Genomic DNA, 144179 nt, shown 5'->3' with positions numbered 1-144179 from the left:
GGACCGAAGAGATTACAGAAGTGTCCAGGTTCACATATTTTGGAAAGTCTTTTTCCTTACTGGTTTTATATTTCTGCCTTATCCCCATCTGCTTTTCCTTGAATTTGATTTTTTTTTTTTTCCTAGCCGCAAGAGATCTTCAGCATTTCAACAGCTTCTGGACTATTATAAAATCAATACCCACAAAGTTGTGTTTGAATCACATGTATATGATTATATGTAATATGAAGAGAAAGGGGTGTATATATTTAGAGAATACTTTTAACTAACAGTTTTTTTTTTAAGATTGGCAATATTTGATATCAGAAAGTACTTTTCTGCTTTTTCTTTTTTATTACTTGTTTATTATTTTAAATAATTGGGACTAGAGTTTTTATTTTGGTTTTACAATATGAGACATAATATAAAATCATTGATCCTAATTTAATATGATGTGAAATGTTGTAAATAGGAGATTCATATGGTTTTCCACATCATTTATACATTTTTGTATTAAGACCACTGCTTTCACTAGCCCATTAATCATGTTTTAATGCTGTTGTTTTTAATTCTTAAGAGAGATTTTTGTGTTTCTGCTTATAATATTTCAATTAATTTTCATCTTTATGACAACAAATATAATACATAATTAAGTTAAGTAAAAATTACGGGCGCCTGGGTGGCTCAGTTGGTTAAGCGACTGCCTTCGGCTCAGGTCAAGATCCTGGAGTCCTGGGATCGAGTCCCGCATCGGGCTCCCTGCTCAGCGGGGAGTCTGCTTCTCCCTCTGACCCTCTTCCCTCTCATGCTCTATCTCATTCTCTCTCTCAAATAAATAAATAAAATCTTTAAAAAAAAAAAGTAAAAATTACTTCTATATAATAGTCATCATGGGTATTTACTTTGACCAAAATGCTTCTAAGGCTACATACTTCATTGTCCATAAATTATAAGAAAAAATAAGGTCCCCTACTCACAATTGCACTATTGTTATCAGTGTCAGATTTGCACATTTTTTAAAGTAGTGAAATGTTAATTGTCTTGTGTTTTGTTAGGTGCAGTGTTATCACAAGCCACTGGTACTCATGTTTCTCCAAATTTCCTTTCTTCATCGAAACCCTGCTTTTCAGTAGATCATACTCTACCGCTGGGAATGACATGATGGACTGTCTCACTATTACTTTGAAGATGAGGAATCGGAGATCTAGAAATACAAGTTCACGGACTTGGTTAAGGTCATGCTGTTTTCAGGCAGCCAAATTGGAGCTATCCTTCCATGCTGCTTCTGAAATTTCCAAGCAGTTTTAGAGGGATTTTTGTGTTTGTTCTGATGCTCCTGTCAGGATCATCCTCTTGATTTGTGGGGCTTAGGATGTGTTGATAAACAATTTGAGGTTTTTTTTACCTTTTGTCCCTGCTACAACTTCTGATTTTCCATTGTTATTTTTTCATTGCTATTTTTAAAGTGGTGGTGTGGGCGGCAGAATAATGGTTCATAAATGGTGTCTACATCCTGATCCCTGGGACTTGTGACTCTGTTGTGTTATATGGCAAAGGGAAATTAAGTTTCCAGGTGGCAGTAACCTTGCAAATCATTTGACCTTCAACTAGGAGAGTATTTAGGTTATCCAGGTGAGCCCAATGTAATCGGAGGGGTACTTAAATGTGGAAGAGGGAAACAGAAGAGTCAGTGTCAGAGTGATAAAGTGTGAGAGCAGGGTCGTTGTTGCTTACTATAGACATGGAAGAAAGAAGCCATAATCCAAGGAATGTTGGCAGCTTCCAGAGAGAAACTCAGCCCTTGTAACACTTTTAGCCCCGTGAGACCCATTTTGGACTTCTAACCTCCAGAACGGTAAGATAAAACGTTGATTGTTTTACACCTCTTGGTTTGTGGTAGTTGGTTACAGGAATAATAGGAAAGTGCTGCAGGTGGAAATTCTTCTTAGTTGTTTGAATCTGGTTTATGGAAAATGGCTCACTAGTGAAATATTCTAAGAAGCCTCTTTCCCACTTGGGCTCTTGTTTGTTTTCACAAAAGCTACCCTTTACTTGGTGGATGCACAGTGTATTTGCATTGTAGAGGAAAGGGGGTTCTGGGACGTGCTCTGGCTGTGTTTTGCCAGAACCGGGTAATTTCAGACAGCTGGGATTATTGTCTTCGCAGACCTCAGATAATTGGAGTATGAGGACTATAGCATCATGGAGTTTTTAAGTAAAAACTAGGCTTCGATAAGTTCTCCATGACGTGCTGTCGGCATGATCCCTCTGACTTCCATTCCTTCATTTATGAATTGAATGTAATAATACATCATTGTTGTTCTGCAATTAAACTACATAATCCTTGTGCAATGCCTTGTAGAAAAACTGATCTATAGTAAACATTTGCAAACCACCATATTGTTATACAAATTGCCTTGAAACAGAGAATCCAGTTTATTATGGATGCATATGTTTTCTAAGAAGGGAAAAAAAAAAAAACCTGTGCTATTACAAAGTCAGTTTTTATCCCTGGAGTTACTGATTACCAAAATGATGGGGCAAAACCCATGCTTTAGCCTTTCTTTACCATCCCAAAGATGATCGTTTTTCTTTCTTCATATATTAATAAAAGCAATATAGAGGTGGTAGTGTCCTCTTCATTTTTACTCTATAGTTAAAGTAAATTTGTAGATACATATATATGTTACATATATGTAAATAACTTTTTTTTTCTTTCTGGAAAGACAAACCAAGTCAATCCTGATTTTTAAAAACATGATGGAGTAGAATTAAATACTTCAACATGACATTGCTTTAAGTTCTAATTTTTGGAAGCCAGTCTTTAAATGTCAATAATGACTATGATACAACCAGTTTTCTTACTGCTGTCACTTCAGTAAAATTCTTGCTGGAATGGTTCCCAACCAGTGTCAATATATTATCCAACCTTTATAATAACCAGTGTGTAATAAATAACTTCAATTTGGCTCATTAGAGCACGGACACGTGTGTCCTAGCACAATTTCCATTAAGGGAAAAAAAAGAGCTGGTTTTGGCAGATGTCTGATCACTCCATGGTTTTCTCTCTTCTAATCCTGTTCTCCAATGGGACATCAGCCTGTCGAATCCTCAAACAACTCCTGTGTTACAGACACTCTGCAACTCAAGCAATACTGCATTCCACTTAAGATAATGGCATTACTTCTTAGAAAAAAGGGTTCACTCACTTTTCTGCTCATCCAAAATCCATAGTAGCCGATAACTTTCATCCAAATCATTTGACACTCTGGGGAATTTCCATGTCACTATTCACTTGTTATTTCTTTGACAGCCTTACAAGTTGACTGTACCTTTAAAATTGCCAACTATCTTCTGAAGTTTTCTGGAACTCCAATTAGAATTCTTATTTAAAATGACAAAAATGTTGCTCCTAGTTTTTGCACTTCTGAGACTGCTTATTTTTCAGTATCCAGGAGGTTGTGGAGATTGAATGAAACCCCAGATGAGAAAGGGAATGTGTAACCTGTAAAACCATAATTATTAGTAGAAGCAGTGTTGTATCTTTGACATGTTTGAATAAGCGTAGAGATTATATATATGAAGCAGAGCCTCACAAAGCGTGGAAAGTAAAGGTCATGGTTGGGGCAAGAAATCAAACTATTTTTAATCATGGTGATTCCATTATGGTAAATCAATATTACATATTATTTTCCTCATCTTTGTTGTAATTTTTATTAGGATTCTGATAAAACCACACACATTTGTTAAGCCGCTGTGTTTGGGTTTTTTTTTTTTTTTTTACTTCTTTTTTCCTTTTGCTTTTTTTTAACTAGCTGTCATACATGGTGAGGTGTATGAAAGAGTAAGAATATGAAAGGGAGAAATAATGTGTGATGAGATGAGCCAGTTCCTGGCCCTTGCTGCTGGCTGCCCCTGTCCCATTTGCCAAGTGATTTGGGAGAGGAAAAAGTGTTCCTAAGTGTTGGAAATAAGCATTCAGAGGTACGTAGGGAGATATTAATCTAGATTAAGCCTAGTCATGCTCTCTAAACTCTAAATCTTTTTATTCAGTTCAATAACCATCTGTTAACCTGGTGAAGGACACAGGACTAGGCAAAGCTGCCTTCCTGATTATCAAGAACCTTTCCCTCCAGAGAAAGGAAATTAGGTTCCTGCACAGTTGGGTTATTGCAACTCAGACTCCATGTCCGACTCCTGGCAGGAATAGGGTAGTACAAACTGAGTCTTACTTTATTTACCAGAAAATCAAAGACTTTTTTGGAAACACTTCACAGATTTCCAGTTATGCCTCAGTGATTGGAAATTTGTCATGTGCCGACCTCTAATAGCAAAGAAGAAGAACGCTAATATTCAGTAGAGCTCACTATTCTCCAGGACAAAAATTTGTAGTTTGTTAATAAGAATGAGGGAATGAATATCGCTAGGACAAACAGTCCATGCTGTATGTCCCAAGAAAGTACTTGGTTACTACTGATACCCCATAAGGAATTTAAATGAGCATTTTCGTAAAGACTCAGAAAAATAGATAAAAAGATTTCATTTATTCTAAATGAAACCAACTTACAGAGATTACTTATTAGATACTATATATTAGTGGATGTTGTGGTAAAGACGAGAGTTTAAATAAAACTGCTTCAATATTTCTATTGTTTTTCCACAAACTGTCAGAAAATTAAATGTAACTTGTTTTGTTCATACTAAAATTTAGGGTATGAGAAAGAAACCTCAAGTCTTTCCTTAGTACTTACTGCTTTTGGGGGGGAAAGGGGAATATTCTTCAGTAAATTTCTGTTCCTTCCTAAAATCTCTTTTCTGGACTTAGAATAAACAGTGGTGCACATATGTGCCCATTTATGTCCGTACTAAAAATAACAATGGCACTTAGCCATTGTGTTTGTTGCTTAGCAGAACCTTGTACATTTCAGGTAATTTCTGAAAGTACAAGCTCCTACATGTAGAGTTGAAGAGTCAGTAATTATGTTATTGTATGCCTACAAATGTACAATATGTTCAAAACGTATAAAGTGATGACCAGATAAGAACATAAGGTTCAGATATTTATTTGTACTAAAACTGGCTATAAAGATTTAAAATACTGCAACAAATGAATACCAGTAACTTTCAGAGAAAGAACTTTTATCACATTAAAGAACATCTTGACAGCAACAAGTGGTGTAGTGGAAATGGGATAGTGTCAAACTATGCATATTCTGAGCAGCTGCTTATGTCAGGCCCCCAATACTAGCCCTGTCTTGCAGTTTAGAAAATTTAGGCACAGATAATACAATGTATCAATAGTAATTGGTTCACTGAGTACTAAGTATGCTATTAAAGGTATTCAATTTTTAAGTCCAAGAAATCTTTATGTGAATCTTGCTCTCCTTTCAGTCTGTATCTCTGAAGTGAAAATACACCACTTTTATCGCAGATAAATCATAAGGTGTGCACGGCATACGCTGTAGACCAGCCTTGGATCTGTTATTTTCCATCAAGCTGCTCAATAAATACTACTTGTTTTATTTATATTAAACTTTTAACTACATAAATGAAATAAAGAATCGCTATACTCTAAACTCCGTCCAGAGAAAGCCAATGATAAATGATTTATGGAAAAATTAGTAGAATGATGGGCACTGAAATCTTTGGATGTTTCTGGTTTAGGTAATACTCATCAAAAGTCCAAAAAAGTCTAGAGAAAAATCAATGATTCGGAAACAATATTTTTGGAAAGCATGATTTAGAACCAATACCAGAAAAGTCTCCAGAAGTGGGCTTCTCAAATTAAATGAAAATCAATTAATCTGTTTTCTTCTGCTGAGAATAAAATGATGCTGATAGTCCATGAGTAAAACAAAGCTCAAATAATTTATATGGAGTTTGATTAAAAAAAGATAAAAGCTGGGGGTGCCTGGGTGGCTTAGTTAGTTGACCTATGGACTCTTGGTTTTGGCTCAGGTCGTGGACTCATGGGTTGTGGGAATTGGCCCCGTGTAGGGCTCTGTGCTCAACCGAGAGTCAGCTTGAAGTTTCTCTCTGTCTCTGTCTCTCTCTCTCTCTGTATGTGTGCATCTTGCTTTCTCAAATAAATCAATAAATCTTAAAAAAATAAAATAAAAGCTATATTGTGAGAGAAGCAGATTAAGGAATACTAAATCTAACAGAATCCCAAAATAAAGTTACCATATCAAAGTCCAGTGTTGGGAACATAAATCATCTTAGTGGTTTTCTCATAGATTACAAATCAAAGGAATTAATCATGTACAAAATTTGTGGGGTGCTGGAGACATGTGCTCTATAAAGGATCTCAGGCCAATACAGAATTGACACATCGGAAGAGCAACTACCTCTCAAGCCACCAATGAAGAGTTGAGATCAAAGCAGTGCATCAGTATCTGCACTTGAGGAATCTGGAAGCCCCTACTAACTCATCGATTACTGCTCATATAACTGCCTCTTGCTACTCAGAATGCTGCAATGTAAATATTGAAATGATGCAAAACACAACTTTGTTTCCTACTTCCATGATCTTTCTTACCAGTGCAGAAAGGTGACTCTTGCTCTCATTTTTCTTTAAAAAATCTTACACATTAATATAATTGACAGAAACAAGTCTACATCCAGAAGCCTAGGGGCACAGAAGTCTTGGAAATATAATACAATGCCCAATCTCTCCAGTTAGGAGAGTGAAATGAGAAAAACAATCCAGAATACCCACCAGGGATAACTATTTAAGATGGAGATTGATTTTTCATTATCAGGTCACTTAACATAATGGTAAGAAAGGTCTATATGTCTTTGTGTTCGTGGTTCGTGTAATTTGTATTCACCAATATTTTCAAACTTCGTGAAGAATGAAAAGAACAACTTAAAAATGATTTTGCTTTCTTGGCCCAAACCTTAAAAAACTTAATTTTTAACAGATCCAGTAAAAGTAAGACTAACAATGAAAGTATATGGGAAATTACAGAAAGAGGCAAACATCACCGATTACATATGGATATATGGTTCTTTTTTTTTTTTTTTAAGGTTTTATTTATTTGCCAGAGAGAGACACACACAGGGAGAGAGGGAACACAAGCAGGGGGAGTGGGAGAGGGAGAGGCAGGCTTCCCGCTGAGCAGGGAGCCCAATGCGGAGCTCGATCCCAGGACCCTGGGATCATGACCTGAGCCAAAGGCAGACCCTTAACGACTAAGCTACCCAGGTGCCCTTGGATATATGGTTCTATTATTCAATGCTGTACTCAAATTTTTTACTGTAAATTTGAACTAGAGTAAGAATACTTTGGAAGAAAGACTAAAAATAACTTTATTATAAAGTCCAATAGTTAGGATATTTTTAAAAGTTAAAAAAAATAAAATGACACAGTAAAGAAGAGAAGAATAAAATATTCAAACCCATGGTTTAAAGATGCTGACAATATCCTTTCAAGGACTGATCTTCTAAACATTTATTCCATGAGGCCAGTTCCCACAAACCAGTATGATGAAAGTCAAGCTTCAGGTTTTCCTAATAACAGTGAGGCAGGAAGGAGGTAACCATTTGAGCAAACTTTATTTTTGTCCAACCAATGGCTCTAGTGTGATAAAACTCTCTATGTTAACTAATCTTACATGCCCTACATGTTAACTACTTTTTACAGTGTAATTAATACTAACGTTATATAACCTCCTTAATTCTCTAAGGGAGAAAGCTATAAGAGTATGAAGTCCAAATCCTATCCATTATATGAAACCAATTTTTTTTTTACGTGATTTTCTTTGTTTAACCTAAAATGTCAACCATCCAAATGAATGAAGTTTCAAAGAAAACTGTGCTCAGTTACAAAACTTAATTAGCGGCTTCTTTGGGGCATGTAGTGTTTGTCTTAATCTCAAATTGGACTTTGAAATTCTAGGGTTGAATTAGAAAATCTGAATTATAGTACTCTCAGTTGAAATCTCTTATTGGGTTAATGGGAAAAATTGGAATAAATCCTTTAGCCATGTGAAAGGCACCTAAGCCACAGACACAGAATATTGCCAGGAAACTCTCAAAGCAAATAAAGTAGATTACGTGGATATATTTAGAATTTCATGAGAGCAGCAATTCATTGCTAGGGTCAGTCTGATTAGACTGAATGGTTCTAATATTTACGTTCTGGAATTACTACTAAAATCAAATTTTCTATAAATAATACACTTTTAGGGCGCCTGGGTGGCTCAGTTGGTTAAGCGACTGCCTTCGGCTCAGGTCATGATCCTGGAGTCCCGGGATCGAGTCCCGCATCGGGCTCCCTGCTCGGCAGGGAGTCTGCTTCTCCCTCTGACCCTCCCCCCTCTCATGTGCTCTCTCTCTCCTCTCCTCCTCTCTCTCAAATAAATAAAATCTTTAAAAAATAATAATAATACACTTTTATTTGAAGGGTTATAGCCTCAAATCTGGAAAATAATATAAAATGACACATCTAGCCATATAGTAAGCTCCTTTGATATTGGGGGGAAAAAACTGTCAAAATTATTCCTTTTGAAATGTTTGCATTTATAGTAACTGTAATATTTAATATTAAAATAACTCTTTTTTCTGTTAATTGTTTTAAATAAAAGTGTGGGTCTGTGTCATTTTATACATTGGCCTTAGATGAGAAGAAAGAAGCAGAAGTTCATCAGGGCCATCAAGAAGATACTGGCATTGGGTGCCTGGATGGCTAAATCAGTTAAGCATCCGACTCTTGATTTAGGATCAGGTCATGATCTCAGGGTTATGAGATTGAGCCCTGCATAGGGCTCTGTGCACAGCATGGAACCTGCTAAAGATTCTCCCTCTCTCTCTGCCCCTACCCCCTCCTTCTCAAAAAAAATTTTAAGAAGATACTGGTGTTGCAAAACGGTTGAAAGCCACTTCAAGAAAATATTTGCTCGGGAGTTCAGGAAAAAGGGTTGAAAATGGGGTGACAGAAAGAATCAAAGGCAGAACTGATACACTTAGAGGATTTTTTTCTAATTAAGTTTCCTTAGAGTGAGAAGGAGACTTCGTTTATATATCCATCAGTGTTTTAAATCACTAATAAATTGAGTTTAGCACATAAAAATAATGAAATTATAGTAGATGAAGTTGTAGAGAGAAGTTATTACCAGTATATACTTTGAAAATAGTCAAATCAGTGCCTGAGCTTAGGGAAATATGATATTTATGTTTCTATATTACTTTTACCAAAACCTGAGTAGGTTCTAAAATAGTCATAAAGGAATGCAAAAAAATCCTAAAAACTAAAACCGTTCTAAAAAACACCAAAATTTAATATTTTAATTTTCCTCTCCTCCCCCGTGATATATCAATACTTGTGTTTTGATAAAAACACACTGGACTGGGAGTCCTAATACAATTACCAAATTCTCTCCTCTTCACTAATAAACTCTATGATCTTTACCCAGTGTTTCAGCCTTTCTGGAATGTATCTAATAAAATGGGAAAAGATAATTCCAGATACCCCTGGAGAACTTAGAGTCTTTCCCTTACATAATGTGGAGCATTAAGATGGTGAAAACACAAGGTGGAGGGAAAGCCAAGTGAATGGGTACAAGACAATTAGGTTTTGAAAGGGTAGACATAGGACATGAAACTGGGGATGGTAGCAGAATAAAGGAGGGCTGCAGGAACGTGAATGAGTGGGAATTGCCAAGAGTTTAGGATGGGGGGTAACAAAGACCTAGATGAGGAGTGAAAATGAAAAGTAAGAAGGAAGTGGAACAGAAGTCTGAAGTAGATATTTGAAATGCATATCCTAAGGTAAAGCTATTTTCAGTGACCCAGGTGCACGCTGCTGTTAAGGTTGTTTCTGGAACCATCTAAACTGAGATTGTTACGTTAGATTGTTTTTCAATTGGAAAAGAGACTGGACTTAGTGTTGGGGTGCTTTGTAATCTAGCAAGCCTAAGAAAACTTTTGATTCTCTAAACCTGATTAAATAGCCCCCATTAACAGAACCCAGAAACATCTATATGTCCACAGAGATTTATCTAAGTTTGTTAGGATCATCTACAGTTATCAAAGAGTTTTGTTCATTTCAAGAACTCAAATTATTAAATAATAGAGCTCTTTTATTACTGTATGTAGACAGAACATCAGTGCATGCAAAGTTGATAATGAAAAACAATTTTTTTTTTAAAGTATGTTACAAACATTTTTATTATGGAAGGATAACAGGTCACCATCTCAATGATTTGGATCAGGCTTGAACGGTTCATTGCTTTCCTTTTACTACCTGTCACTTAGGGACTCGAGGTTGACCTTTTCCCATGTAGCATTAATAATGAAAAGTATCTTAAGTTTCCCTTCTCAAGGTGGTTTATGTTCTTTCTTTGATGACAATATTCCAGTGGACCAATAATTATAGTTTATTCTACCTGTGATATTTTAAAATGTATATATCCTTATTTTTTTTATGATGTAACTTGTCAAGGGTCTCTTGTTCTGAAGAGGCCTTGGCCAAGAAGATATATTCTTGCCTCATGCCTCATGTACAAGCTATTCCCATCAAGGTTGGCTCAGAGAGAGGGAAAGGGTCCTTGTTTTCCCTAAGAAAATGAAAATAGATCCACGTCAGTAGATGGCTTTAACACTACTATTACATTTATTTATATATATTGTAACATATATAAACTTACAAAAGAAAATAAAACTTTAATTGTCAAACAGAGTTCTAGAGGGGAGGAGGGTGGGAGGATGGGTTAGCCTGGTGGTGGGTATTGAGGAGGGCACATTCTGCATGGAGCACTGGGTGTTATGCACAAACAATGAATCATGGAACACTTCATCTAAAACTAATGATGTAATGTATGGGGATTAACATAAGAATAAAAAAAATTTTTTAAAAATGTCAGTACAATTTTAATAATCTTTACTAAAACTTGAAAAAACTGGAAAAAAATATTTTAAGAGAGCAGTATTCTTTTTCTTTTCTATTCAATGAAAGGAAAACACTCCAGTCCATTTCTTTATTCCCATTTTGCAAGTATTACAGTTAATTGAAATGCTAATTATAAAGGACAGAAAATTGCTATTCTAGAGAGAAAGGGAATATCATGAGGTTTCTAAGACAGGATCATTTTCATATTTCTGAATGTGAAAATAACGTTTTCACTTACTAAAAGCTAGAATTTGTTTTCTTGGGTTTTATTATTGCTAATGAGTATGAATGACTTTATTTAAATCTAGTATTTACTTGAATTATTCAATGAAACTTTTCCTTCAGAACCACAAACCTTTGTTGAAACACAAAATGGATCAGAAGACTGTGTGGTTTCTGTAAAAAGATAATGAGAGCAGAAATTTTCAAATGTTGGGGTGAAGACCACACAATGTTACAAAAGCAGTTTAGAGAACTGACAAATTTAATACTTTGTTAAGGAAACATCAGAAAAGGGGAATCCACACAATCCCATCCTAGCTACGATCATTAGAATTTCATAAGAGAAAATCCTATTGTCTCTCTTCCTATAATTTTACAGTCCTGGTATTCAAACTGTTTGAGAGAGTAAACGATTGAAAGACATGAAGAGGATTTATTCTTTTACTGTTTTCACTTCCTTATCATCAATATTCTATCTTCACTCAGAACGTGGATTGTACTTTTTATTGGAATTTTAAGAGAAGTTTAAGGGTTAGGGACTGTGGGCTCTGCCTGCCCATTATCTTAGTTTTTTTTTTTTTTTAATTTGAATTTTTATTATTTTTTCCTCTTTATTTTTTTATTTTCTTATGTAATTTATAGAAACATGATGACATCAAAATGTATATGAGTATTCTAGATGTACGTATATTTGTATCAAGAATAATAAGTAAATGCTTGTGCTTAGCTCCTTTTTTTCCAAATTAGAATATTACTAATACCAATGAATATCAGTACTAAAACAATGTCCTTATTTCCCCTTCCTATTACATTCTCCTTTGTCCCCATGAGTAATTAATGCTCTTCCAAGATTTGTTTGTATCATTTGCTGTTTTCTTAAAATAATTTTACCACACCAAAGTAATAGGATTTTGTCTCTGAACTTCCTTTAAATGCTTTCAGCTCTATAGTTTTATATGCTGTTGTATATGCTAAATGTTGTTTTTTTATCCAACATTCTATTTCTGAGATTCATCTATGATGTTGAGCTGTTGTGTGTCCCTAGGCAGAACCTTTGTGCTGCTGCTATTAAGCAACTACTTTTCTTGAAGTGACACCCCTGCTCTACATACGGGATGCTTCGTAATGATGGTAGACTTCAATCTTCTCAGCTTGCCTCTCCTAAACGTGAGCTGGTGCTAGGGTGTTTGGGGCACTCTGCCATATCTGGGGTAGGGCTTCCACTATAAAAGAGTTAGGGGCTGAGGGGAGGAAGGAAGCTTCAGACCTCCAGCTGCACTTGCCTACAGGAGAACTTCTGCAGTACTCAACTGGATGAGGTGGGAGAGGAATGATAGATGCAGGTGGCTGGAGAGAAACAGTGGTTCATGATTGGGAGTTGGAGAGAGAGGGAGCCTTGCCTTCTTGCTTGCACCTGCCTAGAATAGAACTAGGGTTAGGGTTAGGGTGGGGTGGGGGAAGAAAGGAGGACGTTGTGACTCAAATGTAAGAAACTCATTGTTAACACCCAGATTTAGTAGATTTTCCTGAATACCTATCTGTCCACTTGCTGAAATCCTTTTGAACTCTTTCCAGAGATTCTGAATGGTTGTTTTCACCTATTACATTTGTTGCACGGAGAAGAGCTACCATGGAGCTCCCCACACTGCCATTCTGGAAACTAGTTTCTCTATATTATTATATTTAACATGACTTGTTGTAGACAGAAGATAATTGTTGCATCTTTTTAAAATTCTGACAATCCCTGTCATTTTATGAGTGTTTAGACATTTCAATTCAATACAGTTATTGATATTTTTAAAAGTAGGTATAGCATTTGTTTGCTTTCTCTCATTCCCTTACTCCGTTCCTCTTTGTCTCCTGAGTTAATTGCACATTTATTACTTTACTTAAATTGATCTCTTTGTTCTTTGTATAGTTTCTCTTTACATAGTTCTTACAATCATTCTCCAAAGGGATTATGATGATAAATTTTCAAATTCTGCTTAGAAACAATATTTTACTACTTGCAGTGGAAATAGAAACTTTAGCACAATATACATTCCTTACCTCTCTCCTTATACTGTACTTGCCATATATTATCCCTACGATAACATTGACATTTCATCAGAGAATGTTAAACTTTTTCATTCAATCATCAAATGTATCTTAAAGATCTCAAGTACATAAAAATTGTCTATCATATTTACCCAGTACTTAACCATTTCTGCTGCTGCTCTTCCTTCATTCCTAATGATCCAAATTTATGTCTGGTGTCTTTCCGGCTGAAAACCTTCTCGTAGTGATTCTTTTAGGGCAGGTCTTCTGGCAACAACTTCTCTTGGTTTCATTTCATTTAAAAGTATTTTATTTCCCCTTCATTCCTAAAGGCTATTTTTGCTAGATATAGAATTCTGAGGTAAAAGTTTTATTCATTCAGCCCTTTAAAATTTTTATTTCGCTCTTTCTGTCTTCCCTCACTTCTGAAATAAAACTTGTCAACCTTCAAATCATTATTCTCCAACAACGATAGCAGGTTTTTGTTTGTTTCCTGACTGCCTTGAAAATGTTTTTTCCTTGTTTCTAAGTTCTAGCACTTTTATTACACTTGATATAAATTTCATGGGGTTTGTTCTATTTGGGGTTGATAAGTTTCTGGGATCTGTAAGTTTATGTCTTTTATAAAATTGGGGAAGTACTCAATATTTACTCAAATTTTTTTTCTGCACTATATTTTTTTCCCTCTCCTTCTAGTGTCGTTTGGTGTTGTTCAATATGTTCCTTAAGCTCTGTATATTTTTTTTCTAATGTGTTTTGTGTCTGTCATTTATATTTATACTAATCTATCTACCGTTTTACTTACTCATTTCTCTGTTATATCCACTCTGCTAGTAAGTACCTCCAGTGAGGTTTTACTTGGGAGGTTGTTGTTTTTAAGTTACAGAATTTCCTTTTGAGCCTTGTCTATATATTCTATTTATTTTCTGAGAATTTCTAGCTTTCCATTGATTTCAAAAGTGATCACTTATTGGAATGCATTTTAACAGCTGCTTTAAAATTTTTGTCAAATAATTCCAACATCTGTATCATGTTACTGACATACATTGATTATTGTATCACATGCCTGTTGATATTTTCCTTGTCTTTTGTGTATGGAAAACTTTCTAAATATATCTTGGACATCTAGAATGTTGTATTATGACTCTCACAGCTTCTAAAACCTGCAGGTAAGGTTTATATTTTGTTTAGCAGACTTGGGTTTAGGCCACTGTTCTAGCTAGCCAACTCTGAATTGTGTTTTCAACATTATTTTTGTTTTGTTTCCAGAGTGTGCTACACACTGCAATAGTCTAGGAACTGGGTGGTTGTCTGTCTCTTAGTTTGGTTCCCAAGATGATATGTCTACTTTTTAGGACAGATCTATGCATGCATGCATACCTTGGCATGTATAGGAGGGTGGATACTCCCAGGAGCTGGTAACAACTTCACAAATCGTCTTTCTCAAGTTCTTCCTTTTATCTGATGTCCATGATATCTGCCAATTCCCTAGAGCCCCCCCCCCCCCTTTTTGTTTCTCCAGCTGAAATGCTTGCACTTTATTTACCTTGTACTGCTGCACAGTCCCTGTCACAGTGCTGGCATCCAGCACCAGTTATCAAGTGGACAGAAAGAGAAAAGATCAACAGAAACGTGCCACGTGTGCTGGGGCCACAGCTTCCCCAGTCTCCCCCAGAGAGGAAGGTTCACTTTCCTCAGAGTTCTAGATGACCATGGGCTCCTGTTGCCTTGATGTTGCTGACAGGAAACTTCTTGTTCTATCTATAGGCCTGAACTAAAGAGTGATCCTAGAGTAACCTGTACATCTGCCAATGCTACCTTCCACTTAGGCCAAGGGATCCTGGAGGAAAAAACACAGGGTGGCTTGATTATTGATTCAATGTAACCTCTACTTCCTCTTTCCTCCCAGACTTCCTGTTACTATTTACATTTTGGAGTTCACTTACTGTTCGATGCATTCTGTTTAAGAGTTTTAGGTTTGTTGAATGGACTCCAAGTGCAGTATGTTCACTCCATCTTATCAAGAACCAAAATACTATTGATAATGGTTGAAATATAATATCAAATCATAATTTCTTTATAATTTGCTAACCTAATATGATTTAAATGAATGTTTTTGGTAATCATACTGGATAGATATTTTAATAATTTTATTTATTTATTTGGGAGAAAGAGAGCAAGCACAAGTGGTGGGGGAGAGAGAAGGATAAACAGACTCCACATTGAGTATGGAGCCTGACACTAGTCTCAATCTCACGACCCTATCATGACCTGGGCCAAAATCAAAAGTCAGATGCTTAACCAACTGAGACACCCAGGTGCCCCATATATTGGGTATATTAACATGCAATTTTGAAAATCCTGGCAAGTAAGTCATTCTCAAGGTCAGGGTAGATAATGGAATCCTAATGATCTATATCCTTACCCTACTGTAAAGGAATAGTGACTTGACTTTGATGCTTTTTATGTCCATCTAAAGGAAAACTATCACACATTGCATACTTTCACATTATTGACCTTTTCTGAAAATAATAAGTATCCTGTACAGATGTGATTTACACACATGAGCAAAATCAAAGCAGATTAATGTTTGAGAAATATTCCCTTAGAATATATCTTTCAAGGGTTCATTGTCCTGAGTTTTTATAGAGTTGGTCAGCAAATACCTCTCGATACAGTTTCTAGATACCTGCTTGGAATACTTAATTAAAAATAAGTCTTTTTTTGTTTAGATATCATTTGTCAAGTATGGGGATTTAATTACAAATAACAGACTGTAATTTTTGCCCTTCATTTAATAATATTTTTTTAAAATCTGTTTTGACCTCTAACTGGGATAAGCATAGAAGTACTTGGTATCAGGGTCAACCTTTCCTTCAAAACAATGATGTAAAAATGGTTTTACACCAAATGCAGACTTAACAAAGGCCTATTGTGCCATAACACGGAATATAATAACATATATCTTGAATGTGAACTATTTTTAGAAAAGTATTATCATTTAATATATAAATTATGTGTGAAAAAAAAGTCCTATAATTATCTGACATACAGTGGGTAATTTTAGAAACACACCATTAGATAGGAAAAAATACACATCATCACATTCCTATACCATATTACCTAATGAAATGCAACTCAAGATTTCACTGGATTTAAGTTCAAAATTGGGTATGATAAGTTAGACTGCATTTACAAAGAATTGATGAAAAAGGAACCAAACCAAATTAACTTGGTCCCAAAGTCATTATCCTGGCTATATTTTTAAATGCTCTTGTGTTATATCAACAATGTCGATGACTATAAATTATCCATGAATCCCAGGATACAAAGGGATCGAGCACACACGTTTCACACAATCTACAATGCCAAAATACAAGGTAGAAATACTTTCCCAGCTCAAGAAAAGAAAATCCACTTTGATATTCAATATATAATCTCTTTTTGATAGACCTCCTAATAGAAACCTTTTGTACATCAAATAATAAAAGTGGCTTGTTTTCATTAGGGGCATTATTTTAAAGTGCTTTGGCAAGCTGCTTGTAATGTGTGTTTGCATGCACTTAAGGGATCAGCAAAAGAAAGAAAAGCCTTGATGATACAAATCCAGTGCTCCTCCCAATAAGATCACTTTTTTGGGATCTAGCCTACATCCCAAGCTAATGGTCAATTAACTAATATGGAAACTGGCTCCTATCATTGCTGCAACTCAGTCTATAGAGTGTGCAATAATAACCTAGAACAGACTTGTGGTGACCAAGGAAAATCCAAATGCCAAGTCTGAATTATGATAGTTCTGCAAACGAGACATCTCACATTACCACAAACCTTTTATAGATGATTGCTGGAGTGTTTTTAATTATGACTCACATCATTTCATCTTCTTGTGTTATCTTTGCTGAACATCAAGTACATAGTCATATGGGATGTGTATTTATGATTGTTTTGACCATCAGGTTCTTCCCTGGTAGCATAATCTAGGGTTTGGATTTTACTTAAGGATTGTTAGCATGCTTTCTGAATTTTAAGCAATTTAAACAGTATAGTAGATACAGCATTCTGGATTTTGGTTTCTCATTAAAAGGCACGTCTCTTCCTTTGAAATATGTTACATATGTATGTACTTGACACAGGAAAATCTAAGTCAGAATCTAATTTTAAAAGTGTATTTGAGACTGATGTAGTTACATTCAAATTAAATCTGAGACTTAAAGGAGAAACTGTGGAGAGAAATTTGGTCAATGACTTGATAAATTGTAAGCTAGGAGTGTGTGCCTGTGTGCCTAATAAATTATGTACCTAGAGAAGAGTGTGATACTTATGGTTGGTTGAGATTATTCCATTCCCAGGAGTTACCATCATGTTCCCAATGAGCTTTGAGGTTTTTATTTTAAAAAAAAAGACCATATGTTTTATTACTGAAATAGCTGCTTCAGGTTCCAAATTTATAATATATATAAATAAATAAATAAATATATATATATATATATATATATATATAATGTGTGTAATATATATATGTATAGCATATATATTGTGCATACACATGCTTTCATGTTAAGAGAAGCATAAATTCTGGTGACAATCAAGTAAATATGCTTAGTATATAGCAATGTAATTGTTCATACTTATTTCAAGGCTGAGTGTTGCATCTGTTTCTAAATAGAATTTCTTTTATTGTTAGCTCACATTTTATGTTATAGATCCAGTCTTTTTTTTTCCCCACCACAGTGCTTCTGTCTTTTGCTCACTTGATCTATTTATCTTTTTCCTAAAGCTTTACAATTTTTTTTTTTTTTTACCACCTTTACTCCATGTTTCCATGGGCTGCTTTTCATACCCTGTTGAACTGATTGGGCATATAAGCATCTGTAAAAGCAGGCTCTTCCATCTCTATTTGAAACCTCAGTGTGCCAAAGTAAGGACTTATGTAATTGTGGTAAAACTGCTGTCCAAACATCAAAATTATAGGTCATCAGAAATAAGTTGCCCAGGATTCTATCCAGATGGGTCTGTGTCAAAATATTTAGATGGAATGTGGTGATAAAATGACTCACATTTTCCTCAAGTTTTGACTTTTTTCAAAATGACTGGTTAAGCCATATATTCTATCAGACTTAAATACATGATATACCCATATGCACATCAACACTTATTACATATTTTCATATTATGATAGTCTAATCACACATATTATGATAGTCTAATCACACAATGCTATTCTAAAATAATTGTTGATATGAAATCTGTAGTATATTATGTGGTTGCAGATCTATGTACAGTAAACTACTGCATTTGATGATTAACAGCATTAAAATAAAACAGGTGGAAACTTACATTATAATTTCTATCAAGTAGTTTTGAAAATAAGAGTTTAATATTGGGTATCATTTTAGATATGTGGTCATGAAGAATCCTGCCTTCTTTAGACATTACTTTGATGTAGTGTCAAGTGCAGTTAAACTGTAGGAGTTTTTCTAAAGCTCAAGGTTGCACTGTAACAGAAAAAGTAATAAAGTCATGAGGTTGTTACTGCAAAATAATGAAGCTTTATTTACAAACAAAAACCAATAGCTAGCACACTTCACATGCCCCTCACTCTTTTACTTACCACCGTGAAGTGTAATTAATGGAGTGAGCAGCCTTAGCAATGCTTCAGAATTTCTGATAGTATTAGTGAGACTGCCTGATAGTGTATATATCTTCTTTGAGGAACTGAGTTTGAAAATCATGTGAAGCTATTGTCAGTATCTTTAAGCATAGCTTCATAATAACAAGGAATCACATTGAAGAGAAATACATTTTTTTTTACATTTTTTATTTTATTATGTTATGTTAATCACCATACATTACATCATTAGTTTTTGATGTAGTGTCCCATGATTCATTGTTTGCGTGTAACACCCAGTGCTCCATTCAGTACATGCCCTCTTTAATACCCATCACCAGGCTAACCAGCCCACCCCTCTCCCCTCTAGAACCCTCATTTTGTTTCTCAGAGTCCATAGTCTCTCATGGTTTGTCTCCCCCTCCAATTTACCCCCTTCTATCTTTTTTTAAATTTTTTAACATATAATGCATTATTTGTTTCAGAGGTACAGGTCTGTGATTCATCAGTCTTACACAATTCACAGCACTCACCACAGCACATACCCTCCCCAATGTCTATCACCCAGCCACCCCATCCCTCCCACTCCCCCTCCACTCCACCAACCCTCAGTTTGTTTCCTGAGATTAAGAGTCCTGCCACTTTACTGAATTCCTGTATGAGTTCTAGCAGTTTTGGGGTGGAGTCTTTGGGGTTTTCCACATAAAGTATCATATCATCTGCAAAGAGTGAGAGTTTGACTTCTTCTTTGCCAATTTGGATGCCTTTGATTTCTTTTTGTTGTCTGATTGCTGTGGCTAGGACTTCCAATACTATGTTGAATAGCAGTGGTGATAGTGGACATCCCTGCCGCGTTCCTGACCTTAGGGGGAAAGCTCTCAGTTTTTCCCCATTGAGAATGATATTCGCTGTAGGTTTTTCATAGATGGCTTTTATGATATTGAGGTATGTACCCTCTATCCCTATACTCTGAAGAGTTTTGATCAAGAAAGGATGCTGTACTTTGTCAAAAGCTTTTTCTGCATCTATTGAGAGGATCATATGGTTCTTGTTCTTTCGTTTGTTAATGTATTGTATCACATTGATTGATTTGCGGATGTTGAACCAACCTTGCAGCCCAGGGATAAATCCCACTTGGTCGTGGTGAATAATCCTTTTAATGTACTGTTGGATCCTATTGGCTAGTATTTTGGTGAGAATTTTTGCACCCATGTTCATCTGGGATATTGGTCTGTAATTCTCCTTTTTGATGGGGTCTCTGTCTGGTTTTGGGATCAAGGTAATGCTGGCCTCATAAAATGAGTTTGGAAGTTTTCCTTCCATTTCTATTTTTTGGAACAGTTTCAGAAGAATAGGTATTAATTCTTCTTTAAATGTTTGGTAGAATTCCCCTGGGAAGCCATCTGGCCCTGGGCTTTTGTTTTTTGGGAGATTTTTGATGACTGCTTCAATTTCCTTCATGGTTATAGGTCTGTTCAGGTTTTCTATTTCATCCTGGTTCAGTTTTGGTAGTTGATACATCTCTAGGAATGCATCCATTTCTTCCAGGTTATCGAATTTGCTGGCATAGAGTTGCTCATAATATGTTCTTGTAATTGTTTGTATTTCTTTGGTGTTGGTTGTGATCTCTCCTCTTTCATTCATGATTTTGTTGATTTGGGTCATTTCTCTTTTCTTTTTGATAAGTCTGGCCAGGGGTTTATCAATCTTGTTAATTCTTTCAAAGAACCAGCTCCTAGTTTTGTTGATCTGTTCTACTGTTCTTTTAGTTTCTATTTCATTGATTTCTGCTCTGATCTTTATTATTTCTCTTCTCCTGCTGGGTTTAGGAGTCTCTTATGGTTTGTCTCCCTCTCTGGTTTCATCTTGTTTCATATTGCCCTCCCTTCCCCTATGATCCTCTGTCTTGTTTCTCAAATTCTTCATATCAGTGAGATTATATGATAATTGTCATTCTCTGATTGACTTATTTCACTTGGCATAATACCCTCTAGTTCCATCCACGTCATTGCAAATGGCAAGACTTCATTTTCTGATGGCTGCATAATATTCCATTGTGTATGTATGTGTATATATATACACAGCACATCTTCATTATCCATTCATATGTTGATGGACATCTAGGCTCTTTCCATAGTTTGGTTATTGTGAACATTGCTGCTATAAACATCGGGGTGCATGTACCCCTTCAGATCACTACATTTGTATCTTTGGGGTAAATATCCAGTAGTGCAATTACTGGGTCATAGGGTAGCTCTATTTTCAACTTTTTGAGGAACCTCCATATTGTTTTCCAGAGTGGCTGCGCCAACTTGCATTCCCACCAACAGTGTAAGAAGGTTCCCGTTTCTCCGAGGATGGAGAGAAATACCTTTTATATACCAAGTATTAAAAATATAGTTCCTGATCATTTTCTCTATAAAACTAAACCACCTGGATAATTGGAAGCAGATGGTTACACTATTTCCAATATAATAAACAATTTTATTTAACTACTACTTTAGATTGATTTAACAAATCTGTGATTTTATAATTGAGAAGAGCTCAGCTTTGCAGAAGATACTTTCTTTAAGGTTCTGTGCAAATCAGAGATTATTTTAACTTTGGCTAAATGACCATGCATTATATTTTATGTTCCTCAAAGTACGTAACAGAACTTAAATATATAAAACAAAGTAAAAATAGAGTAATACGTTCTTAGGCCAACTTTTTGTTCTTCTTCATGTTTAAGTATGACAAATTTTTCCTCCATGCCAGATGTCCTGGGAATTATCACTCCATGTCCTTTTTACATTTGCATGATTTCCTCACACTCTGATAAAGCAATTGCTAAAAGTGTGGTGTATACATGCACTTATCCAGAAATTGGAAAAAAACATATTAATAAAAAGAAACCCTCTGTTTAGATTTTGTAGAGACTTTGTTTCAGTATGACTTGTCAATTCCTGGATGCCTATTTTACTTGTTAATCAGAGAAATATGTGTTTATTCAGCACATCTCTCATTTGACCGTTTGGCAGTTAATCTTCATTCTTAAACATTTGGCAGCTTTGGAGAGCTGAAACTTCCACTCTCTTCTAGTGAGAATAGCTACTTATGAACAGAATCAAACTAAATTTCTATCCAGTAAACATAAACAGGGATATTATGATACCATAGATGACATCATTAAACCATATAACTGTCCTAAATTGGAATTTTCTGACCACTAATGAGTGAACTAAGAAAAGATGGAGTGTGCACTGAATTTTTCACAACATTTCATAGGTACATTTCATAGACATGTTTGTGTTGACTTGAAATATGAAAGTCTGGGTGCTGTATCCCATCATGCCATAGCATAAGGGGTGTCAAGATGGGGTTACCATCCTAATCTATGACATTGACTATAAAATCCTTTTTCCCTTCTGGGGAGGTTGAGGGAAATAAAACACAAGGAGAGACCATGAAACATGCTCCACATCACTAAAATCATTGATGTGCCTGAGGATTGAGAGCTACAGAGACTGTGGAAACAGGAATTGGGAAGATCTGGTATTGCTGATAAAAAGGAAATGTAAAAGGACTCCTGTGGTTACTCTAGTCTGAGACATGAATCTTGAATTATGTACCATTCCTTATGCTATGTTATCTTTGATTCTCAAGGCAGGGTAACTGTGGCAGTTAAACTGCAAACTCTGAGGCCAGGCTACTTAATAACTTTGGACTGTGAGCCTAGCATGCAACTTTTCTGTGTTTCTGTTATCATCTGTAAAAATGGGATGAAAAAATATTACCTAATTCCTAAAGGTTGTTTTAGAGATTAAATTAGATAAAGTCTGTAAAACATTTCGAATAGTGTCAGGCAACTAGGAGTCACTACATAACTGATTCTTAATGTTATTACTCACATCTTTGGGAGCTTGTCTTCTCTGTGTTCTAAAAGACATGTTGTATCTACTGAGAGAGACACAGAACAAGAGAGAGACAGAGAGACAGAGGAGAGAGAATGAACACAAAACCTTGGGGAAAACTTTTGATCAACTACTTTGGAATCCATGTTATCATCCTAATAGGTATCAGGATATAATATGTTGGCCTTTTTTATAAAAAAAAAAAAATCATAAACTTGAAGATGGAGATTTGTTTTACAAATTTTAGTTGGATTCATCAGCAAAATGTGAATTTAGTACTACCATTAGTAATAACAAAATCATGGTTTCTTTAGCAAAAAAAAAAAAACTGAATATATATCATATATCTAAGGGTTCTGTGTGTGTGTGTGTGTGTGTGTGTTTAGAAGTTTTGTGAATTTACTGAATTATATCTTTGTACCTCAAGCTAAGAACCTCTGAATAAGAGACCATCTCATGAGATATTTGATACATAATGAAAAATTGTTTGCTTCAGCCAAGTTCAACTCCTTGACAGAAATAATAACCAATTACAATTTCATTATAAAAAAATGCCCCAAGTATATAGAATAAGTTACATTTAAGATGTTAATTTTAAGATCGCTGATGATGGAGTTATTCTCTGGGTACATTATTCATTCTTTTAATGTTAAACATATAGATCTGGAAAAAAAAGAAGCTACTTAGAATTTACTCATATTCTCTAAAGCCAAGTGCAAGAAATAGCCCTCACACATTGATACATCAGGCAGATGAGCCAGAACACATGTATCTCTAGATGTAACCATTGATCGCATTCCCTGATGCACGCCTAGCTCCAGAGCGCTTCCTTAGTGACCACCATGTTTCCGTAGTGACTTGGTGCATCTGTAAAATGATGAAAGACTGAACTGGGAAGCTGGGACAAGGAGGTATTATTATCTTCTGTCTTCATGATGTAGCCAATAAGTTCAGATTACTTTCACAGAATTGCAGGACTAACTGGACTCACAGGGGCTAACTTTCCTACTAAAATAGTTAACTCCGGTGCTTTCTAATCTCCAGTTATTTCTGAAGAATCACCTTTCCTCAAATTAGAGAAAATCAACATGAGTCTGTGTCAGTAATTGTTTTTCATCCAGTAATTACACTTCTTATCATAATAGTGCAAACTAATGTAGGCCAGGTACACAGCACACAAACAGTACACACTAGTTACTGAAGACTTTGCAGAAATACTGACATGCTGTGTCCCATTTCCACTGAGCCAGAAGACTTCTCTCTTAAATGAAGTCCTGAAACAGGTAGCAGAGCACTTGGCATGTGGTTTGTCTGAGGACAGCAAGCTATATCTTGAGCTCAAATAAAAATAATCCTGAAATTTGATGCTGCTAAAGGGAGAACAGTAGAATGAGGTTACCCAATGGAATTCTATTTTCCAAATATGTAATATTCAATTTACCTCTCTTCTATATGATTTAGTAATCTCATTAGGAGACATTAAAAGGATAATCATTCATGAGAAGCTTTAAAGGAATAATCAGTATATCACAGTGATAATTATCCATAGTGCTGATTATGATTTTTTTCCTAAACAATGAGATCCAAAGACCTGCATGGAATTCAACTTCTTTTCTCTTCATCTATTATTATTTGTCGCATCTGGTAAGTTGCAACGTTTGAGACTGAATTTCAAAAGAATCATAATTGTATCCCTAACGAAGCATGTTTTCATTACATAAGGGAGAGAAGAGAGGAACAAATCCAGTTGAATAATCAGATAGTAGAGAGAGAATCCCACCCCCTTTGCTCGACCTCCATCCTCCGAACCTCTAAGTTCTCAAGGGGCTGAAAAATGCTACCGAAGAAAATTATCTTCTTGTCTCACTATAACCTCAAATGGCAGAGGCAGAGGTGTTGTACCTATGATACATTCCCGAAGTTTCCCAGCAGCCTGATGGTGAATCACACCCAGAACTCACACTGAGACACAGCTTACACATCAAGCAAACATGTTCCGCGCATCACACAGAAAAACCCCTGACTGTGTGTAGGCAGGACGGAAAGCAAACAAATTCTGTTTTCACTCATTTGCACATTACGTTACCATAAGTTTTACCCTTTCCAAATAATATACAGATGGAAAATTAGGCAACAGGCTGCTGTAAATCACTGTTCGCGCTGCGGTGCTGGCAGAAGAAAACAGTTAAGGGTTCACTTTTCTTCCAAGAAAATCTTACTCTGCAAATCCATCTGAATCACCGCCAAAGGATTACTTCTTATCTGGCTGTAACAAATGCTCTTTCCACCGGTCTTGAAGGTAAAAATACACCCCCTCGTTGAACCAAAATGTAGCGTCCACGCCAAGGTCAGCTACGTTGCCGAGCTTTGCAACCGGCTCTGCCCCTTGTGTTTTCACGGGGGAAATAGGTGAGCTGACCCGGATGTAGTTCCGGCTTCTACATTTCCTGCCTGAGTGGTTTCGAAATGAGTCTGAGCTTTAAGGTTCGGGTCTTCAGGGCCTCTGTGGTGGCACCCGTTTATTGGACTGGCGAAAAAGACAAGAAGGTGCTCTGTTCACGAGGATGCGCCAAAGACTCTTAAAGGAAGTGAGCGAGGCAGTGTTACAATGTATGACCCCTGGGTCTCGCCACAGGAAGTCCTGCTGAGAGCCTAAGTCATTTGTGTTAGAAGGATGAGTGAGGAAAGAGGTGGGGCAAGTCGGATGCCCTGAGCCTACCACCGGCATTGCTGCCACACAGCTCCGCGCGGTAGGCCTCTTCCAGATGGGCCTAGAGTCCCCAGACTCACAAGGGCAGCTTGCTGCCAGCCTGCCACGCCAAAATGCGTAGGAATCGTGCTGCAGGGCTTTATGTGTCCGTGCATATACCAGAGTTCGTTTCTCGCTTTGCATCATTCCCGTCCACTAAATGTAGACACTTTGCAGTATTAAGAAGGCAAGAAGCCTCAGAATTTCAAAAAGGAGCCTTGTAAGGGATGAATCAGATTGGGAAAACAGTGGAAAAAGGAAAAAAAAAATACAAGCTAAGTGAGACTACTCATGTTACCAGTTGGGGAATTAGGAACAGGTATAAAAATGGTGTCAATAATCCAGGAGAACAGTCTATGAAGAGACAGCATCGTTGGCATTTCACATCACAAAAATGGAAAGATAAGGTAATTGTCCCTGAGTGCATTACATCATAAAATTGTGAGCTATGGCACCTCCAACTGGATGATTACTTCTTGAAGGACACAGCTGTTTGGTCCCACTTAGGCTGAAGTGGTAAAGAGGTTGGAAACTTAAGTGCTTTTTTTTTTTCCCCCTTTCAGTCTAAAAATGGTTCAGGTTGCACATTTGACTTGGCAGATAAGATAAATGATGTTGATTTTAGATTTACTTTTTGGGAAACAAAAAGAATCCATGCATTCACAAAAAGACTACACCGATTCTTCTGGAATAAAGTTATGAAAAGATTTTTAAGGTGGAAAGATCTTAGAGTTTTAGAAACTCCTATTCAGCAGAGCCAGAGCAATAACTCCTTCTTGTTATCAACCATTTTTTGGAGCAGATTGAAGTTTACTTTCATGTATTTTCAAGCTTCACTGAAAGATATTGTGGGGTTTGGCTAAGGATACAGACAGGAGTTTGCCAATCAGATATTCTTCTTAATGGAGATATCAGGCTGGCTTGCTTGCTTGCTTGCTTTCTAGTAACTTAACCATAACACATGTATGGAAATGCACAGGCCAAACAACAGAATATTGCCAACACCCATAAGTACCTCTTGTGCCTCCTTCCAATCACTAATACCACCTCGTCCCTCAATATTAACTAAATTTCCAGCACTATAGATGAGTTTCATCTGGTGTGGATTTTATATAAATGTAATTATCATAAGTAATTTTTGTATTTGACTCCTGTTGTGCTACAGTTTGTGGGTGATGTCTATCTATGTTGTTATATTAACAGTAGTTTGTTTTCTTCTTGGATACTGTGCCATTTTATGAATATGCCACGGTTCTTTTGTCCAACTCTACTGTTGATAGATGTTGGGTTATTTCCAGTCAAATTTAGCACAAAAAATGCTGCTATGGATTTCCTTAGGTACAACTTAGGGTAATGAAATGTATTTCTCTTGAATCGATAAAAGGAATGGATATTTTGGTTATGATGATTCTGTATATTCAGCCTTAGTAGATCCTGCCAAACAGTCTTCCAGCATGGATGTAAAATTTGCACTCCTACTAGCAGTGTGGGAGAGTTCCAGTTTCCCCATATGCTGTCAGCACTTGGTATCTTCTTTGTTTTAGCCATTTTGATGCTGTGCAGTGAAAGGTGCTTCTTTATTTTTATTGTAAATTGTTTTATTTTTTTCTGGGAGGGAGACCACTGAACAGATGCCCAGAGTGGGTAGGTCAGGAGGGCTGGAGCCAGTTCCTGAAAATGTCACCCTTAGCAGACATGGGCCATGTCACCAAGGAAGAATGTATGAAGTGGGTACAGAGCTGGGCACTTGTGCAGCAGGGGTGTGTAGTACAGGAAGGAGATGAAATCCATGCAGTTAAGCAGGTAGCTAAGTGAGGCATGCTGAGGTCAGAGGTGCAGGAGGCACCACAAGAAGTAGGTGGGGTTATGGAAGACACTCCCACCTGAATGTTAAGCAAAACGTTAGTGATGCCTCTCAGCTCCTCTTGCTCCTTCATCCAGACACCTTGCACCTGCCATGACTCTGTGTCCTGGAAGGTCTGTCTGTGCTCTAGCAGTCCAGTGAGCACTGCTGCTGAGTCCATGAATGTAGGGTCCGTTCTGCATCAATGATGTGGATCTCCCACTCCAGGCTGGAGATGACAATGGCCTGGGCACGAGCTGTTCAACAGCAGCCGATCGGCCAGCTCCCTGTAGAGGTGGTCTCTGAAGGAGAACACACAGGGGTTGCCATAAACCAGGTATAGGGAGCCCAACAGTTCCCACCCCCCAGTAGATCTTGGCCTTTTTTTCACTGGTGGGAGAATATCTCATTGAATTTTCTGAAAGCTTATACCTGTCAGTGAAAAATTTGTGCTTTTTCACCTGGGCAATGACCTCCTTGAAGAGTTGACACCATTTGAGCCCTACCATGTGTCACATCACCTTGTCCACGAAGCTGAAGGGACTGTTGGTAAGGAAGGCCACCTGTTTCACATGGGCCACCAGGCTGCTCAGGGTGGCAAAGATTTCCTCCTCTCTCAGGAGGAACTGCTCCATGTCTCACTGGATCCACTGGTATATGAGACCCTTTATGGCACATCTCAACCAACATGTATCACATCCTTGTAGAGGCTCACTTGGACAAACTCCATGTCATGGGCCAGGTAGTGGCCCACCAGGCAGGAGAGCAATGCCATCTCTGGCAACAGGAAGATGTCAGTGAACTACTGGATGGAGGGACTTTTGCTCTAGAAGCCACCGATCTACTGCAGTGGAGTATGCTCGGTGCTCCCATATAGATCAGTCACTTCCTGGTCCTGCACAGTTAGAGGCCCCTGTAGGTAGTCCCCAGTTGCACATAATGGAAGGCCTCTGTCTTTATCTGGAGGCCCCTATGAATGTCTTGGAGTACGCAGATAGCAAAGTTGGAGTAGTAGTCATCCCTTTGAATCCCCCCTGGGTATTTGTGCTCAGGCAGGATGTCACGGTGTGGCACTGAACATCCCCCATTGTAGAGCATCTGTGTACTATGCCAGCATGTAGTCAGAGTCGAAGCTATAGATCTCAGCATCACTCAGGCTCATCTTGTTATTGGTGTAGAGGGCTGCTGGTTTCAGGACACTGAAGACCTGGGGGGTTAAGAGGGGGCAGGGGGTGCAAAAGGTTATGCATCAGTCTCTGCATGTCCTGGTAAAGAACCTACAAGTGTGTGTCAAGCTTGATGCTGCTGGCAGGCACAGAGCATGACCTGCCCAGACAGAGGTCTCTGGACTGAGGAGGCTGCAGCCATGGCTGAAGGCAAGGAGAAGGCAGCTGGAGGCCCTCTATGGCCTCTACACAGCAGATAGTGGTAGCAATTGCCAAAACCCCACACCCAGCATGCCTGCTGAGAGCCAAATGGGCTGCCCCTTGGCTGGGTGGGTAGGCCAGTCCACCTCTCTAGCTGCGAGTGTAACTCTGCATTTAAAGTAAGTGATGTGGGTAAACATCCTTCTTTACATTTATTAACCATTTGGTTATGATCTTTATTGAAGTGATTTTTCAAGGTGATTTTTCTTTTGACCCTTTCTTTTTTTTTTAGATTTATAGAAGTTTATATGAGTTTTCTTTGGTAGTATGTACTGCAAATATTTTTCTCCACTTCATGTCTTGCTTTTTTATTTTCTTTTTTTCTTTTTTTTTTTTTGCTTTTTTATTTTCTTATTGCTGTATTTTAGTGAAAAGAAATACTTAATTTTTAGTGTAACTCTCATTTATTTTCCTTATGGGTAATCTTTCTGTCCTATTTAGGAAATCATTACTTATGCCTGAAGTCATAAATTTACTCTTCTATCTTCTCCTCAATTAGCTGTATGTTTTTCAATAAGTGATTTTTTCAAGAGAAGAAACAACTTGATAATGATAAAAGGATTATCACTAAAATCTGATATAATATGCAATTAATTTCCTTCATAAATTTAAAAATTCACTTGATAATCTTTAGTAATGAAGAAATGTTGACAAAGTTGCAAATATAGGGGATAATCACTGGGGATAAAATAAATTATTTAATGAAGTATGCTTCTACATTGAGAGTACATTAGGGGAAAATAAGTTGTATACCTTACTCTATTTCTGATTAATCAAAGATTTAAAGATCATCATAAAATACTAGAAGGATTTTATGGTAGACTTTACAATGAAGTATGGATCACTACATCAAAAACTAAGGATGTATTGTATGGTGACTAACATAAAATAAAATTTAGAAAAAAAGTAGACTTTATATAATTTTTAAATAGGTGAATAAATCTTACAAATCTGTAATACTTTTCATTCTCACAATGTTTAAAGAAAATCAGGAAATGTATTTGCAAAAAATGATATACAGAAAAGACTCCTACATTATAAAAGCCCACTAATCAATTTGAAAAACAAAGATCTCCATTTCAACTAAATAGAATGGGGCATATATGTTCAAGGATTACAATATGTACTTCACAGGGAGAATGAATAAAACAAACAGCCAAAACTACATGAACATCTGGACCACTTGACATACAGTGAAAGACCTTCATACTGATTCAAGGAAATTGTGTGTGTGTGTGTGTGTGCACGTGCGTGCACATGCATGCACAGGCGTGCAGGCCCCTGCATGTGTGTGAAGGCTGAAACTACTAAGAAATGGTTTTCTATACTATGGACAGAAATTTAAACATACTTAGAGTGCCCTTTGTCAATAACTATCAAAATTGAAAACTCACATACCTTTTAACCCAACAGTTCCATCTTCAGTAGTTTATTCTATGATTATACTTCCATGGGAAGTTATAAAAAACAATTTCGAAGGCGGCATTTTTGCAGTAGAAACATATGTACTTAATGGCATAATACATTCATATATTTATTTTTATACCGGGAAATAGACCCAAGACAGTTTAAGTCATTACAGGAAAAAAATTGCAGAACTATGTTTATTTGATTGACTGTGTATCAAAAATACAATTGTTCACGAAACATTTCTGGACACATATACAAGGAACCAGTAACGAGGATATTTTTGGAGGCTGGTGGTGTTTGGAATCTCTTATTTTTCATCTTAAAATCTTTTATGTGTTTTGGTATTTTTATATAAGCATATATTTTTATAATGAAAAATAAAATGATTCTTTGAATTTTAAAAATTGAATCCTTCTACACTAAATGTGCTTAGTTACTATGCTATTTTTGTAACTGAGTTGTATAAAAATTACAGTGTTTTCTTTTAAAAAATGTGGAATTGTCAATGCTAAGCACATGATATCTGATGCCATAGAGCTGGCAAAAAAAGAAAAAGTAGTGAATTAAGAACTAGAAAACAATACGATTTCTGAATCTATTTGGTTTCAATTCCATGCTTTATCATTTACAACTGCCATGTCAATGATGTCACTGATGCTCTCTGTTCATTTTCTTTTTCTATTCAATTTTATTAAGACCATTTTCCTGTATATTGTATTTATCTATAGGATTAAATGGAAGTATAATAAAGCATTTATTTTATTTTTATAACCATTCTTATCTGATCTCAACTATCTGTAGGCAATTGTACCAAGAAATAACAGGGCTAAATTCATACCCTGAGTTACATACTCATGAGTTTTTTGATTCTACTCTCTATCTTCAGTAAGACCTGAAATTGTCTTCAAAATTATTCTCACTTAGAAGTGTTTTCTTGGACAAGTTTTCCCAAATTTTCTGACCTTGGAGGCATTTACTGGTCAGCAAGGTTTTCCCTGATCCCAAAGTCCAGAATAGTGCCCGTCTGTCAAGACACCTCTAGTTTGCTGTTACACTACCATAATAAGACCAACTACTTAATGGTAATCCCTGGGTGCTTCCAGCCAGTCTTGATAGCATTGCTGTCACAGGACAGGGTCTGTTTGGTTTTTTTTTCATTGTTGTTGTTACTTCGATTTTTAGATTTCACATATGCATGAAATCATAAGGCATTTGTCTTTCTCTGACTTACTTCACTTAGCATAATGCCCCATCCGTATTGTCCGTATTGTTGTAAATGATAGGATTTCCTACATTTTCTTTATGGCTAAATAATATCCCTGTGTGTGTGTGTGTGTGTGTGTGTGTGTGTGTGTGTGTGTCACATTTTCTTAATCCATTCAACCATTCAATGGACACAGGTTGTTTTCCTGTCTTGGCCATTGTAAATAATTCTGCAATGAACATGGAGATGCAGAAATCATTTCACCTTAGTGTTTTTATTTCCTTTGGATAAATATCCAGAAGTAGAATTGTTGGATCATATGGCAGTTCAATTTTGAGGTTTTTGAAGAACCTCATTTCTGTTTTCCCTTGTGGCTGCACCAATTTACATTCCCACCAACAGTGCAAAAAGACTCCTTTTTCTCCACATCCTCACCAACAAGTTGATCTTTCTTGTCTTTTTGATAATAGCCATTCCAACACGTGTGAGGTGATACCTCATTGTGGTTTTGATTTTTTTTTCCCCTGATGATTAGTGATGTTGAGCATCTCTTCATGTACCCTTTGACCATCTGTATGTCTTCTTTGGGAAAAATGTCTATTCAGATGTTCTTTTTTATTAGATTGTTTGGTTTTTATTCTGTGAGTTCTTTATGTATTTGGATATTCCTTACTGGGTATATAATCTGCAAATATTTTCTCCCATTCGGTAAGTTGACCTTTTATTTTGTTGATGGTTTTCTTTGCTGTGCAGAAGGTTTTTAGTTTGATGTCCCACTTTTTAAATTTTTGATTTTGGTATCTTTGCTTTTTGCTGTCAAATCCAAAAAAATCATCTTCAATATTCCCAAGATTACTTTGGCTACTTGGAGGGTGAGGAGTCTTCTTTGGTTCATTACAAATTTTAGTGTTCTTTGTTCTATTTCTATGAAAAATACCATTGGAATTATGATAGGGATTACATTGAATCTATAAGTTGTTTTAGGTAGTATGATCATTTTAACAATAATAATTCTAATCCATGAGCTCAGAATACCTTTCCATTTATTTGTGTCACCTTCAGTTTCTTTAGTCAGTGTCTTACAGTTTTCTGTATATGGGCCTTTTAACTCCTTAGCTAATGGAATCCTAGGTACTTGATTCTTTCTCTTATAATTGCAAATGAGATTTTTTCCCTCAATTTTGCTTTCTTATAGTTCATCATTGGTCTATAAAAATGCAACTGATTTTTATATATTGATTTTTGTGTCCTGCAACTTCATTAAATTCATTTATTCTAACAGTTTTTTGGTGGAATCTTCATAGAGTTTTCTCCATATAATATCATGTCACCTACAAATAGAGAAAGTTTTATTTCTTCCTTTCTGATTTGGATTCATTTATTTCTTTTTCTGGCCTAATTGCTCTAGCTGAGACTTCCACTACTATGTTAAATAGAAGTGGTGAGAGTGGACATCCTTGTCTTACTTTTTTTTTTTTAAGATTTTATTTATTTATTTGACAGAGAGACAACACAAGCAGAGAGAGTGGCAGGCTGAGGCAGAGGGAGAAGCAGGCTCCCTGCAGAGCAAGGGAAGGCCTGATGTGGGACTTGATCCCAGGACCCCGGGATCATGACCTGAGCTGAAGGCAGTCCTCAACCAACTGAACCACCCAGGCATCCCCTTGTCTTGTTTCTAATCTTAGAAGAAAACCTTGAAGGTTTTCACCATAGAGTATGACATTAGGTATAAGACCAATATGCTCTTTATTATGTTAAGTAGTTCCCTCTATACCTATTTTTGAGCGTTTTTATCATAAATGGACGTCGAATTTTGTTAAATGATTTTACTGCTTCTGTTGAGATGGTCATATGATTTTTTTATTTCATTGTTGTTCATTTTGTTTCATTTTGTTGGTTTTGATCCTTCATTTTGTTAGTGTGATGTATCACATGGATTGATTTGGAAATGTTGAACCTTCCTTGCATGCCTGGAATAAATCCCATTTGATCTTTTAGTGTATTGTTGAAATGGATTTCCTCATATTTTGTTGAAGATTTTGCATCTATTGATTGGGAACATTGGCCCATAATTTTGTTTTCTTGTGGCATCCTTGTCTGGTTTTCATCTCAGGGTAAAGCTGACCCTGTAAAATAAGTTAAAAAGTGTTTCCTCCTCTTCTGTTTTTCAGTAGAGTTTGAGAAGGAGTGGTATTAATTCTTCTTAAAATGTTTGGTACATTTGACCAGTGAAGCCATCTAGTTCTGGACTTTTGTGTGTTGGGAGGAAAAATAGTAAAAGTTGTTTTTTTTTTTTTTTTGTCTTTTTTGTTTTGTTTTGATTTTTAGTTAATTTTCTTCAGAGCACTGAGACACAATTCACTAAAGATTAGCTGGAAAAATATATTTTGTCTTCATGATTTTATCAGTCTTTCTTTTAATACTTTCATTTTCAGTAGTGTTTCTGTTTTCTTGAATTATGATATATCCCAGTAGGCTTTGTAGACTGTCCACAAATAAGCTCCTGGAAGAGGCCTATACACACATCTAGACATACAGAATCTTAGTAGTAGAGATTATGATAAGAGAGTCACACATCTTCACTGTCCTCAACTTATATACATACATAAAAGTGTAATATATTTACATTTATACATATAATATTGTTCTGACTTTCCAATGAGTAAAAGAGAAAAATAAACTATTCATGGCTATATGAAAATGCCTCCCCAAAATTCCTAACAGGTTTTGTAACACCCTAGGTTCTCACTTTTCTCATAATAATAGCTGCCCTGTCTGTGTCTCACAAAGTTCTTTCAAAGTTCAAAGGAAATAGCAAACATAAATGTCATTGTTTACCATAGGGGGAAAACATAAAATATAGAAAAATCATAGCACTGAAATTATGTTCCCACAGTTTATTCTGACAGCCCAAACCAAGATATGCAAATCATTGTTCACTTAGATTGGCTTTACACCTCTATTTAAAACATATTACATCATGACAAAAGGCTGGAGCCTGAGCATTAAGTTTTTAATCAAGAAAGTAGGGATCAAGAGCAAAAATGTATTCTATGCCAGTTTTTCCATTGAGTAGGTGACACTAAATCAATCACGTATTTGGTAGGATCGCTTTTGAGCATATGTTAAGGCATTATTTTGCACTCTTGGTAATTAACTCCTCTGAACCACAGATTGTTTCTCAGTATAGTGAAAGAAAAGAGTTAGTCTGATCCAGAAGTGTGCTGTCGACTAAGTTCTAAACTCTTTGATAAGAAATAGGCAATTGGGAGAACATACACTTAAACAGAGCCAAGTCTATAGGGAACACTTCTATTTAGAAGGCACTGGGAAAATAAGCATACAATATTAATGGCATTCCAAAGATAATATCTTTTACGGAGAACTATATTTTAGAAGTTTACATGACTTCTTACAAAATATGGAAATTCATGCATCCCACATCTCCAATTCCTGACTTTAATAATATAATAGGAGATAATAATAGAACATCAAACTGCCTAAATTTCCTTGGAGAATATAAAAAGAATCTTTGTTTTTCATAGATAATCAATCTGTAAACCACTTACCATACCACTAGGCTAAAGCACACAGACTATTCCATTTGGCAGCTATTTTATTGTATCTTCTTTGATTTTTTTTTTTTTAAGCAGTTTGTAGAGATTGGGTGTAAATTATGACAAACTTTGTATGGATCTATTCTTGCAGGGTTGTGTCATCATTTTGGTTAAATTCTTTGTTATGCCTCCCTCTAAAGTAGTGGTTATCTTTGAAGACTTAAAATTGTACTCTGGCTTCACAAGATATATGTCCTTCTAAACTATCATGTAAATGACTAAAGAAATCCTATTCTGAGATACAGCAGGGTTATTATGCACCACATGGACTATTTCAAGGAATGGCTGATATCATTCTTGAAATAGATTGTTCACAGAGGAAATATGCAGGTTTTATATTAGTGCTTTCTGTTACTGTTTCACCCTGGGACTTAACAAGATCCATGTGTTTAGTGAGATCTCTAAGAAGAAACACGCTCACACTATTGCACGCCTATAGGGAATGGAGCCTTGTCCAAGATTAATTTATTAAGACAGGAGCACCCACTTGCCACCAATTTAAAGAATCAGGGTGAGTGAAAAGAATAACTGAATGGGAAATTCAGGGTATTTGTCACAGCTAAACAGCATTGACTTGTGGTAAGAATACCTTCCATTTGCAGGGAATCTATTATTTTCAAAATATTTTGTAAATGCTATTTCATTTAATTCCCAACACAAATTTTTGTAGGTAATTAGAGAACGTCCAACAATAATAATCATAAAACAAAAACAACTAGTGGTAGTTGGGAGTTTTTTTGTTAGTTTGTTTTTTTGGTTTGTTTGTTTTTGCACCAGTCTCTATTCTATGTGCTTTATAAATAATAATTTATCTATTCTTCACTAATACTCTGTGAGTTAAGTCCTATTTATAGGTCTATTTCACAGCTCAAGAGAATGCAGCAAAGAAAGATCAAATAATTTGTCCAGGGAAACAAAGTCAGGAAATGGTCAAGCCAGGCACTGGCTGATCTGATGTCAGATCAATGACAGTCCAACTAGGCTAGAGTTCTTTAGTTCTTTTGACAAAACAAATTTCTTTCATTGAATAAATCTTTTTTAAGATTAAAAAGAAAGACATTTAAGAGACCTTGAGCTGCTAATGAGAGTGAGAATAAACAAACACTATCTTGGCTTAGTTGTGTTTTTTTCATCCCTAGTGATGATCAGTTTAATCACATTTATTTGACTGCCCATGAATGTTTGGATAGTCATCCAAAACACTTGACAGAGATTCAAGACTGTACTGTGCTATAGTGTAGAATATTAGAAAGGAGCTGAATAGATGGGGACTACATTTTCCATCATATCCATCTCCAGGCATAGTACTGGTTCTCAAAAATAAAATGTGACCCAAGGTGTTTTGGAAGAAGTTGGGCTTTTTCTCCACCACTTCTTCTCTCCTCTGCCTACTTGAAAGTGATAACCAAGACATTCTTGAAAACCTTTTGAGATTAGAGGGGAAGTGTCAGCCAACCTGGAGTATCCATTTTGATTTTCATGGGTGGTCTGTCATGTCTTAGGATTATTACTTTGGGTATTATTTATTTAACAGGTTACTTAACCTAACTTATACAATGCCTATTGATTTGGTTATAATTTTAAAAACCAAAAAATAAACTCACAAACCTAAGTTGGAAAAATTATATATTATTACAATTATATATTATTATAAAAATTATATATATTTTATGTGTGTGGCAGTGTGGTGGAAGTGGGTTTGTATTTTCTTAACTTTCTAGGACTTTGGGGCTTTTCCTCATTTTCCCACCATCTCAACCATGCAATTAGAGAGAACTTACAGAGCAAACAAAATCAGTAGATGTTTAAAGTGACTTCTAAAAAAGAAAATGAGAATGATAATTTCAAATTAGTATGTAAAAAAGAAAAAATCAGGTAGCAAAACAAGTATAAAACAAGCAGAAAAAACCAATTATCCAATAAAAAATTAGACAATAGAAAAAATACTAGAAAAAATTTAGATAATCTCAGGAAGTTTGAATCTCTAGAAAGAAGTTTCATATTTATCACTATAGCTGACTGGATAGCCAGAGAAAGATTCCCAATAAGGAATACATTAAATGTTTGAGGAAATGTTAACCATGGAGTATTCTTGACAAATGGTAGTAGTGACAATGCTTTAATCTTTTTCAATTCTCATATTTGAAAAAAAAAAGTAAAATTATCTAGCAAAAACAAAAACTCATGGAAAGTATTTACAACATAACTAGGTGGCAAGTTACCCCCGTGAATCCCAAAATACAAGTAGGTTGAATTAAAAAAGAAAAAAAGCATCCAAAAAAACCCACCAAACCTGCATGGCATCCACATATGTGAGGCTGAAAGCAAAGGGAATCTGCAAGGCATCTGACACACCCAAGAGCAGTAGAAGAAATCTGTGGGCCAGCCTGACACACCCAAGAGCAGTAGAAATTGCTGTGAGTCAACCTGAGAACATTAGCTGCCATGGGGAAGAGGTCTGCCGGGTGAAATTGTGGATGAGTACATGGGATCCACCATAAGCACTAAAGTCTTTAAAAGCTCCGCAAGCTGACTACCCTGAAGAGAAACTGCTGAGAGTGTAATAAAAATTAAGCAAGATAAGAACAGAGAGGAAAGAAGAAAACGTCCAGATAAAAGTAGGTAAAGTTTAAGAGACCCAGGAAATCTCAGAAAACATGCGAGTATTTTTTTTTCTCACTCAAAAAAATAACAAAATGGAGCACTAAATTCAAAAAGTTTCAGAACCATGTCTCCTTTTAAAAGTTCAGAAAACTGTTTTGCACAAAAATAAGCAACAGATAATTATCATGGTCAAATTCCATACATATGTATTATAAGAACAAAAGATAATATGGTAGAGAATAACATCTCTATGGAAAATAAAAATTTTAGGATAAGTTATAAGCCAATTGAAAACGATAGTAGACAAAAAATAACAAATGAGAATTAGACTAAACATAATCAAGGTGATATTACTCAGGAAAGAATTAAAAGAAAAAATTAATGACAACATAATTTAAAAAACAAGTAAATAATGTAGAAAATGCTTTTTTAAAAATTTGAACTTTAAAATTTGACTATTTTAAAAAACAAAAATATAAAGTTTCAATGAAAAGTGATGGTTACTGAAGCCAGGCAAAGAAGATCAAAATACACATGATATGACTTTCTAAAGAAGAAACCCAAAGCATGGAAAAATAACATACACAAAAACAAACTATAACTTAAGAAAATTTTCCTGAAGTTAAAATAGTGTAAATTCATACTAAAGAAGATCCAGAGTGACTAACCCCAAGACATATTTTATTAAAATCATTACACTTGAAAAGATTTTTAAAAGCAAAAGCTCAGTTGGGCATCAAGACCAAAACTTAAATTATCATTATATTTTCAACAGTAAGGTTTTTTTTTCTGTACAAAAATAATAGAGTAATATATTAATACATTCAAGAAAATAAAAATAATTTGAGTCAACATAAAATCCACCAAAACTGACTTTCTAGTATAAAGGCATGAATAAATTTGTATCAACATGGAAGAACTCGGGGATTATTTTTTTCTGGAGCCTTCCCGAGAAATCTAGAGAACAGTCTTCAGATAACCAAATGGCTCTAAAGGCATTGACACAGGGAGGTTGGTGAAAGTTAAGCATGTGGTTACTCACAGAATTAAAATTGAGCAAGGCTTAAACATGAAAGAGAACAGCAAACAATGATTGCATGACCAGACATTGTAGATATAATACAACTATTGAAACTGTGAGAAATTGGGACAACACATGCAAAAAGTTAAACTGTTCTCAGAGATTACTTATGTGATGGAAGAATTAATGTCATTTTCCTGGGAATGTTGTGTTTATAATGTGGGATAAATTTAAAATAATGCTAATGGAATATACAAACTCTATTATCTTGTGTGCCCTGGAGAACTTGGATTCTAGTTACAAAAGAAGGGAGATAGGGATGTAATGTAGAAGACCTATAAAAAGTCTGGTAGTCCTAAATTTGAATGGAGGTGGTATCAATAAGACTTCATGAAGCCTTAGATCTCTTTAAAGTGTCTGTCTAGGGCACCTGGATGGCTCATTTTGTTAAGCATCTGCCTTCGGCTCAGGTCATGATCGGGAGTCCTGGCATAGAGCCCTACATCAGGTCCCTACTCAGTGGGGAGCCTGATTCTCCCTCTCCCTTTGCCTGCCACTCCCCCCTGCTTGTTCTCTCTCTAAGTCAAATAAAAAAATAAAAATCTTAAAAAGAAAAAAAAAAAGCATCTATCCTCAACTTAGCTTCTTAATTCATAATAAAGGCCTAAGAAGAAGGGCCAACGGAGTATTAATGAGTATTAAGAGTTTTTATTTCCCAGATTGGGGTCTTCATTATTTTTCCTACTATGTGAAATGAGTATCTCTTAGAGAAATGGCTGACTCTAATTCTGGAGCAGAAAATGTCCAAGTTAAGCATGGAACATGGCGTCACACAGGATAGTAACAAAGATATTAAAGATTTTTAGGGTCACAACAAAAGGACCAGGAACTAATTTGAAGTGAATGTTCATGCTAAAAGTAGAAAAATTTGAGTTTGGAAAGTGATAATAATTACAACTGGTAGAAATGAATCATATATGTTGGTGTACTTTTTTTTTTTTATGGTGTACGTACTCTTAAGTAAATGACATTCAGTTTTTCAAATATTCTTGAAATTTTGTTCATCATTCTAGAGCAATAATGTCATAGAATTTGAATCCTAACTTTTTGTTGAAATTTATAATACTAAAGGAAAGATAGATATTTTAAGCCTGAAAATGAAATTGAGAAATTCTGTGGGAAGAGATACTAAAATAACTACACGATTGCTGCAAGACTCTCCCAAATGACTACATTTTGGGTGGTAGGTAGCTTTCATCAAGTTTTTTTTAATGCCATCTTTTTGGTGATGTTCCTGATACTCTGCAAAAAGAGTTGATCTTTTCTAACATCTTAGAACACTGTGTTTCTCCTCTGACTTCATATTAAATTCATGTATGTACATAATTTATATGTATTCCTAGGTAATCTGTTGAGAAAATATCCATGACTTCTTAGGTCCATATCTTTGATCACAAAGAAGAAGAAAAAAATTTACAAAAGACAAATAATCTAGATTTCGATTGTATCAAAAATTTAAATACTTTGAAATTTGATCAGCTTAATTTCATAGGTTTTTAAGGAATAATGTGGAAAGCCAGAGGTGACTAGTAGAGATATGCCCATTCTTTTGAACCAAGAATGAGAAGTGATTTATATCATTGTGTAAATTAAGTAAAACAATTACCAGAAGAACAAAGTGACACAAGCAAACTTACATAAAAAAAAAAAAAGTTAATCCTGAATAATTTACTAAACATGGAAGGGTATTGTGAGGCAGGTGTAGAATTAAATCTGGAAAGTTGTACACAAAACAAAGGGGCACAAAATGTGCATGTTGTGACTAAGCAAGGAGTTTTAAAAATGTTTAAAGACACCTTGTGAATTAATGAAAGGGATGAGCTAAAACTACTTTTGGCACCAAGAAGCTTGGACCTTGTTTGCTTCTGATCTGCGCTCCTTGGGAAGAAGCATTTGCCATTTCTCCTTGGATCTCACTCATGGTAGTTAACCCATAGCATAAAGAGTGTGGGTAGGTAGAAAAGGGCAGGATTAGAGGGCTAACCTTGGTTACACTAATATTCAGAAGTTGGGTGAACATACCCCTTAAGATCCCTACATTTGTATCTTTGGGGTAAATACCCAGTAGTGCAATTGCTGGGTCATATGGTACCTCTATTTTCAACTTTTTGAGGAACCTCCATACTGTTTTCCAGAGTGACTGCACCCGCTTGCATTCCCACCAACAGTGTATGAGGGTTCCCCTTTCTCTGCATCCCCGCCAACATCTGTCATTTCCTGACTTGTTAATTTTAGCCATTCTGACTGGTGTGAGGTGGTATCTCATTGAGGTTTTGATTTGGATTTCCCTGATGCTGAGCAATGTTCAGCACTTTTTCATGTGTCTGTTGGCCATTTGGATGTCTTCTTTGGAAAAATGTCTGTTCATGTCTTCTGCCCATTTATTGATTGGATCATTTGTTCTTTGGGTGTTGAGTTTGATAAGTTCTTTATAGATTTTGGATACTAGCCCTTTATCTGATACATCATTTGCAAATATCTTCTCCCATTCTGTCGGTTGTCTTTGGTTTTGTTGACTGTTCCTTCTGCTGTGCAAAAACTTCTTATCTTGATGAAGTCCCAATAGTTCATTTTTGCCCTTGCTTCCCTTGCCTTTGGCGATGTTTCTAGGAAGAAGTTGCTGCGGCTGAGGGTTAAGAGGTTGCTGCCTGTGTTCTCCTTTAGGATGTTGATGGACTCCTGTCTCACATTGAGGTCTTTCAACCATTTGGAGTCTATTTTTGTGTGTGGTGTAAAGAAACGGTCCAGTTTAATTCTTCTGCACGTGGCTGTCCAATCTTCCCAACACCATTTGTTGAAGAGACTGTCTTTTTTCCATTGGACATTCTTTCCTGCTTTGTCAAAGATGAGTTGATCATAGAGTTGAGGGTCCATTTCTGGGCTCTCTATTCTGTTCCACTGATCTATGTGTCTGTTTTTGTGCCAGTACCATACTGTCTTGATGATGACAGCTTTGTAGTAGAGCTTGAAGTCCCGAATTGTGATGCCACCAGCTTTGCTTTTCTTTTTCAACATTCCTCTGGCTATTTGGGGTCTTTTCAGGTTCCATACAAATTTTAGGATTATTTGTTCATTTCTTTGAAAAAAGGGGATGGTATTTTGATAGGGATTGCATTAAGTGTGTAGATTGCTCTAGGTAGCATTGACATCTTCACAATATTTGTTCCTCCGATCCAGGAGCATAGAACGTTTTTCCATTTCTTTGTGTCTTCCTCAATTTCTTTCATGAGTATTTTATAGTTTTCTGAGTACAGATCCTTTGCCTCTTTGGTTAGATTTATTCCTAGGAATCATGATTTGGGGTGCAATTGTAAATGGGATCAACTCCTTAATTTCTTTTTTCTGTCTTGTTGTTTGTGTATAGGAATGCCACTGATTTCTGTGCATTGATTTTATATCCTGCCACTTTACTGAATACCTGTATGAGTTCTAGCAGTTTTGGGGTGGAGTCTTTGGGGTTTTCCACATAAAGTATCATATCATCTGCAAACAGTGAGAGTTTGACTTCTTCTTTGCCAATTTGGATGCCTTTGATTTCTTTTTGTTGTCTGATTGCTGTGGCCAGGACTTCTAATACTATGTTGAATAGCAGTGGTGATAGTGGACATGCCTGCCACGTTCCTGACCTTAGGGGGAAAGCTTTCAGTTTTTCCCCATTGAGAATGATATTCGCTGTGTGTTTTTCATAGATGGCTTTTATGATATTGAGGTATGTACCCTCTATCCCTATACTCTGAAGAGTTTTGATCAAGAAAGGATGCTGTACTTTGTCAAATGCTTTTCTGCATCTATTGAGAGGATGATATGGTTCTTGTTCTTTCTTTTATTAATGTATTGTATCACATTGATTGATTTGTGGATGTTGAACCAAACTTGCAGCCCAGGGATAAAGCCCACTTGGTCATGGTGAATAATCCTTTTAATGTATTGTTGGCGCCTATTGGCTAGTATTTTGGTGAGAATTTTTGCATCCATGTTCAGAGAGAATATTGGTCTATAATTCTCCTTTTTGATGGGGTCTTTGTCTGGTTTGGGGATCAAGGTAATGGTGGGCTCATAAAATGAGTTTGGAAGTTTTCCTTCCATTTCTATTTTTTGGAACATTTTCAGAAGAATGGGTATTAATTCTTCTTGAGATGTTTGGTAGAATTTCCCTGGGAAGCCATCTGGCCCTGGGCTTTTGTTTATTGGGAGATTTTTGATGACTGCTTCAATTTCCTTAGTGGTTATGGGCCTGTTCAGGTTTTCTATTTCTTTCTGGTTCAGTTTTGGTAGTTTATACATCTCTAGAAATGCATCCATTTCTTCCAGGTTATCTAATTTGCTGGCATAGAGTTGCTCATAATATGTTCTTATAATTGTTTGTATTTCTTTGGTGTTGGTTGTGATCTCTCCTCTTTCATTCATGATTTTGTTGATTTGGGTCATTTTTCTTTTTGATAAGTCTGGCCAGGGGTTTATCAATCTTGTTAATTCTTTCAAAGAACCAGCTTCTAGTTTTGTTGATCTGTTGTACTGTTCTTTTGGTTTCTATTTCATTGATTTCTGTTCTGATCTTTATTATTTCTTTTCTCCTGCTGGGTTTAGGCTTTATTTGCTGTTCTTTCTCCAGCTCCTTTAGGTGTAGGGTTAGGTTGTGTATTTGAGACCTTTCTTGTTTTTATATTGCTGTATACTTTCCACTTAGGACTGCCTTTGTTGCATCCTGAAGATTTTGAACAATTGTGTTTTCATTTTCATTTGTTTCCATGAATTTTTTTAAATTCTTCTTTAATTTCCTGGTTGATCCATTCATTCTTTAGTAGGATGCTCTTGAGCTTCCATGTATTTGAGTTCTTTCCAACTTTCCTCTTGTGCTTGAATTCTAGTGCCAAAGCATTGTTGTCTGAAAATATGCCAGGAATGATCCGAATCTTTTGATACCAGTTGAGAACTGATTTGTGACCTAGGATGTGATCTATTCTGGAGAATGTTCCATGGGCACTAGAGAAAAACATGTATTCTGTTGCTTTGGGATGGAATGTTCTGAATATATCTGTGAAGTCCATTTGATCCAGTGTGTCATTTAAAGTCTTTATTTCCTTGTTGATCTTTTGCTTAGATGATCTGTCCATTTCAGTGAGGGGGCTGTTAAAGTCCCCCACTATTATTGTATTGTTGTCAATGTGTTTCTTTCCTTTTGTTATTAATTGGCTTATATAATTGGCTGCTCCCATGTTAGGGGCATAGATATTTACAATTGTAAGTTCTTCTTGTTGGATAGTCCCTTTAAGTAGGATATAGTGTCCTTCCTTGTCTCTTACTACAGTCTTTGTTTTTTTTTGTTTTGTTTTGTTTTTGTTTTTGTTTTTTTAAAGATTTTATTTATTATTTATTTGACACAGAGAGACACAGCGAGAGAGGGAACACAAGCAGGGGGAGTGGGAGAGGGAGAAGCAGGCTTCCCGCCGAGCAGGGAGCCTGATGTGGGACTCGATCCCAGGACTCCAGGATCATGACCTGAGCCGAAGGCAGTCGCTTAACCAACTGAGCCACCCAGGCGCCCCTACAGTCTTTGTTTTAAAATCTAATTTGCTTGATAGAAGGATTGCCACCCCAGCTTTCTTTTGGTGTCTATTAGCATGGTAAATCATTTTCCAGCCCCTCACTTTCAATCTGGGGTGTCTTTTGGTCTAAAATGAGTCTCTTGCAGACAGCATATTGATGGGTCTTGTTTTTTTATCCAATCTAATACCCTGTGTCTTTCGATTGGGGTATTTAGCCCATTTACATTCAGGGTAACTATTGAAAGGTATGAATTTAGTGCCATTGTATTGCCTGTAAGGTGACTGTTACTGTATATTGTCTGTGTTCCTTTCTAGTCTCTGTTACTTTTAGGCTCTCTCTTTGCTTAGAGGACCTCTTTCAATATTTCCTGTAGGGCTGGTTTCATGTTTACAAATTCCTTTAGTTTTTGTTTGTCCTGGGAGCTTTTTATCTCTCCTTCTATTTTCAGTGACAGCCTAGCTGGATATAGTATTCTTGGCTGCATATTTTTCTCATTTAGTGCTCTGAATATATCCTACCAGTCCTTTCTGGCCTGCCAGATATCTGTGGATAGGTCTGTTGCCAATCTAATGTTTCTACCATTGTAGGTTACAGATCTCTTCTCCCGAGCTGCGCTCAGGATTTTCTCTTTGTCTCTGAGACGTGTAAATTTTACTATTAGATGTCGGGGTGTTGACCTATTTTTATTGATTTTGAGGGGCGTTCTCTGTGTCTCCTGGATTTTGATGCCTGTTTCCTTCCCCAAATTAGGGAAGTTCTCCACTGTAATTTGCTCCAATATACCTTCTGCCCCCCTCTCTCTTTCTTCTTCTTCTGGGATCCCAATTATTCTAATATTGTTTCATCTTATGGTATCACTTATCTCTCAAATTCTGCCCTTGTGATCCAGTAGTTGTTTATCTCTCTTTTTCTCAGGTTCTTTATTTTCCATCATTTTGTCTTCTATATCACTAATTCTCTCTTCTGCCTCATTTATCCTAGCAGTTAGAGCCTCCATTTTTTATTGCACCTCATTAATAGCCTTTTTATTTCAACTTGGTTAGATTTTAGTTCTTTCACTTCTCCAGAAAGGGTTTCTCTAATACCTTCCATGCTTTTTTCAAGCCCAGCTCATATCTTTAAAATCGTCATTCTGAACTCTAGTTCCGACATCTTACTAACGTCTGTATTGATTAGGTCTCTGGCAGTCAGTACTGTCTCTTGTTCTTTTTTTTGAGGTGATTTTTCCGTCTTGTCATTTTGTCCAGAGGAGAATAGATGAATGAGAGAGCAAAATGCTAACAGGGTAACAATGACCCTGGAAAAATATACACTGAACAAATCAGAAGAGACCTGAACCCGGGGGAAAAGAAAGGGAAAGAAAGAAAAAAGGAAAAAAAAAAAAAAGAAAAAGATAAAAACAAACAAACAAAAAAAAACCAAAATATGATCAAATATGATCAGGCTGGTGTATAGATCAGTGCCGCACACTAGATTTTGGGTGTATTTTGGTCTGTTAGAAGAAAGTACCTCCTAAAATTTTGAAGAAAATCTTATATTGTACAAAAATAAGGGCAAATACAATGAAGGGATGGAATATGACTGTAAAGATGAAAATTATAAAAGATTTTATAAAAGGAATTGATAAAACAAGAAGTTGTTTGAAAAAAGAAAGAAGTGGATTTAAAAAAAAAAAGTGAGAATGTGATCAGGCAGGAGACTAGAACAAAGCCATACACTAGAGATTTAGGGTATATTTTGGTCTGTTAGAAGAAACTGTATCTCAAAATTTTAAAGAGAGAACAATATATATATATATATATATACCAAAAATAAGGTTAACTACTATGAAGGGATAGAATATGACTCCAAAAATGAAAAATAAAAAAGATTTTCAAAAATGGGATTGATGAGATGTTGGTGGAAAAAGGGAAAAAGAAAAATTAAAAAAAAAAATAGAAAAAGGAAAAAAAGAAAATTAAAAAAATTAACTTTGAAAGACTAAAGAATCGTGGTAAAAAAAGCCATGGATTCTATGTGCATTATTCCCCTAGCGCTGGAGTTCTGCCGTTCTCATTGATTGGTAAACTTGGGCTTGGCTGGCTGTTCTCACTGATCTTCTGGGGGAGGCACCTGTTGCCGTGGTTCCCAAATGTCTTTGCCAGAGGCAGAATTGCCCCACCCTTGCCAGGTCTGGGCTCAGTAATCTGCTCGGGTTTTGCTCTCAGGAGCTTTTGTTCCCTGAAAGCTTTCTGTAGAGCTTTGGAGGCTGAGAGTGAAAATTGCGGCCTCCCAGTCTCTTCCCAGAGGAGCTGAGAACTCGGGGCCCCACTCCTCAGTGAGCCCCCAGAGAAAAGTAGTCAGTCACTCCCGTCTCCCTGGTCTCTGGCCGCACTCTGTGCTCACCCAGCCTGTGACCGAGCATTTCTATCTCTGGCACCCGACTACATGTGGTGTCTCCAAACCCAGCAGATCCCTGCAGTGCGTTCCTGCGCTGCTCCTTCCAGGGGAGGAAGGGGAGTCTCCCCGGATCTACTGCTTGTTGGGTCCCTACTGAAGGAGCAGTAGCCTGACTCTCCTGCGGATCATGGTTTATGGCAACCCCGAGCTGAGAGCTTGCACCTCGGCTCCATCTCTGCAGCCGGCTTCCCTGCTCCAATACCTGGGAGCTCTGCTGCACTCAGGCACACCCGGTCCTTCTGTGACTCCAAGGGTCCTGAGACCACACTGTTCCAGCAAGGGTCCCACCCCCCACTTAGCCACTGGAGTGACGTCCCTCAGCAGAGCAGACTTTTTAAGAGTTCTGATTTTGTGTTCCGGGGCTCTATCACTTGCCGGTAGTGGCCGAGGGAGGCCCCCTCCCCCGCCATCTATTCTCCTGAATATCACCTCAGATTCACTTCTCTGCACGTCCTACCTTCCAGAAAATGGTCACTTTTCTGTTCAGAGAGTTGCTGCTATTCTTTTCTTTGATCTCCTGTTGAGTTTGTAAGTGTTCAGAATGGTTTGATCCCTATCCAGCTGAATTCCTGGGACCAGATGAAATCCAGGTCTCCTACTCCTCCGCCATCTTGCTCCAGTTATCAGTTATCAGGTTCTCATTTAAGAACCATCCTCAGTGTTATTGTAAAACAACTTTTCATATAGCCCATTGAGGAGGCAGAGTTACGAATGGCTGACAATACATAAGGAGCACATTTCACATCCATAATAGTTTTTAGTTTATACAGTTTTGACTCCTACACTTGTCCCATTTTAATATGTTGTCCTTTGAGGGTGGCAATAAAATAAATAAGCCGTCTATTTTATAGATGAGAAATAGGACATTTAGAAAGCTTAAGGGACTTTTCATAGCTCATGTGTCTGGTTTCTGCAGAGATGAACTCAGTATTAAATCCTATGACTGTGAATCTTTTACATGTAAGTTAAATTTTCTTACATTTGTGCACTGCTTGTATGTAGTTCAAGAAAAACTCTCCATTCCCCATAATTCTATGAAGGAAGTGAGTTCTAGACCATTTAAATGGTCGGAAATACAACAGATAGGATTATTTTATAGAGAAGCAATTATCTATTAAAAATAATAGTTATCTCAATATATATATTTCAAATACATCTATTTGTAATTTTTAAATGAAAGAAACTATTAAAATAAGAATAAAAACAGTAAAAAACGATGAAAGAATAAAAACAGTAAAAAACGATGAAAGAATAAGCAGGAAGGAATCCTAATTGATGATATAAGTCAATTTTAAATAATAGAGAAAGGGAAAGAAAACATTAAAATTGAGGATTGGAGGAATTTTTTTGAGAAAAGGAATTTCTTAAATTTACATCAATATAGGGCCATACTACATAATGTGAATCCATTTTATTCAATAGATCATTTATTAAGACACTTATATCCTGTTGTTTTCTCTAATCAGTTTGTCAAAAGTTAAAATTGGGCATTCAGTCAATTCCTATTTGTAATTAATAATATAGTATATTTGAGGAGTAGAGGTTCGATCATTATACCTCGATAAATGAAGCTTAGTTTTTAGAGTTTCTATGGCAGTGAAAGACATCATTATCTCAAGGGAGAGTCAAAATAGGACGCATAATGTAAACAGCCTTTGCAGAGGCGGGATCCATTACTTATTAACAATAGGACTCAGATCTAGTTTAATGGTTTGCCATTACAAAAACTAGTCTGTGTTCTGCACATTTAGCCTAATTTCCTAATGATCTTATTCTCTACCATACCTCAGCCACCACTGCCAAGTTCAAAACTTAGACTTTGGCATTCCAATAAATATTAATTCTCTAAAAGTATAGTTTCACTCTCCCAATTTCCTGATTTTCAATAGCAATCTCAATTCAGCATAGAATTAATCAAATTTTATTGTTTCCTACTTTTCTTACATTATCAACTTACTCTTCTACCTAGTTTGGATTTCATCAGCCCTTATTTACAACTTCAACTCTCTTAATCAATCTAACCTAATGATACTTCCTTAGGATAATCTCAATGCTAGTGGAATTCATTTCTCTAGTTCATGGTTTCTCTATATAGCTAAACATGTTTTAGAATCATATCACCATTCTTATTTTAAATACAGGATTATTTTTCTGGTAATATTGATAGCAGACTACATTTTTAGGCCAATACTGATACCAAAATAGCTTAATATGTGGGATGAGCATACGAAAAACAAAACATTTTCTTAGAAATAAGAATATCTATGAAGATAGCAAGAATTTCAAGGCTAAAAAGTAATTTGAAGAAGTTGCTTTTGCTCTGAAAGTATTTGCCAATCATGATGAAATACTGCTGAAAAACTGAGCTGTGGTTGTGAAGGCTCAAAGAGCCAAGGGGACATGTGGGCTATACCCTTGAAGACAATAACAGATTACAGCTGTCCATTCAGAAAAAGTAGTAGTCCTAGTTTGAGCACAAAAACAAAACAAAGCAACGTTAAATCTTTTCTCCAAGAGATTTTGAACCCCTGGTCAGATAGCACATGGATTTTAGCTCAAACTTGCTTGTTTAAGTGGTCAAATAATCTTCAAGCATAGATTCATTTAAACTCTTATTTGGTAGTACCTTGGGTTCTTGGTTAAAGCAAATGAAAATGCAAATAGTCTCTGGAAAAGACACCTATTTTAAACATTAGTATGCACCTAGAAGCCATTGTGAAAAGTCATCACAGAGCACCAGGCAAAGAAAACCAAGCACACAGCAAAAAGTTACCATGACTGAACCTGAGCAACAATGTTAAAGAGAAGGAATTAATGCAAAAAAAAGTCAGATACTGAAATTATTAGACCAGATACTAAAATATATACATATTTAATATTTTTAAAGAAGTGAAAGAAAGGGAAATTTCTCCAGAGAATCAGAAACTATAAAATCACAATGCAGATCTAAAAAAGAACTAAATTTTAATTATATATAATTATTATTCACAGATACAACGTAATGATACTGCTAATAACCAGAACAATTAGAAAATCTTATACAGAAGTTACCAAGAAATCGATCTTACAGGAAGTAAATTTAACCTTAACAACTTCTCACAAGGAAATGTGGGATCAGAGAATAGTAACATGCTTTCTTTAATGTCCTAAAAGGAAATAACTTCAACAAATGAAAATGAAATAGAGTTTGAGAACACGTAAATGAGAGAGTCTGGGACCAGCAGACATTTACTAGACAAAGTTCCAATGAACATATTTGAGGTAGGAGGTGGTGAAGAGCAAAAAAGGTGATAATTACAGAATTTACATTTATGTAAATAAACATTAGCTACAAATAACAACATGTAGTGGAGGCTTTAGAAAAGCAAGTGAATTGAAAATATAAAACAATAATGACAAATGGTTTGAAAAGGGTTTAAATGCAGCTGGTATGTTCTAAGGTTCTTGGTTTGAGAAAGTGGTGGTAGTAATTTTAGATTGGTAATTATGTGTGTCGTATTTTTTATTGAGTGAAGAAAAAGTTGGAATATGAGTAAGACTTCAAACAGGTGAAGAAAAAATACTCAGCATGAAAGAAAAAAAGCAAAAAAAGAATGGACAAGAACAATAGTAAGCATAAGATAAAAGGAAAGACTTAAATCTAAATATATCAAAAACTACAGTACATGAAGGTAGACTAAAGCTTTCAGTTAAAACAAAAGAAAAAATACAGTTTAGATTAAAAACTCCAAATATGCAACATTCAAAAAAGACATATGGTACACAGTAGGAAACAGGTTGATAGTAAAACTTGGACGGATATACCAGGCAAACACCAACCAAAAGAAATATAGTGTAGTTCTGTTCATTTAAGGCAAAAAGCATTTTTTTGAGATAAAGGATGTCACATTATTGAAAATAAAAATCTAGTCTACCAGTAAGGTCTATCAATTTTGCAGTAGTATAAATTCCAATGGACTTAAGTCATGCAGAGCAACTTCTTTCATAATGGCACAAATAAGTCTGAAAGTAATAATAAAATTAGGAAAAGCTTTCTATTGGAAATTAAGGAATATACAAATTATTGGTTGTGGAAAAATCAGAATAAAATTTAAAAATATTTTGAATAAACAATAAACAGTATATTCTGACACTTCTGTGATGTAGTTATAACAATACTTAACAGTGAAAAATGCCTTCAGTCCTACATGGACAACTGACATATGGCAGAAATGGCATGGTAGATCAGCCAGAAAAGAAGGGTCTTTTCAAAAAAATATGCTGAAAAAATTGGGTATACTTATATAAGAATATGGTATCGAATGATTTCCTAACAATATATAAAAAATTAGTTACAGATGAATTCCAGAACAAACTATGGAAAACAAAACTATAAAGTTTTAACAAAATATTACACTAAATAGATAATAGATATAAGAAGTGTGTAACTACATAAATAATCAGAAGATTGCAAAAAAAAATTGTAGAATAAATTACACATTCTTCAGGTTGTCAAAGTTTTAATGTCTGACAATGTTGTTAATAACACAGAACAGCAACTCATATGGTTCTATCTATATGGCGTGTTCAGAAAAAGTACATCTGTAGAGATAGAAACAGAAGTTGTTGCCTGAAACTAGAAGTGGGAATGGAGAAGAACAGCAATGGCCATGATGGATATTCTTAGGGTGAAGGAAATGTTTTAAAATTGTGTAATGGTGATAGTACATATCACCATATTGATGATATGTGCTGTAAACTCTATAAATTTACTGAAAATGTTTAATTTGTTTATACTTGAAAACAAGTGAATTTTGTGTTATATAAATTAAACTTCAATAAAGCAGTTAATTTTTTTTTTTTAAGTTTATTTGAGAGAGAGAGAGAGTGAGGGGCACCAGTAGATTCCCTGCTGAGTGCGAAGCCCAACAGGGGGCTTGATCTTACCACCCGTGGGATCGTGACCTGAGCTGAACCCAAGAGTCAGACATTTAACTGACTGAGCTACCCAGGCACCTCAGCTGTTAAAAATGTTTTAAAAATAATGTGTAGCAACATACACTGACACACAATTCTGACAAGAATGTGAATCAGAATAACCGTGAAAAATAGGTGTAATCTACTAAACCTGATAATATCGATATACCTATGACCCAGCATTGCCAGTCATCGGATATAAACTGAAAATTATTTTGCCCAGTTGCAAGAGTGTATCTGAATAAAAAATGTCAAAGGACTAAGTTTGTAACTGCTTTACTAGAAACGTCCAAGTTATTTAGCAAACATCAATGTAAAAAAATCCAGCTCAAGTCAAGAGCATACGATTGATATAAAGCTTTATTCCACACTTATATGGTTCAAGGACATGCAAAATAAAATTGTTTTTTTAGCGACATACATATCTCATTTGGGTGCACATAGGTGGGAAGCCTATAAATCTACACAAAATCAACACCAATTATAGAGGGAACGTGCATGGTTCAAAGACAGGCAAAATAAAATTACACTTTTTGGCAACATACATATCTTGTTTGGATAAACATAGGTGGTAAGCATATAATTCAACAAAATCAATAGCAATTATAGAGGGGACAGAGAGCAATGTGGATAATTGACATTTTCAATGTGTTATTTCTTGAGCTATATACATTTCTTGAGTTATGTACATTTTACATTTTTATTAAATTGTGCATATAACTATGCTTTTTAATTAGGAATGTATGGCTCATGCATTTTTCCGTATTTGCTATTTTTCAGAATAAAAAGAACAAGCAGACAAATACTTAGAAAATATGGATGATATTTAGACATGGCAGAAACTAACTTTAAAACTTTTGATAATATATATTTAATATTATAAGCATAAATATATAAGCAATATAATATATATTATTATATATATTATGTATATATATATATATATTATTAGGTTCTAGACTACCAATACCATTGTTTTTAATTGATGTACTAGAAATGCTAGGTAATTCAGTAAGTCAAAAAAAAAAAAAGGCATCAGGATTGGAAAAGACCAAAAATGTTATTTTTCACAAACATGATTTTCTATATAGAAATTTTAGAGACTACCACCAAATTATTTTAATTAAAATTCAGTACTACTCTATGGTCAGTTAATCTTTGACAAAGCAGGAAAGAATCACCAATAGAAAAAAGTCTCTTCAATAAATGGTGTTGGGAAAATTGGACAGCCACATGCAGAAGAATGAAACTGGGCCATTTTCTTATACCACACACAAAAATAGACTCAAAAAGAATGAAAGACCTAAATGTGAGACAGGAATCCATCAAAATCCTAGAAGAGAACACAGGCAGCAGCCTCTTTGACCTCGGCTGCAGCAACTTCTGGCTAGACACATCTCCAAAGGCCAGGGAAACAAAGGCAAAAATGATCTCTTTGGGCTTCATCAAGATATAAAAGCTTTTGCACAGCAAAGGAAACAGTCAACAAAACCAAAAAACGACCTACAGAATGAGAGAAGACTTTTGCAAATGTTTTATCAGATAAAGGGTTAGTATCTAAAATCTATAAAGAATTTATCAAATGCAACACCCAAAGAACAAAGAATCCAATCAAGAAATGGGCAGAAGACATGAACAGACTTTTCCCCAAAGAAGACTTACAAATGGCCAACAGACACACACAAAATGCCCAACATCAGGGAAATACAAATCAAAACAACAATGAGATACCACCCCACACCAGTCAGAATTGGCTAAAATTAACAAGTCCGGAAACAAATGTTGGCGAGGATGTGGATAAAGGGGAACCCTATTACCCTGCTGGTGGGAATGCAAGCTGGGGCAGCCACTCTGGAGAAGAGTATGGAGGTTCCTCAAAAAGTTAAAAATAGACCTATCTGATGACCCAGCAATTGCACTACTAGGTATACACCCCAAAGATACAAATGTAGTGATCCAAAGGGGCACCTGCACCCCAATATTTATAGCAGCAATGTCCCCAATAGCCAAACTATGGAAAAAGCGGAGATCTCTACTGACAGATGAATGGATAAAGAAGTGGTATATATATATACAATGGAATACTACTCAGCCATCAAAAAAAAAATGAAATTTTGCCTTTTTCAAGGACATGGATGGAACTAGAGGATATTATGCTAAGCAAAATAAGACAATCAGAGAAAAACAATTATCATATAATTTCACTCATTTGTGGAATTTAAGAAACAAAACAGGGGATCATAGAGGAAGGGAGGGGAAAATAAAACAAGACATAATCAGAGAGTGTACTCTAAGAGGTTCTTAACCATAGGAAACAAACTGAGGGTTGCTGGAGGGGAGGGGAGGGCGGTGGGGGGGTGGGGCACCAGAGTGATGAGCATTAAGGAGGGCACATGATGTAATGAGCACTGGGCGTTATATACAACTGATGAATCACTGAACTCTACCTCTGAAACTAATAATACACTCTATGTTAACTGAATTTAAATAAAAAAATTAGCACTATTGATGCACTTCATTCATTCAAAAGAAAAAAGTCATGTCTGTAAACTACAAACATAAAGAAAATGTAATTTTTGAAACAATTATATTACAAATATCTGTCTTGTAAGAAATATGACAAAATATGTGAATCTATAGTAGGGCACATACTATGCATCAATCATTAGGATAAATATTAGAAGTTTAAAGAAAAAGAAGGCAACTGTGTCCATTCTTCCTGGAGTATTTTGTGTTAGAAACAGAGAATTGATTAGCGAATTAACAGTGTTAGGGTTGATAAAGCAGAGTTTGCAGGAAGTAGAGTAGTCGCGGCCGTATCAGTTTTACTGGCAGAATTATAATAGCACCTCTTTTTAACCTTCAATTATGTCCAAGTTTGGAAGAGAAATTACCTAGTCATCCTAACTATAGGAGCGTTAGGCGTTTATAGGGGGTGCCCTAACCTGAACTTGAAGGTATCAGGAAAGACGTTAGGGATGAAGTCGCATCAGCGCCTCATTGGACCCGAATTATAATTTGGATTCATCCAAGAGAAATCACAGGTGTGTGACGCACAGCCACAGCAATATGTCAATATTCAGAAAAAGCAGAGAAGCATTACTTTGGATAATTGAAAAAAAAAAAAAAAAGAAAGCCCGAAGCCCAGAGTCCAGGGATTGTGCAACAGAGGTAGAAGAGAGTTTTAATGGATGAGGTTGGATCAATAAGCGAGAGCCAGACCCGGCCATTGGAGGAGCTCGTAGCCTGTTCAAGGAGGATGAAGAGGCTATAAAGAGACCACATATGTTCATTGTGAGTGGAGGAGCAGAAATATGATTACGTGTTGGAGGGACTTCAAAATCTTTGCTCTTCCTTATATATATAGCTGGAATTCTGGGGGAAGCTAACATTTACAGAGATTACAGAGGAATAGAAATCAAGACACTGAGAAGAATCAGAGAGATGGAAAGAGACAAGGAAGGCATGATGCCATGCAAGCTGAGGGGCAGAAAGATTTAAAAGGGAAAATGTTCAACAGCGTCAGGTACTCCAGAGAAGTCACATCTGAAGTCACGGTAAATAGACATGAGATTCTTATTTAGGCTATTTAGGAGTAAAAACAAAATTGAAATTAAGGATGACTCATGTACTCCTGAGTGTATTTATGCCGATTTTTCTCACACCTGACATCTAAACAAGAAAAGCCAAGGTCATCATGAGCATCTTATTGCTCTTTGTGTTTCTACAACAGATTGATCCCAGGGGCTATTGACATTTCTTCCCAACTGTGCCTGAAATCAATACTCATTTTTCTCTTTTCTCTTTTTTCAGCTCCTTCCTTTCTGTATAAATCAGTTTCTTATTGTCTGTCTCTTAAAAAATCACTTTACCTGCTTAGAAGTAATGAAGTATAGGAAGTTCTGTTGTCATTTTACATCAAGTTGAGGAAGAACAGCCTTCTAGGGAGCCAGGTCTAGGAGCAAATTCCCAGGTCTGACATGAAAAGACCAGACGAACCATATACTATAAAAGTAGTGTAAAAATCTATAATTATCAAATTATTTTAATACATTAACAATGCCAAGAAAAATTAAACCGTTCTCTTTCAAGTTGCTCAAAATGAAATACTTGTGTTAATTTTCTTTTGGTCTATCTTCAAACCACTCACATTTAAAAATTTTAAGGCCTACGAAAAGGAAGTGAGATTTTCTTAAGAAAATGGTTACTTAATCCTACACATACTCCAAGTGGTTAAGGCAGGGGTGGTATTACAGAGTGGTTACAGAAATAGGCGAGCAGCTCTGACATTACTGGATCTGTAACTTGGACAGTTTACTTAACCGATTCTGGCTTCAGTTCTTTTTGTAAACTGCAGCTGTAATTGTGTTTGCCATATGTAGTTGCTGTGAAGCTTAAATAAATATGGCACATACTAATTGCTCAATAAATATTAGTTATTTGTTACTAACCCATATTCTTTATTTTTAAAGGAATTATATGATTTATTGTGAATCAGTTTTTTTGTTTTTACATTCTACCTTGAACTTCCATACATTTATAAAAACAAGTCTTGTAGTGAGTATGGTGAACAGTTTTTATTTCATATACAGATTGGTATTAAGAATCTCAAACAAACTTCTTGGAATCTTGAAAGAGAAGGCAGTGTTCCCTATGTTTTACATAGAAAACTTCCTTTACTTTTATCCTCTAATTTATGTTTCCTTCTTCTCTGCAATAATTATGTTTTTCTTTGTTGGGACCATGAAACTCAGTAGAGAGCCATTATATCCACATCTTTTCTTCCCATATTGGCCACCTTAGTTCACTTATTAAGCCAGAAATTCATCTTAAATATTCTTAATTCCTTGTCATATACCCACAATCCATAATTTGTTAAATCACTTTTAATTATTTTCCAAACTTCCTAGACTAGTTTACATATTCCTTTTCAGTCTTTCATTAAATATTAAACAGATTCTATAATTGACAATAGAGATGCTTAATGCAAAACATGTGAATTTTTCCTTAAATTCTCTCTAATGTTTTATTATTTCTCCCATTCCTCAGTTTTTGCCCTCTTTTCCATCCAAGCAGAAACACTTTACAGTTTCTTTTTTGCCAAGGATCCGTCTTCTGCTTTCCATTCACTTCAACAGACTCCACATCCTGTGATAGTTTTATGAATCTATTTTCCACACAACTATATAGAAAAGAAAGTCTGGTGTTAAAATATTTCTTCCATATTACCAGACAGTATTGAATTTGTTGTAGACCAGTTTGTTATGAGGCACAGTGCCATGTTTTGGTGTTGTGCAAATAAATATGTCCTGGCATTGTCAAAGATTAAGACGAAATGCACCATTCCATTTGGCCAATATACTCAGCAAATTTCTGCTTCATTCATCTCTGGCAACAAAACCCTCATGCAAACACTGAGGATGAGCATCCATAGAAACCAAATATTTGCAGAAAGGTGTTTAAAGGAAATTTAAAAATCAGAGTGCAAATTGAAATTGCATTTTGTTGACAAAATTAGTCCCAATGTTTTAAAAAAGTGCACATAGAGAACATGTGCCTAAGAAATAAAATGTGGCTAGACAATATTTCATTTATCTAATGTGATCTTCTCATTCTCTAAGGCGATAAAGTGCATGCCTCTGCACTGAATCCCCAGGAACCACCATCCCAAAGCAATAAATGTTCATTCTGCTCTTATTCTTTGAAAGGCAAAAAGCTGCGTAGTTACAAAGTGCTGCAAACATAGAAATCCTTTCCACTTGTGGTTGGCTGGTGGAAATTCACTGTAGAGGAGAGACAGGAGAGTCTACTTGGCTTTTCCCTTACCATACTGGACAAAGAAAATGAAAGATTTTGAAAACTTGAAGACTCACTTAAAATATATATGTATTTTGTGGTTCAAAAGTGGAATTTTATCTATAATTATACATACATACCCCCTTTCTTATTACAGTGTGGAAAAAAATCAGTGATGCCCAGAGATGAGAATTTCAACAAAACAAAACAAACACCTCTTATAATTTAAATGATCTGAAATGTTTTGATTTTCTTCTGCTTAGCAATTATAGGCACAAGCTCCTAAAGCTTTTTGCTTTCTTTACATATAACTTTCCAGAATATTTTATCTCCCCAAAAGAGAAACAGGGATCTAGATTTTTTCTTATACAAGTTGACATTCCTAAGTTTTAGCATTTATTAAATCCCTATTTTATTTTTCCTATGCTGAAATTTCTTAAACTCTTGATACTCTGATTGACATTACTAATACCTAAGTCAGTGACAAGTGCAAGTGACTTTGTAACCTTACTCATGGCGACAGACATAGGGTCATATGCACATGATAGGCTCTGGCCAGACCCAGACACTCTAGAGAATTCTTCCCACTAGCAGTCTATCCACTTTTCACTTTTTTTTTTTCTCCTAATAGTTTTACTTTGATGGGTCAAGAGAGAGAATTTCAGAGTGGAGATCTATAGTCTAGAGAGGTCATTTATTTTTATTGGGAGGGAGAAAATGTAAGTACGTTACAGGGCAACAAGAAACCCAAGGTAATGTTGCATTTCTTGGCTCTGACAGTCATTTATGTTCTCAGGTATACTCTCTGTACCTTATATTTTCCTCTGACACGGTAAAAGAACCACACTTCAGGGAACATTTCAAGGTAAATTATTTCCAAAAATGTAATGGTAAAGGAATAACACTGTATTCCTTTGCCACCATATCATGTAATGGTACATTTCCTAGCTACTTCACCTAACTCCCTGTGTGGGTCAAAGAGAGCGTGTCCTCTCTGTGGATATTTACTTTGGCATAATCTTGCCTCTCTAATTTTCTCCACCCTCCCTAACCTTGCTGAGGTGAGAGGCCCCTGAATATTCAGAGCACCAGACAAAATCCACCTTGTCTTAAAGTTGGTCAAGGGGAAGACAGCATTCTGGGTGTGGACAGGGAAACAGATCTATCTCTGTATTATCGCTCTGCAATTCTGGTTTCAGTTGCTCTCACCATTTCTCTGGTTTCTTCTTCAACAGAGAGACACTTTGACAGAGTTCTCATTCTCTCTCTCTATTTTTTCCCCTTAAACTCTCAGACACTAGATTTTTCGTTAAAGAATTTAGAGATTCAGAACACAGCTCAAAAGTCTGCAAAAATTAACATTCTATCATTATTACAGAGTAACTACATGATAGTTTGTATAAATACACCATCGATCAAAATATTTGGGTCAACTCTGCTATGTCACTGTTTGAAAAGAACTTTTTCCCCTCACAGCACTCTGTTGAATATTAACAGAGCAAAGTTTTAATATGTTGAAAAAAGCACTTCACATATCTTTTGTGGCAGTTTGATATCCTGCAAAGTTGTTTGTCTCTTGTTTGTAAATAGAACTAATTGCGTTAGCGCATCACATGGCCTGCTCATTTCAGTGTTTTCTTATAACCACACTATAAAGGTTTGCACATTAAGCAACCGTTTATGTGTTGTTTTTGATAGCAGTGGAGAAGCTCATCTGTGAAAGAAAAGCTCCTGGCACATCAGTATGCAGCCCAGTGGTTGAAAACTCTAATGCTGACAATTTTGCCCTGCTGCTTCTGATCCAGTCCAGATTTTCTGCAATAGCCAGGAAAATATGGCATATTTATTTATGCTGTATTTATTTATGGCCAGCGGATAAGAAAAAAACAGGAGATACCTAAAAATACTGAGAAATTAGCTTTCAGGTACTATGCTTTCTTGCATACTATCTCATTTAATTCTCACATAAACCATGTGTTAGGATTAATATAAGATTGATATGAAAAGCCTTATTTAGAGATATGAAGTGAATTCCCAAAAATCTCACAGCCACTTAGCAGGGGGCCTGGATTTGGATGTGGGCTGTTTGCTCTGCGCCTGCCGTACTCCACCAACGAACAGAGCATATGTTTAGCCACTCATCTTTCAGAAATGTTTCTGCCTATAATTCTTGGTTCCTGACATCATTTACTGAGTCCTGTTCTCAGAGACAGATGAGTTGGCCAAAATTTCATCTTTTCCCAAGACAGAAAATTCTGAAGAGCAACACATTTATAGAACAGAGGAGCAGCCCTGCTTTTGTGTTTTGTTTGAAACTCGTTGCTTAATTTAATAATCCATTTACTCATTTTTTTGAAGATTTTATTTATTTATTTGAGAGAGACAGAGAAACAGCATGAGAGGGGAGAGGGTCAGAGGGAGAAGGAGGCTCCCTGCCGAGCAGGGAGCCCGATGTGGGACTCGATCCCAGGACTCTGGGATCATGACCTGAGCCGAAGGCAGTCGCTTAACCAACTGAGCCACCCAGGCGCCCAATCCATTTACTCATTTAAAAAAAATGAGTGCAGTTACCTTCCATTTTTGTTAACATAAAAAAAGCAAGAGAATGGCTAACCTGTGAGAAGGAAGGAGATGATTTAGCTATCCGGCCTGAGACTAGATCTCTTACCAGAATTGATGGAAATCGAAGTCCAGAATCAGAGCCAGAAATTGAATTTTTTTCCTATTGGCAGAGCAAGGACTTGATAGAGAAAGCTTGGTTCTCATTCTCAGTTTTCAGAAGAGGACACGCTTAACCTGTATATACTTTGGGGGCTAGCCTTGTGCATTATCTTTTATGTTAGAATTTGGTGTTTGTGAGGGGTGCCTGGGTGGCTCAGTCGGTTAAGCGACTGCCTTCGGCTCAGATCATGATCCTGGAGTCCCGGGATCGAGTCCCACATCAGGCTCCCTGCTCAGCAGGGGGTCTGCTTCTCCCTCTGCCCTCTTCCCTCTTGTGCTCTCTGTCTCTCATTCTCTCTCTCTCTCAAACAAATAAAATCTTTAAAAAAAAAAAGAATTTGGTGTTTGTGAAAATTTGTCAAATTACTAAATTTTGTCAAATTTCCACCCGTGAGTAGGGGAAGCTTACTAAACATCATTACCACTCTCTACCTAATTCTTGAGGTAGTAGCTCTGGTCATGCTAGACCCTCTCTTTTATTCTTTCCAAACTCCATTGATCCTACCTGTTCTTCATTTTAGACCAGTGCACTACATCTCAGACCTTAATCTTCGCAGGAACCACCTGAGGATTTTGTAAAAATGCAGATTTAGATACAGTAGGACTGGAGTTAGGCCTAATAGTTTCTGTTTCTATTAAGTAAGTGCTGCTGGTTCAAAGACCACACTCTGAGTAGAAAAGTTTTAGCCCAGTTGTTTTGAAAGGGATGGTCTTGATTACCAGCATTTGTGTAACCTTGGAACTTACTAGAAATGCACATTCTCAGGCCCAATCTCAACACCAGAAACTCTGAATCTGCTGCCCATTGAAGTTTGAGGAGTCACAGCTTTAGACTATTTTCTCTCTGTCCATCCCCTTTGCCAGTGCCTTAGCTCAAGTGCACATTGAATCACTCTTACACTAGCTAGAGGGCTTTCTGAGTGATCTTTTTCTCTTTTTTTTTTAAGATTTTTTTTTTTTATTTGACAGAGAGATAGTGAGAGCAGGAACACAAGCAGGGGGAGTGGGAGAGGGAGAAGCAGGCTTCCCACCGAGCAGGGAGCCCGATGCGGGGCTCGATCCCAGGACCCTGGGATCATGACCTGAGCCGAAGGCAGTTGCTCAACCAACTGAGCCACCCAGGCGCCCTAAGATTTTATTTATTTATTTGACAGGGAGAGATAAACAGCAAGAGAGAGAACACAAGCAGGGGGAGTGGGAGAGAGAGAAGCAGGCCTCCCGCCGAGCAGGGAGCCCGATGCGGGGCTCGATCCCAGGACCCTGGGATCATGACCTGAGCCGAAGGCAGATGCTTAATGACTGAGCCACCCAGGTGCCCTGATCTTTTTCTCTGAAGCCATCTTTCACATTATTACCACAATGATCTTTCAGTAGAAAATTGGAAGATGTTGTTCTCAAATCTCTCTGCCCCCTTTCCTTGTAAAGTGAAATCTCAAGTTGGTATCCCAGCAGTTAGAGACTTATTAAAATAAATCTTAATGATTTGCAAACAAGAAGTAATGACTCAAAATAAAATTTCTAGTTAGAATATCATACATAGATGCACAAAGTTGTTTGATGCAACATTTCATAGAAAAAAAAAAAAAGATGATGGCTCAGGGAAATCCTTGTTCTTGATCTTGTTCTCCCTAACTGTGAAAGAAAGTGGGGAAAAAATAGAATGGTAAATCTGAGAGGTGCTAGAGTAGGTTTTGTCTCTAAGAAAAATGTTGAGTAATGATAGTTCTTGTTGTTCTCTGAGCCTTGGTTGAATCATCTCTCTCAGCCTCTAGGTAGATTTTTGAATGAAATTCTGGACTAGGGAAAGAAAAAATGAGGTCAAACTGAAGAGTCTGGAAAGTTACAAGTATCTAATGGCTTTATGCCTAGGCCAGACTTTTTTCTTTTAATATGAAAGGCATTAATTATAGCTGGTGTATTTTTCCAATCACTGTGCCACAATTTGGCCTTTTGGAGCAAAGAATAAAGTTTAAAAATGTTTTTCACACCCTCTAATTTTGTTTCCCAAGATCTGTTTTTAGATTAGGTAGATGAACCCATTTACGAAGTTCATTCCAGAAGTGTTCGTGTGATATTTCCCTTTTGAAAATTGAGCCCATGGGGTGGTTACAGTCAGTGTTGTTTAAAGAGGGATTTTAAGGACTTGCCTGATGAATAGCTCAAAATTGTATGAGTTTTAAAACTATCTTGGTATGTTACAAATGCTTTCCTTTCATCTGAAAGCTTTTACTTGTGCTTTGATTTTTTTGTGGGGGGGGTGGATATTGTTAAGTAATGTAAGATTCAAAGTTAAACTAATGAAAAATAGGTTAGAAAGTAGATAAAAAATTAGAAGAAAGGACTTTCCAAAGAAAATAGACTATGTAGTCTTATAAACATTTGTATCAAGGTTTTCATAAAGATTTGCTAAAAGTTACTGGCGGTGGTGGTGGTGGTCACTAGGTTAGGTTAACTTCCTGATTAACGCTATATAAACAGTTGAATAAAACAATTATAATGAAAGATTAAAAGAAATGCATTGTTTGTCTACACTGTTTCTTTTGTGTAACCCTAAGGAAAAAGACTGCCTTAGGAAAGTAAGTCCAAACACATGGAAATTGTAATTATTGGCAAAACAGTGTTTAAAAAAAAAAAATTCAAGTTCTGTGTTCTGATTTTGTATAAATCACTTATTTTTGGAGATTTAGTAAAATGAGTTGTGGTGTGGAGTAGAATATCACTGCAGATTCTTTAAGCCTAAAGTATTCTGATCTAGTTAGTAATTAAGAAATTGTCTTTTTTATAATGGAAGGTGACTCCCTGCTTTATTCATTACCTGCCAGGTACTCCTTCATTTCCTACCATATAGAAGTTCTATTAACATTGAAAATATATATCCAGACAGGCTTTCAAGTAGTTTTTTTGAATTAACACATTGAATTAAAAATTTGTACCACATTCAATTGGCAACACATGTTGATTTCACTCAGCTCTTTCAAACAAGACCATTTCCTTAAATTTTTTACATGGCTGTTTTTTAACCATTGGGGTAATAAAAATGTACTTTAAAAGTTTCAAAGATTCCACATAGATATCCATAAAATGTAACACCAACAACAAAAAACTAAGAAGAAAGGCAAGTATATAAAAGCCATGTTAGTCATTTTTTACTTGATTGGTCTACTTTTTCAGATATGTCTTTTATTTTTAAGCACAAAGTTGTTGTTGTTGTTTTTTAATTTCCCAAAAATGAATGAGCCAGAATTTCACAGAGAGTACCAGAAATCATAGCAACCACATGGAAGCAATATGGGGGTGAGCGGGGGTGGAAGTTCCAGTGGGCTAGAACAGGGAACTGTCACGGATGAACTTTGGGGCAAGTTCACCACATAAAACCCTTCAACCAGCACTGCAGAGAATTTTGACTCCTTGAATTTCATAATATTCAGAAGATGGATGAAGAGGGATATAAATTTTGCAGAACATTCGTGAAAGCAATGCTGTGAGGGCAATGTTGAGAGAATCAAGAGGTCTTAGTCTAGAATTAAATCATCTGCCACTTGTGTAATTAGCTTGATAGTGCAGTTAATCTTCTCCCCAGTTTCCTTCTCCATAAGTGTGTAGATGAGAAAAGTTTTCCTTTTTATCTTATAGAAGTACATGATTAGAGGCACCGGGTGGCTCAGTCATTAAGCACCTGCCTTCGGCTTAGGTCATGATCCCAGGGTCTTGGGATCAAGCCCCACATCGGGCTACCTGCTCAGCGGGAAGCCTGCTTCTCCCTCTCCCACTCCTCCTGCTTGTGTTCCCTCTCGCTGTGTCTCTCTCTGTCAAATAAATAAATAAAATCTTAAAAAAAAAAGTACATGGTTAAAATGGGTAGCATACTTGAAAGTGCTTTTTAAAAAGTATCCAATTGTTTATAGCTCTAAAATATTGTTCATAATTAAATAAAGATAACCAACATAGATTGGAAATTGAATAATCGCCACTAGCCACAGTACTAAGTTTCTTAAATATATTACCTGATTTAAAATTAACAATAACTTAAAAAAAAAACTGTTGGGTAATCTTTTTAGCTTCATTTCAGTGAGAAAACAGGCATGTGTATGCTTACAGTTTATTAAGTAGAGCTAGAGTTCAAAACTAGGACTGATGATATTCAAACTTGTTTTTTGAGTACCTTATAGTAAATTCCAGGTACCACATGGAATTTATTTACTTTGTATCTCATAATAAATATTGTGCTCAAAATTTCTTTGGTAGAATTAGAATTCAAACTAAGTCTATGGGTTTCTATGTTTCTGTTTTTCAAGTTGTCAAAATCACCATTACAGTGTTTCTTCCATAATTTGGTTCTTTGAGAGCTGAAAACTTATGAAGTTACTTCACACAAGAAATAAAGCATCTCAAACAAGTACAGACCCTTAAAATACATTTTGAGATTTCCTGTTAAGCATTCCCATTTTCTAACAGAAAGCAGCCTAGCATATCTATGAAAAAAATTTTTAACATATATGCCTATAAACTGCTACTCTGGGCTAACCTTTAAAAGAGAAGTTCTCAGTAATTCTAGTAGCTTCCTAACTTACAGTTGATGGGAATTATTAATACAAGGCTCAGTATGCCCCCAGACATTACTCTCTGTGGAATATTATGTCAAACCAGTGGTTAGTTGAATATGTTAAATTATTTTATCAAAAAATGTATAAGATATTTTTCCACTCATCACAGAAATATCATTATCAACCATTTTATCTGGTTTTACAAATAATTTTTACACCTGAAATTGCTATTGAATATAGCCCTGGTTGATATATTAAAGCAAACTTTTCCTTCAAGCATTTGTCTAAATCAGCACCATCAGCTTTTGATTGAGATATTCCTACCCTAATTACAATTTGATACATACAGGATATTCCTACCCCTTTCCAACTAGAAAATCAGTGTATGAGATAAAAAAGCCAGTTAATAGGACATGGATCTAGGAAGGAAGCCTTTTTTTTTTTTTTAATTTGGGACATAAAGCATAGGTTATCATGACTAAATTCAAGAAGAGAAAATATAAACAACTAAAATATAAGGGCTTTGTACATGACATTAGACAATAAAAACAAAACTGAAAAATAATATAAAATATCTTGAGTTAACTTGGGTAACAGGAATTGTTCACAGTCTTACATCTGATATTGCATAGAGGAAGTGTGTTCTTTTCATTCGTATCTGGGTATCACACATTTAGATAAAAAATGCAGGTGACGGCTATTATCAGACACCTGATTGTAGTGGTCTACACATAAAAGAGTGTATTTTTCTCATACAACAAGAAACCCAGAAGTAGGCAGTCACTAGCATTCTTTCTGTAGTTCAGGATATAGGGGCTGCAGTTCTGTGTTTCCCTTAGCTTTTTCATCCTGGTCCTAATATGGCTGCTGTAGGTCTGTCCAAACATATGTGAAGCAATAAGAATTAGGATGGAATAAGAGCAGTAAAGGATGCTTCCCAACTAAGTCTCAAGTGTTTAAAGTGCTTGCCCTAAAATTTCATCCAAGAACTGCTTACATTTTCTTGGCATCCTCATTGCCAGGAGGCTGGACCATGGAGTTTGACACTGGAAAATTTGCCAGTAACCCACAAATAGGGATTCTGATACTCAAGACAAAGATGAGAATGTATGTGGGAGAAGCACACAGTAATTTTTTGTACCTGCAGCCTAGGGAAACTGTTTCACAACTGATAGAGTGAGAAAGGTTATATAATTGTTGATTATTAAGTTGTAGACCAGTAATAATAGCATGAGTTCAAGTATTAGATGGGGCTGTGAGATTTAAAAGTTGGAATTTTCCATCAATCCATTTAAACACATTATAAAAAGGAAATTCATTTAGCCAGTTAAATAATTACAAGTATCAGTTTCAAGTTTTCATCAAGGAATTTTAATATACCTTACACTTTAATGCTATTAGTTGGCTTTTAAAGAAACACAAATCAAGCCACAAAAAATACTTCCAGAAAAAAATATGAGACTTCAGATCAGAAAGAGAACAATGAAACTTGCATGGCACTCATATTTTTGAATTTCAAAACCAGTCTTCGATTTGCTTCATCATGTTATTTTCAAAAGTACAATGTCCAAGTTATGACACTTTAATGAATAAAACATAGTGGGAAGTGTATATATATATATATATATATATATATATATATATATATATATAAAATTAACATCAGAGGCTTTGTAATGTATTTCTTACCTTCCTTTATGTTTTGCTTTATCACTTGGAATGTAAGTGGTATAAAAACTTATGGACATGGGGGATAAAACATGTTATTAAACATAATGTACATATATTTTAAGGCTGCCTGGCTGACCACTATATTTGAAATATCTCCCTGCTCCATTTGTTATCTGTTTCTTAAAATATTTAATAGCAAAACGAACCCTTAATATACTTGCAGGATTACTGTAATCTGCTTGGTCCTTTCTGTAGCAGATAGAAGTGATTACGAAAGTACCAGTCAAATTATATAATTCCTTTTGGGAATCCCAGATAAGTTAATAAGGAGCAACTTAATTTAATGGTCTGAAAATGTGCTGTTTACATTATGCATCTGACTAAGTGCCAGAGTAGTTTTTATTCAGCAAATATGACTGCATGCATTTTCTTATATTACATTTTACAAATGACAGATGGCCCTAGCATGTGTTCTCTCCTGGCATGCAATCTAAACGCCTGATTCCAGTGACTGTGCATGTATGTGTTTGTGTGCAGATGTGTATGTGCAACAAATGGAAATGTGGACATCCACACCACATGTTCTTGTCTCATGTTGAAGGGGGGGGGAAATGACATATTTAACAACAAATAATTAAAGAGGTCAGAACCCTGATTATTTTCTTTCTATAGAAGGGACATAGGAGTAAAGGGCTACTCAAACAACCTGAAGTAGATTGTTGGAAATATCCTATATTCCAAAATGTTAGTGTCGGATGATCCCTTAGAGGGGATTTGGTATCCCCCATTTTAGGAAAAAGCAAACAAACAAACAAACAAACTTGAAGTCATAGCCTGAAGGGTTTAAGTAAATGAACAAGATCACCTGTGTTTCAGGTGAGAAATAGCACTACCTCAATCTTTACAAGCAGAAAAAATACAGACCCAAAAATTACTTTACATTTTTAGGCCGCTAGGGAAATGAAGTCACAGAGCAACCAAGTAACCAGAAATCTGGGGAGAGACAGGCACTGCAGGGAGAAATAGGACCTGAACACTTGCTTACCTGAATTCACCAAACACCACCATACTTCATATTTCCTATAAAAAGATGCAGCTCAAACTTTTCATTTAATTGCTAAAGATTGAGAGTAGGGTAATGGGAATATGAAGCCTCTGGGGGCAAGTACACTGTTTTAAGCTTTGCCTCCACAAATGTCACCACAGACTCATAGGAAATATCAGGCGAATCTTGAGAAAGCTTTTATAGAGGTGTTGGCTCTGCCAGGTTGAGGGCCAGGAGTTGTCTACAGACATCACTGCAAAAACCCCATCCATACACATTCCTCTCCCCCTCATGGAAATAGGCCTTAATGCCTTAATCTGTAGGGGAAGGACAGCAAAGAGTACCACTTTAGGTTACTGGTAGAAAACCATTCCAGTGGGGGGAGATAAAAGGGGAAAAAAAGCATTATCTCCTAGAATGACCAGGGATACATGCTATCCTTACTCTAAAGTTGTAGGAGAAGCTAGTATTATAAAGGCCATACTACTGTGACCCAGGAACACAGCACCGTCCTAAGACCGTGGCTTAATCAGAACCCGGAAGAACATTAGTCCTTCCCATCCTAAAGATAACAAGTATAGCATAAAAGACCGTGGAATACAGTTGTGAGTCCTGCAAGATAGATCCATCATAACTCAGGCGCAGTGCAAAGGAAAGATCCAAAACCAATGTGCGGAAATAGTCATTGACAAGTATGGTTTGGCGGTCTACTTGATAAAAAAACAGGTATCAGTAAGGGCTTTGAAGCTGGTGATACAACACATGTACCTGAGTAACTATGCTCCTTGTGAAGGTGTCAGTTTTGAACAAATTAGGCAAATGAAAAGGCAAGAGAAGACAAAATCAAGAGATAAAGCGATCATCAGACCAGACTTAGTTTAATTCTAAGAAATATTTTTTATAATTAACATGATTAATATGTTCAAGAATCTAATGGAAGGGATAGACAACCTGTAAGATCAGATGGATAATCTCATCAGAGTAACGAACACTGTAAGAAAAGTTTAAAATGGAAATACTAGAACTTAAAAATATAGTAACCTAAAAAAGTAAATAATGCATTCATGAGGTTCATTGGCAGACTTTACAGCTACGGAAAGAGTCAGTAAAATCACCCAAAATGAAACACAAAGAGCATAAAAGAAAAGAACCAAAAGAACAAAAGGAAAGAGAGCACCTAGGAACTATGAGAAAATACCAGTTTTGCATATGCATAGTTGAAATTCAAAAAGAAGAGAGAGGAAATGAGGCAGATCAGATGAAACATTTTAAGAAATAATATCCAAGAATTTTCCAAAATTAATGGCAGATATTGAACTACAGACCCAAGAAGCTCAATGAACACAAAGTAGGATAAATTAAAACATACACACACAGAGAGTCTCAAGCATATCTTATTATAGTCAAACTGCTGAAAATCAAGTCAAATAAAATCTCTTAAAAGAAGCCAGACAAAAAAAGCTCAATGAACACAAAGTAGGATAAATTAAAACATACACACACACAGAGTCTCGGGCATATCTTATTATAGTCAAACTGCTGAAAATCAAGTCAAATAAAATCTCTTAAAAGAAGCCAGATGAAAGAAGCTCAATGAACACATAGTAGGATAAATTAAAACATACACACACACAGAGTCTCGGGCATATCTTATTATAGTCAAACTGCTGAAAATCAAGTCAAATAAAATCTCTTAAAAGAAGCCAGATGAAAGAAGCTCCATGAACACAAAGTTGGATAAATTAAAACATACACACACACAGAGTCTCGGGCATATCTTATTATAGTCAAACTGCTGAAAATCAAGTCAAATAAAATATCTTAAAAGAAGCCAGACGAAAAACACATATTACCTCTATGGTAACAAGGATGAGAATTACAACTGACTTCCATAAAAACCTAGGCAAACTAGACCATCATAAAGGGACATTTTTAAGTACTGAAAAAAGAAAGGAAAGAACATTAACCCAGAATTCTAATCCAGTGAAATACCATTTGAGAGCAGATAAACACTTTCTGAAACAAACACACAAACAAAACCTAAAGACCTTGACTGCCAGCAGATCTCATCTAAAAACCAATTCTAAATAAAGTTTTTGCAGGCAGATGAAACAGAGCATTCTTAAGAAGCCTACATCTATCCAAAGAATGCAGAGGATTAAAAGTTGAATAAATGAAGATAAAATGAAATTTACTTCCTTTTTTAAAGAAAGTTCTAAAAGATAATTATGTAAGTATACTAAAAATGCATTGTGTGTTAATAATATATATAAAATGTACTGACAGGACAACAATATCATATAGAATCCAGAGAGCTATATGGTTGTCAAGCCTTTACAGTAAATATGGAGTGGTATATTATTTTAAAGTTGAATCTGAGCCATTAAATATCTTGTAAAACCAATGAAAACTGCCAGTGTTTTTTAAAAGTACAAATAATAAGTCAATACTCTGTATCTTCCCCCAGTCTTGCTGTGAAACTTAAACTGTTCTAAAAATAGTCAGTTTAAAAAATTGACAAAGTTGACTTTATAGTTTTTTTTTAACTGCTTTATGAAATACCTTCTATGGGACTGAAGAGACAAGTAACAGAATGAAAGAAAATATTCGCAAATAACATATCTGGAAATAACATTTTTTCCAGAATATATAAAAACTTTTAACATTCAACCATAAGAAAACAACCCAATAAAAAATGGGCCAAATATCTAAGTACACACTGCACCACAGATATATAGTTGGCAAATAAGTACGTGAACTAATATCAACACAAACAGTCATTAACAAATTGCAAATTAAAATCACAATGAGATACCACCACAAACCTGTCAGGATGGCTAAAACTTTGAAAACAAAAACCTGAGAACGCTAGAGGTGGATAGAAAGATATGGAAGTGAGGATCTGGAACAACTGGAAGTGTCCTTCACTGCTGGCGGAAGTGCCATATTGGGGAAAAGAGTTAGACAGCTTCTTTGTAAAGTAAAACTATGGCACAGTAATCATCTTCCTAAGCATTTAAACTAAGTAAAGTGATCCAAAAACCTGCATATTGTATAATACCATTTATATGACAATTTAGATAAACAAAAATCTAAAAACAGATATCTCAGAAGATGCTAGGGATTGAGGGTAGGACAAACACAAGGGAAGCTGGAAGAAACATTGGGTGTTGGTGGAAATGTGATGAGATAATATGGTAGTGGATGCATGATTATATGCATTTTTTAAAGCTCATAGAACTGTACACCACAAAGAGTGACTATTAGCATATGCAAATTAAGAATCAACCAGGATGTATGGGGAATCCAAGATGAAATGCAGACTGTGATGAGTGAATTTAATTGTATTTCTAATGCATGGCTTATCTACAATGAAGAGAGTGGAGAGAAAGGAGCTGAACACACACACACACACACACACACACAGAAGAAGAAAAAGTATAGGGACAGAGCTGATATGAGAACTCCAGCTGTCAGTCCATTGCTTTCTGTCCTGTGACCCACTGCCTCAATAATTTTCTCATCTCAGTTAACTTTAGTTTGTGAAAATTATAACAAAAACATAAAGAAATCATATAGATTTTTGCATCTACACAGTTTTTGTCATCATGAAGTCACTTTGTGGCCTTTACTTGTTGGGACGTGTAACACTGTTCTCAGGTTCCCAAATGTAAAACAGAAAAGGTGTTGCAAGCAGTGTGGTCTCCCTCCCAGCCGCTCAAAAGCAGCTGCTCATCTGAGTTTTCTTAAAAAATGATCTATCCAGTCAAAGTGTACTGCTCAGTTTCTTGGAATCCTCATCACCCACATCACCCACCTAAGTCTCTCCCACTACAATTCTAACATCTAACCTTTTTTTTTATTATTACGTTCAGTTAGCCACTGTATAGTACATGATTAGTATTTGATGTAGTGTTCAATGATTCATTAGTTAAGTATAACACCCAGTGCTCATCACAGCACATGCCCTCCTTTTTACCCCATCCCCCCACCCTCCATCCCCTCCCTCCTCCCCTCTGAAACCCCCAGATTGTTTCTTGGGGTCCATAGTCTCTCATGGTTCATCTCCCTCTCTGATTTCTCCCCCTTTGGATTTCTCTCCCTTCCTCTATGGTCCTCCATACTATTGCTTATGTTCCACATATGAGTGAAACCATATGATAATTGTCTTTTTTTGCTTGACTTATTTCACTTAACATAATCCCCTCCAGTTCCATCCATGATGATGCAAATGGTGGATATTCATCTGATGCCTGAGTAATATTCCATTGTATATATGACCCACATCTTCTTTATGCATTCATCTGTTGAAGGGCATCTGGGCTCCTTCCACAGTTTGGCTATTGTGGACAATGCTGCTATGAACATTGGGGTGCACATGCCCCTTCTTTTCACTACGTCTGTATCTTAGGGGTAAATACCCAGTAGGTCAATTGCTGGTTCATAGGGTAGCTCTATCCTTAACATCTGGAGGAACCTCCAAACTGTTTTCCATAGTGCTATACCAACTTGCATTCCCACCAAAAGTTTCCCCCTTTCTCCACATCCTTGCCAGCACTTGTTGTTTCCTGTTTTGTTAATATTTGCCATTCTAGGGGTGCCTGGGTGGCTCAGTTGGTTGGGCAACTGCCTTTGGCTCAGGTCGTGATCTCAGGGTCCTGGGATCGAGCCCCGCATCAGACCTCCTGCTCAGCAGGAAGCCTGCTTCTCCCTTTCCCACTCCCCCTGCTTGTGTTCCCTCTCTGTCTCTCTCTCTCTGTCAAATAAATAAATAAAATCTTTATTCAAATAAATGAATAAATGTTTACTGTTCTAACTGGTCTAAGGTGGTATCTCATTGTGGTTTTGATCTGTATTTCCCTGATGGTTAGTGATGTTGAGCATTTGTTCATGTTTCTGTTAGCCATTTGTATGTCTTTTTTGGAGTAACATCTAACCTTTTGAGAGAAAAAAATATAATTATTATATTCAAAGAAAAGCCTACACTTTAGTATTAGTGACTTTGGGCTTCTCTCATGTCACGAAAATATGCAGCTATTTGATCAATTGACTAATGATGAAGAAAGCTTACCTCACCCCCTGAGCCTGCCCTTCTCTGTCTTCAGACTAGTGTCCCACCCATTCAAGTCTCTTCTTGACTGAGCACTTTCCTAGACATGTCAAATGAGCTTTACCCTCTTTAGCAATTACTTATCATTATTATTGTTGTTGCTGTTGTTATTTGCTCAGCTTGCTTTGTCTTAATCTGAACTCCCCCAGCTCCCCCATGAAACGTACTTCTTCCAGTTTTTGAATTATTCATCAAAGCCTCCTGAATTATACTTTCACCAAATGCTAAAATGAATTTTGTTACAAATTCTATTTCTCTTCTAGAATGATGCAAGGCCATTGAGTTTCAAAGTTCTATTGATGCTGCCTGTTGTAGTTATGAAGGTGTTGGTTGGACAAGGGTCACGATCAAGGCAATTGTCCAGGAGACATTTCGGTGTGTTCTGATTTCATTTTCATTCTATCAGTGCTTTGTTTTCTTTGGGAACAAATGTGTCATTCTTTTGCTAGGGATCTTGGAAAACTCACTTAATCTCCCACTGTGTTAACTGCAAATAAGATGGTTGGAAGACATATGTCTACAAAATTCTTAGATAAGTACAAGTGATTCCCAAATGGTTTTTCTAAATTAGAATTTCTAATAAGTATATGTGAGAACAAGAGAGATAAGCATTAGAACAAAACAAAACAGAAAAAAAGACCTAGCAATGAGAACATGTTTTTTGATGTTGGGATAATTCTCTCATCAGATATAGTCATAGCACTTAACTTAGTGTGATAGGCAGACTAATGGTCCTCCAAAGATATCCATGCCCCAATCTCTGTACCCTGTAGCCATGTTATGTGGCAAAAGGGACTTGGCAAATGGATATAAGGCTGCTTGCTCATCAGCTGACCTTAAAGTAGAGCGATTATCCAAGTGGCCCAGTGTAAACACATGAACCCCTAAAAGTGGAAGAGAAAGGCAGAAGAGTCAGTGAGAGAGAGAGATGAGGTTTTTGAAAGATTTGACTAAACCTTGATTGTCATGGGCTGAGGAGGGGAGAAACATGAGAATGGAGAAAGGATTCTAGTACCTAACGGGCAAGGAAATGGGGCCCTCAGTCCTAGAACCACATGAAACTGAATCTGCAAACCAGAAATGGATTCTCCCCATGAGCTTCCAGAAAAGAATGAGGCTCTCTCTGCCCTCATTCTGATTTCAGCCTTGTTTAATACTCAGAACCGATAAACCAGCCAACTGGACTTCAGAGCAACAGAACTGGGAGATAACAAAGTTGTGTTGTCTCCAAGTGCCAACTGTGTGCTTTCTTTGTCAGGGCAGAAATAGAAATCTCATATACCAACAGTAGTTCAGCACCATTGGACATAAGAGTGCTCAACGGGGATCTAGAAACCCCTTCTTGACTTACAGAGAGAGGTATCTCTCACTCCCACTGCCAGTCTTAAATATGTCCTTTCCATTTTTTAAATATAAATGTTAGTCACTACATCTTCATATTAGCAAAGGATTTCATAACAACCGATCTTAATATGAGTAACTGTTAAAGAGGCAGTGAATGCTGGCTAGAAATTCTTGGACAAATGGGGTTCATTCAAATTCGTGTTTCAGTCAATGGACATCTCACAAGTTGTTCTTGGTGGAAATGCCCAGATACTACTTTTCTTCTGCTTTTTCCATTAATCTTAAAATGTCTTAAAATGGCAAGAAGCAAATGCATGCCATTCACTATTTGGGCAAATCTTTACCACAAGGATCACAGGAAGGGCCAGTGTCCAGGGCTAACCTAAATCTTCATCCAGGCATACTCTTAATAGTATTATTATTAGAAATTTCGAAATGTTCCATTAAATTTACTACTTTACAAGTTACATAAGAACTCTGAATCTATGAAATATTGGCTGCCTCTTATTTTAACAACTATCCCAGCAGCTGACCTCCAACAGTCTCTCTGGGTGGCCAATGCCTATCTATATTCAAATGTAGAAACATTTTGATGCATTAATTTTTGAGGGACACTTGGGTGGCTCAGTGGATTAAGCAATTGACCCTTGATTTCGGGTCAGGTCATGATCTCGGAGTCCTGGGATTGAGCTCCACATCCGGCTTCACACTCAGCATAGAGTCTACTTGTCCCTTTTCCTCTGCTCCTCCTCCCACTTTTTCTCTCTAAAATAAATAAAATCTTTTTAAAAAGTGTATATAAAAAACTTTGCATCTTAAAACCTCATTCTCCCTCCTAAGGGGTAACAACAACAACAAAGTGTCTTAAGGTCTAGACCTCAGCCCTTAGATTATGGTCTGCTGGCTTTGGTTTGAGCATTCCAATCTCACAGCCAACCCAGTAGTCCTGAATTTAATTCCTTGCCTTCGTACACAAGAGATACGGGTTTAATCTCTCAAATCCATTTTCCACTTTAGAGCTGGCCAGAGCTGTGAGCTCTGTAGATTTAGGCTCTCGGATTCTGGGGTGAGAAAGTTTGAGCCACACATGACTTTTCCTTGACCTCACCGCTCATAGAAGGACGGTCCTGTAGCTGTCTGGGAATTGTTCTATGTGGTTTAAAGAGAACTGTCAGCTCTCTGAACAGATGCTATCACTCACGGTTGTGACTTCCACATGAAAATCTTCTTCAACCATGCCCAACTTTTTCTCGTGCAAGCAAGGCTTTGGAATCCTATTAGAACTGGAGTTTGAAAAATAGATTCTACTTTGATAATATGAAAGGTGTATTTTATATTATGCCTCATAGTGTTTTCATTCCATTTTTAATAGCGTTGAACCTACAGGTCAAACTTTTAGTTATTTTGTACATGGCATTCGCCCTCAGAATCTGCCCATAAAGGACCATTTTCCTAGGTTCAGAGTTAGTCCGTCTAACTTATCAAGGATTTTGTTCCAGTGTTTAGTCTTCTGCTAATGCCCTGACAGTGTTGATGGGCCATGGTGATGTTGACAGGCCACAGAACAGTTCAAATGCAAATGTTTATGTCAGTCCAAAGCACCCATATGGATAGGTACATTGAAAGAGTGCTTTTCCCAGGGGATAGATAATCTCTATATAATCAAAATATTTCATGAGAAAGCATCACAAAGTCAGGCCAAGAGCTTTGATCTTGAGAGAATATTGAATATATAAAACAGGAAGCAATGCTTTTACTCAAGAGAAACAAAAGGCATAGCTTTGAATGCATGAGTTGAATAATATTGTTGCTTGTTTTCTGCCAAGAATGAGCATTTTTAAATGAAGATTAACTATATTTCTGTAAAACACTCACACAAGGCTACTCATCTTTTTTTTTTTTTCTTTCTCCCTCCTGACTCTACTGTGAAGTACCTAATGACGTCTCTGCACCTGAAAAGAATGAGCACTTCTTAGCGAAGTTTGCCATCTGGTGGCAAATCTATTAATACAATTTACTGTGCAGGACTATTAGAATAGCTCAGGATTTAAAATTTATTAGAAAACTTAATGATGCATTAAAAGTATGTGTAATAAAATTCTGTTTATCCAGAATATTAGAGAAAATGGATGTTCTTGTTAACATTTTAAGTAGCTTTAAATTACCACAGATATAAATCTTTACTCTCAGAAACACTACAAGTTAGCAGTGCAAGCTCTGGAGACAAAGTGTCTGTATTCAAACCACTGCTCAACCCAGCTGTATGGCCTTATGTAAGTTAGTTTATCTCAAGATGCCTCAGGTTTTTAATATGCAGAATGGGAATAATTATAGTAACTCCCTAGGCTGAGATGGTAATTCACTGCAGCCTGCAACAAATTTAGGACAGTTCCAGACAAAGTTAATCTTTCTATATATATGGTGGTTGTTACTATTATTATTATTTGTGGCTTAAATTTTCTAGGATGGTTTTAATTACAGATAATCTATCTGATGATCAATTAATGTATAGTGTTTGTCATTTAGAGACTTTCTCATTTAGAGAAAGCATGTTGAAGATAAGAATACTATTTAACAGCTATATGGTGTTTATAGTGTACAAGGTGCTCTTCTAAGTACTTCCCAGACAAATTTATTTCATCCTCACAAAAATCTGACAAGATAGGGGTTCTAATCACGCCCACTTTGCAGACGAAGACATGGAAGCATGGTGAATTTAAGTAATTTTCTCAGTGTCACAGAGCCAGAAGCAACAGCACCAAGGTTTAAGCACAGATAACCTTGCCTTATAGCTTGTGCTCTGAACCACTGCACATATTGCCTCTGCGTGTAATTTATATTCTTGGGAATCAGTAAATATTAGAGAGCTACTTTGGCAGCGAAAGAGGTAATAGTACAGTATCCTACACATCTTGTTACAAGTGGGGAAATTGCACCAGAAATACCAGATTCTTTATTCTTCTTACCATTCCACTCCTATATGGGACCTCCACTTGACATTATTGTTTGTTCTTTCCCTATTTGTTTTCATTCTATTTCATTTTCAAAATGAGTTCCTTGGAAGTTCCCTCCTACTGAAAGTTCCCATTCAAACAATCGAGTAGTGTATCATGTGTCTGTTTGCTTCTCTTCTTCCTCTGAGAAACTTAGAAAAAGGAACATAAAGTAAAGCTCAATACTTTCACACCTGTCTTGGAAATACTCTATCAGTGGACACATTCATTCAAATTTTTCCGATGAGGTAGTCAATTAATGTTCATTGAATAAATGATGAATGAATGTATGCTGTATTAATACATCTAATTAAGATACTGGGGTTAGGACAATAGACCATATGAAAAACACTGTATGTTTAAATAACACATGAAGGTCCTGAAAGCATATATATCATCTTCTCATCACATTGTCACCATGAATTTGAATAGTAAGCACAGCAATTGCCATTATCTGGATATCACAGTTAAGGAGGGAGGGTGAAGGCCGTTTACCTTAGCCTGGGCTGGCCCATGGCTAACTAGAAAAAACCACCGGAATGGAAATTAAGAACTCTTTAGTATATATCCAATTATGTAGTGTATGAACATACAGTTATGATTGTCATCATTTCTATTAAAAATAATTTTCTATTGGGGCACCTGGGTGGTTCAGTCGTTAAGCATCTGCTTTCGACTCAGGTCATGGTCCCAGGGTCCTGGGATTGAGCCCCCCATCGGGCTCCCTGCTCAGCGGGAAGCCTGCTTCTCCCTCTCCCACTCCCCCTACTTGTGTTCCCTCTCTGGCTGTCTCTCTCCTGTCAAATAAATAAATAAAATCTTCAAAAAATTTTTTTCTGTCAGTGTTTGTGAGTCGTGTGTTGCTCAACGGCTATTTTCCAACGTTATGTTGTGTTGCTGTCAGGTAAATGCTTTTTCTCCATTTCATTTATATTTCTATCTTATTTTCTATATATTGAATATGTTTTCTCATATTTCCTTTTCCTATGAGAAAAAAATCTGCAAAAGTCATTCTTCTCTTTCAACAAGGAAAACAAGTTCTTCTGAGAAGAGTAAAAAAAAAAAAAAGTGGGCTCAAAATGGCCCTTAAAAGTCTGCCTTGAGAGGAAATTGGGGAGTGGGTGGTTAAAGTGAATAAATTTTACATTTCCAAACACCAGGCACATTTATCCTTTTACTTACTATATGTTTTGATCTACAGTGATACTTGAAGTATATATGGTAGAAAGTGGCTTGTGGGTCTGATGTATCAATTACCACAAGGGAATGAACTTTAGTGTTACCAGAAGTTCCAAACAGTGGAATGACTGTGTGGAAACAAAGGGCAGTTTATACATTTCGGTCTAAAGAGAGAAAAGAACCGGAGAGCATTACCAGGTTATCCAATACACTAACTGACGCCAGGATGTCATAAAATGGGGACCTACAGTTGGGTATTTCTTGAGATTAGTAACATTTCCTTCATGCCATTCCTGAATGAAAGATGAAATCAGATCAAGCCATGGTTTTTAATAGGTGTACATCTGAACACTTTCTCCTTGACAGGGACTCTTTTGTAGCTCTACCTTTTTTTTTTTTTTTTTCCTTTCCCTGTCAACTACCTTTTGACCTCAATTTCTCTACTTCATACTTAGGATCTTTCCTGTTTGACTGGCTGAAACCCCAGAATGGAATAGTTCACTAAATGACTGGGAAGTGATGGCTAATTTTGGAGGGCTTAACATTACTGAATACAACTCCAAAAACTTTTCAGTATGTGAAGATTCTGTTAAAAGGATTATATGATATTCAGACCAAAAAAAAAAAAAAAAACCACACACCACAAAAGCAACAAATAAACTTTGCTTACCTCTTCATGGAGAGGATGGAAATTAAAATTTAACAAATACTGCTCTTTTATTTTTTCAGACCTAAAAATAAATGAATTAATGATTTATGTGCTTATTACCATGATTCATGAAACCCTTATAGGAAAAGTTATAACATTCTGTACCTCATGCTTCTTCAATGTAGAAGAGAGAATTTTATCAAGAGATTGTATATGTTACTATACAATTAGACTTCCATATAAATACGTTATTTTAAACTATATTTCCAAATAACTTTACCTGCAGTCAATTGGCATTTTCAGGCTATAGAAAAATGATGATACCATTTGTTGAACTTTTGAATTGCCAGTTTTTAAAACTATTTGATAATTTGCCAGATCAACCACTTACAAGCGTTCAGTTAACATTCAGCAAGTGCTGACTGTCAAAAAATGAACTATTTAAATAAAAATATCAAATCCTTTCTTATGTATTGCTTTTTCACAAATGGACTAAGCGATGTGCTCTGCAAATGGGTAGAAATAAGCTAAGAGCTCCCATGTGTTCAGATATTTCTTCGCTCAGAAACAAGATTAGTTTTTCCCAGCCTTTGTTTTGCGTGTTTATAGACTGGAATCCAGTTGGACTTTGTACTACTCACAGATCATAAAAGGCAAAGCACACATACTTGGATCTGGTGTGCCTCCAGTGCAAAATGCCTGTGCATTGGTGGAATCCACATAGAATTATACAGTATTCATCAGCCCACAAAAACGTAATGGACCAACTCAGTGGGATAGATCATGCCAAGAGGAACTCAGGACAAAATGTTAAAATGTTTAGTGTATAACTAAACATTTTTTTTAATTTTATGAGCAAAAATGTATCATTATTTGAAAAGCTATACTGTCACTGATGATACACAATGACAGTATTAAAAAAGTAGACAATATGTTAGCATGTTATTAATTCAATTAATTTGAGTTAGCCATTCCAGGTAGCTAATTTGAGGAATATTATCTTTCTTTCTCTGTTTCTTCCTCCCTTTTCTCCCCACCCCCTTGTCTCTTTCTGTCTCTTTGAAAGTCTCTCTTTCAAATGTGACTTTAAAATATCTCTGACATACAGCCATTTTTCTCTGTTCACTGATTAAAGGTCATTATACGGACAAATATTTTACAATAAACCAATGCAGCCAAACTGGCTTTCAGATTATCTATTAATTAATCTTATGCAAGGATTTGTATAACTGCTTTCCTCCATTGGAATTAGATAAGAATAAAACTAAAAATCATCAAATGGCAATAGAATAAAAGATGAAAAAGTAATAAACCTGGATTATTCACCTACCATGCAATCCCCAAATGATGAAAACTTTGCATGTAAAGTAAGCCATCAAATCCTTTTCATATAAATCAGTATTTCCTTAGTATTTACAACAGATGTACCTAAAACACTAGGAACTACATCATAGATTTCTTTGACTGGAACCTATATCCCTGGTTTTCAAAACATGATCCCTGGAACAAAAGTATCAGCTTCACCTGAAAGCCCTTTAAAAACACATTTTCGAGACTCATCCCCGACCTACTGAATGAGAAACTCTGGGGATGGGACTCAGCAATCTGTGTTCTACCAACTCCTCTTCTAGGTGATTCTGATGTACACTGAAGTCTGAGAACAACTAGCCTAAATACACTGCATTAATGACTCTCTTATTCCTTTCCCTTTATATCTGTAGTTCTAGTAAAAAGTCATTCCCTTAAACCCTTTTTTCTCCTCCATAGGTATGAAAGGGACACAAAAAGTTTTCCTTTCTACAAACAAATTTCTTTCACATTACAGAAACTTGTACTGGTTTTAGCAGTTGCTTCCTCACTCAAGATATGGAAATCATTGAACTATAATGGTGTAATTGAAATAGCCAAAAAGTTTACGTCACATGTTCTCCTTTTAAAAATATGCTCAAATATTTGGAAAAGATCTAACCAGCATTAGAAAGAGAGAGAGGGAAAGAAAGAGACAAGGGGGTGGGGAGAAAAGGGAGGAATTTACATTTGTCTTAAAAGGTCTTTAATTTCAGAAAATGAGCTTTGTGCTCTCTAAAGAATGAGTGTCATGGACACTCACTCCCATGACAGCATAGCAGACTTTGAAAAGTTAGGGTAAGCCAGACAGCTTAGCAGGAAATCTGGTTTGGTGTTAGAAGGATAATCACTGTGTTAATGAAAATTTTTTAAAGTGTGTTACAGATTTTATATAGAATACACTAAGATATCAACAAACACAAAATCATATTATAATTTAAACACTGTCACTTTCCAAAAAGGATTTGAAATAATCAGATAGGAAAAGTAGATAATTAGTAAAGTCTCCAATGTGTCCATTTCTTCCAGAAACCAGTGCAAGCTTTAAGAGTTGTATTTCACTATGAGATGCCAACTATTATGTGCTGAGAAAATAAACTCTCACAAGAATACCTGCAATTTTATTATGACCTATTTTAGGTTTGAATTCATCAGAGTATCAAGGTCTTTTAAGGTGAGGACTGGTCTCTGAAGGAATACATTTGACAAATTGGGCCCCATTCTTTGTGCAACTGTAAGAATCCCGAGAATTTCATTTCCCCCCAGTGGATCCTATGAGGCTTACCTTCCTATCCTACCTTTTACCTTCAAATGGAGTAATTTTCTCAGGCCTTGTTTTAGACCACTAGATATGAAATATATAATGTCTTTACCTTAAAGTATAACTAAAAAATTGGTTTCCATGTTAAAAATATTTTTTTCTCTATAAATTTACAATTGGTAACCTAAGTTATTTGAAATTATTTTATTCCATCTGTCTATATATGCAAGATATCAATTTTTCTCAAGATCTTCATGCTATATATACAGTAGGTAAAATAACTAAATACTAGTCGGAAATAGAAGGGGAAAACCTGGTAGGGCTACTTTTTAAAAAATAGTAGGACGTACTATAGAATAGGAACTCCCATTGAACCCTAGAACTTTCAAGCATAATGTAGCTTTGGATTCATCTATTCTAGCTGGTTTAACTAAGAAGTCACATCACATTTCTGTGGTTTTCACCAATGTGCTGCTTCTCTGGGAGATGGGCCCGAGAAAAGCCCCACTAATAACTGTGTGTCCAGTATGGTGTGAAGAACTAAATATGTTAGCTCTGCTCCAGGAAGAGAAGATAAATGATCTGAAAGAGAAAGAGCCAGACAACTCTGTACAAGGTCTTAAAGTTGACAGAAAGCAAATTGTCAGCCTGGAGTACAAAATGGAACATCCTGTCTGTATGAAACAATAATATGCTTATGTTTTTCTCCACTTTAGTTAAGAAATAATTGACACACAACAATGTGTAAGTTTAAGGCATACAGCATGATGGTTTGATTTACATATATTGTGAAATGATTATCATGATTAGTTTACTTAACATCCATCCTCTCATATAGATACCATGAAAATAAAAATAATTTTCCTTGTTATGAGAACTCTTAGCATCTACTCTCTTAACAATTTTCTTATATATCATATAGCAGCATTAGCTATAGTCATCATGTTGTACGTTACGTCCCTAGTACTTAAACTTAACCCTTAACCTGAAAATGTGTACCTTTTGACCTTTTGACCACCATCCTGCAATTCCCCATCTCCCCACCCCCTGCCTCTGGTGACACAACTCTGATCTCTTTTTCTGTGAGTTTGGTGTTGTTTGTTTCATTAGATTTCACATATAGGTGAGATCATACAGTTTTTGTCTTTTTCTGACTTATTTCACTTTTCATAATGCCTTTATGGTCCATCCATATGGTCACAAAGGGTAGGATATCCTTGTTTTTCTTATGGATGAATAACATTCCATTCTGTATCACAACTTCTTTATCCATTTATCTATCAATGGACAGTTATCTTGTGTCTATCTCTTGGCTAGTGTAAAAAAATGCTGCAGTGAACGTGGGAGTTCAGATATCTTTTTGAGTTAGTGTTTTTCTTTCCTTTCGATGTATTCCCAGAAGCAGAATTGCTGGACCATATGATAGTTCTTTTTTTAATTTGTTAAGGACCCTCTATGTTGTTTTCCATAATGGCTGCACCATTTTACAATCCCATCAACAGAGCACAAGGGTTTCCTTTTCTCCACATCCATGCCAGTGTTTGTTATCTCTTAGCGTCTTTTGGATAACCATTCTAACAGGTGTGAGGGGGTATCTCATTGGGGTTTCAATTTGCATATCCCTAATGACAGGTGATGTTGAGCATCCTTTCATGTACCTGTTATCCATTCATACATCCTCTTAGGGGGAAAAAAATTCTATTCAGGTCCTTTGCTTATTTTTTAATTTTTTTTTTTTTTAGGGGGAGGCAAGTTTCACTACTGAGTTGAATTCTTTATATATTTTGAATATTAACCCCTTATCAGATACATGGTTTATCTCTTCACTTTATTGATCATTATTTTTCTGTGCAGAAGCTTTTTAGTTTGATGTAGTCTCATTTTTTTATTGTGTTGCTTGTGTCATATCCAAAAAATCCTTACCAAGACCCATGTCAAGGAGCTTTATTCCTATGTTTTCTTCTAGAGCTACATGGTTTCTGGTCTTACATTTAAGTCTTTTGTACATTTCTAGTTAATTTGGGGGAGTGGTATAAGATACGGGTCAAGTTTCATTTCTCTCCATGTGACTATCTACTTTTCTTAGCACCATTTATTGAAAAGACTGCATTTTCTCCATTGATTTTTCTTGGCTCCTTTGTTAAATATTAATAGACTACATGCCTGGGTTTATTTCTGGGCTCTTAATTCTGTTCCACTGTTCTATTTGTCTGCTTTTATGCCAATGCTGTACTGTTTTCATTACTAGAGCTTTTTAGTATAGCTTGAACTCAGGAAGTGTGTTGCCTCCTGCTTTCTTCTCAGGATTTCTTCGGCTATTTGGGATTTTTGTGGTTTCATATAAATTTGAGGAATATTTTTTCTATTGCTGTAAAAAATGCCATTAGAATGTCTATAGGGATCACAATGAATCTATGGATGGCTTAGATACTACTGACATTTTTGCTATATTAATTCTTTTAGTCCGTGAACACGAGATACCTTTCCATTTATGACTTCTTTGATTAGTTTAATCAGTATTTTATAGATTTCAGAGTAGATCTTTCACCTCCTTGTTTAAAACTCATTCATAAGTATCTTATTGGTTTTGATACTATTGTAAATGGAATTGAATTCTTTCTTTTTCAGAAAATTTATTGTTAATATGTAGAAATGCAACTGATTTTGTATGTTGCAACTTTACTAAATTTGTTGATAGTTCTAACAGTTTTTGATTGAAGCTTTAGAATTTTCTATATAAAATCATATATATTTATGATTTATTATCATATATATTCAAATACATTATATATTTTCTATATAAAATCATGTCAAGTAGAGACAATTTACTTCTTCCATTTTGATTTAGATACCTTTTATTTATTTTTGTTGTCTAATTGATCTAGATAGGACTTCTAGTACCATGTGGTAGCAGTGGTAGGAGTAGGTATCTTGTCTTATTTCTGATCTTAGAAGTAAAGCTTTCAATCTTTCACTATTATGATGTTACTGTTGAGTTTGTCATATATGGCCTTTATGATGTTGAGATATGCTTGTTCTCTGCCCAATTTTTGAAGAGTATTTATCATGAATGGTTGTTAAATATTATCTAATGCTTGTTCTGCATGTATTGAGATGTTCATATAATTCATTTCTTTCATTCTATTAATGTGATGTATTTATTCATTTTAGAGACAGATAAAGAGAGAGAGAGAGAGTAAGGAGAGGAGCAGAGGGAGAGGGACAAACAGACTCCGTGCTGAGCATAGAGCCCCACACAGGGGCATATGTTAAACCATCCTTCCATCCCAGGAATAAATCCCACTTGATCATGGTGAATGATGTGCTGCTAAATTAGGCTTTCTGGTATTTTGTTGAGAATTTTGCATCTATATTCACCAGGGTATCATATATTTCCTTCTCTAGTAGTGTCTTTATCTGACTTTGGTATCAGTATAATGCTAGCCTTATAAAGTCAGTTTAGAAGTGTTCCCTCCTCTTTGATTTTTGGAAGAGTGTAGGAAGAAGTGGTGTTAATTCTCTTTCAAGTATCGGGTAAAATCCACTAATGAAGCCATTTGGTCCTGGACTTTTCTTCGTTGGGAGATTTTTTTTTTTTTTCCCCTGATTCAATCTCCTTAATAGTAATTGCTTATTCAGATTTTCTATTTTTTCCTGATTCATTCTTGGTAAGTTGTATGTTTCTAAGAATTGTTCCATTTCTTGTAGGTTGTCCAGTTTGTTGGTGTACAGTTATTCATAGTATCCTCTTATGATTCTTTGTATTTCTGTGGTATCAGTTGCAATGTCCCCTTTTTCATTTATAGTTTTGCTGATTTGTGTCCTCTATCATTTTGTCTTGGTTAGTCTAGCAAAAAGTTTGTCAGTTTTGATTATCTTTTCAAAGAATCAACTGTTTGGTTAATTTTTTCTACTGTTTTTCTGGTCTCTATTTCATCTATTTCTGTTCTAATTTTCATTGTTCCCTCTCTTCTGCTAAGAGAGGCTTGGGCTCAATTTGTTCCTTTTTCTAGTTCCTTAAGGAGTAGAATGACTTTTTTTTATTTAGGATCTTTCTTCTTAATGTAGGTGGTTATTGTTATGAACTATGCTTATATTTTAGACCATTAATGGGAGGTGGGTAAACTAGAGAAATAGCTGAGTTAATTACATTGCATGATATGCCAGCATAAGACTAAGGCAGATGAACACTGAAATGTGGACATCTTTCTGGCAATGAGAAGGGGACTGGGAATTTTTCTGAAATTTTAACTTAGTTCATTCAGTACTATGCATTCAGTAACTTTTATGCCGTTCACTGACAAAAAAATTAAGATCCTGAACTTCTTGGGGTGCCTAGGTGCCTCAGTGGGTTAATCATCCGACTCTTGATTTCAGCACGGGGCATAATCTCAGGGTCCTGAGACTGAGCCCTGTGTGGGGCTCTATGCTCAGCATGGAGTTTGTTTGTCCCTCTCCCTCTGCTCCTCTCCTTATTCTCTCTCTCTCTCTCTTTATCTGTCTCTAAAATGAATAAATAAAATCTTAAAACAAACAAAAATGATCCTGGACCTCTTGAAGCTTACACTCTAGCAAGCTTGCATTATTTATTTGTCTTCAAAATCATTGAATTTGACTATATTTATACTGAAAAAGAGATTAAGTTTCTAAGTCAGGAAGGTAAGTGCTCAGTGCCAGAAATTATATTGAGTTTCAGAGAATAAAGTTAAATTAAAATTATATTGTTGTGTCTATGTTTATAATAATTGGCATAGCACTCTTCATATAGTAACTACTCAAAAAATTCTATTGTATACTATCCTCCACCCCTTCAAATAAAACCAAATCTGAATGTTATTTTTTTACCAATTTTATTTTTTATGTTTAATAATTCATTGTGGTTTTTTGCTTTTGTTTCATTATTATTGAGTGATCTTTGTCTACTTAATTCCAAATAAAAGATCTTGGAAAATTAATCTAATATTTCAAAAATATTTCAGCTCAATATAGAAATATATATATTTTTTTTACTAAATAGCAGAATTCAATGTAGAAATGAGCTGCACTGGGAAGTAGTATGCTTTATTTCTCAGAAATAGATCAGAGTTTAGCTGATAGAGTTACTGAAAAAGGAGGCAGCCACACTAGGGACTGGGTTGAGTTAGAAGCCTTTTAAGACTCCCTCTAACTCTGAGATTTTATTATTCTATGAAAAAGAAACAAACAATGGAAAGAATACTTCTCTCTGGAACCATATTAGTTGTTTCAATTAAAAAAGTGTGCAAGGTGCCTGGGTGGCTCAGTGGGTTAAGCATCTGACGCTTGCTTTTGGATTACATTAGGATCTCAGTGTTGTGAGATCAAGCCAGCTGCACACTGGGCATGGAGCCTGCTTAAGTTTCTCCCTCTCCCTTTACCCCTCCCCCCTCTAAAAAATGCAATATTTACTGTGTCATAATTCATTATTGACTTTAAAACAGTAACAACTAGATAAGTAATAAATATTGAAATTAAGATAATATGTTTCTATTGCTTGTAATTCCAAATTAAAATCCCACATTTTGTTGCTGTCTCATGAGGTGTGGAGATACTAAGTAATTTATCCATGATGCCTCTGGTAAATGAGATGGTAGTAGTTAGTAACTAATGAGGTACTTCGATTATTTGGAAAATCTATTTGCATTCAAAGAGTCCAGGAAAGAAGTGGACATTCTTCAGTTTTATCACTCATTTATTGATTTTCTTTTTTTTAGAAATTACACATTTTTATTAGTAAATGCTAAATATAATCAAAAACATGAAATGGGAGAAAATAAAATCATGAACGAGATGAACTTTTCTTTATTCTGTGATTAAACTCTTACACTTCAAGTATTTTATTTTATTTATTTATTTTTTTTTTTAAAGATTTTATTTATTTATTTGACAGAGACAGAGACAGCGAGAGCAGGAACACAAGCAGGGGGAGTGGGAGAGGGAGAAGCAGGCCTCCCGCCGAGCAGGGAGCCCGATGTGGGACTCGATCCCAGGACCCTGGGATCATGACCTGAGCCGAAGGCAGTCGCTCAACCAACTGAGCCACCCAGGCGCCCCACACTTCAAGTATTTTAGATGGAACCTTGGGCATACAGTTTTGTCTACACTAGGTGGAGTTAAAAGATACTTAAAATAATGCTTGCCTGTTGGATTTTTCTTTTTTCAATTTTCATAGCTTCAGTTTCATTTTTAATGACATCCAAATGGCTTTTCAAATATATAATCATTTTAAAAGCTTTGATATGCTTAAATGAACATTAGAACTTTTATCTTTTGTAATCTTAGCTACAGTCCTCTTGTAAATGAAGGGGATAAATGTAAAGTCCTGAATCATTCTGGATTTAAGTATTTTAAATTGTTGGCAATAAATAATTAGAAATGAGAAACCACTCCAGGAAAACATCTCACTGAGCCCATTTATTAAACACTGACATTTCCTGGTTCAAAAATATTTGAAGTTATTCCATCAAAATGTCAAAATAAACCAATCTACTTCCATAAATTAGGTTTGTCTGTTAATATTGCTGATGAGAAAAAGCAGTAACATGAAAATCACTTCGCTAAGACATTTCCAGATGATGTAGTTCATATATACATACAGTTAACATTGTATCAATGATTATGCTTGCTTATAAAGCCAAAGGAAAAGGAAAATCAAGTAGAAAAACAAAAGCATGGTAATGAGAAATGTATATAAAACAAGAAGCAGTCATAGGCCAATTTTGAAATATTGTGACTAAAATAAAAAAAGTATATTTAACTATGGGACATATTAATCTTAGTTTAAAGTAGAAAAATGTTGTCATTTTGTATTTTTCCATATACTGTATCATCTTAGGTGCCTGGATGGTACTGTGATAAAACCTGGCTAATTCGGAAGCATGGAGTCTAGTCTCCTAAATGCTTCAAGTAACTGAAGGGCTTCGAATGTATAAATGCAAGAAGAAGAAATGGCAGGAGAAGAAAAAGCCACAGAGAATCTGCCTTTAAAGAGCAAGAAGAAAAGATAACAGAGAAGAATGAAAGGCTCCATTCCATCAGTGTTCTATTTGCCAACTGATCAGAAAGACATAGTTTGTTTTCAGGCTTTTCTTTGGAAAGGCAAGAAATGAAAGTAAAAAGGCCATAAGACACAATATAAGCAAACATAGAAAAAGGAGGAGGAGGAGGAAAAGGTAGAAGAGAGGAAACATGGACTTTGATGATGAAGAGAAAGGAAACTAAAAATAGAGGAGACAAAACAATTCTGGAGAATAGTCTGTTACCTTCAATAAAACCAAACATGCAGGATTAGAAAGTGGGACAAGTTAGAATCTGCAAATGACCCAGTGCTAAATAACAAAAATTTTCCTCATGTCAGATGAATTTACAGATGAATCTGTAGAATTAAAACTGACTAGAAATTTGTGTATCCAAGTGTAATCATAAATCATATAGTAGCAAAGGGTAGAGTTAGCAATCAGAAAAACCAGTTTGCATCCCCCTCCAAAATAAGAAAAAAGAAAATGAAAGCTAAAACAAACAGAAAACAAAAAACAAAACCCACAGAAAGTTACAACAATGATGAAATATTAGAAGATCAATTTAACACTAACTGGTTTACTTTAGTAAGTAATGGAAAGTTAATGTTTGGTCCTTTATATAATCACAGAAACTCAATATGACTAATACTCACTTTGAAGAAAATTGACATTAACTTTAGGATTATCATCATATAAAGACTTGGCAGTTTTCAAATGAGCTGATTTGGAACCACCAAACCCTTCATATAATTGCATACTAAAACACAAGATGGATTTCCAACCCTAATTTGGGTGTAGAAGTAGGCAGTCCTGGGGGCCAAACTTGGGCACACCAAAGGCCAGCCAGGAAGGAATTCTGGAAAGGAATACTGGATGTAAACCAAAGATGGAGTCAAAAGAAGAATGAAAAGGAGTACTTTAAGGTTTTTTATAAAGGTATGTATCACAGAATGTATGCTCGAGAGTACATGAGACACGGCAGACTAGTTGCTTCTCTCACTGGCTCTTGTCAGGGGTGAGTAGTTAGTAAATCATGTAGATGTAATTCATTCTACTTCACTTCTACTAACTTATTGATATTGCTGCGTGGATGATAAATAAGGAAAGGAAAAGTGTCTCTCCCCTTGTGCCTTAAATGAGTTGGCCTGGGTTTGGAGTGATCTCAGTACCTAGTCTTTCTACTCTAACTTCAACTGTGGAGGTTTGGGCTGGCTTAGAACAAGGAGTAAAATAAGAAATCAATCATGGTATCATTCCAGCTTTCAGTAACAGATAATTTTGATATTTAAGCTCTTCCGGAACATTAAAAAGGATGGAATGATTCTTAATTAGTTTTGCAAAAACATAATAATCCTGGTACCAATATCTGAAATATATCACACAAAAAAGAAAAGCATAGCTCATTTTAAAACCAAAATATGGATATAATTTTAAATAAATCACTAAAAAATTCCAAATAATACATAAAAGAGAATTATGTGTCACCAAATAGGTTTTATCCTAAAAATTCATAGTTATTATAAAACGCCTTTTAAAAAATATATTAATATTTTCAATATTTTTAAATTATATATCACTGTTTTATAAAAGAATAATAGCAGAATATTTGTTTCAAACCAATGAATCAGGGTGCCTGGGTGGTTCATTCAGTTAAGCATCTGACTCTTGATTTTGCCTCAGGTCATGATGTCATGGTAGTGAGAAGGAGCCCTGTGTCTGGCTCCATGCTGGGTGCGGAGCCTACTTAAGATTCTCTCTCCCTCTCTCTCTGCCCCTCCCCCATGCTCTCTCTCTTTCTTAAAAATTAAAAAACAACAAAGAATCAACCAAACGACAAACAAGTTTTAACAAGCTTTAAAACATTCTACAAATGGTAAACTTGGTAAAAGATACAGTCACTGAAGAGCAAACAACCCCATACTATAAAGTGAAATATTAGAAGCATCTCATTGAAGTCCAAAGCTAATAGCAGCATTAGTATTTAATACTGTTTTAGAAGTTCTGGACAATACGATGAGATAAGGCATGGTACCATTAGGTATAATTTTTGAAAAAAAAAAAAACTTATTTAAGGAAATATAATTAAATATAAAATTAAGATGAAAAAATTCCAAGAATTAAAAAAAATTGTAAAGTGGCTAGAAACGGGGCGAATGTACACAGCATCATGGGGCTCATAGACTCCAAAAATAACCTTTATAGAGGTTTGAACTCTAACAAACTACCTTTACCTTCCAACGTACAGGAAAAAATTAATTTTGGTATTAGAAAACCAGTCTCATCTTTCTCACCAGTCCCTGCACTACTGGCTAGTGTTGGAGACATAGGGTGGGGATGGTAGCCTTTAACTTGCTCGTGAAGGGAACATCTCTGATATACTGTCTTTTGACTTACAGACCAGGAACAACGAGTTCAGTTATTTTAACTTTGGAATTTCTTACTCACATTAGCAATAATGCAAGGTGCCATAATAAATTCTATTGAGTTGAATCCTCATGTCTACAAAACTTAAAGAAGTTACCCTGGAGATAGGAAGCTGAAACAGTTTATAGGTGGCTGTTGTGCAATTTTAAATCAAGAGCTGCCTGAAACCTCCTCTGCTAAGAGATAGCTCCTCCCATCTCATTCCGATACCTTGTAGGAAGACATCTTTTTATTGGGTTCTAATATGGAGAACTAATGAGAAGTGGAATCAGAGAAGAATTTAAATACACATAATTCTCCCCAAAAAGGTTTTGCTTACTTGAGATCACCACATCAAACACAGAAATTTAATTAAGTTGTAAAGGTGCAAGATAATCCCCAAAGCAGAATAAGAATGAAGAAGACAAATATGGATTTTTTTTCTTCTGTCTATCACAAAGTATGTGATTACATGTTTGTGTTTTACAAAAGTTAAAGCACATTTTGCCAGTCATTTCCCCCTTCACTTTCTGAGTTTGGCATTTGACCAATGAAATTAAATCCATTAATAATTAAACCATCAAAAGAGTAGGTTTTTTAAAAACCTATTTGATAACAAAGGTGCCCTTATTCAATAAGCCTTTATAATCTTTAAATTGGAAGATTTCAATTCATCAAACTCATTCAGACCTAAAAGTTTTAAGATCAAGGTATCATATTTAGGGCAGGCTGAATGGTATATTAAATGTGGTAAGCTCCACATTCTCTTGAGGCATGCTCGTTAAACTTAAAAGAAGCTATTTGCAATATCAAGATGCATTGGTAATGCTAATGGGGGAGAATGCATATATATTGTAGTATATTGGCCAACACTTAAAAAAAATCTTTTTATATTTCCCAGCCACCTTAAGACATATCAGTACCTGCTCACCAATTCTGTGCAGCGGTTTGCAATTTATGCCTGAAGCCTCTGTTACACAAAGATAACATACTTGAGGTTGAGTCTATAAATTACTGGTGCTCTATACATTTATTTACAGGTTTTTTTTTTTTCTCTCTGTGATTGATTTTGGATAATTTCTGTTGCTTTGTAATCTAATTTACTAACCTTTTCTTCTGTAGTGTCCCATATGCCAGATTATTGATAACTGATTTTATAAAAAGTTTTTTTTTTTTTACTTTTATGTCACCGTATATATGATATATGTCTCTTTCTCTCCCTCTGTCTCTTCATCTGTGTCTGTATCTGTCTCCTCTTATGTATTTATATATATACATATATAAAACTAAAATTCATAAATATATAAAATCTCATTAGGGAGATAAAATATTTCTATCTTTAAATTTAAATAAATTTTATTTGCATAAGCAAAAATTTGATAACAGATTCCCTTTTTTAATTTTCCCTTTACCTTTTTCTTTTTAATTTTATAAAAATGTTTACATAGTTGTGGAGTGAAATGTACAAAGTCAAAGTCTTTTTAGAGAATTCTAAATTCTATTCATATATCTTCCATCTATCCGCTCTTAAAACACAATTTTTTTAGGGACTCCTAGGTGGTTCAGTTGGTTAAGTGTCTGCCTTCGGCTCAGGACATGATCCCAGGGTCCTGGGATCAAGTCCCACATCTGGCTCCCTGCTCAGAAGGGAGCTTGCTTCTCCCTCTACCTGCTGCTCCCCTTACTTGTGCACTCGCTCTCTCTCTCTGTTTGATAAATAAATAAATCTTTTAAAAACAACAATTTTTTAGGGGTGCCTGGGTGGCTCAGTCAGTTAAGCATCCGACTCAATTTCCACTCAGGTCATGATCTCAGAGTTGTTGGATCAAACCCCATGTCAGGCTCCGTGCTCAGTAGGGAATCTGCTTCTCTCCCTCTCCTTCTGCCTATCCGCCTGCTCTCACTCTCTCAAATAAATAAATCTTTTAAAAAAACACACAATTGTTTTATTTTTTCTGTATTCTTCCTGTTGAAAAAAAATATGAAGCAAAACAAATATTATTTGAATTCTCAAACTGTATCTTTTCTTAGGTAAGGATTGAATAACATTTGTAGTGTTTCACATCTTGCTTTTCACACTTACAACATAGCCTGACCATCCTTACCTAAGCATATAGAAAGATATTTTCTATTCTTGATAGTTCTTTCTTGTGTGGATCTTAATTCAAACAGTGTCATTGATGAAAAATTATTTGGGTTTTGCTTATTTTGTTTTGGTCTTTTGCTATTTAAAATAGGGTAACAATGAATAATCTTGTGCTTTGCATTTTTAGATCTGTGCCACTTTATTTTTGAGAACAGATTCCTAAGAGTGGTTTTTCTAGGTCAAAGGGTCAAAGGGTAAATTTATGTATCATTTTACAAATATTACCAAGTTACTTACCAGAGTGGTTGTATCATTTGTCATCTCTACCTGCTTGATTATGAGAGCCTGCTAAACTTTTATGTTTTTGCCATTGTGATGACAAATCATACCTCAGTACGGTAAATTTACATCTTTTTTACAAGTAAGTTTGAAGATCTCTTCGTCTGAAATGAATCAGAGAAGGAGACAAACCATGAGAGACTATGGACTCCAGGAAACAAAACTGAGAATTTCAGAAGGGAGGGGGTGGGGGGCAATGGGTGAGTGGGGTGATGGGTACTAAGGAGGGCACGTGTTGTGATGAGCACTGGGTGTTATATGCAACCAGTGAATTGTTGAACACTACATCAAACACTACATCAAAAACTAATCATGTTGGCTAACTGAACATAATAAAAAAATGAAGTGAATATATATACACACACATATATATATACTCATATATATCTCAACCATAAAAGATCTTACTAATAAGTTTAAAGGACATGGTAAATGCATTTCTTAGGGCTTCTGTAACACAGTACCACAATCTGGAATGTCTTACATACGGAAATGTATTCTCTTACAATTCTGGAGGTTAGAAATTTGAAATCAAGGTGTCAGCAGGGTTTGCTCCTTCTGAGGGCTCTGCAGGAGGATCTGTTCCATTCCTCTCTCCTGGCTTCTGATGACAGCCAGCAGTCCTTGTGTACCTTGGTTTGTAGATGCATCACTCCAAATTTGTGTCTTTCTTCACATGGCACTCTTCCTGTGCATCTCTGTCTTCCCATGGAGTTCTGTCTCTGTATATCATAACCAAATTTCTTAGATTAAGAAATTCATTAGATTAAGGGCCCATCTTTCTGCAGTATGACCTCAACTTACCTCAGCTAATTACATCTGCAAACCCTTTTTCCAGGTAAGATCACACTCTAGGTACTAGTAGTTAGAACTTCACCATATCTTTTTTTCAGAAGTACACAATTCAACCCAGAACCCAAGGGAGTTATCTCAGTATGTTGGTAATGTTAGACAAAACCTGCTGGTGTTCAGCAACATTTGATTCTCCTCCCTTTCCACAGCCCATGGTTAGATGATATTGTATAGGAACTTTACATCTGAGTAGGGCCACATGATTATTTCTTAGCAATGGACAACAAATGGATGTGATGGAAGTAATGTGTGATATATGTAGGTTTATATATGTAGTGATATATGTAGTTAAGAGCTCAGATGCCTCTTTCATTCTCTTGACCTCCACCCCCCACCTCCTCCGTCCAGACCCTAAAAACCCAGTGAAGAAATTTTCTCACAGAAATATTATGGAAATAGAACCCAAATTTCTGAATAACTCCAAGGAAAATAGCTTCTCCTATTCCTAATTGTATTGAAATATTATTTGATAAGAAATAACTTTAGTGGGCGCCTGGGTGGCTCAGATGGTTAAGCGTCTGCCTTCGGCTCAGGTCATGATCCCAGGGTCCTGGGATCGAGTCCCACATCGGGCTCCCGGCTCAGCGGGGAGCCTGCTTCTCCCTCTGACCCTCTCCCCTCTCATGCTGTTTCTCTCTCGCTCGCTCTCTAAAACATAAATAAAATCTTTAAAAAAAAAAGAAAGAAATAACTTTAGTGATGTTATGCCTGTAAGAATGGAAAATTATTTAACAATTTCAGAAGAGAAACTTTAACTGTTTTCTGCTAGTGGGTACTAGGTGGTGAAGAAACTTCTATCAATGGCTGGAAATGTGGATCCAAGTTATGCAGCCAAAAACTCTGGGCACGATTGTCATCTACCATAACTTGGAAAGCAGAACACAGACTTATTTAGGCTGCATCCCTACTCATTGCCTCTTGGAGCCTTCCTTGGATAACATATTGCAAGAAAGAGGAGCTCAGAAAATATTTGGCCAGGTTGTCAGCAGAAATAGAATGGGATAGAGAAAGTCCATAAACTTTAAACTTTTCAGAGTTTTAAAAGCCTACTGCTTTTCTCCAAACAAAAATAATAGATGTGAATTAAAAACAAGAGCCATGAGATTTCTCAGTTGAGCTGTGGGACTTGGTCTTGAGGTAAACATCAGATGAATGTAATCTCTTTGCTTCAGGTAGGCCCAGACTTGGGGGACGGAAAGCCATTGGCAGAAAACAAAACAAAACAACCCCAAAAAACATAAGTCAGATTTGATATATATGTCTAAAAAAGAGCTTTGGGCATGACTGCTGGCCTGTGGAGCTAGCTGGAAACAAACAGATAAGAAATATAAAAGGTTTCTAAGAGAATTAAAATGCCAAGGAAACACTGAGTTTGGAATAAAAAGAAAATCCTGTGATTGCTGAGTCTTAAAATAACACTCACAGTAAATCCTGCAAGGGTGATGAAGGAATTTGATCCTCAGTGATTTGGCAAACTTGAAATGTTTTGTGAGTACTTATAATGAAATTTTCTATAGGCTTAGAAATAGTTTTCCTATTTGCTATGAGAGTATTGTTGAATGCATTCCCCATTAAGATGATCTAGACCTAGAAAATGAAGAGCGGTGTTATAAATTCCTTTTAGAACCCCACCTTCCACACACAAAAAATCAACAAAAAATTTACTTTTTTCCTCCAAAAAAAAAAAAATGAAAACCAAATATTTTATATTCCCAAAATAAAGTGCTTAATTAAATTAGAAATTCTTTATTCGTGTTGGGCTTAGATAATTAACTTTCAAAAATATCTTCATGGTTCTTTATGTTTTAACAATTGTATTGAATAAGGGAATTGTATTGCCATTTGCCTAAACTAGTTTCTGGAAATAATGTGATATAAATAGTAAATTCATGAAAGTTTGCTGTGAAAATTGATTTCAGATTATAATGCCTCCTAAGCCTCCTGATTTGTTGCCTAAAGTGTATGAAGTGACTACATGGGTATGTACATCTATATGTGTTGAGGGAGATTTACTGGCAGAACTAAGATTAGGGTATTAGAAAATCTATTACTGGGTGCCTGGGTGGCTCAGATGGTTGGGCGTCTGCCTTCGGCTCAGGTCATGATCCCAGGGTCCTGGGATCGAGTCCCGCATCGGGCTCCCTGCTCCTTGGAAGCCTGTTTCTCCCTCTGCCTCTCTCTCTCTCTCTCTCTGTCATGAATAAATAAATAAAATCTTAAAAAAAAATCTATTACTAAAGGAAAGGTTGTTTTATGCTGTGCTTTGTTAGAGGGATAAATTTTTGAGAGCTGAATATTTCCCAACCTTAGGGAATTCCCCTTAACTTGGGTTTGTGTTAGTATCCCTCGACTGCGTTTGGATCACATAACATAAAAATCATATTAAATATGGACTATAGTCAAGACCCAGATTTTGTTTTCACGTATGCATTTACAGTTTTTATCTTGAGATAGGGAGGAAATATGAAGAAAATGGCATACCAAGAACATATTGAGGGTGGCATATCTAAAACTGTGACGTATTCAGAAGTTAAGTATTTAAGGAGTTAAATATTCACAAATGAGTGTGGATGTGGAAGTGCTGTGATTTAGTTTGAGGAGACTATAACAGGTTAAGGGTTAAGACAAAAATGAGAGCATTACTTCCCAACATGTGTTCTATAAAAATAAGTTCTAGGCTTAAAATAAATTGTATAGTGGCCTAAAAAAAATTTCAACAGGTTTCTTAAAGGTCTCCATTAATCTGCTAATATATATTGTGAGTCAAAATAATTGTGTGTTGGGGCACCTGGGTGGCTCATTCGTTTAAGCGTCTGTCTTCAGCTCAGGTCATGATCCAGGGATCCTGAGATTGGGCTCCCTGCTCAGCAGGGACTCTGCTTCTCCCTCTCCTCCCTGCTTGCGCTCTCTTACTATGTCTGTCTGTCTCTCTCAAATAAATAAATAAATCTTTAAAAAAAATTGTGTGGTAGAGACACATCCGTGTAGACTGTGCAGTTTTCATACCTTTGACAACAAAGTTTTTATTAATAGAACTTTTTTAGCTCCAGTGTCCCAGGTATTGCCCTTAGGAGGATGACTGATTCTATGAAAAGAAGTGGCAATTACAGGAAAGTCTGTGTGGTGCTTTTGATGTGAAGTAGTACTAAGTGATAATCAAATATAATATGCCCCATTTGAAATTTATTCCTGATTTTGTAGTGAATGTGTCTGATGCGCCAAGTACACATTCTTCGTCATGACTGGCATGCATTAATTCCTCAATTTTAGTTCTCTGTTTCTGAGCACAGTATTGTCTCATTCGTTTTAACTATATGTACGTGTATTTAAAAAAGGCACCCATGAGCGATAAGTCAAGTACCCTATATGGCCGTGCAGTTTTTGCAAAAGTCAGTGGAATGTCTCAACCTGATGCGGATGTGGAGGACAGAACAATGGCAGCACCGTGGGGACTGTTACATTTGTGTTGGATGCATACTTACAGTATTTTAATGTGAACTGCAATACCCATATCCAGATGTTGGCTATGCTGTTTTTCTCCCTAGACAAATAAAATGGCTGGATATCAAAAGGTAACTCATAACATGAGGACAAGTGAATTAGAAGTATCAGAAATAGTGTATTTCAAAGAACACTTGACCAGGCCTCTAATTCCAGCAATTTTGGGCTAGTCATTTAATCTTTATAGGTTTCCACAGTAAGGAAGTTGTGAGGGATTTGCACTGAGATACCTGGGGTTCAAAAAGATGATTAAAATCTTTGCTTGAATTGCTTTTGAAAAATAAAATGACTCCTACTTTCCAAATATATTTGTATGTGGCTTAAAACTACTTAAACTATTTAAATGATCATTTTTATTTCATTATGGTTCAGCTTGTCAAAAACGTTATGCTCTTACCACAGCTTAAAGATCTACCTTTCCACATCGTTAATGTATAATTTACCCTAATTAATGTGTCTTTTGTGAATATACTATCACAAAAGCATTGTAAATCCATAATTACCAGGGGTTTCTCCATCTCGTATCTGTAATAAAACTTTGATAAAACATTCCAGTAAGTAACTGTGGTAGGAGGAGGGAAAATGGGTTTAAGTCTCGTGAGCTGTGATCAGTATTGGAATTTATTTAAAATTTAAGGAGTGAAAGGTGGATGGGGGAAGGGGCAACTGGGTAATGGACATTAAGGAGGGCACTTGATGTAATGAGCATTAGGTCTTACATGCAACTGACGAATCACTAAATTTTACCCCTGAAACTAATAATACAAGATATGTTAACTAAAATGAATTTAAATAAAAAATTTAAAAAATAGGGGTGCCTGGGTGGCTCAGCCGTTAAGCGTCTGCCTTCGGCTCAGGTCATGATCCCAGGGTCCTGGGATCCAGTCCCGCATCGGGCTCCCTGCTCCACGGGAGGCCTGCTTCTCCCTCTCCCAAGTCCTCCTGCTTGTGTTCCCTCTCTCGCTGTCTCTCTCTCTGTCAAATAAATAAATAAATAAATAAAATCTTTTAAAAAAATTAAATAAATTATAAATAAATAAATTATATGTTAACTGAATTTTTAAAAATTTTAAAGAAAAAATTAAAATAAAATAAAATTTAAGGAGTTATTCTTGCCAAATGCTGATAACCAATTTAGCAAGAGTTAGCTCCAAAAATAAACTACTGAATTCAAAATTAATAGACATTTAGTCTCTGGGCATTTTGTTTCCATTTTATTTTTATTGATTCTTCGATCCTTGCTTAGACTGTGTTCTATCTTTTTAAAGTGTTCTACCACCATCTAGTGTCAACAAATAGAAATTTCACCATTTTAGTTTATAGATTTTTCAATTTATAAAATAATATTTGGAAGTTTGCATGATTTTGACAATATAAGATAAAACATTTTCAGTGTCAACATTTAAAAGAGTCAATATTGGTTTTGTGAGAAATATAAACAAATTATACAAAATGGCACCTAATATTACTAGAAGTGATGCATTATATTGAATACTCAGTAGGAATATTAAGAGACATTTTCTTTCTAAGTTACAAAAGAAGCAAATAATTGGCCATCTAGTCTTTTTAAATTTAAATTCCAGTTAGTTTTTCATTTAAATTCCAGTTAGTTAAATTCCAGCAGACACTGGAATTACTCATTGAGGTTCTCTTCCTGTGACAAAAATTTTAACAATATTTTCTGTGAAATCTATAGAAAGAAAATATAGTTTAATATTTCTTCTAGCATGGTTGAGCAACATCTGTTTCTTTGTTAGTGGAAGTCTCGGCTCATCCCTCTATGATGTGGCATCTGTCACTGTTGTTGTTAGGTAACCTTAATTTCTTTTTTTCTTTTTTCTTTTTTTAAGTTTCATGTTTTGATTCAAATTCCAGTTAGTCACCATGCAGTGTAATATCAGTTTCAAGTGTACAATTCAGTTACTCAACACTTTCGTACAATGCCTGGTGCTCATCAAAGTGCCTTCCTTAATCCCCATCACCTATTTCGCCCACCCCCCACCTCCCCTCTGGTAGCCATCCCTGTATTCTCTATAGTTAAGTCTGTTAGTTTGCCTCTCCCTTTCTCTTCCCTAGAATTGTTTGTTTTGTTTCTTAAATTCCACATATGACTGAAACCATATGGTATTTGTCTTTCTCTGACTGACTTATTTTGCTTAGGATAATACTCTATAGCTCTATCCACCTTGTTGCAAATGGCAAGATTTCAGTATTTTTTATGACTGAGTGGCATTCCATTGTGTGTGTATGTGTGTGTGTGTGTGTGTGTGTATATATATATATATATATATATATATATATATATATATATATTCATTAGTCAATAGACATTTTAGCTCTTTCCATAATTTGGCTATTGATTGATTCATTGATTGATTCATTAGTCAATGGACATTTTAGCTCTTTCCATAATTTGGCTATTGTTGATAATGCTGCTATAAACATTGGGGTGCATGTAGCTCTTCAAATTAGTAGTTTTGTATTTGGGTAAATACCCAGTAGTGCAATTGCTGGGTCTTAGGGTAGTTCTACTTTTAACTTTTTGAGGAACCTCCATACTGTTCTCCAGAGCGGCTGAACCACTTTGCATTCCCACCAGAAGTGTAAGAGGCTTCCCCTTTCTCCATCTCCTCACCGATACCTACTGTTTCCTGTGTTGTTAATTTTAACCACTTTGGTGTGAGGTGATATCACACTCTAGTTTTGGGTAAATGCACTGAAAGATACGGTATAGTAGTACATACCTGGATGAACAATTGCCTTTGGTAAAACTCAGTTTACTCTTCATTGTTCACTTCTGTATTACTTACATATTAGAACCCTTGTTGATGAATTCAAAACCTTAATTAAACATTCAAAATTATGAATAGGGTGTCAGTGATATCTCTTATTAGCATCTACAAGTTATTCAATAGTATAGTTAGTGTTTCTAGTTATAGTTCGGATGAGTCTGCAGTCTGTGTCTTTATTAAATACATTATAATTCATCTGTAATTGCTCATAATCTGAAACTTAAGTGTTCATTATTATTTTGTGTTTCATTAGCAATTAATCAGTAATTGTTCAACATTTGTTATGTTGAGTAACATTGTCTCAAAATATTTTAGTCTTGTATCTTTAGTCAACCTTGTAGACAACATAATCAATATTAAAAATTCAATATTGACCAAGTAGAAAATATAGCAATCAATAAGCTATTTGTCAGCATATGTTAATAGATTTATAAAAATTGCTGCTGAAGTGAATATATTGTTTTAAGGAATAAGGTCTTGTCCTTATTTCATTAAAAACTCTTGATACTTAAGACCAATTAATAACCACAAAAAAATTGTCAAAATGTCCTGTTTGCTAGTTATTATAAGCCCACCTGGTTAAAATTTTAATATAAAGACTAAAAGAGTCACACAACAACTCACAGGTCTATGCTAATCACATTTCATAACAATGGCAAATTTGGACTACAATCCTATGAGGAGTGAGATCAGCAGACATTTTTAGAGCTGACTGTAATGTTCTGAGTTTCTAAAATTTGTTCTTTGATCATCTATACCACTTCTGTTTATTTGTGCGTTAGAGGACAATGCTGAAGTGTTTAAGTACCATCTATAGTCTCATTCTACCTAAATTTACATCATCTCTTGTTTTTTAAGTCTTTCCTGAAATCCAGACCCATATATCAAATTGCCTACTCTGCATTTCCCCTTGAACATATAATGGTATTTCATAATATACATGTTCAAAAACACTAAACTCAGTTTCCCTCACCATCTGCCCCTCCTTGTATTTTCCATTTTTGTTGCTGGTAATTCACACTTTGATGTTGCACAATCCCCAAATCTTCCCTTCTCTCTTGTGTCACACCCCACACTCACTGGCAACCTTCAAATATAACTTGAATCTGATGACCTCACACCATGTCCACAGCTACCTTGGCCTTAACCACTGGCAGCAGACTCCTAACTAGTGTCCCTGTTTTAATCCTTTCCCATCCGTTCCCTCCTCCATAGTCTTAGCTCAATAAAGCACTGGAGTAAGCCTTTCAAATCATGTGTTTAATCATATCACTCTACTTCTTAAAACTTCCAGTGACACCCATATCACTTTGCAGAAAGGCCAAATTTTTTACAATGGCCTACAGATCTGGCCTCCACAGTGCCTGTCAGACATTATCTATTAACGCGCTTCCATACTCAGTCTTTTCCAAGTCCTCTGCCCTCCTTTTACTTTTCCGAACACACACTGGATGCTTCCACCTCTTGTACTCTCTGCTTCATGGACCCAGTCCCCCAAGGTTCTTTCCTCCTCGTCCTTTGTTATAGTACTTAGACATGATCTTAAACAGAGATTTTCTCTAGCAATCTGCTACAACACCCCCATTCCACCCTTCTCTGCTTTATCTTCCTTCACAGTGCTTATCACTATTTAACATACCGTTTACTACTCTTCTGTTGTTTTTGGTGACTATGTCCATTGTCTAGAATATAAACTTTAGGAAAATACACAGTACTTAACTTTCATTCACTGCTCTATTCTAATACAAAGAACAGTATCAGTCACTTAATAAATATAATGGCTGAATGAATGAATGGACAGATGCAATCAGTTTTCACCTCACAAATGTTCTGGATTGACTTCAGTGCAAGAATTACATAGCTTTTATAAAAATTAAGTCAATTTTATATACTTTTTTAAAAGTAAGCACTGAAAATTATGATCTGATATTATAAATATTAAACCCAGTACTCTATCCAGGAAGTCAAAGATCTCTGTGGATTAATTCACAAGACAGAAAAGCACGCCCCGTCCTCCAGGCAAATAATGTGTTTCATTCACTTTCCTTTTATTGTTTCTAACTGAATACCTGGCTTACTACCAACTAAATACACAGTATCTTCTTTCATATGTAAATCCTTTCAAGCTGTGTAACAGCAGTTCCAGGTCAGGAGGCACTGTGGCATGTTGCAATGGCATATCAAGATGTAGATGTGATTAAGAGGCTGAAACATGTGCTTACTTGTTCCTGAGGTGCCTTCAGCTTCTCTTAAACATTTCGTACAGCAAGCTGAGGATGCATAAGAAAAAAGTGTGTGCATGTATGGAGCCTTTAGTGTTCTTTCTTCCTCTCTCCTCATTTTTTGTGAGCAACAAGTCACGTGTAGTAACTACTTTTTTTTTGACATAAAGGCAATAATAAAACACCAGGACTAATTATTAATGAAGAATCAAACATATAAAAAGGAGACCATCTGTCTCTTTGTACTTTGATTGATACGAAAAGAACTGATACCTTGAGATTCTTGACTCCTTCCACCCTCTTTATCTAATATGCTTATGTCTTTTATTATTCAGTCCTTTCTAAACTCTATGATTGTGTAAGTTACAACTTGCATTTGAACTAATCAAGACAAAGGGAGAACAATTTATTTAATGGCGTTAGTACATTCACCTTACAAACTTAAATTCACTCAAATAATTGCTAAAGCACAGCATCATTTTATTTACGTGCTTAACAACATTTTGGATAGTACAAATATAGTGCATCTATATTTATTAATATCAAAGAGAACTTAAATAAAACTTTGAAAAACACCCCTCAATTTCCTCTCTGAAAACTAAGTAATTTTTTTATGTGTTTACCAAACTGAAATAAGATTTTGCTGGATAATTTTTTTATGTGAGGGAAGTGTAATTTTTTAATTTATGTAATTTGTTTTCCACTTTTATAAAGATATAGTTTGCATACAGCACTCTGTAAGTTTAAGGTAATCAGCATAATAACTTGACTTGTGTATATTGTGAAATAATTACTGCAATAAGTTTAGTTAACATCCACCATCTCCTATAGATAGCAAAAAAAAAAAAGAAAAAATATTTTTTTTCTTTGTGATAAAACCTATTAGGATCTACTCTCTTAAGAACATTCCTAAGTACCACAGATCAATGCTAACTATAGTTCATCAAACTGTACATTACATTGATGGATAATTTTAATAGAAAAAGTACAGCACTGTATTTTTTATTGACTGCTGAGAAGGTCTGGTCCAGTTTAAACTTACTAAGGTTTACAGTATCCTCACAAACCGTGAGTGGGGTCAACATTCCACTATGAAACTGTGTCTCCATACTGCCTGTTAGCTCCACATTACTAATTTAAAATGAAGTGTACTGTACTAGGAACAGTGGAGACTCAGAAGGAGAGGAAAGGATGGTATAAAAAAGGAAAACCGTTTTTGAAAGACAGTGAGGAAATAATCTGGGATAAGTGTGCAAAGTTTGTTGATTTATTTCAACAGTTTTAAGTAGTGAATCTATGTTCCTTTAACTATATGCCCTAAACTGAAGCATACATGGAGAAATCATTCCTTTTTGGATTTCTTATGGTAGAATAGAACATATTAAAATTCTTATTTAATTATAGATAAATTAATATTTATGGTTGATTTCATTTACCTTTAATTTCTATTTTTTCCCATTACAATTATTTTTTATAGAACCCCAGTTAATAAAAACATTACTTTTCCCTTTAGTTTTATCTTCATTGTAATACTTCTTTATTATAATACACTTACTTAGAAAACTATTTCAGTGATGTAGGAGACAAACTGCCAACATTCCTAGATGAATTCTTATATTTCCCATTACTCAGTAATCTATTCAGGGTGAATATTAATCTATTAGCCTCAAAATAAAATATTAAAAATGGGAAATGAATAATAGAAATGCCATACTTCAGTTGATTACAAAATTCACTAAATTTAAGAAAAGAGGCTGTCAAAAACAATTGCTACAGAATGAAACAAAAATGAGCTGTAATGTAATAATGAGATATTATAAGTTCTTATAGAAGAATAGGATTAAAAAATCAGTGATTATTCTTTCCTTTATCCCTCTCAAAAAAAAAAATGAAAACTAGGTAAATTATAGCAAAACAATCTTTTCCAAAATACCTAATATGAATAGGGGTTAATGATATGAAGCTTGACTATACAGTTTTGTGAATGACATATAAAATGTAGTGAGGTTTTATAAGGATATGAGAATGTCAAAAGTTAATACCTTGGGGATGAATAATGATAACAATGTTTCCTTTTATTGGTATATTTGTATTTATATATTTTATATTTTAAATATTGGGTCTATTTAGATATTTTAGAGAATATAAAAGAGAATAGAATATTGGAAACAAGTATGACTTTGGTATTTAAAATTATCTTTGTGCTGAGCAATATTCTTTTAATATATTCCATCCATTCCTTATCTTTCCAATAATTTTTGTACATTCAAGAAAATAAACTCATAATTTTGTATGGTATCACTTTTAGGTGATTCATACCAAATATCCAATTTTTTAGCAGAATAATATTGGGATCATGTTTCTTTGTACTTTCTATTCTCATCTCAAATTATTAAGTGCGGTATTAATCAAGTTTTCATGTGACTTTGTATAATTTATGCAGCTAGTTTCCCATATCACCTAGCAGATAATTTGGTACACAGAAACCATTTGAGGAATATTTAGTAATTTAATTTGAGAAAAAGGAAAAACTTAGTATTTTGTAGGGAGCAGTTCAAATGGTTCCAGAGTATAAGTGACTTCTCAATTCTGTAAATTATCACTATTCTTCATAGTAAGTAATGGAGTAGTGAATTATTAAATATTAACTCCTCAGCACCAAGGATCAAGAATCACTTTAATTTGTCCCCTGTAATAGTGATGTTGACAAATTTGTTTGACTTTGTTTGATGCTAAATACTTAAATAAACCTAGAATCTATATACATAGGGGGTTATGATAGAAACAAAATTACAGTTGAAAACCCCTGGTTTTATAGATTTGGATTTCACTGATTAATGGAAATGGTGATTATTGTTACAGAACACATTTGTCATCAACATTGGTCTATAAATGGAGCTATTTCCTATTGCTACTCTCACATTTTGCCAGCCCCTATACTTTAGAGGATTTTTAAATCAAATTGTGAAGACTATGTTATTTCCTTTATTAATGTTCAGTTCTCTATGCTGTGCTAATTATTGTAGATGCTCTGGAAATCCTTTTTTATAGAAGAGAAACTAAGATTCGAGATGATTAGGTAGCTTGTCCAATGTCATAGAAATAGTAATAATTACAGAAAATTAAGAAACAGAAAACAGAATTAACCAACTTGTGGTTGGAAAGTCTTAAATGTGAGGGTCCTCAGGATCAGTTTGATGGAATGAATGAATATTGTCCCTAAAGACCCAGTTATTGTCTTAAACTTTGCCCTCTACTATATTTCCTTAATCCTAAACCTAACTTCCCTTTTGGTAAAATTACCATCATCAAAACTCTCCAGGACTACTCACCTACCTCTCCAAAGAGGGAAAAAGAGGATCATTCCCCCATTCACTAAACAAAAGCCATTCATTTTCACTCTGAGTCCCCTTGGATCAAATTAAATTTTAATTACCTTGATGAGGGATTTGTGTTTTTCAGATTATTTTGGCAAAGGACTCTCTCTGGAGCTGTGATTATTGTCAATCTGCCTCAAACTTTATGCCTAGTAATGGGAGAGAGATGGTCCTTAAAGAAAAATCTGAAGCTATTAGAGAAATGTATTATATATCCATTTTGTGAACTAGATATACTAAGGAACTATCAAAAAAGTCTGTATACCCCTGGAATTTAAGAACTTCTTTAAGAAATGTACACATCCATTTAACCAGTTGTAGGCTTACTATTACTTTGATAAATATACAAATGAATTAGATAATAAAAATATTAGGGTACCTGGGTGGCTCATTTGGTTGAGTGACAGACTCACCTGGGAGTCTGCCTGAGGATTCCCTCTCTCCCTCTTTCTCTGCCCCTCCCCTGCTCCCACTGTCTCTCTCTCACTCTCTCTCTCAAATAAATCTTTTTTAAAAAGATAGTATCATTACTAATTTGTTCAGATTTTATTCTTTGTGGAATATCTTTTCATTGTATACAATATGAAATATATGTAGAGATGAGGAAAGAAATTGCAATGTAGATTCCAGGAACAGGAATAAATGAGTAGAAATTTTGAATTCTACAACTAGTCCTGACCCCCACATGTAACTTCACCAAAGTTTGAGTAATTTAGGCTGTCTTAACTTTTTTTATCTGCAAATATAAATATGAAATATTTCAGTATCACCACAACCTTCATAGAGCAAATAGAAGCTTTCTTAGTACTTTATATATAGGAAAAATCAAAGTGAAGAGTCAGAATAGAGACAGTAGGAGCTGTTAAAAGAAGGCCAATCATATATCAGTGTTTTTGGATGCAATATAAACATGCTCTTTCATATTTCATTAGTTCTTCTGACCTCTACTACTACTTCTACTACTCTAAGGGAGGTTTCTAAACTCATAAAACAGGTAAAATATACACAAAAGTAAATTTTTGAGGAAGAATTTATAGTAGATTTCATTTGGCACAGTATTCAAAGGAAGACATGCAGGGATGCCTGGGTGGCTCAGTTGGTTAAGTGGCTGCCTTTGGCTCAGGTCATGATCCTGGAGTCCTGGTATTGAGTCCCTCATCGGGCTCTTTGCTCAGTGGGGAGCCTGCTTCCCCTCTGTTTGCCTCTCCCCCTGCTTGTGTTCTCTCTCTCTCTGACAAATAAATAAACAAAATCTTTTAAAATAAAAAAAAAGGAAGACATGTATGGGAAAGAATTATGGGATTTAATCAGTGGGGTCTTAATTAAAATTAAATCAAATTATTTTAAATTATTTAAATAGAAGTATCACATATGTGATTTACCTAAAAGAAAATGAAATTAAAGTGTTGTGGATTTTCAGTTTTAATTATTGAATATCTGGGTAAAATATCATGAGGTCATTGCATTTTTCATCAATTACCCCCTTCGTGAAAATGATTTCTAAAATGTGTATTTTATCATTATGCCGAGTTGTAGAAACTGCAAGGGTGCTGTTCATATAAGATATAATCTGAATACTGCTTCTTAGAGATGTGCATTACTATGATATTTTGGAACACCATTGTATCCTTCATTTTGCATTGATTCCATCTTCAAAATCTCAATTATTTTCTACATTGAGCTTTTAGTCTTATCTCTAAAATAAGGAGTTTACAAAGATTTATATTGTATGGTAATACCTTGAGATTTCCTTTGAACATGAATTTTTTTTAAATTGCCATTGTTTAAAATATGTAGAGAAGTATGTCACCTGCTTTAGGTGATACAAATAATTAACTTTCAAGAATCATACAATTCAAGGCAAAACAGAAGTTAAATATTAAAAAAATAGAAAAAAAATGTCAAAGCAGTATATGACTAATTACTTAGCAAAGGAAAACATTACTTTATTTTGCATATTTTTTGTTATAACCAAATTTTGATTCACATAGTTTGTACACATTGAGGAATAATATAAAGTATTATATAAAAATACTTTATATTTTTCAATATAAAGTATTTTCAACCCATATGGCTTTTTCCCTCACCAGTTAGAAGGACCCACATCTACAGTGCTGGAAGGAGGTCCCAGAAGAAGCCCCTGACAAGAATTCCTCTTAATTTCTTGGATGGTAAAGAGGTTTATGTTGTGCAACTTATATCTGGTTGATTTTTTCAATGTGGCATTATTTTCTCAATAATTTTATAAATTGTATTTATGAGCAAGATATTGTATTATCTACTTATAATCGTTTGCCACCAATTGTTAACTGTTTCAATGAAGTCATACTAAACTAAACTATAAAGGAAAGTGTTAAATTTTGACAGGATAAAATATAACATTGCGTAAAGTTCATTTACATGGTTAACATTTTAGGTCCTTGAAGCGCATCCAATATGTTTAACTGAAAAAAAAAAAAATTAAAGGTGCTTTTAAAATTTCTACTTATTAAATAGTATATAGGAAGATCTGAAGTTTACATTCACAATTTCAAACCAATAAGATTATTATTTTTTTAATTTTTAAAGATTTTATTTATTTATTTGAGAGAAAGGGAGAGAAAGAGAAAACACCAGCCTGGGGTGGGGGGAAGAGGTAGAGGGAGAAGGAGAAGCAGACTCCCTGCTGAACAGAGAGCTCAATGCAGGACTCAATCCCAGGACCCTGGGATCATGACCTGGGCTGAAAGGCAGACACAACCAACTGAGCCACCCAGGCCCCCCAAGATTATTTATTTTTTTAAAAATCATGATTTGGGGCTAAAATAGAACAGTTCCTGTCACTCTACCTTCTTCCTTCTTCTCTCATGATACTACACATTCAGAGATATATTTAGAATAGAAACAAGCATAGCTTTGGTGTTAGTTTGAATCATAAAGCTACTGTGATGCACCATTTATCAATGTCAGAAAATTTTCCTAAATCAAAAGTAGACTATTGAGAAATTCCTACAAGAAATATCAGCTCAACCTCTGTTTAAGTGATTCTGATTTAAAAAAAAAAAAAGTTTGGGAAATCAAAGCACACTCAGATTAAGCAATCTGAAGAAAAATTTAAAGCTATAACTCAACCAGTATAACATAGAATAGCAGGAAAGAGGAAGCCACTGAGAACTGTTAAACAGGAAATTAATGATACAATAGCACCTGAGAAGAATCCTACTAAGATGTTAAAATTTAGGAGAACAAGAACCTGAAGAAAAAAAGTAATCCATGAAGCTGTTGTAATGGTTCATATGTGAGTTGAAAAATGTCTTGATTTGAGTTGTTATTTCTAAATGAGAAGGCAATGAATAAATTTATAAGGCAATACAATGTCATCTTCATAAAAATCCGTCTATTTAGAATATAAATCATGTCAAACTCCACTGCTCAAAAGCCCTTGGTCACCTCCAATTGCACTAAAATCAACTGTATTGTTGATTCTCTACAAGGTTTAGTATGTCCTTGCTTCCATGAAAAACTTCTAGCACTATTGCCCTTGCTCATGTAATTCTATCTCTACTGAGTTTTGCTATTCCTAAGGAAGACTTGACACTTGCTGTTCCCTCTTGTGAAACTTTTTAACAAATATACCCATGACTTTTTCCTTCACTTCATTCAGATCTGTGTTTGCATGCTACTTCCAAATACTCAGAGTCTATTCTACCAGAAAGAACAATTCCCATCACATTCTATCATCTTACTTTGTTTTATTTATTTTTATATCATTTATTACTACATGATTTTATTTTTGCCTACTGTCCTTTTTATTCATGGAAAAGCAAGTTCTGTAAATGCAGGAATCTCATTTGTATGTTTGTTACTATGCATGGACTATGGTTGAAGCTCAGTAAATATTTGCCAAGTGAATAAATGATTCTATGTATCTATATCTCTATGTCCATGTGCTTTTATATATCTAGCTATATCTTTATATTTCACACACACTTTTGTATAAGTAATCTCATCTAATCCTTGTATTAACTCATGCAATTCTATTATTATTATATCTATTTTATAAGGAAATTTTAAAAATTGCCTACATTCACACTAAGATTTGAAATTCAGATTCTATGACACCAAAGTACTTTTTTTAATTAAATAGTCTGAGTACCCTTGAGTACCCTTAAATTTATCTTACTGTATATTTTTACCTGATTTTTAAAACCTGCTGAGAGGGCACCTGGGTGGCTCAGTTGGTTAAGTGACTGCCTTCGGTTCAGGTCATGATCCTGGAGTCCCGGGATCGAGTCCCACATCAGGCTCCCTGCTCGGCGGGGAGCCTGCTTCTCCCTCTGACCCTCCCCCATCTCGTGCTCTCTCTCTCTGTCTCATTCTCTCTCTCAAATAAATAAATAAAATCTTTAAAAAAAAATAAAAATAAAAATAAATAAAACCTGCTGAGATTTTTAAATTTGCATTATACAAGTCTATAGTTAACATAAGAAAAAATATTGTGTATTAGAAAATAAATACCACCACGATGTTGCTATCAATACATCATTTTAGATATACTTTCATTCTTGTTTCACCAATACTTTGTTATATATAAAATGTTTTCTAAAACATAATTTCATTTTTATACGTGTTTATTTAAACATGCTTAAATAAAATTTAAGTCATTAAGTATATGCAGGGTTTTGCACTTACTATTTCACCAAACATTATGTAATTTCCCCCTTGGACTAAATGTTAAGTAATTTATTTTCCTTGTTTCCTCCTTTTTTAAGATTTATTTATTTATTTGAGAGAGAGAGAGAAAGCGCATGCACACATGCATGGAGAGAGGGCAGAGGGAGAGAATCTTCAAGCAGACTCCCCACTGAGCACTGAGCCCCATGTGGGGCTCCATCCTCTAATCCTTAGATCATGACCGCACCCAAAACGGAGAGTCAGATGCTTAACCAACTGTGCCATGCAGGCCCACCTCTTTGTTTCCTTTCTTACATGGGCCATCTTGATTGTTTGTTTTCTTTTTCTATTTTTGTTACCCTCTGTCAGTTCCATCTGTTTAAGCAGCTCCTGCTTCATTCCCACCACATAACCCTTGTTAACCACCTTTATTCATTTATTGGTATGTGTCACTCTCATACTTTATGTATGGAAACGGATACACACACACACACACACACACACATAGTTGTAAGGATTTTAATTCATTTTTTGGTTATTTTTGTTTGATTTTGCTTTACACGATGGGGTCATGTGATACATACTCTATCTTGCTTTTCTCATACAACTCTACTTTCAGGATATTTCTCAATCGGTACAGCTCTAATTTATAATTTGAAAGGACTACAAAATATTTTGTTATGGATGTAATTGATTTTATTTATCTTTTCCTTTAGTAATGGCTATTTTCCTTTCATTTATTTTCTTGTCTTTTTTCCTTGTCTTTTTATTAACCTTCTCTTCCCTCTTTCCTTCCTTCTTTCCTTTCTTGCATCCATCTTTCCTTCCTTTATAGTCTCTCTCCTTCTCTTTCTTTCTTCACTGAACATGGTATATGTCTTTATATTTTAGATTTTTTTTTCATTTTTTTTCCTATGGAGTTAACTATGGAAGAAATTGTCAGATGGATTTGGGAAAGCATTTTAAATAACTAAATTTTGTAACACACATATTTACACATTTAATCATTCCCCTATTGTAAATTTAGACTTATTTTGCAAAGTAATGCTGCAACAAATATTCTGATACATAAATCTTTTTTTTTAAAGATTTTATTTATTTATTTGAGAGAGAGAATGAGATAGAGAGAGCATGAGAGTGGGGAGGGTCAGAGGGAGAAGCAGACTCCCCGCTGAGCAGGGAGCCCGATGTGGGACTCGATCCCAGGACTCCAGGATCATGACCTGAGCCGAAGGCAGTCACTTAACCAACTGAGCCACCCAGGCGCCCTGATACATAATTCTTTGTATTCTTGTATATAAATAAATCCTTTGTTATTTCTGTAAGATACGTACTGTGTTTTGAAATAATTTATACTTGTATAATTGCTCCTTAATGCCAAATTATTTTGTATACCCACTAACAAATATTGTCTGTTTTACCAGACCAATACCATGCAGCATTTATTCATTCAACAAATATATAATGAACAACTTTTGTGTCCTAGATTTAATTACTTTCTTTTCAGTCTTTTCAAATGAGATAGTAAAAATTGGTATTTTATGTTTGATTTAACATTTATCACTGACTGGACTTTTTTCAAGTCTATTGCCTTTGTTCCTCCATGAATTCTTTACTCCTATTGTATTCTACCATTTAGTAATTTATGCATTTAACAGATATTTATTGTGCAGCTACTGTATGGGCAGGCATTCTACCTAGCATGGGGATACAGGATCAATAAGACAAATCAAGTTCCTGCTTTCACAGAGCAATATTCCATGGGATGTGGGGGAGGCAAAAAAATGAATAAGTAAACAAGTAAATATTTAAAGTGATAGTTTGGGACATTTAAGCTTAACATGGCTATTGGGAATCCAAGCAGAAATTTCAGTTACATAATTTACACATCTGTCATTCAGTGGAGAAATCAACACTAAAGATGTTGGTTTTCCATTTAGAATAGTAAATTATAAAGCCTTGGCAGATTTGGGGGATATGGGATTCTAAAAATTTATTTGGTGCCTCCACCTGTATTCTAAATATCATCTATGTGTTTTGAGTAGAGCCGTTTCTTGAGCTACTGCTGCTGGCTTAAGTATGAGGAGTGTCTATAGCTGCTGACTCTGTAGTGAGAGTTCTCCCAGCAGAAGGACCTAGGGCACAATTTTTCTTCTCTTCTCCTGAGTAGGAGGGGACCAAATATAGAGCATTAGAACCCCAAATTTCTTAAATAAAACATTACCCATGATAGGGATCATTGGAGGACGGCATCAGCCTTTCATGAGTGTTGTGTTTTATTTGGTATACTTGCTAGTTTCTTTGACCTCAACTCATTATGAAATTTTTTTGCTATGTCCTGGGTAAAGAAAGCTGTATTTTGAAGCTGAACATGATTGATAATAAAGGCTTCCTCAAGATTATTGATAACTGAGTGACAAAACCTATTGTTTAGACTTTCCTCCCTCATAGGATTATTCCCAATAAGATATTCTAACATTTGGACTATCACAAAGATTTATAAAGCCATAAATGAGCACTTTATGGGAGCCAACAGCAGAAAGGAAGAAAAAACAATCCCGAGAATAGACAAAATAGAAGGCAAAGACAACTGAGAGAAATATAGAGTATTGAAAGAGAATTCAATCACAAAATAAAAAATATCTTAAGTTTAAAATACTTCCATTAAAGAAATTAGTAGGTGAATTAAATAATGGGATCGCCATTATTGAGCCGTCAGTTTGTGGTCTGAATAATCCATGAAAGAAATATTTTGTATACACAATTAAAATTAAAAGTGCTACACTCAAGAGAGAAAAGCAAATGTCCTAGAAGACTAATGCAGAGGATATAAATAAAACATTTTTCATATGGAACAAATGGAGAATAAAAAAAAAAAAGACTTGAATTCATTGAATGAAAATAGTACCAAAATTTCAGATGAAAGAGGAGAAAAGAAACATACCTGGATACATAATATAATGATTCCTAACTTCAGTATGAGAATAATATTTTGCAAATTTTTTTCAGATTCTTTAAATAAAAAGAATGAAACTGACCTTATTTTCATCTATTATACTAAAAATTAAAGACATTGAAATAACATGTATAGACAACTACTAAAAGAAAAGAGACCAAGAATTTTAAACCTAACCAAGGCAACAGTCCTATGTCATAAAAAAGGGAGAGGGGGAGGCATATGTAGAGTCATAGCATGTATGCTATTCAGGGCAAGAAGCATGAGTCTTAAGGAATGTTTAGGTGAATTCCCTAAATAAAAACAAAAAAATGATCAGACCTCTTAGACTTAGGAAGATGAAGAGAACAGGTAACCATGGATAGGAATACATGCAACTTAATGTACATAAATGACTAGGAGTGTTTAATTTGAGTGCTGAATTAGGATTCTCGAAATAGGTGCTCTACTTTTTTTCCTTACAAAAGTCAAATTTATAATTATATCAAGACTGAAAAATTTTTAAATGTTTTGAGAATTAAATATTTAAAATTAGAGATGTATGCATAATTTCTAACTAAACTTTTAGAGATATTGCAGCTTGTCTAATATTTAGTAAGAACATTCTATCAATTATTACTTTTATTATTGTATTTACCCAAGACTTCAACCAAGTAGTTGTATACTTGTACAAAATGGACATAGAACAATCTATAGCCAAATATTTATTTCTCTTAATACAAAAGAATCCCTAAATGTATATAAAATGTTTATTATTTCACTGTATGAAATTCCAAGTTCACAAATGAATAACAAAAACAAAATTTTGCCTAACTTATTTTTATAGTATTATTACTAAAGGTAAACATGAGAGGAAAATAACCTTAAACTCTACTATTTTGTTTTTTAGGTAAGTGCCTTAGGAGTTTCTTAAATAACAATATGACAGGGCGCCTGGGTGGCTCAGTTGGTTAAGCGACTGCCTTCGGCTCAGGTCATGATCCTGGAGTCCCGGGATCGAGTCCCACATCCGGCTCCCTGCTCAGTGGGGGGGTCTGCTTCCCCCTCTGCCCTCTTCCCTCTCGTGCTCTCTCTCATTCTCTCTCTCAAATAAATAAATAAAATCTTTTAAAAAAAATAACAATATGACAATAACATATTATTATCAGTTTTGAATTTATTATTTAGGATGGGTACATAGACTCCAAGGAGGGTTCTTAGTATTCATTAACATAATTAATGTTTTAGAAACAAGAACCTGAACTCTGAGAAACAAACTGAGGGTTCTAGAGGGGAGAGGGTGGGTGATGGGTTAGCCTGGTAATGGGTATTAAAGAGGGCATGTACTGCATGGAGCACTGGGTGTTATACGCAAACAATGAATCATGGAGCACTACATCAAAAACTAATGATGTAATGTATGGTGATTAACATAACATAAAAAAATAAATAAAATATGAAGCAGAAAAAGAACATGAAAAAACCACAGATTTGGCTTAACAAAGGTCTTCGAAATTAATATTCTGCTCTATATACCTATATCTATCTCTACGTACTTGTTTATTTGTCAGGGAGGAGCCCTGGGAGGAGATAGACCACACCACAAAAAGCTTTAACAGATATCCAAGTACTATCATCGTAGATAGAGACAGAAACCAAAGAGAAAAAAACACAAAGGATTCTGAAAGAAGTTGTTATAGAAGAAAGATATGGGAGAGCACATTATTCTGAAGATACTTCTAAAACCATGAAATAACAGATACAATTGCCAATGTATAAGTAATCTGTTGGAGTGAATGGAAAAATCGAATGTGGATGTGCTGGAGGTATTCTAATAATGGAGAGAGATAGCAGCAAGTATTAGTGACTTAATCCTTTGGAGAATGGGATTCAGAAGTCAAGAGATGAACTCAGTATGAGGATAGGGCAAAGGAAATTATCAATCACAGCAGTAGGGATACAAGATGAGAGTAGGGGAAAACAAAATCATTCCCTTGATGCTTAGCAAATAGATGGTTGCCTACATTGCCATTTGTATTCCTGTGTTATAATTCAGACTCCAATTAATCAAAATTAAGTAAAACCATTAGAAAGAATGACAGGTACAGGGACAAAAAGCCAGGAAATAATAAAAATAATCGGCAAAGTAGTGTCTCATCTTTTTACATTTCATTTGAAACTTTGACATACTACTGGCTTATAGATAGAAATAGGTGGGTGTGCTGATAAAGAATAGAAAAAGGAAAACATGAAAATAGAAAGCAATTTCTTTTTTTTAATATTTTATTTTATTTATTAGAGAGGATGAGAGAGAGAGAGAGAGCGAGAGCATGAGAGGGGGGAGGGTCAGAGGGAGGAGCAGACTCCCCGCAGAGCAGGGAGCCTGATATGGGACTCGATCCTGGGACTCCAGGATCATGACCTGAGCCAAAGGCAATCGCTGAACCGTCTGAGCCACCCAGGTGCCCCTAGAAAGCAATTTCAAAAAAAAACAAACCAATTGATAATAGATTAGTGATGTCGAGCATATTTTCATGTGTTTGTTGTCCATTTCTTTGGAGAACACTTGGAAATCCATTGCCCCTGTTCCTTTATTAGAGATAAGATGTGATACACCAGGTGTAAAGTTGACAGTTGCCATTGTTTATTCATTGGGTTCTCTGCCCATTTTTTTTTTTTTTTTTGGATTGTTTGTTTGGTGTTGAGTTATGTAAGTTCTTTATATATTTGAGCTTTTAACCCCTTATTAGATTTGTCATTTGCAAATATCTTCTCCCATTCAGTAGGTTACCTTGTCATTTTGTTGATAGTTTTCTTCACTATACAGAAGCTTTTTACTTTGGTTTGGTTCTAATAGCTTATTTTTGCTTTTGTTTCCCTAGCCTGAGGAGACATATCTAGAAAAATGTTTCTACAGTCAATGTCAAAAAACATTGCTGACTGTGTTCTCTTCTGGGAGTTTTATGGTTTCAGGTCTCATATTTAGGTCTTTAATCCCTTTTGAGTTTATTTTTGCATATGGTGTAAGGAAGTGGTCTAGCCTCATTATTTTGCATGCAGCTGTTCAATTTTCCCAGCACCATTTATTAAAGAGATGGTCTTTCCCCCAATGCATAATCTTTCCTCCTTTGTCATAGATTAATTGATGATATAAGTGTGTGTTCATTTCTGAACTCTCTATCCTCTTCTATTGATCACTGTGTCTATTTCTGTGCCAGTACCATACTGCTTTGAGTTCTAGAGTTTTGTAGTGTATCTTGAAATCTGGGATTTTGAAACCTCCAGTTTTGTTCTTCTTTCACAAGATTGTTTTGGCTGTTTGAATTCTTTTGTGGTTTTATACAAATTTTAAGGTTATTTGTTCTGGTTCTGTGAAAGATGTTGCAGGTATTTTCATAGGGATTGCATTAAATCTGTAGCTTGCTTTGGGTACTATGGAAATTTTAACAATCTTAATTCTTCCAATCCATGAGCATGGAATATCTTTCCATTTGTTTATGTCATCATCAATATCTTTCATCAGTGTTTTACAGTTTTCAGAGCACTGGTCTTTCACTGTTTTGATTTAAGTTCATATCTAGGTATTTTATTCATTTTGGTGTAACTATAAATGGAATTATTTTCTTAATTTCTCTTCTTGCTACTCCATTATTATTGTATAGAAATGCAACTGATTTCCTTTTATTAATTTTGTATCCTGCAACTTTACTGAGTTCATTTATTACTTTAAATAGGTTTTTGGTGCAGTCCTCAGGGTTTTCTATGTGTAGTGTAATGTCATCTGCAAATAATGACAGTTTAACTTCTTCTTTACTGGTATGGATGCCTTTTACTTCCTCCTCTTCTCTGATTTCTGTGGTGAGGAATTCCAATACTGTGTTGAAAAAAAAATGGCTAAGGTGGATATTCTTGTTTTGTTCCTTATCTTAGTGGAAAAAGCTCTGAGTTTTTCATCATTGAGTATATTAGCTGTTGGTTTTTTATATATGGCCTTTATTATGTTAAGATATGTATCCTCTAAACACACTTTGTTGAGAGTTTTATCATGAACGAATGTTGAATTTTTTTCAAATGCTTTTTCTGCATCTATATATGATTTTCATTTAACTCTTTAAATGTTTGGTAGAATTTACTTGTGAATTTGTCTGGTTCTGGACTTTTGTTTGTTGGTAGTTTCTTGACTACCAGTTCAATTTTGTTATTACTGATTGTTAGATTTCCCATTTTTTCTTGATTCAGTTTTGGAAAATTAAGCAGGAAATATTCTCATTGTTTCAGCATTAAAAACTGCAAAGACAATGCTGATACAATTCCCAAAAATAATAAATAATGCTTTATTTGCTCTTACTCTGAACAGTGAGCAAACAGTGGCAACTGTCAGCTTTGCATATGGTGTAGCACATCTTATGTCTAATAAAGGAACAGGGGCAATGGATTCCCAAGTGTTCTTCAATATGAAAGTATTAGCTCTCATCTGGTGCAGTAAAACTATATGAAAAGCTATGTGTGTGAGCCCGTCTTTCTTTGATTTAATGTATGAAAATGTAAGAAGCAACACTGTGCTCTGTTGCAAATCATTACAACAGAAGTATTTGATAAATGGAGATAATGGAAGTATTTGTGGAAGTACTTGATAAATGGAGATAATGCACTGGCATTATTTGAATTAAAGTGTTTTGGTCCTATATGGATTATTTATTGCTTTATTTAAGCTAGCTTTCAAAGGTAATATTTAAAATTCAGACAGCCAGTATAGTATTGTATAATTTACAAAGTGGGTGTGACATCTAAACTATCATATAAACCAGACATGTTTGTAACAAACCCATATGACTTAAACTGCTTGAATCCAAGCACAGTCACTAACGTGGCAACGTCAACTATCCAGAGGGCTCCTAGGAATGTAGAAGTCAGTACTGAGGTCAGGAAGTCCATGTCCTAAGACAAGTATCTCAGACACTGTCTCAGAACCTACTACATATCTGAGCAAATTTTTTGCAAGTTTGATAAGGCAGTTTCCCAGCTCACAGAAGCTTATAAATAGTAAATAAGAAAGACGGATTGGGAAGAACTCAGTGGCAGCTGGTGGCAGACAGATCAAAGTAGGGTGGGGGCAATGTAGGATGATTAATGAGACAGTCTTGCTCTTTAGAAGCTCACCACCTAGATAAGGATAGATTGTGAATGAAAGAGAGTAATTATAAAAATCAAAACACACAAAAAAGGTCATTCTGTGGAAAGGTAAAAGGATTAATATTTTCAACATGTTTCAAAGAGTTTACTTGCCCTTGAGGCCTTTGCCCTTTTGCTGTTCATTATAACATTTGATCATTTTAATGACACCCTACCTCATTAAGATAAGTGTAACTTATACTCATCCATAGTATTTAAGTAGATAAGGGACATACATTACACTTGGGAAATCTATAAAGGTTTGTTTTTTTTTAATAAAGAGAAGCCCTTAAAAATTAAGCTTATATCAGCAAGGAAATTACTTCATATACAAGCCTTTTCTCTGACAATGTTGGTTAGGAGTCTTCATGGCAATTTAAAACAGTTTTGGTACCTCCAAAGCTATGGGAAAAGTAATAGACATTCTTATGAATCTAATACTGCTCCCTTAGTTATTTCAATGATGATCTCATGGAAGACAAACAAGAAAGACTGTTATGCTTTGCAGTTATGGGGAAATAGTCCTCAAGATTTAACAAATAGATTTAATTAGCTCATATATAGGGTAGCCACCCCTGCATCGTTGAACTTGTCAGAAATAGTTAACATTTACCTATTTAGTTACTGCAGATTATAAGCTACTCTCAAGTCTCTTAATTGTTGTGGTAGGGAAGAAAAGCAGATAATATCAGGTTAAAAACTATGTTTTTAGTAATCACTTTAGGCTTTTAGACTATTTAGGTTTAAACTTCTTAACCTTTAGGATACATCTGAAAATGAGCAAGAGCATAGTCATGGAAGTGCAAAAGTTATGTTTTGAGTTAAAGTTTTATGAAAAGTTTAAAATATGAGCACAGAAATTAGGGAGCACATTCAAACAGGTATATCCTTCATCTGCCAATAATATAATTTTCACATGAAAATATTTTTTTAAAGATTTTATTTATTTATTTGAGAGAGGGAGAGAGCACAAGCTGGAGGAGGGGCAGAGGAAGAGGGAGCAGCAGGCTTCCTGCTGAGCAGAGAACCTGAGGTGGGACTCGACCCCAGGACCCCGGGATCATGACCTGAGCCGAAGGCAGATGCTTAACTGACTGAGCCACCCAGGTGCCCCACATGGCAAATATTTTAAAACACTGAATTAGTTAAATTGGGGTCAGGTCTATGTAGTACTTTTGTGTATGTGTCCACTGGTCACCGGTCTAATTTAAAACTACAAATCATGAAAAAAAATTGAATATAGATGTTGCTTTATGTTTACTAAAATAGTTCTATACACAGAGTCTCCTTTTGTCCTTACAACTCCAGAGTAAAGATGTCATTATTATAACTATTTTGTATTAGGAAGGGAAGGAGAAGAAATACTTCTCAGATGAGGAATCTGGTAAGTACTACCTTTTATTTAGCCCTTACTATGCTTTTCATACACTGACTTAATTCTTAAAATCACTCCATAATGTGAAAAGTTCATTAGAACAGTTATTTTAACAGGTTTGATTTTTAATAAATGATTTTTGCCCAAGGTCACAGTTAGCAAATGATGAAGCCAGGGTTTGAAAGCAAGCCTATCCGGTGCTGCAACTGTCTTAATTTTGTGTTTATTTTACCAAATTTTATCCTAGGTTATCAGCATTATTTTATAAATTAGTAAATTGATATTCAAAACATGTCAGTGAATTGATCTTTGAAAACCCAGACTTCTGATTTTAAATACTAGGCTCTATCTATATATTGTTGGCTTTCTACCTTGAGGTTAATTAAAATGTATTTGCGATATATTTTTTTACTTTCCTTATGGATCGCAACAGTACTTTTTTCTGCAGTGTGTCATCACATATGCATGCAAACTGCATGACCTTTATGAAATAACTATTCAATATATCAAGTTTTAACTGGAGCATGTCACTACTTGATTAGGAAGAGCAAGGGCAGGTTAATTTTTAATATAAGCATATACAGAAATACCACAACAGTGATTTTCATAAAATTTCAAATTTCTCATTTACAATCTACAGACACCCTATAAGGGCACATATTAGTAAGACCATTTATTGGCCATGCAGTCTGTATGAAGTTGTCATGGTATGATAATGAATGCCCTTTTTCCTATCTATGTTCTTTATGTAACAAAAAAGAAAACAGGAAATATGCCCTCCATGTCACTAAGCATGTAATTTCTTCTATAAACTGGAACTAGTTCTAAGGTCGGTGATGCTAGCATATTTAGATATTCTGATGAAGGTCAGGCCTGGTTGAATTGCAAGTGAATCACAGATGGCATGGCAACCAATCATTCTTTCCAAAAGCCTGTGCCTTTTTAGTTGTTGTTTTGTTTTTGTTTCTGTTCTTTGTGGGGGGGTTTTGTTTGTTTTTTGTAGCATACATATGTGCTTTACCTTCATCGAGTCAATGCATGACGTGTATAAATAATTATGAGATTTCTGGTATGGTTAGATTTTCCACTATCTCACAATATGAAAGAAAATAAATATGAAAACAATTTTGGGGGATTTTTTTCTTGTCTCTTTGGATAAAAAAATCTCTTATTCTTTGACATAATTAGTTCCAAAAACATTATTTTTCTGAATTATAAATTTCTAAAAGAGCCTTGTGTAAGTCACATATACAAGGATATAATAGCAGTATCTCCTCAAGATCTGCTTATGCTCACCTGTAATTCTGCCTGGAGTTTTTGACCTCTGCATATTCTGCACTACTTTATATGGCTTAAAATACTCAGTGAGCTCAAAGACACAGAAATTAGTATGTTTAGATTTTCTCCGTTTTGTAAATATTAATGTGTTTTAAGGACAAATCTTTTTCTGCGTCGTGTGTGTTTTGTTGCCCAAAATCAATGAGATGAGGACAAACAGGCTTTTATTGGTACCTTAAGTAAATAACCATGGACCTAATTGTATAGTAACTTATCCAAGAAAATAAAAGCTTACTCTTAACTCCTTCTGCAAAAAGTACAAAGCAAGCAGAATATTTCAAGGAGATTTTGAAGGTAAAATATAGGAAAATATTGCTGAGATGAAAGTAATATAAAATAATCTGTATTTTAGGAATAGAAGAAAGTTATATAGAATGATCTGTATTTTAGGAAGAGAATTCTAGCAACAGATTAAAACATAGATAGCAAAAGACTACAGTGATGACAGTAGTAAGCACAGTTCACTTCTCTTGAAAATATAGTCTGAAAAACAGGTTTGGCAGTGGAAATAAAAAGGTAAGCATGAGAAAAACAGAATTTTTGATATGGAAAAATCTGGTGATTTGATGAATCAGAAAGGTGGAGAGTAGCAGATGATTATCAAAGTTTTATAGTCAGGTTTTCAACATTCTCAACAGGTGTTGCTGGAGTAGAATTACAATGTAATTGCAGTGTTTGAAGTCTTATTGCTGTTATTGTGCTTATTATAGTTGCTTAGATTCCATTTAGTTGGGGAGAATACTGTCACTGGTCTTGAATGCTAATTTTGAACAAAAGCTCTGTATGTTCTCTTCATCCCGATATGTGAGGACTCGTCTCATAATTTTTTCTAACTGAACCTCTTTTGCTTCCTGAAACAAACAAAAACATCTAAATTATTCTCTTGAATTTCCCTTGAGTAGGAAAGAATTATCTTACTGTTGGATTGGGATACCTCCATGCTTAAGCTGAGTGTACCTGGAATCCTGGTACTGACTGGACGGGTTTCTGGTGAATGAATGGGCTACCTAGTAATCTAAAATGTACTGCTTAATCTTTGAAATGCCTCTGGCAACACCGAGAGCCAGCTTGTTTGTTGATTTATTATTGCTGGTACAAAAGTTTAACCAGCCTGTCCTACCGATGCGACCAGTAGCCTGTGAAAGACCACAGTGGAGGTATCGGCTGACTTTCCTGCAATCAAGATTCCTGTGATAAACTGAATAATAGCTCCTCAAAAGATATCCACATCCTAATCCCTGAATGCTGGTTAATTTTACTTTATATGTAAAAAAAAAAAAAGATTTTGGAGATGTGATTATGCTAAGTACCTTGGGATGGGGACATTTCTTGGACTACCCAATTGAGCCCTAAGTACAATCATGTATATTCTTATAAGATGAAGATAGAGGAAGATTTGACACTCACAAAAGAGGAGAAGGTGATGTGACCATGAGGCTAAGATTGGAGTGCCACAGCCACCGTGGGCAGCCCATTCATCCATTAATAGCCAAGGAATGGCAGCCACTAGAAACTGGAAGAGGCAAGGAACAGATCGTCTCTTAGAGCCTCCATAGAGAGCACAGCCCTTGCTGAAAACTTGACTTTGACCCAGTGATGCTGATTTCAGGATTTTGGCTTCCAGAAGTGTAGATCACATATTTTGTTGTTTCAAGCCACCAGGTCAGTAGTAATTTGTTATAGCAGCTGCATGAAACTAATACAGTTCCTCACACACATCTAGGTGGTTTGTAGCCTGGAGACAAAGTGCATGGTGTGAGTGAGAAATATTCCAGGGGAGTCAAGCTTCAAATCTGTTGGACCCTGTCACTTGCCTGTTCTTTCCTTCTATTCTGTACAGTATCATTTGCCTTTATTAGAACCTCATGCAGACGTTCATGAGTCCTGTTGATTATCTCACCTGTAATCTTTGCAGTTCACACTATGAAGGTTTTTGTAACCATTCCTGACTCAATAATTTAAGCAATGGCTGAGGCTTGTGGGAGGAAGAAAGAGAAGGACAACAGGAATGAGAAATCAGCATGTCCAGGATGGCTCCAGGGTGGTCCCTGGGGGGAAGCTGTGCAAACACTGAAAGCATATGGATGCTGCTTACTGTTGGTAGATCCCATGTCTGGGGAATGTCAAAACTAACTACATTCTAATGGACAGGAAGTCTTAGCTGTTTTTGTCTCTTTTAACAAAAATGAAAGTAACTAGGATGTAGTCCCAGAATGCTAGAACCATTGAGTTTGTATGTGGAAGGGCATATTCATTTCCAAAAGGGAGTTGGTAAATATTTTTTTTTTTGATAAACATGATTCCTGTCAGACTAATAGTAAATAAAATAATTACATAGGTCATAGAAGGAATTAATTGATTTTTGAAACACGGTATCTTTATTGGTAACTCTCTTCTGTACCCCTGTTGAAATGGATTTTGCACAGGAGAAACAAAGAAGCTCTTTCCTTATGTTAATACTGTCGAATGTATGTTCAGACTTGCTCAGGACCCTTCCTTAGCTTCAGCTTTTGCAGAGGTGTAGATAGAAGGAGTAAATTCCAACCTGCTAAGCTAGAAAAAAGTAAAAGTATGTAACACATAGCCTAAAACAACAACAGCAACAACAACAACAAAAAAAAATACCCAACTCTGTCCTTAGATATTAAATAAAAAATATTCCTTATGAGGCTAACGAAATCTGTGACTGCAGCCAATTTAGAACTACTTTAATGGTAGTGTGGAAGTTTCTTCTAATCCATGTCCTTTTTTTTTATTATTATTTCCAGAAGTGATGGTTGATGCTATGTTAAAATTGGCACCAGCTCCTTCTGTGACTTTATTTCTTTTGGTATTAGTTGTCACTTTAGTCACCATTGATCACCTTGGCATAAACTTTTCAGTTGTTATCTAGAATTCCAAAACTTAGATGCATTAAGAAATTAAGTAATCCTTCCCATTATAGGTTTATGTATCAAAATAATTCACAGATCAATTGGCACTCAAAACATATTTTCCTAATGAAAAACTATATTGTAAATGATAGTTACATTCCCAAGCCTATTTAATCCATAATCCAGCCTAAATGCCAGGCATGTTAAATAAAGTGCAAAAACAAAATTATGATATCAATTTTAAGTATCATAAAATGTATGTAAATATAGAATATATTAAAATAATTGAGAAAACATTTTTCTGACATTTTCTTTTCTCAACAGCTTTATTGAAGTATAATTGATATACAAAACCTGCCCGTAGTTAATATGTGAAACTTCATGGCTGTATGCATATGCATAAACAGTGAAGCAATCACTATAGTCAATGTAATAAACATATCCATCACTATCAAAAGTTACCTTTCGTGTGTGTATGTTATAAGAACACTTAACATGAGGTCTAACTTCTTAACAATTTTTAAGTTGGGGCACCTGGGTGGCTGAGTTGTTAAGCATCTGCCTTCAGCTCAGGTCGTGATCCCAGGGTCCTGGGATCGAACCCCACATCAGGCTCCCTACTCCACAGGAAGCCTCCTTCTCCCTCTCCCACTCCCCCTGCTTGTATTTCCTCTCTCGCTGTCTCTCTCTGTCAAATAAATAAATAAAATCTTAAAAAAAAACAATTTTTAAGTCCATAATAATTGTTGACTATACACCCTATGCCGTACAGCACATCTCTAGAACTAATTCATCTTGCATAACTGATACTTTATACCAATTGACTTTTCTTGTGGATGAGGACAAATCATGTCAAACTGCCCTGAGTGGGACTGAAAAATGGAAAAAAAAAAAAAAGATTTGAATTATTCAGAAAAAAGGAAAAAATAAAATGGGTAAAAAATGTACAGAAGGTTGATTAACTGGGTGGCTCAGTCAGTTAAGCATCTGCCTCTACCTCAGGTCGTGATCCAGGGTCCTGGGATCAAGCCCTGAGTTGAGCTCCCTGCTCAGCGAGGAGTCTGCTTCTCCCTGCTTCTTCCCTCACCCCGCTCGTTCTCTCTCTCTCTCTCTCAAATAAATAAAATCTTTAAAAAAAAAAAAGAATATCATGGAAAGAGAGAGATAGTGAATCTACTAAAATTCTAAGGGATTACTATAAAAGATCATGTGTTCTGGAAGTTCCACCAACTCCTCAAACCGTAAAAGAGCGACTAAAGAGTCATTTAATTTATGCTAGCTTTACAAGCTTTATAATTCTGATTATAATAAAGATAAATCTGCAGTCCCTTAAGAGCTAGTTCCAGTTAAAATAGTGTTCAGTAAAAGAGAAGATTATGACTCTGAGTGATGGAAGGACCAGGGTCTCTTGGCTCTACCCCCATCAGAGGACCCAAGGTAGTTTGCATTAATAAAATTAAAATGACTGGAGGATTTGTTGAATCCTGATACGTGGTATATGGTTATATTTAAACTTGCTAAAATAAAACTTAAAAGCAGTATTTCAATTAGCAGGATTTGGTAAAAACAATTGTAGAAGCCTTGCACATGAAAGTATGGCTCAAATTAGACAATTATAATGAAAGCTTTATATGGTTGTTACCCCTACCTGAATGTTCTTTTGGAACGAATGTGATGCCTGCATAGGGAATTCTCCACATATGAAAATGATCCAGGACAAAATGTAATGCAAATTTCTTTTTGGTTTTAATTGTGCATGCTTGATGGAAATATCTAGAATTACCTAAGCCCACTCAAGCCATTAATTTATAACAACATCAGCTATCTGAGGGCACCAGAAAATGTTAGTTTTAATTAAGAATCTATAATACACAGATATATTAGTACACATAAATCCCTTTTTATCATCTCATATGATCTGTAAAAATAACTGATAGATCCTAGAGGCAAATTATAGATTAATAGTCTTAATGTAGCATATCCCACAGTTTGAATTATTAATACCAATCAGGCATGGCCAATGCTATTGAGTGGACATAGGAATTACTTTATTAATTTTCTCTAATCATTTGGCTAATGTTGTCTTTTCAACTTCTATTTTGAAAGAAAGCTTTGGCTAGTTGGGTCAGTTTGTATTTATGTAGGATGGACTTCAGTACAGTATTGTTCTTCCACAAGGATATTTAAATTATCTTGTTTACTACTTCAACTTGATAAGAGATTGAGATTTGATTGAGTTGGAAAATATTTTTATTTATTTTATTGATGATAAAATGTTGGTACCTTAGTCTAAAGACAAAGTTAAAACTGAAATGCAAGTATTCAATAGTCATATGACTACACAGGATGTCTGAACAACCCAAATAAAGTACAGGGACAGAGAAAATGGAGAAATTCTTATGTACAGCTTAGGCAAAAGTTAGAAGAGAAAAAGAGCTGTCCCTCAGACACCAAGATTAAGTTATTGTTCTTGCCAGTTCAAAAAGAAAAGCAAGAAAATTAGAGAGTAACTAAATTATTTGGTTTTTGGAGAAATCACAGACCACATCTGGTAATTTTATTAACCTCTATTTCCAAACTTACCAGAGAATAAAAACTGAATCTGCATGCAGCACAAAAGAACAGAAGACTCTCAGAGTTCTCTGGTCATTGAGCCTGCAACTAATCTCCTTCAGGAGTTTTCTAACCCCACAACTTAATGGGCCAATCCCTATAATTCGTTATTAGATGATGCCAAATATTCATCAAGGTTGGTAGCTCAAGAGTAGACTGCAGGCACTCAGCCTGGAAAACAGCTGCATTACAATGCACTCATTGTTGTCCTGTGACAACGAAAAGGATAGATCTGCTGAATGAGTAGAATTAACATTGGTATGTTTGTGGCATCAAATAAACAAGATAGTGACAATGTTAACATAGTGTGGCTTTTTATCATTTCTTGAGCAGTAGCCAATGGACTGGCAATAAGGTCTGAACATTGGGCTTTGGTGGACTGGAAGATAAAAGGAACCCCAGATGGGGTGTTACGTTATGGAAGTTCTTATAAACTTGGAAGGAAAAATCAAAATGTGCCAGACAAGAGTAAACCTTATTCTAGGATATGGTCCTAATTCCCAAGATGGAATGTTTTTGTATTAGCTGGATGCTGGGGCCTCAAAAAAGTATTAATAGAATCTTTCCACCCTGGCTAGACTAGACCCCTAAATCCTCTGAGACTCTTTGACCTTTCCTGTCTTAGTTCTGTTCTCAAGGCTCTATTGGTCATTTTCTGTAAGCATCATATAGATTTCTCCTGTGTACGTAGAACTTAGCCTCAGTCAAGTACTACTGCTTTCAAAAAGATGATTTCAGTATTTTTCATAGCTTTTCTAGTTCTTCCACGTAGAATATGTCACCAGGTCTGTATCTTGCCCTAGTGGAAAAATCTCCTTAAGCTGGGTTTAACTTTCCAATGATATTCTCTAGTCCTGGTATTAAGATTTTCTAAGGTGACATTCCTTTTCACTTGACTGATTTTTGTTCATTTTTTCCCCACAGAGCTCACAAGTCTCTCTCCTAATTTTCAACTTTTAACCATTGTTTTCACTTCTAAGACACAGTGCATCCTTATAGTTTTCCATTCTTAATAAATTTACATTTGCAAATGTGTAAAGAATATATCCTTAGATTAAAATCATGCAGTGGAGTACACCATATTTAAAGTCTAGGACTAATTTGGCAATAACTAGTTTATCAAAAAATTTACCACATTAGCATTTTGTTCTAGACAAACCTCTAAAACTGAAGTGTTCATTTAATATGGGGAATATTATCTGTATATGTAATAATATATATGTATATATAATATATTGGATATATAATCATATATATGTGTATATATAATATGTAATATGGCACCTGAATTTTATAGAAAATTTGTTTTTAGCATATGTGTCATTTAGTTGCCTATATATTCATGACCACTTATATCTACATATTTAGTAGTATTCTAAAGATCCTAATTTTTGTTTAAATGGTTGAGGAAACATTATGTATTTCTCCCTTGAAATTTTCCCTTTTCTTTCTTCCTCTATGCTGGTAGGAGGTTTTATGCTCATTGTCACAAGAGAGGAATGTTAGGACTGAAAAAAAGAAAGCGCTTGTAGATGTCTTTGCATTTATTCTTGAAAGAGTAAACTCTTAGGAGAAGAGAAGTTTCAGGTACATAATGAACATGCTGAAGAAACAAAAAGGTAGAAATATATATATATATATGTCTGTGGATATATATACACACATACATACACATAGCAGAAGAATAAAGATATTTCCTTAAAGTCAAGGAAGTCAAGGGAAGGGTCAAGAAGAGAGATCTGTCCAGGGTGCTGTGCAAGTAGCAAAACCACTCTGAAAGATAACTTCACAAAATATCCTAGCTGCCAGGAATTCAAGAACGCACTGAGATCTACATGCATCATGTCTGTATGGCAGCCTCAGGAAAGCTATCTGACCACTCTGGATTGAAAATCTGGAGATTCAGCAGTAACCTGTGTGAACTGATGGAAGAGAAACACACAATCTCTCTCACCCCCAGGTAAGCCTTGGCAAGGCGTGAGACAAATAGGAATCAATTCACAGGAAGTTGTTTTTCTTGTCAGAAATTAAAAAGAGCTCTTGAAAGTAATATTTCTTTCACAATAACAAATGTTTTATTTTTTTAAATGATATGGCGAAAACTTCCTGCCCATTGGATTTACTAGCTGTTCCTGCAGAATTTTTCCCCTTTAAAGAGATTCAGTAGGAAATAAGGCAGGCAAATTATCACTTCCAAGAAAGCAAGCAAGCAGGCAAGCAAGCAAGCAAGCAAGAAAGAGAGAGAGAGAGGGAGGGAGGGAGGGAGGGAGGGAGGGAGGGTGAGAGGAAGGAAGGAAGAAAAAGAGAGAAAGAAAGAAAAAGAGGTACATCTTCACTGGTTCTGATACACATTTGACCATTTGAAGAAGTTTCTTTTGATAATTCAATGAGAGCATTTGGTATTTCAGTAATACCTTTTTGTCATGTAGTCAAGTTTTCACCCTCAAGAGGGCACTTTAATACAAGCTAAATCCTCTCCCAGAAGTGTTTTCAATTCTCTGTGGGCAGAATGCTTAATTTCACTGAGCATCTGTCTTTCAATATGATGTTTTCTATATGCAATGTCTGTACTCTTCATAGTGGGCTGTTAAAAACTAAATAAAATTGTCATTGTGTGAAATGTAGGATTTTATTCAAGATAGGTAAATTTCCTTTTTCCTTTTTCCTGTTTTCCTATGGAGATGGGCTTTGTCAGATCAATGAGAAACCAATGGGTATTTTTGTTCTGTGAATGCTAAATAGAATTTAACTCATGAGACTTGGTTGAGTCTATGGGATTATTGTTCACATTGTTTTCTAGTTTTCACATGTTTGTCTTTTAATCAACTATGTATTTTTGATAAGAACTCAATCATGTTATAAATTCCCTGCAGAAGAAGCTTCTTTTCATTCTGAACAATGAAGGTGTTAGAAGAAGTTCCAGAATACTGTCAGAGTGGAAAAATAATTTTCCCTCTACCCTCCTAGGTTCTTGTCTGAGACCTCTGTAAGAAAAGACAGACTAATAGGAGAAAAACAAACAGAAATATAATAACATATGTATCTCCAGTATACATGAGAGATACCCAGAAAAACTGAGTTAATGGCCCAAAATGGCCCAAGCCACCACCTTAAATACCATCTGCAGCTAAAACAAAAGAAGATGTTGAGGAGTGGGAGCCAGTTACGGCTGGTTACCAGGAAAAGCGCAGTAATCAAGGGTAAGGTTATTATGCAGATTTAGGTTTTTGCCTTCCCCACTGAATTAGAATTTCTAGAGATTTAGTCATCCTCTCTTCCTGGTACAGAGGGGGGAAACCCATTTAAAAATGTAGATTTACCTTTTAAAGATAAATGTGTCTTATGAAAGAGTAACTTTCACTTACTTTTTTCGTGTCTGCTTTTTCTTAAAAATAATCAACCTAAAATAATCCTTATGCCAAAGAGACATATTTTGAGATGGCAAATTCTGCTCCCTTCAGTAATCAGTGCCAAGTGAGTGGTAAATGTTGAAGTGTAAGACAGCAATAGGCCAGCCTTAGACTGAGATACCTTAAAGAAGACCAGGGATGGAAAAGAATAAAGATGCCTCAAATTATTTGAAATGGACTTTCTTAATAAAATATCTTAAGTTTTATATTTAAATTTCATTAGTGTTAAAAATGATACCTGTATTTACTTACTTGGAGTATTGACAAATGCATATTGAAGGATAAAACATAATTAAAATTTTGAGGCCTTTGATGTATTTTAATATTTAAATTTCCAAGTTTCAAATATTAACCATCATTTTCATGATTAACCATCACTGTTAAATATAACTTTAGCTAAAAGTTTTTTCTTATGTTTCAACAGCTAATTTTAGTATCAGAATGTTTTTATCATTATTAAAATTAGGTTCTATGAGCACTGGGTATCATACACAACTAATGAATCATTGAATGCTACAACAAAAACTTATGATGTACTATATGTTGGCTAACTGAACATAATGAAAAATTTTAAAAAACTAAAAAAATTAGGTTCTATGTAGGGTTAATTGAGATAAGTTAGTTATTAAAAGAAAGTAATCAGCCTATACATCTTATAGAAAACAAAACTACGAAAAACACCAGTAAAACTTTGAAAATTATATTTGCAGTCGACTATCTTATTTGCTGATCTCAAGACTATATAACTAGAAAAATTATAAGGAAATGCTTCCTGTTGGCTAAGGTTGTTTTCACAGGACCCATATCCAACATCATGTCATATTTCTTGAATATAATTTTAATATAACTACCACCAACTATCTGTGCTGTGTCAGGCTATTTAATTTTGTATCCTAGTGTCCTTCTTTATAAAGTAAGCATTCCAACTCAAAAACTTTCTACTCAAAATTTCAACTACAGGTGTCAATATACTTGTAAGGATTAAAGTTCAAATTTGGTATGAGTTTCTTGGCAGCTAGGAAAAAAAAAAAAAGGAAAAAGAAAACATTGCTGTGAGTTGCGTGTTGTCCCTGGTGATCAAATTACATAAAATAGCATGTACTTTGGAATTATGGTTAGAATTCTGGGGCACAGGAGGGATCAGAGATTACTAAAGAAAACCACAGTAATGTGCAGATTCTGGGTTGATACTTTCGATCTCAGGGAGCAGTAACTGCATAGAACTGGCACAGAGATCCAAGTCTAGTTGCTCTCATTTCCTGGCATAAGACGTAGTCCAGTTAAAAAAAAGTCTCTAAAAACTAGAAATATCCATAAATAAAATGTTTATTAACATGTGTCATGTCCTAGGTATCTTCCTTGAAAACATGGCTGCAAAACTACCCCAAGGATATGTCTATGATGGGGCTAGCATCATAGTATGGAGAAGTATGAGGAAGAAAATAAATCATGGCACTCATGCACAGGAAACATGTGAAAATCCAAAGCAAATAAAATATGTAAACATAAACGTTACAACTAATTACACTTCACCCAATAGTTTCGTTCAACAAGTATATGACTACTAAATTAATTGTATTACACATTAAAAACTGATACTATGGCCCTTTAATCCATTGTTCCGTTTGAGATCACCCATTCTTAATAGCTTTGAGGGCTTGAGTTATGTCAAGACAGTAAATCTCCAGGAAATACTCATTTCTCACGGAAGTTAATTAGGCCTTGAGGATCATGACACTGGAGATTTTAGTAATTGAACTTATTCATACCAGCTGGGTAGCCCAGAGTGGCCTCTATGCCAGATACTTTGTTTTTATCTTGAGGCTATTATGAGCATTAGTAGATATTAGTTAAGATGTAATTTCCATAAAACTAATAAAATTGAGAGTTTAAAAATGTATCAGTATGATGTGATAAAATATGCCTTTATAGGATAGTGTCTTGGGGACAGTAGAAAATAATAAAGGAACTGTACTTTTCTTTTTCAAGTTGAGCTAAACTCTTAAAGCCCCAGTTAATTGGGTGTCAAGATATCAAACAATAGGAAGGACTGATAAACATTCAGTGAACTCTCTTCCCTCAAGAACTTATGTTAGGTAAATGATAAGTGAACTTCAAAGCATTAGGTTTTCTGTCTCCTCTTAACCTTTACATCACTTACATCCATTTAAGAGAAAGCTTCACACACCAAGCAGAGATCCAAAGGAAGATTAGAAAATGAGAATTGGTCTGCTACTATTTGCCTGGTGGAATGTTTCAGTGGTCTAAAGCTGGCCAAATAAATTAATAATGCAGACCTTTGCCACCTTTCTTCCCAGAACTAGAGGTAAACAAGTGACAAAAGCTTACTATTTTTCATGGTACACATAGGCTTACTTCAGAAAAAGTAAGGTGTTCTATAAATACATGCATACACGATACATACCTATATGTTAAATAGACATCTAATTACATGACAGTGATATTTTCCCCATGACTTGAAATAATATCAAGTACTTGTTCATTATATTCTCTTGAGAAAATATTTCTGAAATGTGTTCTCCATATTATCATTGTAAATTCGTGGTACTGTGATTTGTCATAAAAAAGCCATAAGAGCCACTGCTAGGGCTTTTCATGGGGTAGAAAGATTAAAATAATGTCTGAAAAATCTGTGGCATAGTCAGCATAGAAAGGATTACTGGAATTTGCTCCAGAGATTGAAAATAAATTTCTTGGTGATATTTTCCTATAATAATACGTAATGGAGGAGTATTGCTATCTCTTTAAGTCATCTATTATAAAACAACACTTGCAGTTGTGTAAAGAGATCTGAAAAATATCAAGATGCAAAGAGAGTATCCTCAGGCCTGGAACACACCTTAGAATTTCTGGAGAAATAATGTGTGAAGAGAAAAAGAAGTAGAAGCATGTGCTGAGATATGTATACTTTCTACAAAATCATAAGTTAATGTCAGTTTTTCAGGAAAATTGACAAAGGGAGAGGGATACTATCTGGTGGACCTGTGTATACTAGTCATCAGAAGGAAAGACACTTGTGAGACTGAGCTGGTATAACCAGAAATCTTTTAAGACCATCAACCACCCCCCCTCCTTTAAGTTAGTTTTTGTCAGAAACATTAAACTTTATCAGACTCCTCTGAGAAATGAGACAATCTTTGGAGAAAAATACTCTGATAACAATTTGGAACTTAGGCTTCAACATGAAGGAGCCCAGATGTGAGCCCAGCTAAGGGAGAGAGAACCTAAGATTCTAAGATGGGAAAGGTAAAACCAGAGAGGTGGAGAGTCTCTAGACTCCCCATGTCTTCCTCATGACCTTCCACACTCTTCAGTGTGGAATGTGCACACTACACACCCACACACGAGATACGGTGTCTTCAGTAAAGCTACCTAGGCCTCACAATATTCGAACTGTCTGTGGAAATGGTAAACAAATAGCGAGTACTGCACTAACCTAGGTGGAATAAAGGCAATACTCACATTTTTTTTTAAAGATTTTATTTATTTGAGAGAGAGAGAGAGAATGAGAGAGAGAACATGAGAGGGGGCAGGGTCAGAGGGAGAAGCAGACTCCCTGCTGAGCAGGGAGCCCAATGCTTAGCTTGATCCCGGGACTCCAGGACCATGACCCAAGCCGAAGGCAGTCACCCAACCAACTGAGCCACCCAGGAGCCCCTACTCACATATTTAAGAAAGCATAAAAGCATGTGGAAGTCAGTGAAATAAAAGGAAAAAAGAGGACTTGTGACAATCACGAGCTTTGAATTCGGTGGTTAAGCCACGGTTAATGAGATCAATAAGAGGCAGAAGGTGATCTAGCTGATACCTGGCTTTCATAAATGCCTATGTTTAGTAAACACAATAGTTTTCATCATATTGATCTGATGGGCACCATTCTCAAAACAAACTCTTGATGAACTGATAGAGTGAGTTTTGAATCTACAAATTTTAAGGACAAGTCCTTATCCTTGGCTTAAGCGTAAGAAGTCCTACTAGTTTACCATTTCTACAAGTCCTCTGGTCTCTGGTCAGCCACAGGTTTCACTCTGTAACATGTCTGAATATTTTTTTCTTCTAATGCCTAAAAGTTAAATAAATGAGAACATATGAATAAGAAGCTAGCTATTACAGGGATCTAAATGTAAGCTGCTGAATTTCTAAATAATCTTTCTCTTCAGGGAATTAAACTTCTATGAATGTTACTCTGAGCTCTCCTTGTTTTTTTCTATCCATGCTCCCAAATAATTTTATCTGAGAAAATGTTTCTGCTCCCTATTGTAAACCTTCTGAAAATCAAAGCAAAGTGAAACCATCAAAATAAATAATCATCAAAATATAGGTGGGAAGTGTTTACATATTAGAGATAAAGAAAAAAAAGCATAAAACATGGTTTAAGCGGTCATAATGAAAAGTGACTGGTGGCAAAATGTGTATCTGTGCTTGGGGTAGAGGAGGTGATAACTGATGGGTATAGTCATTGAATGATTTGAGGTCAACCAAGTGAAGAGAAATTTTGGAGGTATGACATTGCATGTGTAGATTTGTGACTCATATGGGTGATACCATGTTTCAAACCCAGGGGAAGAAATGATTTCTGTAAGATGTTAAGTATAGAAGAAAAAAATACAGAGGCGTAGTGACAGAACCAGAATTGAGAACTCTCCCAAAACCTTTAGGATGACTTCAAATACACTTCTCTAAAACAGAAATCATGACTTTATTTTCAGCTTCTGTATCCCTTTAAAGCTAAAGTGAATTTCTTATAGACAGCTTTACACAGGGTATTGGTTTTTTGTTCTTATTTGTTTGTGTTTTGTTTTTTATCCATTCAGCCACTCTATGTCTTTTGATTGGTGCGTTTAATACATTACACTAATTATTGATAGATAAGGACCTACTTCTGCCATTTTGTTAACTGTTGTCTGTTTTGTAGTTCTCATGTTTATTTATTCTTCTCTTTCTGTCTTTGTGGCTTAACATTTGTGTGTGTGTGCGTGTGTGTATGTTTGTGTGTGTGGTGATATGCTTTGATTCTTTTTATTGTGTATCTGCCGTAGATTTTTCCTCTGTGGTTACCGAGAGGCTGGCATCCAACCCCTCATAGTTACAACAGTCTACGTTTAAACTGATAACAACTTAACTTCAATCTCATATAAAAGCTCTATGCTTTTACTTGTATCACCCCCAACTTCGTTATTGATGTCAGAGTTCCCTTTTTCTTTTATTGCATATCCATTAACAAATTTTTGTGGTTATGGTTATTCTTTATATTTTTGTCTTTTAACTTTTATACTATGGTTAATGGTGAATTACATGCCACCATGACAATGATCCAATATTCTGTGTTTGTCTATATATTTGCCTTTACCAGTGAGATTTGCACTTTCATATACTTTGGTGTTGCTTTATAGCATCTGTTCATTTCAACTTGACGAACTTCCTTCGGCAATTCTTACAGTGCTGGTATACTGGGGACAAACTCTCTCTGTTTTTTTCCTTGGGGAAGTCTTTATCTATCCTTTATTTTTGTGTATTGTGCTTTGTAAATGTATATCCAGTGCCAAGTGTAAAAACAAAGACACAATAAAAAAGGAGGGAGAATAGGGGAAGAAATGAGAGTATAAGTGATATATTAAAGAATAAACCTATGAATAAATGCAAGAAGAGAAAGGATACCTTTTTAGGAAGTGAGGTCAATGAGGTTTGCACATTATCATCAACTAGTATTCAAAGCTAGTATTTTTCCCTGAAGACACAATAGTTTTTATTTAAAACTAGGACTCTAGCAAGTGTGTAAGAAGACTTTTATCTCCAAAACCCATTCTCGGGTTGGCCTTTCCCCAACATTTTTCCTTTCCATAGTTTCAAAGGATTTGTGCTTTGTAATGGAATGACATGTTGGAAAATTGAGGGGACATTATCATTGCTGAAATAATCAAGAGTTCTGAAGGGAGAGAAGCCTGTTTCTGAGTTTGTATCTATCCACAAAATGCACAATGAGTTTTTTGTCTGGTCTGCCAGTATTCAAAACACAGCCTTTGACTGAGCAAAAGTATCAGAAATCCAAATTTAAGCAATTAGCCTGGCATACTGTAGCTGCCGGCAGTTTATATAGCTTGACACGGTCATTAGTTTTTATGCTGTTTTTAGAGCAAATGTGTTACCAGAAACCCAATTTACTCCTGACAGAATACTATTAGGCAACCAAAGCATGAACACTGTCAAAGGCTTCCTCTAAGTAAAACAGGCTGCTGACATAAGGTGCCCTATCAAAAATATATTTATGCACTTAGAGAATTTTTTAATACTCTTTTTTTTTTTGGCCTCCTTTTCCATTCTTATAACTATCTGATTTTTTCTACTAGTGTTATTAAACCAGGAACGTGTTTCTATGTTAACATTCTTACTGCATGGATAGTGACACCCTGTTTTAAATGACGGTGGGACAGCTGTCCAGGATGTTGGTGGTGAAATAAAAAGAGAGAGAGTAACAGTAATGTATGCCAAGTGAGAAATAAGGTTACAAGCAATGAGCGATGACTAAGAACTTCAGAGCTTGGAAACTTTCTTCAAGTGCCTTCACCCCTTGCTTAACCAAATCCTGATATGTGAAACCTCTTCAAAGGTGAATTTGAAAGACATGTGACAAATTGACAAAAAAATCTCAGTGTGATGAGCATGAGGATATTGTAATATGATAATGTTCTTTTCTGACTCTCAAGCAGCAAAACAGCTGAAATACTGATTGTTAAAAGAGCCAAAATTTGCTTCTTTCTGATTAGCATTTAGAACCCTGTTGTAAGATCAGAGAATGTTTCTCCTGTTTTAGCCTAAGATACTGTAAGAAAGAGTTTCTCAAAACAAAGAAGGCTTGTTGGGCTAGGGAAGAAAAAGTTCTTTGAAAAGGAAAGGAAATGGGGAAGGGCATAGTATATTTAGGGAAAAATGAGAAATTCTGCATTTAAAGCATACAATACATGAATTTTGTCATAGGAAAGGAGACTATTAAATTAACTTTGGTTCAGGGGCGCCTGAGTGGCTCAGATGGTTAAGCGTCTGCCTTCGGCTCAGGTCATGATCCCGGGGTCCTGGGATCGAGCCCCACATGGGGCTCCTAGCTCAGTGGGGAGCCTGCTTCTCCCTCTGCCTCTCTCCCTGCTCATTCTCTCTCTCTCCCCCCCTATCTCTGTGTCTCAAATGAATAAATAAAATCTTTTAAATAAATAAATAAATTAATTAACTTTGGTTCATATTTTTAAAGAGCATTTGATAGATCAATGATAGATGGTAGATAGGTAGGTAGGTAGATAGATCAGATAGATAGATAGAAAGAAAGATAGAGAAAGCAGGTTTTCAGTAAGTTCTATATTTCAGGTACCATACCATTCAGATTCTGGAAATACAGCAGTGAATAAAATAAATATTTTTATGCTATCAAGTGGCTAATATCCTTATGTGAATGATTCACAATAAATACATTAGGTTAGTCCACTGGTGATACATCCTAAAAATAAATAAACAAGCTCCCATGATAGCAAGCAAATGAAGTGGATGTGGTCAGTAATAGATTGGGAGGTTAAGAAGATATATAACATTTGTCTAAGGAGGTGACATTGAGTTCACCACATGCAAGTAAGGCTGCTTCAGGCAGAGGAACAGCGCTTCCAATGACCCTGAAACAATGAGCTTAGGGGAAAAAAACCATTGTGGCTAAATCTTTTTGACACAGGGTGAAGGTGCCATGGGTAAGGAATGAGAGGGAGAGCAGGCCGTGGAGAATCTTAGTACAAAGACTGGCTTTGATCACTATGGATTATGGGGAGACAAAAATAGGCAATTAAAGGGCTTGCAACTACACTGCTGGAAAGAGATAATGATGGCTTTGACTATATGTCCTGTGAAGACAGATACATGAGGATAGATTTGAGTTATATTTTGCAAGCGGCATTGATAAAAATTTCTCAGTAATTGGATGCAGGAACTGATGAAATAAAAAAGTATGAAGGTTGACTCTTGGGTTTTGATTTGAGTCCCAAACTGGAAATAACAGGTGAATACTTAAGCACAATGTGGAACACCCATACTATGGTATACGACTTAGCAACAGTAAAGAAACCATTGATACAAGCAACAACTTGGATGTATCTGAACTCTAGAGAATTAGGCGGAATGAAAAAAGTCACTCTCAAAAGGCTACATACTCTCTTGTTCCATTTATATAGCATTTTGCAAACAAAATTATAGAGATGGACAACAGATTAATGGTTGTTAGGGATTATGTAAGGTGATGGAAGGAGGTGGCTGGGGCCATAAAAGGGTTTCATGTAGGATCCTGTGATGTAACTATTCTGTGGTTGTGATGGTGGTCACAAAAAATCAATGCATGAAATAATGTTTCTTAGAACTAAATACAAATACAGAAAAATGAATGCCTGTAAAATGGGTGGAATCTGGATAAGCTTAGTGGATTACACTGATACGAATTTTATGTTTGTGATCTTGAACTATAGTTATGCAAAATATTATAATTAGGAGAAACTTTTTGAGCAATGTATGGAATTTCTTTGTATTATATTCCACAACTGCTGGGAAATATAGAATTGTTTCAAAATTAATTTTTTTAAGATTTACTTATTTTAGAGAGAGAGAGAGAGCACGAATATGGGGGGAGACATAGAGAGAAGGGAGAGGGAAAGAGAGAATAACAAGCCGACTTCCCCCTAAGCATGGAGCCCATCACAGGGCTTGATCTCACAACACTGAGATCATGAGCTGAGCCAAAATCAAGAGTTGGAAACCCAACAGACTGAGCCACCCACGTGCCCCTCAAAATTAAAAATTAAAAAAATTAGCTGCTGGTCCCATGAAAAGAAGGTGAAAACAGACTTAATAGCTACATTATGAATTAGATCAGGGACAAAGTCCATGGAAAGATAGCTTCTGAGTTCATGGATTGCATAATTTGAATTGTTCTTCTCTATTTTCTCTTAGATTGGAGCTGCTTTTTGTACAAACACAAATGAATTAATTCTCTGTGGTGTTTATCTATTTTTTCTTAGTGACAGCTATTTTACCTTTGCCTTAAATTATAGTCATAGGGTGAGTTCTATAAGTGCTTTCATGCTGTGGATGTTACGACCTACAACAAAATTGCCTGGAATTCTTACGAAGTAATGCAGAGTCTACTGTATCCCCTAACCTCATCAGAATCTGGGTACACAGTCATGATCTCCAAGAATCCATTTATGGCTTCTTTCAAATGATTCCAGCATTTTAATGTTAAATATAATATATTTATAGAGAGGAAAGGTAGCAAGCATCATGGTTGAGTCCTTGCTTTGAAGCCGAGCAGCCAAAGTTGGATGTCCTTTTTGGTCAATTCCTAGCTATTGGGATTTTATATATATATATTTTTAAATCTCAACTTCTTCATGTATTAAATGCCAATAATAAAACAGGATTTGATGAGGATTCAGAAAGTTAAAAATATATATTGCTGAGGCACCTCAGTGGCTCAGTCGGTTAAGCATCTGTCTTTGTCTCATGTCATGGTCCTGGAGTCCCAGGATTGAGTCCTGCATCTGCTCCCTGCTCAGCAGGTAGTGTGCTTCTCCCTCTGCCCCTCACCTCGCTTGTGCTCTCTCTCTCTCACTCTCTCTTTCTCTCAAATAAATAAATAAATAAGTCTAAAAGAAAATTATATTGCTTAGCAAGTTTCCTGAACAAACTACGTAGTAACATCCGTACCTGTTTCTCTCTCTATCCTTCTATCCATCTATGTATACCTATCTATCACATATCTATTATCTATCTATTACATATTAATCTACATTTCTTTATCTGTACTTTTTAAATACTTAAATGCTTGTGATGTTTTCTATTTTAAACTGTATCTATGTTTTCTATTTTAAACTTTTAAGACAACGACCTAGATGTTTATTTCTTTTATGTCTCACAAGGGTCCTGGATGTCCTGGTTGGTCTTAAAGTTCTTGATTGACATCTTGTTTGGTGATACAGAGATTGGTATATTTGAAAAAGATGGGAATATACATAGTTTAACCAAAATTGCAAGAAGTAATTAATGAACTTCATAAATTATTTCTTTGTTAAATCTCATATAATTTGCAAGTTCAGGTTTGTAACCAGAATTTGACATTGACTTATCTTTCTAGGACACTTGGACCCATTTTTTCCTCATTTACCTTATCTCTAAATTGGCCCCAGAGGAAATGTAATTGTGAATTAAAATATTGACGAGGAATGATTTATTACATTCAGCATCTAATTTAGGTGCTGTTAAATGTATTGTGGAGCCTTCAAGCTAAATGAAAATTAACTCTCTGTTTTTGAAATAAGTAAGTTGTTTGTTATTGTTGTTTGATCTCACTTTTGAGTTTACAAAAAATCAGACATATTAGCTCAGTCAAATGTGAATATATCCCTAACAGGACTGAAGGGTTTACCAGTTCTGTGCATCTTGGCATAGACATTTGTTAAAAACAAACGCGATTTTTTTTTTCTTCTCATTCTACTAACATCTTAAGAGCTACTAAATTTATCGAATTGTTGACAAATTAGTCTCTAAATGATGTATGAAATGAAATATCCTTGCCAACTTCAGATAATGGGCTGAGTTCTGTTATGCTCAGTTATTTCTTTGAATGTGTATGTGTGTTTCAATCCTATTTAAATGTTTTTTTAATTTTTTTACTATAAATGTATTTTTAATTTTTTTCCAAAACTTAGCTAAGATATTGGGGTAATCATTTAGATGTAATAAACAATTATTGAGATTAATTTCGGAAAGTTCACCATGACATATAACTGTATTCTGCATATTATTTATGTAAATATAGTTTTTTCTTCATTTATTTAGATTGCAGGGACCTCCAAAAGGCACTTAGGCCAATTATTTCCTGGGAAACAAAATTTATTCAAATAATCCTGAACCATATCACCAATACTTGAAAATTCTTGCATTAAGCTAACATCAAGAGCTCAGTCACCCATGTTTAAGACTGATGTTAGACAATTGAGTTTGAGATTATCCATGGATTTCAAAATTCATTCTCCAAACATAAAATATTTTAAGCCACAGAGATTTAGAGAAGAGAAACATACTTCAAAATTCAATTTAAAGTTTGAGTAGTAGACTTTTTCCTTATTATAAGAAAGATTCTGATTTTTTTTCTGAAATAAATGTGATTTATCCCTCACAACTATGGATATTTTCAAATATCCCAGATGTATAAATACATATTTAGTGCAATAAAAATAACAGGTAAATATTCAAAGAAGAGACTCTGTTACTGATACAGGATTCTTAACACTTTATCTTCATTTTTCCCTGGATATATTTCAGTTTAATCTTCCCATTTCCAAGGACTTAGCTAAAGGAAAAAACTCAGTCAGTATCCAGTAAGCATGATACAAGGGATAAAATTTTAGTGCAAAACAGTAATTCACAATTTCCACCTAATTTTAGTTAAGTTTCAGAGGAAAATCATTTTTACCACCACTATCTTTAAACTTTGTTGATTTATATAATATTTTATGTCAAATTATAGTTGTGAAATTTTTTTCTATTTTTATAGAGAAACTTTACTTCAATCTTACTTTATTTTAGTTTTAGTTTTTTTTTTTTTAGGACTTCTTTTTCTTTTTTTTTTAAATTTAATTTTATTATGTTAATCACCATACATTACATCATTAGTTTTTGATGTAGTGTTCCATGATTCATTGTTTGCGTATAACACCCAGTGCTCCATGCAGAACGTGCCCTCTTTAATACCCATCACCAGGCTAGCCCATCCCCCCACCCCCCTCCCCTCTAGCACCCTCAGTTTGTTTCTCAGAGTCCATAGTCTCTCATGGTTCATCTCCCCCTCCGATTTCTCCCCCTTCATTTTTCCCTTCCTACTATCTTTTTTTTTTTTTTTTAACATATAGTGTATTATTTGTTTCAGAGGTACAGGTCTGTGATTCATCAGTCTTACACAATTCACAGCACTCACCATAGCATATAGTTTTAGTTTAGTTTTATCACTAGAGGCCAATTCCCAAATTTTTATATAAATTTCATCCTTTTTTTATATCCTCCTAGACAAACTACTCAATGCAACTTGAGAGATATTCTTGGAATCTGTCCGTATCTTAGGTCAGGTTTTCCATAAAAAAAGACTTTGGAGAGGAGACTATGCAGGGAGTTTATTAGAGAGAGCTCTTGGGAAAAACTCCTGCAAGGGAATAAGTGAAGCAGACTTAGGCAGAAGAAGTAGAATTTCAATGCATTTAGAAGAGAGGATACAATCTTATGAGAAGCTGTGGAAGTTGGTTTGCTCTAAGATTTGTCCCAAGTTGAGGCAACAGGGACATGTCTTTCTATCCCCACATTGACTAATTGTTGAATGTGGTGTGTCCCTGGAGAATGAGTGAAACATAGGGCAAAGCAGCTCCATCTGGCTAAATACAATTCCCTGTAATGGTCTAGGCTGTGAGCCATTGGCAGCTCAAAACCCAGCACATGAGTGCCTTTGTCCTGAAGGGGAAATCTGGGTAGTGTACCATCTCACTCACCTCTAGCACCTCTGCTAGTCTAGGTGGCTGACTATATACAATGATCTAGACCTTTATCCCCAAGAGTTCCGAGCCTCTGGATATTATGCCCTTTTACATTTGTACTTTTACTATCGAAATTGGATTTTGATAATACCAAGATTACCAAGAGACATCCAAATAAATGAGTACAAAACACTTTCATCTTTGTTCCTGTTTTATGGCAGCAGTAATACCTCTTCCTAAAGATCAGAGTTAATTATTCCTTTCACCATGGTGATTTTGTTCCTTTTCTTCTCATCTCTTGGCCTCAAGTAACCCAGTGCAATCAGGGATAGATCGAACTTAAAGATTAATGAAACTTTTACTATACCCTCTAAAGGAAGTATTTTTTACTCTCAAAACCAGAGTAAACTCATAGTCTAGAGTTGCAAATTGCCCAAGTGGGTCAATGGGGTTGATAGTAAGTGGAGCCACTCCTGTTTATGCCCGTTTTGTTCCTGGACCCATATATTCTAATCTTCATCTACTAAGGACACAGCACCATATAACACTTATTGATTTAGGCTGGATGGATGAGTGGGTGGATGGATGGATGGATGGGTGGTTCGGTAGGTAGGTAGATAGATAGATATAGATAGATGATAGATAGATAGATAGATAGATAGATAGATAGATGATAGATAGATAGATAGATAGATAGATAGATAGATAGATAGATAGATAGATAGATAGATGATAGAATGAAAATCTTGGAGGATAGCATCCAATTTTCATAGGGTTATCATCTCAAAGTTGGCAACACAGCTGTCCTTTAAAAAGGTTACTCCATTAGCTCAGTGATTCTAAACTAAGGATGATTTTTGTCCCTCCCACCAGAAGACATTTGGCAATGGCTGGAAACATTTTTGGTTTTCACAACTGGTTGGGAGTACTACTGGAATCTAGTGGATAGAGTCCAGTGGTCTAGCAATGTTGATAAATATACTATAAGGCACTACAGAGTCCCCACAGAACAAAGAATTATCTGGCCCAAAATGTCCATGGTACTCAGATTGAGAAATCCTGTATTAGCCTATCAGGCCAGCACCTTCTGGCAAATGTGGAACATGATACGACTACTGCACCCATGACCATGTACCAATCACCATTTCTCTTTCGCCATAATGTACTTCTTTGGCCAGAGATGATATTATATATGGTATGATATCTTGTTGAATCAAATATTTTATTAGTCTTTAGGTAGTATCCTCAAAGAATGATGTTTGATTAGGGGCTCAGCATCCGTTTCTGTTTCTGTGAATTTTGACATTTGGCAGTAGTATCAGCTAAATCTACCTTGGAGAATGCAAGACTAAGCAGCCTATCATATATATAGATTCCACCTACAGTGATCATGGTAATTCTATTCATAAGCCTATTGTTCTCAAAGAGCTAAAGAAAGGGGCAGGTCATTGTGTCTATATAGCTCTTT

General features: G+C 35.4%; 1 pseudogene; it reads right to left on the bottom strand.

The window, feature by feature from the left end:
• Positions 1-27281: 27281 nt before the first annotated feature.
• Positions 27282-122189, bottom strand: LOC123835819 (5'-nucleotidase domain-containing protein 2-like; annotated as a pseudogene).
• Positions 122190-144179: the final 21990 nt, after the last annotated feature.

This window comes from Mirounga angustirostris, unplaced genomic scaffold (assembly GCF_029215605.1).
Source record: "Mirounga angustirostris isolate CCGP_5_RB_7025 unplaced genomic scaffold, mMirAng1.0.hap1 SCAF_12, whole genome shotgun sequence".
NCBI classification, from domain to species: Eukaryota; Metazoa; Chordata; class Mammalia; order Carnivora; family Phocidae; genus Mirounga; species Mirounga angustirostris.
Note: the sequence above shows the minus strand (reverse complement) of the source record. Positions and strands in the feature narration are given on the sequence as shown.